General features: G+C 38.7%; 12 protein-coding genes and 1 pseudogene across 20 annotated transcripts; 5 read left to right on the top strand and 8 right to left on the bottom strand.

Annotated features, from left to right (window-relative positions):
• The first annotated feature begins 1,455 nt into the window (after positions 1-1,455).
• On the top strand, positions 1,456-2,502 carry LOC124203465. The gene is made up of 5 exons (XM_046600136.1): positions 1,456-1,605; positions 1,667-1,883; positions 1,965-2,045; positions 2,247-2,399; positions 2,498-2,502. The coding sequence occupies exons 1-5, from the start codon at positions 1,456-1,458 to the stop codon at positions 2,500-2,502; spliced, it is 606 nt and encodes a 201-aa protein (XP_046456092.1).
• Positions 2,503-3,595: 1,093 nt separating this feature from the next.
• Positions 3,596-15,381, bottom strand: LOC124206176 (glycine receptor subunit alpha-2-like). The gene is made up of 11 exons (XM_046603866.1): positions 15,073-15,381; positions 14,651-14,816; positions 12,400-12,565; positions 11,643-11,725; positions 8,593-8,736; positions 8,389-8,471; positions 6,908-7,042; positions 5,711-5,811; positions 5,293-5,453; positions 5,025-5,145; positions 3,596-4,132 (listed from the first exon to the last, which is right to left on the bottom strand). The coding sequence occupies exons 2-11, from the start codon at positions 14,680-14,682 to the stop codon at positions 3,962-3,964; spliced, it is 1,197 nt and encodes a 398-aa protein (XP_046459822.1). The 5' UTR covers positions 14,683-14,816; positions 15,073-15,381; the 3' UTR covers positions 3,596-3,961.
• A 6,473-nt stretch (positions 15,382-21,854) lies between these two features.
• Positions 21,855-23,995, bottom strand: LOC124206175. Of its 3 annotated transcripts, XM_046603865.1 has the most exons (5): positions 23,717-23,995; positions 23,165-23,429; positions 22,555-23,107; positions 22,399-22,470; positions 21,855-22,247 (listed from the first exon to the last, which is right to left on the bottom strand). In XM_046603865.1, exons 2-5 carry the CDS (start codon positions 23,420-23,422, stop codon positions 22,132-22,134), a joined length of 999 nt encoding a protein of 332 aa, XP_046459821.1. In that variant the 5' UTR covers positions 23,423-23,429; positions 23,717-23,995; the 3' UTR covers positions 21,855-22,131. The 3 variants fall into 3 exon arrangements, with proteins under 3 accessions (XP_046459821.1, XP_046459820.1, XP_046459819.1); XM_046603864.1 differs by having other exon boundaries at positions 22,555-23,429; XM_046603863.1 differs by having other exon boundaries at positions 22,555-23,429; positions 23,771-23,994.
• A 272-nt stretch (positions 23,996-24,267) lies between these two features.
• LOC124206169 (serine/threonine-protein kinase Warts-like) lies at positions 24,268-31,691 on the bottom strand. Of its 2 annotated transcripts, XM_046603852.1 has the most exons (15): positions 31,343-31,691; positions 30,723-31,085; positions 29,188-29,257; positions 28,276-29,072; positions 27,893-28,198; positions 27,708-27,827; positions 27,383-27,646; positions 27,126-27,311; positions 26,843-27,059; positions 26,669-26,781; positions 26,516-26,596; positions 26,353-26,450; positions 26,091-26,286; positions 25,693-26,016; positions 24,268-25,626 (listed from the first exon to the last, which is right to left on the bottom strand). In XM_046603852.1, exons 2-15 carry the CDS (start codon positions 30,933-30,935, stop codon positions 25,204-25,206), a joined length of 3,408 nt encoding a protein of 1,135 aa, XP_046459808.1. In that variant the 5' UTR covers positions 30,936-31,085; positions 31,343-31,691; the 3' UTR covers positions 24,268-25,203. The 2 variants fall into 2 exon arrangements, with proteins under 2 accessions (XP_046459808.1, XP_046459809.1); XM_046603853.1 differs by lacking the exon at positions 27,708-27,827 and having other exon boundaries at positions 31,343-31,592.
• A 7-nt stretch (positions 31,692-31,698) lies between these two features.
• On the top strand, positions 31,699-34,339 carry LOC124206172. The gene is made up of 8 exons (XM_046603857.1): positions 31,699-31,898; positions 32,117-32,209; positions 32,270-32,410; positions 32,485-32,639; positions 32,718-32,746; positions 32,811-33,610; positions 33,687-33,964; positions 34,039-34,339. The coding sequence occupies exons 1-8, from the start codon at positions 31,723-31,725 to the stop codon at positions 34,281-34,283; spliced, it is 1,917 nt and encodes a 638-aa protein (XP_046459813.1). The 5' UTR covers positions 31,699-31,722; the 3' UTR covers positions 34,284-34,339.
• LOC124206171 (probable ribonuclease ZC3H12C) lies at positions 34,298-41,702 on the bottom strand. Of its 3 annotated transcripts, none has more exons than XM_046603855.1 (6): positions 41,550-41,702; positions 37,586-37,862; positions 37,127-37,505; positions 36,725-37,060; positions 36,519-36,658; positions 34,298-36,450 (listed from the first exon to the last, which is right to left on the bottom strand). In XM_046603855.1, the coding sequence occupies exons 2-6, from the start codon at positions 37,842-37,844 to the stop codon at positions 34,847-34,849; spliced, it is 2,718 nt and encodes a 905-aa protein (XP_046459811.1). In that variant the 5' UTR covers positions 37,845-37,862; positions 41,550-41,702; the 3' UTR covers positions 34,298-34,846. The 3 variants fall into 3 exon arrangements, with proteins under 3 accessions (XP_046459811.1, XP_046459812.1, XP_046459810.1); XM_046603856.1 differs by lacking the exon at positions 41,550-41,702 and adding an exon at positions 41,382-41,463; XM_046603854.1 differs by lacking the exon at positions 41,550-41,702 and adding an exon at positions 38,952-39,247.
• A 71-nt stretch (positions 41,703-41,773) lies between these two features.
• On the top strand, positions 41,774-42,828 carry LOC124206174 (vesicle transport protein SFT2B-like). Its single transcript, XM_046603862.1, has 4 exons — positions 41,774-41,952; positions 42,033-42,205; positions 42,276-42,393; positions 42,458-42,828. Exons 1-4 carry the CDS (start codon positions 41,881-41,883, stop codon positions 42,584-42,586), a joined length of 492 nt encoding a protein of 163 aa, XP_046459818.1. The 5' UTR covers positions 41,774-41,880; the 3' UTR covers positions 42,587-42,828.
• A 288-nt stretch (positions 42,829-43,116) lies between these two features.
• On the bottom strand, positions 43,117-44,615 carry LOC124206173 (N-alpha-acetyltransferase 80-like). Of its 3 annotated transcripts, none has more exons than XM_046603858.1 (5): positions 44,464-44,615; positions 44,274-44,395; positions 44,043-44,188; positions 43,775-43,974; positions 43,117-43,707 (listed from the first exon to the last, which is right to left on the bottom strand). In XM_046603858.1, the coding sequence occupies exons 2-5, from the start codon at positions 44,378-44,380 to the stop codon at positions 43,534-43,536; spliced, it is 627 nt and encodes a 208-aa protein (XP_046459814.1). In that variant the 5' UTR covers positions 44,381-44,395; positions 44,464-44,615; the 3' UTR covers positions 43,117-43,533. The 3 variants fall into 3 exon arrangements, with proteins under 3 accessions (XP_046459814.1, XP_046459815.1, XP_046459816.1); XM_046603859.1 differs by having other exon boundaries at positions 43,117-43,703; XM_046603860.1 differs by lacking the exon at positions 44,464-44,615 and having other exon boundaries at positions 44,043-44,208.
• A 3,389-nt stretch (positions 44,616-48,004) lies between these two features.
• Positions 48,005-50,356, bottom strand: LOC124206168. The gene is made up of 3 exons (XM_046603851.1): positions 50,003-50,356; positions 49,056-49,926; positions 48,005-48,977 (listed from the first exon to the last, which is right to left on the bottom strand). Exons 2-3 carry the CDS (start codon positions 49,115-49,117, stop codon positions 48,116-48,118), a joined length of 924 nt encoding a protein of 307 aa, XP_046459807.1. The 5' UTR covers positions 49,118-49,926; positions 50,003-50,356; the 3' UTR covers positions 48,005-48,115.
• A 3,916-nt stretch (positions 50,357-54,272) lies between these two features.
• Positions 54,273-58,581, bottom strand: LOC124206167 (nuclear export mediator factor NEMF-like). Of its 2 annotated transcripts, none has more exons than XM_046603849.1 (16): positions 58,313-58,581; positions 58,070-58,241; positions 57,804-58,006; positions 57,595-57,731; positions 57,358-57,518; positions 57,090-57,293; positions 56,729-57,015; positions 56,558-56,648; positions 56,414-56,492; positions 56,031-56,346; positions 55,744-55,938; positions 55,548-55,681; positions 55,094-55,488; positions 54,812-55,028; positions 54,595-54,757; positions 54,273-54,526 (listed from the first exon to the last, which is right to left on the bottom strand). In XM_046603849.1, the coding sequence occupies exons 1-16, from the start codon at positions 58,369-58,371 to the stop codon at positions 54,328-54,330; spliced, it is 3,012 nt and encodes a 1,003-aa protein (XP_046459805.1). In that variant the 5' UTR covers positions 58,372-58,581; the 3' UTR covers positions 54,273-54,327. The 2 variants fall into 2 exon arrangements, with proteins under 2 accessions (XP_046459805.1, XP_046459806.1); XM_046603850.1 differs by having other exon boundaries at positions 54,595-54,755; positions 54,816-55,028; positions 58,313-58,560.
• An 89-nt stretch (positions 58,582-58,670) lies between these two features.
• LOC124206165 (spermatogenesis-defective protein 39 homolog) lies at positions 58,671-60,685 on the top strand. Its single transcript, XM_046603847.1, has 6 exons — positions 58,671-58,911; positions 58,975-59,205; positions 59,283-60,032; positions 60,117-60,293; positions 60,360-60,461; positions 60,529-60,685. Exons 1-6 carry the CDS (start codon positions 58,837-58,839, stop codon positions 60,547-60,549), a joined length of 1,356 nt encoding a protein of 451 aa, XP_046459803.1. The 5' UTR covers positions 58,671-58,836; the 3' UTR covers positions 60,550-60,685.
• Positions 60,686-60,797: 112 nt separating this feature from the next.
• Positions 60,798-62,881, top strand: LOC124206166 (homeobox protein Hox-A11a-like). The gene is made up of 4 exons (XM_046603848.1): positions 60,798-61,696; positions 62,008-62,310; positions 62,441-62,504; positions 62,575-62,881. The coding sequence occupies exons 1-4, from the start codon at positions 61,343-61,345 to the stop codon at positions 62,727-62,729; spliced, it is 876 nt and encodes a 291-aa protein (XP_046459804.1). The 5' UTR covers positions 60,798-61,342; the 3' UTR covers positions 62,730-62,881.
• Positions 62,882-99,351: 36,470 nt separating this feature from the next.
• On the bottom strand, positions 99,352-104,406 carry LOC124203464 (annotated as a pseudogene).
• Between the last annotated feature and the right edge of the window lie 6,010 nt (positions 104,407-110,416).

The raw sequence follows: 110,416 nt of genomic DNA, 5'->3' as shown, positions 1-110,416 counted from the left end.
CCAAACATTGCATTGCAATTGTCGGCTGAAAAGCCAACGACCCTGTAAAATATAATACGGACAGAAAAATATAATCAGACTTCCTTCCAAATGGTACAGCGGATTTTGTCAAAAAATACACTATCGCTTGAGTGAAGTCTTTTGCTGTGGCGTCTCGGCATTGAATAAGATTTAGAATGCCGACAATGAGCTTCTAATTTAATGCATCTCAATATTAATTCAATAACAGCTATTTGAGTTGATGTAGTAACATGTAGTCGGAAGCCATTGCTTAGTACATGCAACTTTAAAAAGAGATTGGCCTTTGACAAAGAACACGTGAAATGGTTGAAGAAAAATGGGGGAAAGGTCTTTTTTTCGACAAATCAAAGTTCGATCTTTTTGGCAGAAAAAGAAGGTTGTGTATTGTTTTCTGTATTTTTGTGTTGTGTACGTATATAGGATGGTGAACGAACGCCTTCTACAATGAAACCCTGTGGATCAAACATAATTTTTAAAATTCCATCCTCGTCCACCGTGCTGTACAAGAAGGGAAGGGGAAATTCCTTGGGAAAGGATTCGTTTACCAAGAAGGTAACGACCTAAACTCTCATCGCATTGGTGTCAAAATTACTTAGCTTGAATCACAGGTGATCTAGTAAGAATGATCTGGTCCCCTCAAAGTCCTAACCCAAATCCGATTGAATCCATGTTGGATTATGTTGATATCAGACAACGTGCTTCAAAAGACCAGATGTGGCATAACATACAGAGAAAGTGGAATGAAATTCAGTAGAAGGTTATACGCAAATATATAATTTCGATGAAAAATTCAAAAAACTTAATACGTCATATTAAATTTACAAACAAAGAAAGAATCCCGGTTTGAAAATCATTTATTGACGTTCGAATGCTATATATAGATATATAGTAAAGATGTTGAAAAGCAACCACTGAGAGAAGATTACAGCACCAGCAGTAAATTTTAGAATTCTCGCTGCTTTTGAAATTTAGAGGCGGTGTACACTCTCTGCCTTAATCGCGTTCTTGAGGTCTGTCGTGGAAGGATTGGAGTGGTTCGAGCATGGTGTATTAGTATGGTGGGGGAAATTTTGTTGGAATCGGCTATCTCGAATGAAGCCAGTTTCCGGACAAGAGGCGGAGCTTAGTGCAAAAGTCGAAATTCCTAACAGCCAATTGCAGGGCTGGTCACCTATTGTCGGTGTCCTCTATGAACCAAAATACTAACTTCTTGCATAATTTAAGAATTTCGGTTCTCGTTCGTTCGAATACGGCCATTACGTATGAATGCGATGTAACCGTTTCATTGATGTGTGATTTGAAAGTTATCGAAAAATGGTGAAACGGTGTTTTATAGAAGATTGTTGTACTGGAACAGAACAAGAAAATGGCCCAGCTATATTCTTTACAATTCCAAAACATCGTCTAGAGGAATGGAGAGTGATTCTTCCAAAAATGGGGCTTTTGGCCTCGTCACGCTTGTGCTGGCGTCATTTTGATGAAGATGACATCATTAAGGGTAAATTTATTTTAGGCCAATTTCATCCACAACAACGATGGCGACTGAAAGATGGAGCTGCACCAAAGCATCTTTTAGGTAACAATGTACATTATAATTGCTTCACTCTTCAGTCAGTATAACTCACACGCAACATATTTTTTTCAGGGCCTACAAGACAACAGACGCGCAGCATTGGAAGATTTGCCTCTAAATGGTCCTGTGAAGAAGAAGAAACTGCAGCCAAGATGCAAAACAATTACGTCAATTTTGGGGACACCTATTTCCAGCATTGTTCAAAATCAGTTAACTACTATTCACCACACAGATCGTAGGAACGGTTCCCAACTTAAAACTAAATTGCTTTGCACAAATGCTCTCTCAGGTATAACTTTATCAACAACTTATGTTGATTGAGCAATTTCCTTTAAATCAATAATTTTTTTATTTGTTATTTTCTAATCAGATTCTGGTTCCAGCCATGTGATGTTTGAAGACGACACTCTGATGGGTTATGCTCCTGTGCCTATAACTACTGTTCTAACAGGTATTTCAAAACACTGTACAGTGATTCAAACTGTTATTATATTTCATTTCTTAAAATTAGATCCTGGGCCAAGCCAAGTAATGTTTGAAGATGACACTCTGATTGATTCAGTTCCTGTGCCTGTCACTTCTGCTCTTCCTGGTATTTCAAAACAGTGTACAGTGATTCAAACTGTTGTTATATTTCATTTATTACAATTAGATCCTGGGCCAAGCCAAGTAATGTTTGAAGACGACACTCTGATTGATTCAGTTCCTGTGCCTGTCACTTCTGCTCTTCCTGATATTTCAAAACACTCTACAGTGTCTCAAACTGTTGTTATATTTCATTTCTTAAAATTAGATCCTGGGCCATGTAAATACAAAGTAATCCCAATTACATTTCTTTGCTTCAATTTATTTTCATATTTTTGGTTATTTCATACAATTTTAATATAACACAAATCTACTTAGTCTAATAACATCAAAATAGGATATTATAGGTTACTAAGTACACAAGCAATGCAATCGGACTTAGAGAATTTTCAAACCGTTGACAGCATTCAAGGGGGTTTTTAGCTTATAGTTCACCCAATTGTCCACCAGGCAGCGCTGATCATAGGTGACCACTGGCTTCAGCCGAGATAGCCGATTCCAACCATAAGTTCCCCCACCATACTAATACACCATGGTTCGAGGTTGCCATCCTGTATGGGTATTTTCCAACTTTTGGTGCAGCCACAATCCAAAGCATTGGCATGGTTTTTTCCGTAAGCAAGAGCATTATTTTATGCGGCGTTGCCTGTCAAACGAAATCGTTACTTGTGCAGTTTCAACTGATTCTTCAATTGACAATTGGCGAACTGTATGTTTTATTTACCAGTTCTCTAAATGTGTAAAAAGAAAAGAATAGCGATGCAGGAAAGCTTTAGCTGAATTTTGACGCCTCCCGGTGTACGAATAGAAAGACATAGGAGAGTGAAAAAGGGGGATCAACCCCTTTCTTCTACCCTGTATTCCTTCCTTCCTTGACTGCTCAACGAAAAGAACCCCAAAAATTGCCAATGCTTTGGTGTTGTGGCTGCAACAAAGGTGCAACAAAACTAACCGGTTACAAATTAGGCCATCTCAATGCTTTTTTTTTATTGAATAGTTACGCGATAGCGTGGCTAAGCCATCAGTGGATTTTTCTTATTGTAAATGCCAAATATGTTGTTCATCTTCATGTTCCTTTGGCCTAGAATAATTTTTGATTTGTGATTTGATAACTAGAGTGTATTATCAAGTTTCAAATGAAAATTTATACAAACGTTTAAACTACTATAAATGTAGGCCTACTTTGAGTGTATGAAAAACGTTTTGAGGTAACATTTATGGAGAAAAAAATTGTAAGAAAGGGTTTCTTCAGATTTCGTAGCTATATCAGCTTTATCTTTCGATCGACCGTCGAACATGATGGACGGAGATATTGTACACAAAAGTAAATTCAGTTACCAATAGTGGTTAGAAAATAATCGGAGATAATAGGCGAACCAACCAATGAGCTGAAATCACCGAAAAGAAAAACTGAAGCAAATTTTATATAAATTTTTTACGATGAGTTATTAAGCGAAGATGACATACATGAGGTCTAATATTAGTCTTACGATTCGGGAAAATACAATAAATGACTTATGACTAAGTTCTGAAATAAACTGCCCTAACGTTTTTTTTTTATTTTGAAGCATCATAATTTGGGGAAGAACTAAAGATTATTAAAGGCTGGATTAGATAGTGGACCAACATGTTATACAATTGAGTAGTTTAATGATATCGGAGAATCAAATTCGTGAAAAATAAAAACTGGTGAACGAATATAAACCTAAACAAATAAAGGTTACTAAACTTGATGGCATTAAAGCTACTTGGCTTCAATGACGTTTCTTTCACGAATAGAATTTAAAGATAAAAAGTGAAAACGACCCAATAAGAAACATTAAGCACAGTAAACAGAAATGGGAAAAAGAATCGAGAAAATCGGTCGACTTGAATAGCCCTCATTCGCGCGCGCTGAGCTGGTGTTGGTCCTGGTGGGTTTGGCGGTTGCCCCATCAACATGGGAACGTTTTCCTTCATGTTCAAAAAGAAAGTAGAATAATGATTTAATATTGAAATCCGACCGAAATTTACGGAAGAAATTGTCAGATAAAAATACGCAAATGTTTGTTTGCTATGAAAAGTTGCAAAAATACGTATTACAGTACTTCACCAAGTTAAATGACTGTGATATTTTTCAGAGAATATTAAAATTGTAGAATTATTGAAGAAAAGTGCTGCAAATATTCTGTACTGCAAATGAAAGAATATAAAAAAAGAATTCTAGCAAAATCTTTGACGATTCAAATAAAAAATTATTAGAATCACGATTTAAATATTTTTTACATGATTTGGATTTTAATCTCATTCCCCCCCCCCAAATTTTGAGATTTTTTATTTGATTTTAGCGCAAATAAATCATTTTTTTAAATAAAAATCATTTTTTTATTAACAAGTCGAATTTCACTTATGGAGTATTTGCTGTTATTAGAAATTTATACAAATTTGTAAAACCTTTTTTCGTTTTCAAATATAAATATAAGAGCAGACAATTTTAGTAATTATTTTAGAATAATAATTAAGTATTTTAATATTAGTTATTTTAAATTAATATTTAAGAACGAATTTGAAAATAAAGAGGAGTCTAAATCCAACAACTCATGTTACCCATTCACTATCATGGAATTTATTTTCCAAAATTAATTAATATTATATAAAGAATAATATAAAGAATGCCAAAAAAGTATGTTGGAATTTCGATATATTTCAGCCTAGCTACTATTTATCATCTACACTGTCCCATTTTTCACTGAGTATAATTGGCTTAATTTAAATGTTATCGATTAGGTCAGCCCGTCAATCTTCAAGTACAACGAAAGCCTAACTCAAAATTTGGCCTAATAAGTAAAAAAAGACTTTTGCAAACCTTTGAAGCAAGGTCGAAAATTTTTTCAGGCTTAGGAGACTTATTAGCAATCTTTGGTGTGTCTGAATCGCCCAAGATGATGTTCACCAGACAATACTCCATCAACGCCATGAACACGAATCTTTTGTGTGAGTGAGGCCAACAGTGCAAAATATTAAGAACATGATGCCGTGTAAGCCCCAAGAAAACAAAGTATGAAATATTTTATAAAAATCATTATCTATCTATAAAAAATAGTTCTCTAACGTAAGAAAAATTAAGCGCTTACATTGTGCATGTTGAAATAAAAGCGTCTATCGCCTTGAGATAAGAGACGGGTGGTAATGCTGCTTGAGATTTAGTATGTTGCGTTGACAGAATCAAAAGTGACATGACGATCAATGTGACTCGAGCAGGAGCTACTTCAGGTTTAATCCAAAACGATACCCACTGTCGACATAGACAATACAGTCATAAATATCCATGATTATTAAAGATGAATTCCTAGACCAAGATCTCCAAGACTAAGAACATCCTTAGCATGATTTAAGATTTGATAATCTTTTTCTCAGCTTTTGTGGACTTCATCCTTTCAGCTAATCATCTGGTGTCAAATATTTTCTACTAGGACAACAGTTATTGCCTCCTCAATGGGATTTTTAAGATGGTTTTTAAAAGACTATGATAAAAATTGAAAATTTACTTACAGACATTACAACAACTAAGCAAGTCGGGATGTAAATGTGGAACATGTAGTCACCCAGTCGTCGCTTTAGTACAAAGACCACCTCCAGACAAGTAAAGTTTCCTTATGCAAGAAAAAAAAACATTTAAAAAATAACCTGTTTAGTATCAATAGCAAAACTAAATGAAATAGTAGCTCAAAGTTTGACTGTTGTTATATATCGTGATACGATAGAGATGACAGGAGATCTAACGATCCAACGTATCCGACAGTTAAGGCCTGGTCATTAAGAAAGAAAGAACAATTTTCCTATGGCCTTCTCATTATGTCAATACTGTTGTGTACTTAGAGAAGCTAATGTGCACTTGCAAGACATGACACTGATTTACTACCGTTTGGTATACACTTGTTTGAAATAACCCTCTTTCAATATTTGGCAACGAAACAGAGTGAAAGACCATAAAGAATTTCTATAAATTTCGTTTTTTAACTAATGAACGCCAACGCAGAACGTATATAAGGAATGCGGATGGCGTATAAGAGTTATTGGGTGTACTAGATATACTTTAAAAGAAAGTGGTGGCATACAGTACCTACCCAAAGTTTGGGAATGCGCGAGAGAACCTTATGTAAAAAGGCGATTTTTACGGCGTTTCCAAAATTCGAATTTTTGACGAGAGACAGAATTTTTTAAAGAAATAGCTATGGGGGTTAGCTACTTCGCGAATTTTTTCAGATTTTTTTATATTAATGGCAGGTAGCTATAAATGGATGTAAAAGTTTGGGAACACGCTGTAGCAGCTTATAAAAATCTTGCTACTTTGCTGGTGCATAAATAGGGAACTAAAAAGCTTAGAACGACGAGAAAAGGTTCAAAATAAAGAACTTCGTTAGCTCTATAAAATGTGTTAATTTCAATTTTTTTATATGAATTTTGAATCAAAAATTTACTTAGCCCATTTTCCCCCTTCTATCCCATCCCGCGGTGTTGTCACGATTTCTCCTTTGTTTTTATTTTATTTTCGTATTTCCCCTACTAGAACAGAAGCAAAATGTTCCCACCTACGAAAACAATGGAAATATCACAAAAATCACCTTTTTACATAAAGTTCTCTCGCGCGTTACCAAAATTTGGGTTAGTATTGCATACCTTTGACTTAAAATATAACTCCAAATTACTACTGCATATACAGTAGCCTATAGACTTGGCCTAAAATACCTGTAGCATAAACTTGTGTGCAATCGTTTTTGTAGTTTCCTTCCAACTGCCACTGCGGTAATTCTATATTCTTCCAAACATCAAGGGGCATGTCATCTTCCCACAGGAAAACCAAGTCGCCAGTAGTGTGAGATACTTGATGAAATAACACATGAAATAAAAAACATAATTTTAAAAAATATATAGAGAAAATTTTTCGTTCTTTCTGCCTCGGTAATAATTATTTCCCTATTTAAACTATTACCAAATACCTATAGTGTTGCCAAAAGCATAATTCCATAAAATTGAAATTAAAATCAAAAGTTACTAATGCACGCATTTTGGTGTTCACGGCGGACTTTCCCTTACTTTCATTTTTCATGTCAAGGTCTTTTGGGCAGGGCCTGCTGAGCGGTTGAGTGTTGACTTCCCGAAATTTAAAGACTTCAACACAACACATCCACGAGAGGCACAAATTTTTTTGCAAATTGCTCCGGTGCGAGAATCCAATTTCTCTTGTAAAAGGGGATTTACTGATTTTAAAGGTGGCCCTTATTTACTGTGAAGAACTGTCACTGATGGCCAACCCTCTCCCAAAAACCACAGACTGCATTTTCATCCTATGTACCTAGGTGGAAAAAAATGTCCCGATTGATCGGCCAATCAAGAAGTCTTTCAAAAAAACTTAGATTCTCTAGACAAAAAAGGAAAAGGGACAGTACTTATGCAGCCCCCAAGATCTGAAAGCTTTCCTCTAATACTTCTATTTACTATCAGTTGTTCAGTAAATATATATCTCAATGTATAAAAAAAAGTTTCCATTGCGGGCTAGTTAAAAAAATAACCAGGTTCATACATGAGGTGAAGCAGGTGATAACTATATAAAATTGTAAAAAAAAAATATCTGTTTTTAATTTACAAAATTGACTACAATGAACTGTGAAGCTCTTCATTTCGAAGTTTTCCGAGTCGTTCTAGCTTAACCCCTTCTATAGTTGTCACCCTTTAAAGTACCCTAATTTACATATAACTCGAAGTGTTACCAAAATTAGGACTCGTTAAAAAATCTACCCCTCCCGTGATTGAAAAAATCTATTAAAAAATAGCTTAATCCTTACTCCAATGTCTACGACAAAAAAAAAATCGTTTTTCTCGGCGTTCCCAAAAATCAAATTTTCGTCGGAATGCGACAATCGAATTTAACCGGTTCTGTTGATGTTGTTTAGATTAAAAAAACAATCTTTCTCATTATTCAAAATTAGTTTAAAATCGCTATTACACCAGAAACGTAAAAAGGGGCAACGTTTGATGAGAGTTTTCAAACCCGTTGCTTGACGTAATTGAATGAATCGATGCGTTGAAAAAAAAACACATACACCACCTATCTGCAACACTGAAGCGGCAGTAGTAACACAAGATTTTAACTAGATTACGTCTACATTAGATTATATCTTACATTTTAAAATGTTAAGGGGAAAGTTAAAAAGAAAGCAGAAACTTACAGCTTTCAATCTGAATCTTGCACTCTTGAGAGTCATGTGGGTAGAGGGCGAAATTCATGGAGCACGACAGAGTCAAGGTCAGCCTATGTAGAGAAATTAAAGCAGATTTAAAAAAATACACAAGCATTCAGAAAACGTCAACTTAACAAACCTTATGTCTCACTAATCGCACTATAAAATGTAAGTCTTCTTACTCCAACTTACTTGGCGACATAGAGGATTTTTTTGTCTCTGTAGAGCCATAGATAGTGGTTTGGAATGGTCATTGTCTGGAATGTGACTTGTTTGGCATTCTTGAAATATGAGTCTGGGCGCCAAATGCTCTTCAACCATTCAACGTCCAATAGTCTGCAATCGTCATTAAAAAAATGAATGGAAAATGAAGAACGCCGGTTGCCTTTGCAATTCAACAGTGAGCAAGGACGAAACAGGAAATCTTTTTTCCATTGTCAGCAGCAATTTACAAAAAAAAGAAAAATGTTCTATTCAGCAAATTTTCACATCCACTTCGCTAATTGCGCATTCAGCAGTTTTCTTTCATCCTTATAATTGATTATACATAAACAGAAAATGGTAAGACTCGCGTTAGACTCATTATATTAATTTTGAAACATATTAGATCAAGCAGCCAATTGTTTAAGGAGGTAAAAAGCTCGTCGCCTTTAACCTTTTACTGGATACAACTTGAAGACTTATTTATTTGAGCTGTATTTACTGTGTTCGTAAGGCGAAAAGTTTCGTAAGGTGAAATAAAACTTAATCACACCTACTAACACGGCTCAGCCAATTGACGTAATTTTCGATTTACGTAAATATGGAATGGATAGATCCAGGTCAAAAATGGAGGGTGGTAGTATAGGGTGGGTATACATATATTCATGAAATCAAATAAAGAATATTTATGGTACATTCCGTATTATTGGTTTTCATTGGGTATTATTTGGTTTTCATTCCATGTGGTACATACACAGAATACTACTATCAGTATAACCATATTATATAAATTATGGACTTCAATTTCTTAAAATACCCATATATTACCAAATGTTTGTTTTAATAAGAATAGTTGGTAGAGTGGTGAGAGATACGAGCTACGGAACCAAAGGGCAGTAGTTAAATCCTGGGGGAAAACTTTTGTCTTTTTTCTTAAGGAAGTTATAAAGAGTTGGGATTAATTGGGATGAATACACGTTGAGGGATGTATAAGGGAGATGCACAAAGAGCAGCGTTCATGGGATATACAAAATTGTATGTACGGTGAACCGGCAATAGGAATCGCACAGAATCATTCCCTGTACCTACAATTTGTACGTACAATAATCCCGCCAGTATATAATATTAATATCCTGGGAATGTAGCAGTGTTCAGAGGGGAGGATAATTGTAATCCTAGCTAGCTTTTTTTCTGAATTCCCGTTTACTTATTAAAAATTATTGAAAAGTGTTGTTTACGTTTTTCGGGGAATAATCCACAGAGCACATTATCCGAGTTGGGAAGAATGGGAAGAAGAGGAAATGTGGGTCTTCTTTTTTTCATACGCCCTCTTCTTCCCATTCTTCCCATTCAAGTAAATGGTAATTCAAAAAAAAGGTAAATTCATTCCAAATTTTCTTGTTCGATTCCCTATTTTATCAATTCAACGGATTTATTCCATATAAACTGGAATCAAACCACAGACTGTAATCTAAAGGACCCTCAAAAACCCATAAGAACTGCACAGAGTACAAAAATGACGTGATCCCAAATATGCCGCCGCGAGGTTGCTGGCTTTGGTACGCGTCATTTGTTTGCTCTATTTGTGTGATTTCTGCTTTATTTTGCTTTTAAATTTGCGATTTTGCTTAAAATTTGCTAAACTTAACCTCGTTCGGGCAAGGTGTACGAAAAGTTTTTTAGTGGTGAACCCCTCTGGGTCTTGCCCAGGTAGCACACGATATCATTTTGACATCGTTATGAAATTCCAATATCTTTTCGACATCAACCTCTGATTTTGAATAGCATTTCTACATGATAAATAACATATATATTTTCATTTCCAAAAATTGATATCATACTGGCATACGTATGATATAATTATTTTCCATGTAAAAATTTATCGTAAAAATGCCATCCAAATTGACACTCAAAATTCAATTCATTCAAAATTTACTCAAATCATTTTTTAAATGGACAAATGATACGAAATCGACATTCAATAATTGATATCAATTCATGTCGTTTCGACATAAAATTTTGTATGTCAAATTTGTTCTTTAAAACTGACATGAAAATGATGTGACTGTAATAACATTCAATTCATTGTTATTATTTAAATGTGAAAAGGATATATGTAAAGGACATTCTAAGTTCGACATCGTTATTTAAATGTAAAACTAGTATGAAAATGACATTACTAATAACACTCCCTATTTGGTATTTTTTATTTCAATGTAAAAATGTTATGAAACTGACCTTCAATAATTTGACATCAAAATAACTATATTTAATTAATATTGGTTTTACTTGAAAATGACATTACCAGTGTGACATCAATATTTTAATGTTAAAATAATAATAAATTGTCAGAAATGTTCTTTTTTAGACAGCTATACACGTATCATATAGTTATGATATACTGATTTTTTCAAACTATTTAGTAAAAAATAATGTAATAAATTATAATCTTAATTAGACATAGCTATCATTTTCTGGGATTTCAAAAAATCAAATGCTTAATGTTATTTAATTATGTGATTACAATTTTGCTTTATTAATTCTTAAATTTATAGGTATTTATTCTCCCTGTTATTGAATAGACATGACAATTCGTAAAATAAATTTATAAGTCTCAAACCTTTGATAAGAAATATCAAATTGATGTCATTTTCATGTCGACATAATACAAAATTAGTTTTCAAATGTTAAAAAATGTTTTCTTTGTATTTTTAGGTATTAACTGATCAAGTCCATCGACTAAATCGTTTATTACGTCGTCGGTATACTATTAAATCAAAGCTAAAGTGTTAACGCACGTTGGCCCAATAAGGTATACCAGTACGTAATTATCTACTTGCTATCTACATTTTTCAAGATATTTAACCAAGCCGCCAGTAGTAATAAAAATAAGTATAGCTCCGTAATGATATTTCCTTAACACAATAACCTAACCTAAAAGTTAAAGAGAAACCGGAACATTTTTTATCACGAGTATTTTGCCATCAAATCGTGGAATTAGTGTTCAACAACGGATAAATGAGGTTTGACGAAGTTATTACCTGTATTCAGAAGTCATATTTTCCGGAAGGCTGAGACGGTGATCCCGCCATGACTGGACGTAAAAGACATCAGCCATGTAAGTCTAGAAAAAGGCAATAGGGAAACGGGGTTTGTTTTATTTTTTTCTTCCATTATTATACATAGTAGTTCGACTTTTAAACAGCAGTAGTTATAGATCCAGTCATTCGCGCTCATATGCAGCATGTAGGCTATAGTATAAAACCCCCTTCAAAGTAATTTTTGATTTGGAAATTTTGAACGCTCGAACATGAAAGCTTCTAAAAAACATGGGTTTGACAACGGATTCAAACTTATGTAAATCACCATGGCAAAATCTTTGTAATTCCGCAAACTTTCTCCTACAGTTGCCAACCCAAACCCCTCGTCTAAAAGTGACGTTATCTTATAAGCAGTTCAGCTCTTGATAAAAGTTTGTTTTTCTAAGCCGTTTATGTACAACGTACGAATTTGAGTAAATCACAAACATAACAAAAATTCATTAGGATGTAATTCAAAGTATTCAATAAGTTTCGGAACTGAATAGTGAACTATACGTGCGACTAATTGCGTGTTCTTTTTGCAGAAATAGAAGGTAATGAAAAGTTCTATGGGAAAATCTACGAAACAAGTTTTGACATCAGCAGGTACAGACTTAGTCGTAAGAGAAGAGAAATAATTCCACGTTTACTAGGAGGTCATGCAATGTGAGATCCAACCAAGAAAAACCATGACCATTATAGAAAAAAATTGACTTACCATTGATTTCTCGTCAATAGAATCAAGGCCCATGACTGTCAAGTGATTGAACACCTTCGCTGGCTGACCTTCCAGTATGGGTGGGCTCATTTTGTCATAAATGAATCGACCAGGCAGAATATCGGATAACTCCATCGCATTGACTATGATCCCACAACCAATCAAGCTGCTCCAAATAATATACAACAACAGAAAATTAAGGTGAGATTTAAGCAAATAGGTTTATGGGGCATATAAAGTTACACTCAGCACACAAACAGAGGAATTCTGAATAATCATCTTATATATTGAATAATTATATCAATATTTTTTTTTTACTTTTTGTACTGCAACTAGAAATTTCATATGTCAATGCAATCTTAAGTTTTGTCTTCTACTTCTACCCAACTTTCTATGATAGAGGCGAAAAAGTAGGAACAAGTTATTAAATTCCTTCCACATTAATAAAGTAAAAAATTAATTTTATTCATTCTACTTTTGTATACTTGGAAAAAGGATCGAATTCCTTCGACTTTAACGAAATAGGAAATGATTTTATTCATTCCATTTTTGTATACACTGTTAAAATGGTTTCGAAAATCAAAGGTTTCTAACCTTCAGTTTATGAACCAAAATGTTAATTTTCAATTCTGAAGGTTTTGAAAGTGTGATTTCCGAACGTTTTTTACCACTTTTTAAGTTAAGAAGAAATTTACAAGGTAATATTTTTAGTTCTCAAAGGTATTTCATGTATAAATTCTTCTTTTTCTTTGTACAATTAAACCTTTTATTTTTGAATGTTTCGGTTTCTGAATAAAAATAAGAGACAGGCCTATTTTGCAGATTTAGCATAGGCTTTTATATCAATCTACTTTCATGGTATAATAGCTCTAAGGTAGGAGGACTTCATCGGAAGTTCACTATAAGGGAAGAGGTGCGTTTTTCAGGAACATAGATAGAGCTGTTGTCACACCGGATCGAGTTTGTTAGGGAGGTAGACGAAAAAAGCATAATTTAGAGGTATTATCTAATCTTAGAGTTAAGCTGTGTAAATTAAAAATTTTATGTGTACATGTATTAATTAATCATAATCACTTAGCAATTTTTTTTATTTATTTTGGCAGACCACTTATTTCGCCAACGGTGTTTAAGTTTTTAAGATATAGATTTCAAGTATCAATGGCAAAAATGAATCAGCAAGTTTTTGCTGTTGTAACGTGTTAAGTTGTTTTAAGTCATTTTGATACGTCGAATGCATAAATTTTCTTGAAAAAAATTCAGCTCTATTAATTCATCATATCATTCATCATTTTTATTAAATTTATAGCCGCTTTTGTGTTTTCGAGAATATGAATTCCATTGCCTTTTTAATCTTCTTTTTACAAGCATATTGTAATTATTAGTACAAAGTTTGCTAATTAGATCAAAGTTTTTCTTTGGGCTGCAACATTTAGTTGCATAACTTAGAAATCTAGAAATGTTGTATAATTGAAATATATGGAAAATTTGTTATTTAGAAATATAACAACAAGCACTTGTGAATACTCACTACCAGTTAAATATCAAATTACCACTAGAATAAATGTTGTCATTGTTTTAATAAATGTTATTTTTTAAACTTTCGTTCAATATCAAGTGGTAACTCATTGCGCACGGAATGAGTTTGGAAGGAACACCACCGGGTCATTCCACTGAAATTGAATTAATTCTGGCGCTCGACATCACCGATTTTTCTAATTTTTTTACAGTGTATTTATTGTGTTTGTATAAAATGCCCTGTAAGGGGGAAAATATTTCCCGTTTCCCGCATTAGAAATTAAAAATCTAAAAGATTCTGTTTTTTTTTCTTTAAATTTCAATTATTTCAGCTCCCTTTTGCGCTACAGGGTTAATAAGTTGTGAAAAAAATAGAATTTTTTTTCTCTTTTTAATGATCCATTTGGATTTGAAATTTTTTGAAAATTGGGGTTTAAACATTCTTTATTTAAATGAACCTAGTGAAAATAAGTTAGCTTCAATTTAATTTTTTTTTCAGTTGTCGATAGACTTGAGTGTGCGCATTTCGTGTACAAATTTCGAGTCTCACCCGTTTCTTGCTTATTATTTATATATTCTCAAAGTTTTTATTATTCACCCTACCTCTTACACGGAGATGGACAAAGGGTTGTCTCTAGAGACTTTCAATCGCGAACAGGTTCTCCGTGTAATTCGATTTTAGCGGAATGGCCCCTCCGGTACACACAGAGTGAATTTCATTTTTTGATTGTCTCACCTTGAAATGACGAGGGCGACGATCTGAGCCATCGGAAAAAAACAGGTTGCCGACAAATGTAGGCAGGTAGGTCCAAGTGGGGCGCTGGCGGCAGCTGTTCCGACCGGAAGTCAATTCCCCTTCTAGAAGAGACGGTGCTTTGCGTGGGGGGGGGAGGTTGTCCACTCTAGGGTATACGAATTCAAATTATAAAAATAAAATCTCCGAATTTTTTTGAATTTCTAAACGTTTTCTGAATTTTCAAAAATTTTTTCGAATTTTTCCTTTCATACTTCATCTTATATCTTTTTCCATTATATATAAATAGAAAATAGAATAGGGAGTATAAGGCTGGGGTTGATGGTTTGATGCTAAGTGGTGTGGCATACGCCAAGGCATCAGAACGGTGTGGCGTTACGACAGGTGGATTGTTGATAACTCACGTTTTTGTGATCACAGGGAATGAAGACGCTTAAAGGAAGGCGTCCGCGATGTCAAGCCAAGGGCCTAACCGTCTGGTCTGAAATTAGAGCTGCCTCAAGGTTGATGATCGATTCGGGCTAAAAATGTTAAAGATGTCAGCTTCACGCAGGCAAGGTCGCCAAATATAACAGTTGTGTTACAAGGAGGAAGACACAAACTCAGAGTGTCGAGAACAGCTTGTATTTTCAGATACACAGATAGTGAAAGTTATATACAGTAACAGTGTATAACATACATTCCTGTGGAGTCTCAGGTAGACTACGCTTAAGTACTCGAGAGATGTTGACGTGGCTGTGCCTTGCGGGAAAAGGCTGAAGGTCAGTTTCCACACGATCCAGATACGTGTTGATCACGTGCACTGGTCTGGTAGCTTTCTAGCTACTACCTTTTAAGGGTATGTCTCGACGCTGTTGCTACATGAAGGTTGGTGACTGTTACATAAATTATTTCTTTTTAAATTTAGGTTTTGACTAATTTTTTTGTTGAATAATGTTAATAATAATATCAGCCAAGTTTCCGTGGACACCGTGGTGGATAAAGTGGTAGATTACCACTAGTAGAACATCTGAGATATCGTTAAGACTGAAAACATCTTCTAGTTAGTTATCTTATAAATATTTTTACAGCAGTAAGTAATATTCAAGATTTTCATGGAAATCACGGGATGACAGCAACACCATGTACCAAACCAACCTGCCAACAACAAAAATTACCTTATTCTCAGACAAAAAAAAAAACAATGGTTCTGTTTTCTTAATGCCCAATGAAAATAATTTGAATTGCCTACCTAATGGCACGAAAGAAATCCACGAGTAGTTCTCTATGCATTTGCATGCATATGTATATGTATGCAGACTTTTCTAATCACCAATACTTATCATCACTCCCAAATCGAAATGGTTCCTTTTGGATTTACATGTTTCCTTCAATTATGAAAAGAATTTGTGTTTTTTTTTCGGCTTGAATTGCCAATTTGCTATAGTTGCGATGGCTATAGTTGTAATGGTCATCCAGTGAGACGAAATAACTATATATGATTATCTAGCGATATAGCCAGTAATCCAGCGCCTTTGGTCATTTGTCAATTCTCATGGAAAAAGCGCTTTACAAATTGAATACATTATTATTATTATTACAATCGACAACTATTCCCACCAACACCAGCTAAAAAACCTTGGGATTATTTTGTCATTCACAACGGTGTTCAGAAATTTTAATTTAAATCAAAATCAAACAATCACTTATTTAGAAAAGATTCATGAAAATCAATCAATCGTCGGGGGGGGGGGGAATCAATCAAACAACCATGATTTTGATTTTTTTATTTAAATCACAAAATAAATCGTTATTTTTAAATTAAAAAATTGCAAACTTAAACTAAATTAAATAATTTGTATTGCAAAATGAAATTGCGCCAGCAGGTCCAATTGAAGAGGGCGAATTGATCGCCGAAAGAACAATATTGCTTTCCAACTCAAGATACGTTACTAAATCTTTCGTGGTGGGTGTTAGTGCGGTGTTTTTTTTTCGCGATTGGTGTACTGTTGGTTTTACGGGCATCGAACATCTGGTCATCGATACCTCCCTATTACTGTGGGGGCGTTACGAAATATCGCCTAAAAATACCTTCGAGAAATTTTTTCGTATCCATAATCCATATGGAACTTCATTGGATTTAAATACCATCCCGACTAAACTTTAAAACCTACATACATTTTCGTCCTTCCTAAGGAGTAGACGACAGCAGGACGACAATGCTACCAAAAGACAGTAGAACAACACTCTGAAAAACTAAAAAAGACACTTCAACCAACAAGTTGGCATGAAATTTACAAAAAGAATGGACACAAAAACAAAATAAAAAAACAATATTTTTAATTCATTTTGGAATAAAAGCCAGTAGAACCTATCGACAGTATTACCATCACCATAACCATGGCAATGGAGACTAGGACATAATGAATAAAAATTTTGCTTTAAATTAAACAAAAGAATTATAAGAAAAAAATTAAGTTTATTTTATGTTGGTCATTTGAACTTAATTAATAATTGCCGAAGTCAGAGGAACTCAACATGGGCTCTGGAACCCCTCGTCACCATGCAGACGATCTGTCCGCTCCAATTGCTCGTCCATCAAACGGCAAAATTACTTCTAACCAGTTCAGGCTATTGAACCCATTCAAGCCAATGCTGAACTTCCTGTCGAACCCCTTCCGGCCGAACCAAGGAATGTTGTAGGAGGTGCTGCTGCTCCTCAACCTCATAATGTTGAAGAAGGACCCACTGCTCTTGAACGCAGAATCGTTCGAGGACGTGCCAATGCTCCTGAATACAGGAATGTTGGAGGAGTTGCTGCTGTGCCTCAACCTCATAATTTTAAAGATGATATCGCTGCTCTTGAACCCAGGATCGTTAAAGGACGTGCCGCTCCTCTTGAACCCAAGAATGTTGGAGGAGTTGCTGCTGTGCCTCAACCTCATAATTTTAAAGATGATATCGCTGCTCTTGAACCCAGGATCGTTCGAGGACGTGCCGCTCCTCCTGAACCCAAGAATGTTACAGAAGTTGCTGCTGCCCCTGAACCTCAGAATGTTGAAGGAGGTTCCGCTGCTCCTGAACACAGGAACGTTTGAGGACGTGCCGCTGTTGCTGGAGCCAGAAAAGTTCAAGAGCGTGCCGCTGCTTGTGAACCCAGGAGATGCCGTTGAGCCAAGAAATTCTCGGGGACGTGCCGTTCTTGGTCGACCCCATGGCACCACCGCTGCTGTCATAGCTGCCCACAGACTTGGATTTCAGCCACTTCCTCCTCGTGTCCGTCATTTTTAAAATTTACCTTTTCCTGACCGCAATTGAAGAAAATCCGTAAACAGATATACGCAAAATTATTTGCAACGAGGTGCTGGAGCGTAAACCTTAGCCGAAATGGCATTATTTGAACCTCTTGAGGTTCGTGCTTTGTCAGATGACCAATCTGAATACGATGAGCCTCAAGTATAAATGAACTTCAAGTCCATGAACCAGAAGACAACAGACCATTTTGGCAAACGTCTCTTGCATCATATGCCAAACACGGCGTAGCAACGGGTCGACAGATTGTGGACATCTTTACTGTCACAATTGTTATGACATTTATTAGAAAAGCAAATAAATTAAAGCAAATTTCCAAGGACGGATTTCATTTTTCAAGATATTTGCAGCAATTTGCAGAGATCCAAAGCTGGTCAGCAAAAACAAATGGGAATCTCATTAAATGCTGATTAAATGCTGATCTCAAATGGATTTTTTTACATCTTAGAATGCTTCGAGATTGTACCACTCCATTTTACTTCGGTCATGTTCGAGCACATGTTATTGTTATGGCTGCCACCAACCGACCCAATTCGATTGATGCTGCCCTTCATCAATTCGGCCTCTTTGATCGCGAAGTTAATATTGATTGTTAAATTTCGAATTCGTATTGTATTTTGTATTGTCTTTCGGTATGCCAGATGCCACTGGACGGTGGGGTGTTGTGGCGTGTGGGTTGGTTTGACGGGATAAGTGGCAACTTCCTGTTTCTATTTATGGATATGGTAGTAGCCCATTTCTTGCTATCCAATAACATGGGTGACGGGATAAGTGGCAACTTCCTGTTTCTATTTATGGATATGGCAGTAGCCCATTTCTTATCACTCATGATTTTTCCGTACGCTGGACTGCCTTTCCTGACAGTCATGTCATTGAATTGTCATGTCTCTCTTCAAACTTTATTCAATCTTCTCTTGTCCTTGGGACCGTTACTTTAACACATACACTATCTTGTCCATATGGGACCGTCTTCATATATTGCATCAACACACTTACACTGTTTCAATTTCACTTACTTCAATTTCACGAGAGTACGTCTGCTGCTAACTAAACCAATCAACCGTTCCTGTGGCTTCATGTCGGCTTTGTGCCCATTGTTCCTGTGGCTTTATACCGGCTTTGTGCCCATCGTTCCTGTGGCTTGAGAAAGAACTGAGAGACTGAGAAAGAAGCCACCCCACCCGGAAAGAAGAAACTACAACTAGGAAAAATTTACGATAAATTTATGTGCTCCTTTTTGTTTAATGAAGATTTTATTACTTTTCTTCTCTGCTATGTTTAGGAACATCCTGATGGACCTTTCCAACTGCATATCTGCTGGATGTTACCGTGAAACAACAGCCTGTTCAAGCTATCGTCATGAAGCAGAAGACACCGCCACAACTTACTTCGCTGAAGTTCCGAAATACTAGAAATCTCCAATCAATGAAGGTCATATACAATTTTTTGTCCTCATATGCTCGTGTAATCCATCAATCTCCTTCCATCCCTGTACTCTCTCCATTCCTTTACTCTCTCCATCCCCATACTCTACTCTCTCTCAAAAGCCCTGCATGGGGCATTTTGCAGTAGTTTCTCTACTTGATCAAACCACTCTACTCCATTCCCCATACTCTACTCTCTCTCAAAAGCCCTACATGGGGCATTTTGCATCAGCCCTCCAAAAAAAATTCCAAATATTTTTTCAATGTAATTTTCACACATCAATTTTAACTAAATCTAACAATTTTCCTTATTTTTTATTTATTTCATGTTTGACATATGGCGACGACAACTTCGACGTTGAGCTTCTTCACAAGAATGATCCTGTGACTCGACGGGATATTCGTGTGGAAGTCTACAAACATCAACATGTCATAACAACAATGCCCACACTCCAGACAAACAAAAAGAAACGAATTCCCAGCCGGTGCTGAGGGTCTTCAACTCGAAGACCAGATGTCTGCAGAACCCGGCATCCCCGGATCATGGCAGACGCACCTATCTCTCATCATCATCATCATCATAACAAAAATGCCCGAAGATTTTTTTTATTAATAGATTGTTTTCATGATAGTTTTTTACTTCATATCTGTTTCGTTTCTATTTGTTACGTTTGATTTCTTTGCGATTTCGTGTTTTAATTTTCAAGTTTTCTTTACTTACTTTTACGTTTAGATGCTGCTGAAAGTGGCGTTGGGAATCATACGGTCTGTGAAGACGAAGGAAGGTAAGTTTGAGTAAGAGAAGGGTTTTTTTTTTGGTATTTTTGTTGCTGTTGTTGTACGGCTTGGCCTCTTGCATGTCGTGGTTGAACATTGCGGCGAACACGGGACTCCTGGCTGAAAGGATGACATTGCCGCCGATGTGCTGGCCATCTTCGAAATAGAATCGGACGTCGCAGTTGGTTTGCTGCAGAAATAAGTAGTCTGTCGTCTGTTTGAGCGCTTTCATCTCGCTGACACCTACAGTGTTGAACTTGATCAACATGGCGATGAAGTTGCAATAATTTTCATCAATGTTGGAATTTTAGACGCATTCATACTGGCGAAGGAACTCCTTATGGACGGGACCTTCTGGTGTACACCTCAATTTTTTCAACAACTATACCGACTTTGCATACCATTGCATTCGAATACGTAAATATAACTCAACATTTTTCATAATAAAGTTGAAAATAATTTTATTTCGTAAATCTTCAGACTTTTCCGACAGCTATTTTTACCACTTTGATGTCAGAGGCGTTGTACGCCGTTGTATGCCTTAATCGCGTTCTTGAGGTATGCCGGGAAAGGATTGCATTAGGTCTATTTTGTCACCCAGTGGGACTTGGTCTCTATATTTATCTTTTGGTCCTATTTTCACTTATTTTTAAGAATTAATCAGAGACAATAATGAGAAGAATTACCTAAGCCTACTCTTACCCAAAGTTACAACAGTAACGGACTGGAAGAGTACCAAACCTCCTTGTAAATAAATCATTTCAGACTACGAGTTGGCTATTCTCAGAGCGAAGTAAGCCGCATTTCTAAATGGAAGTTAGGGGTTTTTTTACCGCGTACGCGTATTTATTAATTAAATTTTTTTTTTTCATTCTGTTTTGTCGAATATTTTTGTGTTGCAGGCTATTTACCGCTACGCCTGTTCTTTCAGATTTCGGACCAGAAAAACCCTCAATTGGGTTTCATTATAAGAATGGCCTTCATTGTGGGATGGCATTAATTTATATTTTTTTCTTTAAAAAATAAATTTGTGACGTGTTTGTACAGGACACGAATGAAGGTGCTTCTTGTATCTGAATGTGATCGTTAGATCACGAATGTATTAATTAAACACGAATCGAGTAAAACCATCAGGAAAATACACTGAGGGAGACGGACATGAAGTGAGAACCTTTCTGCGATAAGTCGCGAGCCCGAATAGGTCTATTTCTCTCTCAGCCTCGCTCTATGCTCCCGCGACAAGTGCGACATCTGTCAATACATATAACGACTGTGATCAATACATTGTAGAGGCAATTCACCTCGCGGTTTCGCGTGTCAATTGTTTCGATGTCCGCCATTGCTGTTGGTTGTTTTGGTTGTCTGTATTGGCTGAAAGTGTGTTTTCCCAATACAAAGTTGATTTTGTGAATCAGTGTGTTATGCTTGAATCAGTGGCCCATACTTTCCTCTTCTCCCCTTTCTTCCCTCAGTTTAAAAATCCCGCGAGAAATATCTCAAGCCATCTAGCGACTAAATTAAGAAGCCTCAACGTGCGAGGTTCCAAAAGCCATCTATAGAGTTAAACAGAAACCTCGAGGCGTGCGGTTCAAAACAAATCTTTTGTCGTAATTTACAAACAAATCATGAAGAGATTTTTTTTTAAATTTAATTAGAAGAAAATAAATTTCATGTGTGCGCATTATAAGCAGATATTGCAGAGAGTAAAAAATTAAAGTCTTTTATTATTAATACAATCTGCATGGTGAAGTAAAGAAATGTGATAAAAATATGCTGTTTGAAAGAAACTCGAAAAGAAATGGACGGAAGAATTTTCATCCTTTAGTCATTCCCATTTACAAATTCACCATTCATCCACGCGTTCTTTTAACAGTTTCAGTAGTTAGTAAATGTTTTCGACGACGTCCTGAGAATTGCAGAGGTATTGTTGACCGAATTGTCGTTGGATGAGATAAATGACGTTATTTCTTATTATCTAGTCGACTCGTAGGAATACGAGTATTTATATTTGGATGATATTGGATCGGGTTCTTCATCGGTGGATTCAGTAGTTGAGCAACTTAATTGCACATTCTTTCTTAAAACACCTAAACAAAATGTTTTGCGAAAAATTATTTAAGAATTCGGTAGAAATTACGTACTACAACACATGTTGCAGTAAAATGTGTCCCTATGTTCCTATAACTTTTTTTGGCGGATAGGACACATTTTCCTGGCAGACTGCAAACCAGATCCTACCTCGGCTTGTAGGCAGCGAAAATCTGTACGATTCACGACTTCGTGTTGAATATCTAGTCTCTGTGACGGTACCTTTAATTGGACAAAAGACACAAGTCACACAACTATTATTTGACAAAATTGCCAATTTTCTCATTTAAAAAATATTTATCTCACCTGAATCCTGTCGAAAAGAATTGAAATCCTGAGCAGAACCTTTTCTTAAGATGGTTTCTCGTTTTTCTGTTTCTGATTTGTAAGTAAATGATTTTGTTTGGGGACTCTTATTACGCAGCATGCTCCTATTAGTTTCACTACATTGAGTTGACGTTCCAGCCAAGAAAGACTTATCAACGTGAATTTCTTCGCATTCGTTTAAGGTTTCTAATACACCTTCGGCTTCTAATAGTTGAACCTCCGTTGCAACCAACTCTTTATTGAGCGCATGACAATCTTGTTTTGCTTCATTTAATTCCCTGCTGATCAAGGAAATCACTTCCTCAAGCGTCCTCATGCGTTTTTCAGTGGCCTCCAATAAATCTTTAGCCAACTGTTCCACCCTTTGTTTCGCACATCTCTCCTTTTCCTGTGCCAATGTTTCTTGATTCATTTGCGACCGACCATTGGAAGAAAGTCGAGAGTTGTTTCTAGTATTATCAGCAGTCATTTTGGACTCCCACACTATTTTGCTGGTTTCAATCGAACGCATGTACTGATGCCCGTATTCCTGCTGACATTTCATTTTGTCACTCCAAGTGTTAAGAAGTTTTTTGTGTAATACATTTACATTTTCTAACCTCGCGTCACGCTTGGCTAGCAACGTCTTGTGCTTATTCAACAGCCACCTGTGTTGATAAGCTAATTTGTCAGCAGTCTGCTTTTCAGTCATATTGTCAAATTGTTGTTCTTTTGCCTGACTCTCTTCCCCGTCCGTTGGCTGGATCGCGTCGTCATCTTCGTCTGTTGAGTGGCTCTCCTCTTCTTCTGCATTTTGATGCTCCTCATCTGAGTCTCCGTACAAATCAGTCATCGGTATTTTATTCATTTTCAACCTTACACATAAGGTTAAAATAAAAATTATTATTTTGCATTTGTATTATTCTTACATCCCATTTTTCCCGTTTTCTAAATTATTTTTGAATACTAGTAAATTGAAATTTTTTTAAAGTATTCAATTAAAAGTTATCTAATGTCTTTTTATCAGTACAATTTTATGTACTAACACAGTTCTTTGTTAAAAAAACTCAAGAGGAATATTTCATAAATCATGGCCCATCTTTATAAATCTGTTACATAAATGACAACCACTAAAGCCTATGAAAAATCTGTAACTTCATACCAAATTTAGAATTTTATGACAGTTCTTGAGTCACAGCTTTATTGTAATTCTTACGTAGCGGTTTCCGGTGTGGTACCGTATTTATGTTGAATAGCGAACTATTGAGAAGAAACCAGAAGCTTTGGCTTAATGCAGAAAACGTGGACACCAAAACGGACTGAGTGACTGACACAAGAGAAGTGGTGGCAATAAACAGTTCTACTGTCTTGCCACGACAGCCTTTCGTCGCGTGGCAAAAGACGTTTCCATCCAACAACTACAAGAAAGAGAACCTACGAAGAATAACAATAGCCGCAAGCCGTTTGAATATCAAGGGAACAACAACATGTTGCCAAATCGCAATATTTTTCTAACGCAATTATAATGACATTTAAAAAATGTTGTCTGTAGTGTCTGTACCAGCTCTGTCTGTACTTTGGACGCTGTTGTGAATTTGAAATCACTATAGAAAAAATCCCTCGTCACTCTTTCCCAAGGTTATGAAGAAGCATACGAAAAGTGACATTTCCACTTTCTAAGATATTCCAAATTCAAAATGATTTAAGAAAAGATTCAAGTTAAAAACACACTTTATTTCTCTTACAGATTTAATTTACACGCACTTACACACAAACTGTTCCACCAAACATCCGTTAAATGGATCACTGTAATTACACAATAGCATACAATATACAACAGATTACAAGGCACGGGCCGTTCGACAGGCTCACGCAAAAAAGGCACGAATTCCGCAGTTGGTTTAGTAGCCGTAACGGATGGCTTCAGATACAACACGGAATCGAAAATACACATTCGTCACGCTTGGCCGAAGGCCCTGTGCGCAAACTTCTAAACGGCAGCTCTTTACAATGTAAAGAAGATTGATAAGTCTGTAACGGGGTCCTAAATGGGGGGAGGAGGATACATAATGAAGGATTAATCAGAAGGAAAATTTGACAACAAATATAACGTCATGACAATTTATGGACGTACCCAAAATCTGAAACCTTCCCAATAAGAAAAAGGTTGTTCTTAGAAAAAAAAATTACTGTCCTACACTGGCATACAAGAATAATTAAAACACTGATTCGTAAGGCAGCCAAAAAAAGTCAATTCCTCAACCCATCACCCACCAACTCGAAATATTTCGAAAGATACATATATATAAAAGGGAGGGGGATTTAGCAATTTGATTTGCGGTTCAAAAACGGTGGGGCAGAGTATTCTTTGGACACTGTGATCTAGGGGAGACGGCAGCAACATCGCGAGATTCAGTTCCTAGTTGTGGAACAGTCGGTTAATACAGCATCAGAAGCTGTTGCTACGTCGAAACCGAATGGAATTTTGCTGCCTTCATTTTTTTAACAATTTGAAGCGTGTGCCTTTTAAAAACGTAGAAGGGAAAAAAAAGCTTTGTTTTGGTTTGGTTGGTTGGAACCTCACGATAAGGTTTTTTCAGTGAGGATAATGGAGCGTGAATCGATCACACAAACGTATACACTCGTTAATTAGACATAGACGGGCCCGTGATTGGCTTCATTATCATCAGGATTCATTCGAGGGTGACCGCCATCGTCAAAAAATCGTCTGAAAGTAAATTCAAAGAATGCGTGGACCGGGTGTTTTCCGTTATCTAGCGTGTTGTCCATCTTATCTTCATCCGCACTGTTCCGCAATTTGTCCGGCACGATCGGATCAAAATTGGACGTGTCAGTAGCAAAACGAATTTTCGGGATATAGGGAGCTGTTTTGCTGCGAAGGCCGCCCTCAAAGTCAACACCGTTGAAGAAAGGATGCGTCTTCAGTTCACCGGCACCACCCCTACCGGATCGTTGGTCGGCAGACGTACAAAGACGAACAATCAAATCTGCAGCTTCCGGTGACAAGTTGGCGTAATTAGGGATCTGCAACGTAGTCGACCAGTTGATAACCTACAAGGAAAAGTAAAAACATTAAACACTTGAACACACATTGGTTGCGAATAAGGAAAACAGTACCTTGTACTGAGTTTCAGCGGGAGTATTAGCCATAAAAGGTGGCTGCCCAACCAACATCTCATACAATATGACACCAACGCTCCACCAGTCGCAGAGCTGGGTATAGCCTGTACGTAGGAGCACTTCCGGTGCAATATAGTTTGGCGTTCCAACCAGCGAGTGTGCCAAGCAGCGTTGGTGTTCGCGACGTCGGCGTCTTTCCAACGTTTTCAGTACAGGCGGATGACCTGTAATGTGCGTTGTGCCAAGAGAGTTGCAATTACCTCCGACAGCATTATTACAACGGCACTCATTGGTCCAATCTTCTCCCGGATCAAAAGAATCCTAACATGATTAACAAGAAATATGTCAATATCGCTATTAAATATTTAGCTATTTTAATTTGTAGTAGCACGCACTTGTCTTGAATGATCGCCGTTGCGTTGATAGTATTTTGAATTGTGCGTCCAGCGGAAACCAGTACAAAGCCCAAAGTCAGTCAATTTAATATGACCGTCACGATCAATAAGAATGTTGTCTGGCTTGATATCACGGTGAATAAAACCCATTTTATGTACGCTTTCCACAGCGCATACTAATTCAGCTATATAAAACCTACATGACAAATGAAACATTCAGTAATTACGTATATTGAACGAATAATAACTACTGATTGCTAACCTTGCAAGAGGTTCTTCAAAGATCCCGAGTTTGATTAGAAGTGACATCAAATCGCCACCAGGGATGTAATCCATCACAAAATACAAATTATCCTTGTCCTAAAGTGCAGAAAAAAACCTATTTTAGATTGAGCGCACTAAGAAAAAGTTTAATAAAGTTATACCTGAAACGAGTAGTAGAGCTTGACGACCCATTCATTATCGGCTTCAGCCAAAATGTCTCGTTCGGCTTTGACGTGAGCCACCTTAACGAAAAAGTATGTAAGTAAGTGATTAAAAAAAATCTATTTTTGTGAAATATGTAAAATCAAATTTACCTGATTGCGCTTAAGAACATCTGTTTTCCTTAACGTCTTCATAGCGTAGAGATGATTATTGGTGTCAATCTTACGTACTAAAGCCACTTCACCAAATGCTCCCACTCCAATTGCTAAAAAGAAAATACATATTTCTTTTAAAGGTTCAAGATTAGACAAATCTATAATATTCACCTTTGATTTTCAAAAACATGGCTTTGTTCATCTTGGCTCGCTTCAAACGGATGTAATTAGATTCCTTTTGTGATAGCATCCGCCTCATCTGACATTGAGCCTCCTCAGACAAACCAATCTTTTTCATCTCAGTTTCCAATTGCATGCGACGTTCCATTCGCTGTTGATGCGACTTGAGAAGATTCTCAACGTGCTGTTCCATGAAGAATTTAAAGGCCTGGATATCGCGATAAAGAGATAAGACGATTGCAAATCTACACCGATCTGAGCATTCTTGTCATACCTGGGGTGAATAGTTGCGTACGCTAGATTCTCGCCTTTCTTCTTCCCTTTCTCGTGAGATATGTTTACGTTCCGGGATGGGTGACTGATGCGTCAACTTGTAAGGGGGAGGCGGAGGAGGTGGCATGTCATCTTTACCATCCTCCCCATTGGCACTGGACGGTGCACTATGGCCATTCAAATCGTTCTAAAGAAAAGTAAAATAAATTAGTGTCATGATTCAAGAAAACATAGATATGTCTTTCAAACTGAACATACCTTAGTGCTCATTCCAAGTCCCGAATCTTGCGTTCCCTCCGAAGGTGCAGATGAAGAAATAAAACTCACTGGTGATTGGCTCGGACCGCCATGGCGTCCCGAATCACACTGCGATGCTGCTGAAGACATTGGACTCTCAGAGCGCGAAGATGGAGTCTCAAGAGTCAATGGTGAAAACCGGCGCTGCCCCGGTTTTGGAGGTAACTGAGCGTGAGGTGAACCCTGTGATTCTACCTGCTGAGCAAGTCCAGTTCCACCATTTGCCTATGATGAGAGCATTGCTAAGTTTTTGCATAAGGCAGTCGATCGATTCAAGCAATAATACCATAGAGGAAGGATAAGGTGGGGGCGGCGGAGGAGTTGCGGATAAATTATATCCATTGACGGCAAGGACATTCGTGGCGTTAGTGGGGGTTGTCCCATGCTGTCTTTGAGCAGCCAAGGCCTGGAGAGGAAATCGAATAGAGTTCAAACGGGTTCGGTAGGGAATGGAGAGTTATTATATCATACCTGCATGGTCGATGCATAACTTGGTGGATCAGTCGTTGGGACGCTGACCGGCGCCGGACTGCTAGGGATTGGAGACGGCGTGCTGGCAAAAGATAGCGGACTTGGAGAGGCCATAGGAGCGTATGATGATGGTGAAGGACAGCTACTGGATGCATAGCCGGAAGAGGAATAAGGAGGCGGAGGCGGCGGAGGCGAGGCTGAAACGGCCGGATTTGAACGGACCGGGATAGGCGGTGGTGGAGGTGAACTTGATGATTGAGGAGGACCTGACGGCGCTACAGCTGTTTGCAGTATCGGTTTCTGAACCTGATGATTGATGAAACAGTAAAATAAAATAATTTAAAAAATCGGTATTGATTAGTGTCATTTGAGCTGATTTATACCTGCATGCTTTTGACAGTGATGGGTGGTTGACGGGGTGGCCAGGCTTGGTTGGGTGGACATCTCCCCCCGGCTTGAACTGACGACGACGAGGTCGGTGGTGGGAAGGGAGCCGGACTTTTGCCAGTTGGGCTGGGAAGCGTCGGGCTTTGTCGGTTAGATAATCCGCTATCCGGTCCTCGATAAGGCGGAGGAGGAGCCACTAATTTAGAAGCTGATCCGGTGGGATACGGAGGGGGTGGAGCAGAAGACGGTGGCAATGGGCTGCTGCCATTGCTGGATTGTTGTTGCTGTTGGTACATGTTTAAAGCTTGCATCTGCTGAGTCAGCTGAGCTTGTGCTTGGGGTCCATTTTGAACGACGAGGGGCGGAAGCCGACCGGGCGGAAGAGCTGGAGCCGGACTGGTCCCACGGGGTCCCGGAATAGGTGGTGCATTAGGCACGGGTGACATTCGTTTGAGCATCTGTTGAAAGTTGCTAGGATAATGTTGGCTGTTTGTTGATTTAGATGCAGCCGATGGAGGTGGGGGCAAAGGAGGAGGTGGCGGAGTGGCACCTCGAGGCGGCGGTGGTGGAGGTGGCGGATCTGACGACGACGGGTAGGCATTTCTTGACGAATAAGGCGGTGCTTCGGGTGCTACGTGACCACGAACGAGTCCCAGACCATTAAAATAGGCTGGGCTATCAGAACGGTTAGATGAAGCGGCCGAACTGGTATCAAAAGCCGGACTGCTCCTGGGTTCTCGCTCAAAACTCGGTTTCCGGTGTACCTGCTGCCCCGATGAAGGCGGAAACGCTCCTGTGAGGAATGCAAAGATAACCGTTATTGCGTGACCAATTTATTATTATCAGCTAGCGGATTTGAAATCACCCTTGAAATCTTATCAGAAAAAAATATTGACTGCGTGACTCACCTGTCGTAGCGGAGCGTTGCAGAATTTGGCCGTCGGACCGCTGTAAGTAGCCGTCGCTTCCATTTTCATGCTGAATCAGAAAAATAAAAGGTTAAACGAAGTCAACTTTCCTTCATGCCTCTACAGCTGTTTATTTCTATTCTCGACTTGGCATTTCTAATAAAAAGGGCTCTTTTCAAGACAGCCATCAAAAGAAAAATTCAATTACAGACGATATGGAGGAGGAGGCCAGGGACGAGTGTATAGTGAAAGCGGGTCTAGCTATCGGGTTTCTAACAACCGTTCAAGAATGCCAACAACTCCCTCTTTCTCTTTCCAACCACCTCATCCGCCCCAAAAATAGCCCAGATTCGGTTGAAGGCACACACACATGTGCAAGAGTGTAGACCATCACCAAGATGGAACGAGGGAGGGCTGTCAAATAGCGTACGCCATCAGTAGCGCAGCCAGCACAAACAGACCAACTGGCGGCTCTCTGCTACACACCGACAGGAATGCAATCCCGCAAAAACGAATAGATCCGGTCGAAACCCGAACCCTTATTTTCTTCTTTTCGCTCTGTGCGGCCATTCAACAGGCGGGTATCGATAATGTAGGCCATACAATGTCTCCCGGAATGTGTGCGTGTGGTTTGATGGAACACATAGGAATTCCGTCTACTAAGGTGCAAGGTCAATGAGGCGTGCGTTCGGAATTCTGGAGCCATTCGTCACACCGTCGCTCTTTCTCTCTTTGTGTGTCCTGTTGATGGTTACGAGTCCATCTCTCAAGCCACGCTAGTCAATCAGTATGTGTGATATCAGTTTTTGGGGTGTTGCAACGGTCGTCTAGTCGTATAAAAGAGGAGCGCCTCCAGCACAGGCATATGCCACGAACCATCTGCTCGGTCCATATCCCTCCCCTTTCTTCTTGTTTCTTCCGCTACGACACGCCAACCATCATTTTCGGGTGGCCGCTCTCGGCATTCTTTTTCGACCCAACATCGAAGAAATACTTGGCGCGGTAATGGACTCCCTCAGGCGCGTGCTCGGTTTGCCATCACCTTCATAAATCTCTTATCTGACCGAACTCTCTGAGGTTCATTACAATGCGAAAATTTCAAAACAAACACAATCAGTAACCTCACAGTCGGACGCAAAAATTCCCCTGAAACGCCCCTCCTTCCATATATACCTGATGGACACTAGACAGTACGGGGATTTTCAGATTAAGAAAAGGAGGAAAAATTTAGAATAAAAAAAACGACAACAAAAAAACGACCGTTTGTCCGGACCTATCCGACGGCATAACTTGCCCTTCCTTTTGGCCGGAAGAATGCCAGACTCGTAGGAGAATTTCATTCCTATCATTGTTGCATCATCACATGCAATGGTACATAATTTTCATGGGCAAACTAATCTTGACATGAAACTACTGCAACTGAAATATCTGCACAACCTAACAATCTATTCGTGTTACATGAACTGTACTTAAAGAGTATGGTATCTCATAGAAAACATAATACATAGACAGCATAAGAGATTGATATAAGTTACCTCTATGTATCCAGAAGAAGAAGTCGAATAAGGGTAAATGTGTTGTTGGTAGGAAATGTGTCCATCTTTAGGTATGGTAGGCAGAGGACTACCATTCTCGGTGGCAAAGGGTCTGAGAGAGTTGCGAATTTCTTGCAGGGCTTTCAAGTGATAGCCTGTCCGATCGGCTTTTCCAACTGCGTTGCTCATGCTAGTTTCAGCTCCAGGGCTCATACTGGCATGCCCATAGTCTTTAATGAAACTGACATGGCCAGAAAGCTGCACTGATCCACATTGTGTCACTCACTGTAGTACTCATAAATTGACGAGTTCATTCACTTTGAGAAATTTCATCCAAGGTCAGGGTGTGCAATAATCACAGACCTGCAAGATCAAACAACAGAATTAAAATTTACTAGAAACACATTTTGCAAAATATCAACAGTCGTGAGTCACGCAGGTCTAAACTAATCACAACACGAGAAAGAAAAAGAACCATGACTGTAGCCTCCAAGACTGTTTGGCATTTTCCGCCATCTTGGAAGAACTTTTTTTTTTAGAGCGAGCACAGGACGGCCCCAAAGAAAACTCGAGTTTTTACTGACGAAAGATTTTCAATTTTTAAAAGCACTACTACTTACTTGAACGGTTATCCATTAGCAATAATACGTAGAACAAACATTAAAATTTCGATGCAACATTAAGTCCACACACGGACAAAACAACATTCGTCACGAAAAAGCTCGGAATAACACTGAAGCCAGCGCAGACTATAAGCCTAGTTGCCCCTCTGGCGGTTTCACTTTGAAGAGAGAATTTTACCTCAAAGGCTCCTTTAACTCAAACGCTGAGCGTGATCCTTTCAAATCCTGTTCTCTGAATAAGTTTTATCAACCAACTGTTTCATATTTCTCATCTAAAAGATAAACAAAGGTTTTACGATTTCACAAATAAAAATTCGTTTTTTCACGTGAATACAAAATTTCAAGGGCATTGATTGAGAGCGTCCCCTTAGCGGAGAATGTTGGTACTGAAGCAGACGATAAAAACAGAAAAGAAAAAAAAACAACGAGGAGTTGATTTGATAGACGCTGTTGTGTGTTATTCATTTTCAATTTCGAAATTTCTTGTTTCGAATTTTTCCACAGAATTCCTGATGTCCAACAATACGAAACGAATAGTCCCATGGATTTCCATGTAAAATTTTATTAAGTTCTATAATACTAGAAATTGTCAAATAGGTTAATTTACGGTTAACATTTAAAATAGAAGTCACGTGGTTCAAATGCCAAAAGCTAACGTACACGTACATGTTAAATGTTTCGTACCTAATTACCTATGCTTTTATTATTTAAATATTTATTTTATAACTATGAAAAGTAGTTTGCTTGTTATTCATGAACAATTGTCTTTAGGGAAGAGTGGACACGGGTTTATCAACAAGTGTACTCTAACAAAATTGAGGAGAGATGGGCGGGACTGAATCAAATGACAATGTGGAAATCTAGGTAATTCATTTATAAAATGATAATTTTGATAAACTAATTTTTATTTACATTTTTTATTAGGGTTGACAAGCTATCTCTAGGTGTTGAATGCTCTTTGTATTTGTTACAAGCAATTTTACGTGATGAGGAATACAAGATGGATCCTAACAGTGCCCTGTCTGAAAACGATGTGGTTTTAATGTACTCCACTGCCATCATTAGGTAACTCTTACTATGTTAAGTTACATGTTTAAGTATCTTTCAATACTTAAACCTATTTAAATCTTTGTTCACAGGTTCATCAATTTGATATCTCATTTAGGACAAGTAGATTTAAGACATCAACCCATATCCGCCATTGCCGAAATGGCAGGGATTCCCGACTGGCTTGTCAGTATTCGGCACGAGGCTACCCACGCCAAGATGCCTTCTTTGGATATCTTGAGGCCAGGTATACATACCGCCTTTCTACGATAACTCTTAAATTTTAAAAATTCTTCATCTCAAATTTTTTTCTCGAATTTCTTAGGCGCCAACTTGGCTATGGATTGGTTGAAGGTAAAGACACTTTTTTTTCTTAACTTTCCTTTATGCGCAGACATGAATGCAAATTTAATAATAGGAAAATTATTGGCGTACCGAAGAAGAAGATAGCTATGATCTTTATTGGCCCGAGTCCAAGAGGGCCACATCTCGAATGATGCTTGCCAAAACGAAAATGGCAGAGGAAGGGAAGAATACGGGTTCGGCTGCCTCCAAGCATGCAGTAATACCTGAAGAATTGCAACTAGCCGTGTCTATGCTAGTAGTGCTTCTTAAGGAAATGGGCTGTCGGAATTCTTTCAATGAAATTCAGTCGCGAGACCTTCACCAGTACGCTTACGAACTTTGGCTCCAGACCAAGATCCCTTCCACTCCTTTGAACAAAAAGGAAATTGCCAAATTGGCAATACCGTTAAAGAAAATCCTTGCATTAATATTTGATGAAATCAAACGGATATTGTCTGAATGGGTGGAAACTGATGGGGTTGAGGGAATTGAACAGACGGAAAAAGTCGACGCACTCAAAGGGAAATGTTTCATCTCAGCTCTCTGTCAAAGTCCCCATTTATTGAAGAAACCCGAAAAGGGCACAATTTTCTCCAACCTTAAACCCATCTGGACATTGATTCAACAATGGCAAACGGTTCCATACTTGATGAACAAGTTAGTCACCATCGAAGTTGAAGATGATCAGCAACAACGAGTATTCTTGAGTTTGATAGGAGACATGACCAATGCTGTGCTGCATGCCCGAAATAATCCTGAAAACGAAAAGAATGTATTCAAATTCGATGAAGGTTTGCGTTCTGTAGATTGGGATAAAATGACACATGCCATTCTTCTAGAACCTCATCCGGAAACCTGGAACACTGTATCCAAGTAAGGACTGAAATCCTCTTCACTTGTTGTCGTCGTGCAATTAATTTTTTTTTCCCTCAATTTGTCGTTTGTTTAGAGTCTTTCTGTTATATGATCCGCCTGTAAATGCAAAGAAGAAAGAGAAAGTGGCCGCTTTGTTGCGACTATATTTGGGTAAAGACACTTCTGCCGAACCTTCAGAACGTGCCGCTTTTGGCAAGTCCACGATTCACTCCAAAATCTTCACTGCCGCAATGTTGAATCCACAGAATGAGAAACCCGTATTGAAAAGGGACTCGGGCAACCAACATTCTCAAGACAACAAATATTCAGCTGACCAAGCCCCAGTGATCGATGAATGGACCTTGTGTTCAGGTATAATAACCTTATCACATTTAGCAACCGAAACTTTTCAACCAATGTTTTATTTCATTTTCTGTTTATGGCAGAACACGATTGGTCACGTGTCCCTATTGGTAGCCTTCCGAGTATCACGACTGATAAGCTGGAGTTGGAAGGAGTTGACTGGGAACTAGTTGAAGTAGAAGCTAGCGATTGTAATTCAGATCGCATCGTGAACGGTACAAAACGAACTGGAGAGCGATTCGATTGGAATTCTTTACTGCGCAAGCGAAGACGAAGAGGCGGCCTGACCAAAGAAGGTCCAGTCGGACATGTAGCGAAAACACAATAAATTAATTTTGTACGCAAATGTGTATCGATTTTAATTCAATCAAGATGGGCATAATACATTGTCGAAATTTTTTTAAAAATAAGTAAACAGGAGAAGGAGAGAGCCAAATTTGTAGAGAACGAGAGAAAGACAGGGTGAAAACCCCTCATACCAAGTATATATAGATAATTATATAGACTTCCACGATACACAGTATCGTAGTAAATAAAACTTGACCCAAAAGCGGAGATTTTTCCAGGATAAATAAACGATTATAGTCTTGATCCACGGAATATACAATGCCGCTTTCAACAAGGATTGGACAAGTACTGAACTGAGCTCTTCGACGCTCTCGTCAAGTTCAAGACTTGAAAGAGCCAAACATATGGAAAGAGGCAAACCAAACTGTCAAACAAAGTCACTAAACAAAAGTGGCATTCACATTTAATGGCATTTGACAGTCCACGGAGGAACTTCTCTTCAGGACGATCTTGAATCCCCAGCATCGAATACTGATGTCGGGGAACAGACACTTGAAATAGGACGCACATACTTTTTGACGCATTTAATTGATGCCGATCGACCTAATTGTCTTTGGGGTACAGTGCCAAAATGGCAGCGCAGATTTTCTGGGCGTTTGTTTCGTCAGGCATCAGTGACATCACTTGTCGCACCTGCTCTTCAGGAAAGATGGCAGCCAAGTGATAAAAGAGCTTGTAACGTGCTTCGCTTTTACTGTTGGGCCCGTTCTCGTTGAAGGCTTGCACCGGCGATGAAGACAGGTGTTGATGAGCTGGCAGACTGGAAGTTCGGCTGGCCCAAGAATGTTGTTGTTGATGCATGTGTTGAGACGGCTGAACGGGTGGTAATGGCGGAGGAGGAGAGTTGGTCCATTCGTCAAAAGGATCTGTCAGACCCTGTGAGCTCCAGTCTTGCGAGCCGGGCATGGCCGCCGACGCAGCAGCAGCAGCCCCGTATAAATTAAGTTGTGTGTCGGATGTGCTGTTCAGTCGTTGCATGTGATTGTTGGATCCTGCGGGTTGCACATGTGGATGGGAGCGAGCGTGAAGTTGAGACGTTGGTGCCGGAGCGGATGCGTTGCGAGTGACGATCGAATGGACGGAAATGGGCGGAGGCGGATAAGGCGGAGCCAAGCCCTTTAAGGTGTACAATCGCGGATCGCATGCTGGGTTCAATGGATTCAATGTCAGCTGACGTTGAACCTTCCGGTGCGGATTAGGTCGAGCAGAGTCGTCGGGCTCTTCTACCCCGCTGGAAGAAGTCACGGAGGGCGGATCTGATAACTGTTGGCCCAAGGGGACATGTCCGCTTCTGTTCCAGTTAATACTGTTGCTTCCGAATCCATCCATGGTCATTGGTGGCGGAGGGACGGAGAAAGCGGGTGGAGGAGCGTGAAGCATTAGACCGTGAGGGATTTGCTGTTGTGCTTGGATCACTGACCGAACTGGCGAAAGCCGGGCCATGTTTTCTACACTGCGGCTCTTGAGAATAGGCGCCCTTGTGTCGGCCTCTTCCGGCTTAGGGCCGTCTTGAACTGGTCTCTCTTCAGTCAATTCCGGAGGAAGAAGTGACAGTGTTGGCACGATTGATTTCGTCCGTGCGAGTGGCGTTTTCTTCACAGGACTGGGCGGTTTGCCGGCCGTTGGGCTGGCAAAATTTTTCGTCAACGGAAGACTAAACGTTTTGCATGTCGGAGAAGATTCGCGGATTTTTCTTGCCACCGTCTGCTCGGCCAACCGTTCGCTGATGGTTTTCTGAGGGACATTGCCTCTCTCCGGATGATAATATTTGCACTTGTTTCCATAGGTACATTTTTTGCCATACGGACACGGAGGGGCAGTAGCTTCTGCGGATCCCTTGGCTGGAAGTTTGCGCAGGAAGCGATCCAGCTTGGGTCCATTACGACCCAAAGGATCTTCAGGCGGCATAAACCGATCGTTAACGAACGAGTACATCAGGATGCGCTCTTCGACTATCTTTCGATATTCTGGGTTTTCAGACACCAGATCGCGGTAGTTGTCGTTGGATACGACAATGCCGTCCGTCTCGGCCGCCAATCGTAAAATGTACCGATCGTCGTAGCAAACCAAACGACGGCCACCGACTTGCCTTGACGGAGTGAAAACCAGCATTCGTTCCTTTTCCAATTCCAGCAAAATCTCTTGATCTGATGATTAAAAAAAAAGAATCATTTAGATTAAAACGAACATGAGCAAATAGGAGGAATGAACTTACTGGCTATGGGCGCGTCAATTTTAGACGTTTCTTTCCGCCACATGGGAACGAAGACGGTTATTTCACGGTGACCTCTGGCGCGGAACCAGTCTACACACAGCTGGATTCCTCGACATGAGAAAATTTCCTTGTTGCCATGGCTGTTTATGGTCAAAAATAGATTAATGTTTGGTGTTATTTTAGCAGTAATGAGCCAACCAATTTACCTAATGGCTACGTTGCTTCCATCGATGACGACATGCCTTAGCACCGCCTCATCTGAACTAGTGATGGACAATGGACGATGCGATCGAACACAATCCGACTGTGATTCGATTCCTTCCGTCGACCCTGGTCCGGCTAGAGATGCCAAACGAATGAGTTCGGCCAAAAGTTCATTCTGGGTTGGTTGCCCCAATTTGACCAAAGCTTTTTGAACTTGCTGCTCGGTATAACCTAATTTTAAGGCAAATTCGACCCGATTCGAATAAGACGGGTCAGTGGCACAGGCGAGGGGACTCTCGTCGGAGTCGTCGGAATCATCGCGTGCCGTTTCCTTCAACCTAAACCCAAATTTGTAATTGTAGATTTAAATTTGCCTCTCAGAGTAAGTGCAGACAATCTAGTACCTCTGGAAAGACGGATTGTAGATGCAGACGTATTCATTGAACTCGGCGGCCAGGGTGTCGGACACAGTCCGGGAAATGTCTTCGTGCTGTTGAGCCACACCCGCAACCGATTGGATAAGGTCACCTGACAGACCTGTCAATGCCAAGTTAAGGCTATCGGAACACTCGTAATCGGAATCGTAACTCGAGTCCTCTGATTCCAGTTTGCGACGGGCATAACTCTTCCGAGCACCATCGCTGAGTGTCCGGCAAGCGAGATTGGATCCGGTTCCGTCCAATCTTCGATCGCCACTCTCGGCTGGAAGGTGATGAACGTTATTTTCCGAAGTTGAATTGCGCAGCGAAATGGTAGGCGACGCTGTCGACGACGTGCTGCAACCTGTTTAGAAATTTAAACACAAAAAAAAAACGTTCGATCATGCGTGAAATGAAAATTCCCATCATGAAATGCTTATTCACCTTTAAAGTCGACGACCAATTCAGGCGGAAGAGGTGAACTGAGTAAGGCTTTAGCCGCTTCGCTGTAAGGGGCCATTAAGGGCCGTTTGGCTGCCAGACAGGGTTTGTGCGCAGTAGGCGACGGGTCTGTTTCTTCCATTTCAGCGGCCGGAGGAGGCGGGAACAAGAGAGAATATGGCGGAGGAAGATGAGCCAGCACTGGTAGAGGCGGTAAGAATCGATCGGTACTAGAAGACGAACCGGACGGGATCCATGTCATCGGACCGTGCTGAGCCAACTGCCAGGAATAAAGAAAATGTAAAAAGATGATTAAAAATTCAGAAATAAATTAAATTGTTTCTTTCCTTAAAAATTTATTTTTAAAAAGAAAGAAAGACTATGTTGTTTGAATTGTTCGGGTAAGTCTTTTGCCAAGGTCACGGAATGATAAAAAGGAAATGATAAAAGAAGTGCGCACAACTGCTGACGTCGTGCCGCCAACGAGGAAAAGCGTTAAAAATTCTTGGCGAAAATGATGGCTGTTTCTTTAACGTGAAGGCCGCTGCTTGTCTGACGGATATTTTAGTCACGATTTTTCGCCCATCAATGGAAAAATCAAAGATAAATGGCCAATTCATCTAATTTTGGAATTAAGCCATGTGTATCGCATTCCCTTAAACTACCTGCACGGTTTTATGGACGGAGACACAAAAGAGGATGAATGTTGCATTCCAATTGGGTTTTATGACCAGGTGAGAACATGACGAACAACAACTGTCACTGCTCCAACCGTTGACAAAGTTTGGCGTTCGTAAAAAGAAATCTGTTTTTTTTTTTTTTTTTTCACGATACCTATCGGAGCAGAACTAATGCGCCGTGACGTAGTTGCATTAGTTTCGGCCTACAATTATTTTTACTTTTTTTGCCCATTTGAAAAAACCAATAAAAACGAACAGTGGGATTGATTAAGTGCGATATTATTTTCACAAGTCAACCTTGCATCAAAAGAAAACTAGTGGTATGTCCATTTAAAGTTTAATGTCCATAAAAACGAGCCATCAATGGTGTGATCTACAGATGTGATCAACTATAGTCGCCAAATTTAAAAAGATGCCAAAAGAAGATGATGTTGGCCCCACAAGACACCAAATAGCTTGCGGCTCTCAACTGACTAGTAACAACATGATGCGTGATTTATTTGGTTTCGTTCAGGGTCGACGCACCGAGGACACAAAGGCCAAAGCTATATACAGATGCCTGCCAGAACAAAGTTGTTGTGTGTGTTTCTTCTCTTTTTGTGTTTCAGTAAATAGCATGAATAATAAAAACCGAATATTTTGTTCTTCATAAACGACCTGGGCTGACCAAAAAAGAAAATCCGATTTACCGTAGAATCAAATCGCAGAAGCATAATTCAACTGTTGGTAAGTAGGGAAAAAGGAAACAAAACACTAAATATGACACTATTATTAAAACTCAGGTAAACACATCACAGATAAATCCGTAGGAGCGACAGCGAAATGTATAAGCGACCGTTTCAATCAGGTTGTTTTAGTCTTACTGAGCTTTCCGTCTCTAGAGTAGAGAAGCAAGAGACAAAAGAGATAAGGCTAGAACATCCGGTTCGCCTTATTTCCATCGAGAGAGAGTGCTGTTCCTTTCTCTCACGGCGGCCACAACCAGGATCTAGCGGGCGGCCAGGTAGAGAAAGAGTTTGGCCCACCGCACGCCCACCGCCACCTTCACGTAGCCAAAGGCGCTGCTGACGTTCCAATCACTAATCTAGACGGTCAATTTCCTTTGGAAATAAGATTTGAGCAGAGTAAAAAAAAAAATAGTAGAAAAAACCCCAAGTCCCGTATGGAGTACTGAAAATGTGTTGGTGTCCTCGTTTATTGGTCGGGCTCGAGGGGTATATTAGACTGTTGGCGAGTCCACTAGACTAGAGGAGGCGACCTACATACAGTAGCAAACATCGCCACCATCTTTTCGGTTTGCTTCAAGAGAGAGAAACGACGCTCTCATTCCTGCCCTCTATCGCCCAGCTTTTTTATTTGAGAAGAAAATATGACTAAATAAACAAACGAAAAGACTCGGAGACTATTCGTCTTTTTTTTCTTCTTCTTTCTATTTGGAATTTCTTTTAAATAAAATTTGGCAAGAGGATGTACAAGCCACAACAACAACAGCTGCTTCACCTGTATACCGTGTCTGTCTGTCTGAGTGTGTGTGTGTGTATGTGAGCACGACGCTGTGGTACCGCGCATCCGGGTCGCCATGTTTTCTCTTTTTCTTTCTTTAAAGAAAAAAAAAAATCCGATTGCGTATTCTTTAGATAATAACAGCGGCATCCTGTGATTTCTATTATTTTTGTTTTCTTTCGTACAGATGAACGTGATGCAAGAGTTTGCTTATTCGGTAGTCATGGTGACTGTGGTTATGCATACTAATCATCAAAGATAATTAGAACTTTATCGAAATCCCTAATTTTTCTTTTTTTGGTAAAAGGCGAGAGGTCATTCACGAAAGTGGGTTACAACAAGGATGCAGGAGGTACTTGGTAGTCTTACCACCATGGTGTGCGTACGTATTTTTAGTGAGGGTCGAGGGATCCTGTTCAATTGGGCACGCAGCTCTATCGATCTAAACTCATAAAAAGAAGAAGAAGACGACGACAAAAAGAACTGAAAAATGTGGTGGCTTTCTAGTTCTCGGTTGGCGACTTTGAATGGTGCTGACGTCATTGGTGAAAACCGAGTCCGGGTCTAAGGGAATCATTTTTCTTTATTTTTTGTTGTCCTTGCTCTGGGCTATCTTTACAACACCTGATTGAACGAGGGAGCCGTGAAACATTCCCGCTGCTGACGACCGAATTTACGAGACGTTTCGGATGTTTTCGCAACGTTTCACAAGTTCCTTGTTTGCGGTGCACATCCGTGTGTGTAGACAGGTGTGCGTGAGCCACGACGTGTGGAATGCGGCACAAGGGGGGAAACCTGACCGATCAAAACAAGTCGTACCCATCAATCGGAACTTTCATTCTCAAAAAGAAATAAAATACATCGGAGCTGCTGCTGGCTTCCGAATGAGTCGGGAATGAGTCGAAACAAGAAACATTTTTCACGCACAAATTCCCCAAGCGGATCTGACGTCAATGGAATCATCTTTCCACAGTCACGACCGTATAAGACAATGTCGGTGAACCTAATGTTTTTTTCCCATTTAACGATCGCCTCGAGGAATTCCTTCACTCAGCGGGTCACGAACTATCAATTAATCAATAACGACGAGTAGAGGTCATCATCTGCAATTCTGCATCTATTTTTCGATTACGAAAATTCCATGTCGAACCCTTTCGGCCGTGAGATGGCTTCAGCAAGATAAATGGAGAATCATAAAAAGGGAGTGCCATTTCCATGACTAATTCTCTTCCCAACAAAACGCCAGTCCCCCCCCCTTGTGTGCAGAATTTAACAAAATAAATAAATATTTTTGGCTACTTCTTCCTTTCCGACCTTGGTTTCGGCGCTCAAGGATTTCCGCCTCGCGCAAAATAAACAAAAAACACGAAATTATGTTGCACGAAAGTCTCGAATCGGAAATGCAACGATTTCATTCACTGGCTATCAGCTTTTCCGGTCACCTGATAAAAGGTCTGTAATCACTATCACGACAGCTGTTAAACGATAAGAAATTCGCCCAAGATAATCGCATCCTGGTTGTGTGGCGAGGGGGGAGCAGCCTCCAACGCCTCCAACAATCTTGTCAATCATCTGTCACCACACCCAAGTTCCAGAAATGAAAAACAAAACTTTACCTATGATGCATGTCAATATGATCGAATTGGGAAAACACTGCTGTTCTCACCTCGCCATCTTTACGTGTAAATAATAATATGGCTAAACAGCAAGCAAAATGCCTGGTGATATTTTGGGATTCACCACCCTTAACACAGACTTTACAAAGTAACGATAGTGGCACCTACCTCAATTTTGTATTTTCTAGTCTCTTGATGTCTTGAAATCAAACACAAATCGTGATGATGGTCTTGTGAAATAACCGGAACGCACTTGACACAGTCTCAGCCGACACTACACTAATAAAAGAGCATTGCTGTTCATTTCGCATTCCCTTTCTCGAGTCGCATTGTTGACAGTAAAATGATGGTATCGCAGGCCACCTATCGGTCATTCTAAGAACTCGATACATTCAACACCTGTCATCATCCTTAGCCGGACAAAAAAATTCGTGATTGCTGTCAAAATCGCACGCCCTGTAAGCTAATATTGTTGTGTTGAATCTGATCACTTGGACCAATGATGGACAAATTGAGACGTGCTCTTAGTGGGAATGATGGTGGAGACGAAGAAAGAGGCTTTGTTGCTCAGGTAAAAACAAATTGCTTGAAATCATGCAAAAAAACGACTTGTTGGTGCAACAGTTGGTCCACGTACTTTGATTCTTATAGGTGGTCGAGTCCTCTTCGTTGGGATGGGGTACACGTGTCAAAGGATTCATTGCCTGCTTCGTTATTGGAATAGTTTTATCCATCATTGGCTCTGTTTGCTTGTTTTTTGGCAGTAGAGGACTTGTTGCATTTTCTGTGTTTTACACTACCGGAAACCTTGTTGCTCTTGTCAGGTACTAATTAAAATGCCAAATAATCATTGTACACAACATTTTCTTACTAAGCATCTTGTTCTATTTTCAGCACCTGTTTTTTGATGGGCCCATTAAACCAATGCAAAAAAATGTTCTCTCCCACTAGAGTAGTGGCAACAGTTTTGGTATTTGTTTGCCTTATTCTAACTCTCCTCTCTGCATTCCTGGTAAGAACCCCATTTATACTAGATTATTTTACTATCCAATAATTAATGTGTTGTTGTTTTTTAGTGGAAAAAGAGTGGGCTTGCCCTTGTATTCTGTATCATTCAGTTCCTGGCCATGACTTGGTACTCTTTATCGTACATTCCGTACGCCCGAGATTTAGTAAAGAAAACTGTTTCTACATGCATGGGATAAACAAAAATTATTATTTAAAAATTGGTGAAATGCCGTAAGTAAGTCCATTTTTTTTTCACCTGATTCTGATGTACAGAAAAAGCTGTAACCCCATATCACTTGTGTCTTCTACATCTATAAGTGTGCCTTTCTTTCTATTATAGTTACCCGCACTAATTCTTGTATGTTAAATTGTTTTAATTGCAACCATCCCCCTTCTCCAAGTATTTGTGCGCCAGCGTTCAAATAAACTGTTCATATTATTGTTTTATTATGCTTTACTTTAAATCGACCAATAGATCACTGAATCGATGGGTTTGAAATTACACTACACCTTTCTTATCTTTACCTTGTTTAAAAGTTCACCCGTTCGCCGTTCAATATTTCCTGTAATCCTGTTCTTGATTTGGAACAATTAAGTATATCACCTTCATCGTGATGAAATATAGTACTTCAAATATTCCTTAAAACTCCTATTTATTAAAATAACGCCGATTTTCGATTTCCTAATTTATTTAATCCTTCTAGCATGTTTGGAGAAAAATATAAAGTTGATGCCTTAAATCAATTGTATTCTATTCCATAACATATAAATAAATTATGTCAGTTCCCTCCAAAAAGCGAGTAAGGTAGCATTACGACGGAAGGGATGGTGTAGTTGCCGGAACAACAGGAAAAGAGTTTTCCAGTGTATAATATTAAATTTCATGAAAAGTCTTTTTTCTTTGTTGTTAAGGTAAAAATCCTATCAGGACAAAATAAACGAGGAAAGGCATACAAGACGGCAATGTTTTTTTTCTTATTTGATAAAGTGACGACTAACAGAGAAAGTTATATTAAAGAGCTTGAATAAACGGTGAATAAATAACAAGATGTCGAACGTCATTTCCATATGCAAGTTAAATTAAATTTCGATTAACACGGTTGATAAACTAACTCACGTGGAATGAATAGATAGAAAAACTATATTATTGCTTTAGAGATTTTTTCATGTATACTTTTTTAGCGGGAACAGAAATATTAGTAAACTCCGGTAAAGGTGGCGGCTGTGGAAATGCGGTTTTAGTTTTTAAGACCGATCCCTCACAAGGTCCTGTTTTACTGACCGTCTCCGAGGCTTTATTAGGTTGAGTTGTTTCTAACTTAAATATAAATGTATTGATAACAATTTTGTAAATTCTGAATAGATCTAATCTAATACCAACTTACTAAATGTGATGCGCTTGATGGAGGCGCGCCATATTGGCATACTGGCTGACAAAATTCATAGCCTAATTTCCGATAAAATTCCTGTTTATCATGAGTGGAAAGTATTGCCCATGAAAATCCAAACTGAGTTGCAAGTTTCTCACATTCTTCCATAAGCAGCTTACCGAAACCTTTTCCCCTATTGACTGGATTTACTAAAACTGTTGGATTAAAATTTTTTTAATTAATTCAAATTATTATTGGCTAGACAGTTACACTATGTTTATACCTGACTCAATCAAACATGTTCCTGGCACTAGTGGTAATCTTGAGATCTTTGCATGTCCAACTACCTCATCTTTATTTTGTTGTGTGTTTTTTATTAACAACAGAGAAATCGGAAGGTTAGGATTTGAGTTTTCAATTGTTCTCATCCTTAGTTTAAGAAATACATGACTTTTGTAGCAACAGATTCAACATGAATGAGACAACTAATAGAATGTAAATAAAGCTTCAAAACCTTGCTGTTTTACTTCGGGGCCACTCCTCATTCAGAATTTTAGCACAATCTTCTATTAGATCAGGTTTATCATGAAGGGCTACTATGATCACTTTGTCTTTTTCCATGTTCTAAGATGAGATCTGAAAAAAAATATCATTAAATTTGAAACTTGACAATTTTGAAGTATGCGGTATTAAATGAAACTTACATGACGAATTGTAAGTTTTAGCTTCTCTGGGCCTACGAAACGAATGAAAGCGTGTAGATTGCATAAAGGTAGGAAATACAAAAATAACTTTCCATTTGCAATATATAATAGAGCTGATAGAGCCGACAAGCCCGACATGCTTGTCAAAAACAAAACAGTTGATCAAAAGTGTAATTTAGACCGATAGATGGCGAAATCCACAAAATATGGCGCACATTTTAAAAATTTTTAAACAACTCATCAAGTGGAGAGAATTTTGCCCTTCTGTAATTGGCGTCAAAAGCCGCTTGCAAAGATTAAAAGGAGTGTGTTCATATTAATAGTATCCAATGCAACGTTAAAATCTTTCTGTTGCAGACATCTTTTTTACTCCTTTAATTAGTTGTGTCGTGACGCTCGTGAGAGAAGTTGGTAGTGCTAAATGCGTACTGGTGCAACATTTCAAAGGATTAAAAGCTTCGTAATAACAAAGCTTTTTTTGCGGTTTTGTCGGATATGTTTTTATTGACCAATTTTTAGGCATTTCACTAGTTTTCAGGTACTTTTATTTTTCTAACTGCAATTGTATTGGATTAGTGACGTACCCGTACAAATTTTTGTCTTGGTAAAGTACATCATATTTCAAAAAAAAAACTTATCTTATCTTGGCCACATAATTTTTGTTTATTAATTTGTTTATTTTTGTGTATACTTATAAGCTGGACGTTGTTGTTAATTTTCCATTCTTTTTGGATACGGGAGGGAAGTTGTTGCTTTTTTCAGGTTAATGGCTTAATTGTCATTTTTGAATTGCGCGTCTCCGTCGTCTCGTGAATTTGAACCGCGGGACTACTAGTTGCTTTTTCTTTTTAGACAGCTTTTGAATTTTTCCCCAACCGAGTATACCCCTTTTACCTTTTAGGGAAAAAGGACAGTAGGCTACTATCTGTAGAGAATCTGGTCTCCAGTTTTTTTTTTCAGAGTCCAGAAACAACAGAAGTTGGCGGTTACCTTGCTGTTCAGGAAGCACCTTACAGAACGCATATCTATCTAATTATTTATCTATCATCCAACTGGAACCGCCGAAATGGGACCAATCGGAAACCCAACGGCCGTAGTCGATCCTGAACTCCGAGTCTACGGTGTGAGCAATCTGCAAGTCGTCGATTGTTGATGCCCAACGTATACCTTCCAGCAATACTAACGACGCTCCAGCAGTAAAAATAAGATCATTCACTCGACTTTTAACTTTTTATTCCAGGTTTAATTTTAATGAATTTGAATTCGATCGCAGATTATGGTGAGAGAGAAAGGTGCTGATTTGATAAAATCTTTCCGGCGGAGTTTCTGAATATTTTGTATCAGAACCGACAAGTAGTATTTCTGTTTATATGATTTATTTCCTCCGGCCACTTTCTCTTTCGGTTTCCGGTAACTTCTAAACGGGATTCTCAACAGCGTTCGGTTTCTCCAGTTTCAACTTCTTTTTTTCTTGAGCTTTCCTTATTCGTTCCGCTTTGGACCCAAATCCAGGGGTTTTATTTACAGCAGGGAGTGTCCCTGCTTCCTTCTCCCTCTGCTTTTTGGTTTCTCCAATCACGTTTGGTTTACGTCGGGGTTTCACCATTTCCATCATTCCAAGATACGCTTTCAGGTAGTCTGACGAAGAAACGCCATCCACTATGTCACTTTCTTCCTGTAAATTCATCCCCGACTGCTGCTCGCCTTTTTCAACTTCATCTGGAATGTCGACTGTGTTAGATCTGCTATTTGGAAAAGCATAAGGCTCGTTTAAAGTCTGCATAGGCGTGATCACATCCGGTTCCTGGTAGGATTGTAATATTGAGACTATGGTAGAGGTGACATCGGGCTCATCAGAATCCTCGACGCCATCGGACTCTCCTTTTGGCTGTTCATCAACACCTTTCACTTCTGGTTCCGTTATAGTAGCTGGTGGTTCAGCCGTTTCTGAAACTGTCAGGTCACTCTCAGTGCTGTTCACTTCTTCCTTAGCAGGTTCTACAGTCATTCCCTCATCTTCCGGTTTGTTCGGCTTGAGAATCGGGTCAACTATCGAGTGCAAAATACGACTGACTAATCCGGGATTGGTTTCTTCCTTTGCAGCACTCTGGCGGCCTTTTTGGCTAGGCAACTCCGGCCGGAAGGGCTCTTTGTAATGATTTAAGGGAACTGGTTTGGCCCGGAAAGGGTTTGGTTTCAAATCTTCCAGGTTCTTTTTCGTTCCCGGGAGAGGTTGGATAACATTACTCTTACCCGTCGACACTTTGGTAGAGATATTAAACTCTTTCGGGTGATTGATTTGATTCACAGCCGCTATTGGTTGGGCGATCTCATGTTTGGAAATCACGGCCGTGATTGAAGTGCCACCAAAGCCGCGGAATCCAAATCCCATTTTTGGGGACAAAGGCTTTTCAATCGTAGAATTCATGGTTTCGTGAATGTATACGAGAGAATATGGTTTGGGTCACTGTATTTAGCGACTCCCTTATATAGCCTGCGAGTCCCAACGGAAGTTACGCATCATCCTAAGACAACACTTTTTTCTCAGTTTTAAAAATATTCCTTGAATAAAACTGGATTAATTGGCAATAATATTAAACTTTGCTATTTTAACCACATTATTCAATCATATTTAAACTAATAAATTAAATAAAACTCCAATAATTTCGGAAAAAAGGGTATCAATTCAAAGCGGAATCAGCTCTCGCTGAAAGCGCTTATTGCGCCACATGTTGGGAGTGAGTGATTTGGTAATAAGCAGAACAGTTCAGACACAGAACTAAAGTTTTGTTGCTGTATTGACTTTTGTGGTATTTACAATTGTTATATTCATCCGTCAGTTTCTTCCCGTTTTTTTCGTTTCCCTTCCCCTCCCCCTACGTGGGCAAAAATAGTTTAGCTTCAGAGCTTAGTTTCAGAACAGCGGCCCTCTCAGAGAAATAGAACTCTCAAACGACATTTTCGAATCGATTTAAAAATTAAACTTTAATCAGTGAAACGCAACACTTCGAGAACAAAAGGGTGATAGTTACTTTATACCTGTAATACTTTAGTACTAGGCCTAATTGAATTTAAGGGGAAATGCGTACAAATAACAGGCTTTAAAAAACGTGTATTCAGACGAAAAACTCAAATGAAGGTTAGAGCACGCTTATTACAGTTGCGATAATAGAACCGAATAGAACAGAACCGATAATAGATGTGGATTTATAAACAACTGCCGGTGGATGATGAGCCGACAATAATTGATGTACCCGTTTTGTCCGGCTATACGCATCTGTGATTTGAATTTCCCTATATGATGTGCAAATTAATCATAGAAGAGTGGATGCATTACGTCAGGTCATCTTCTGCTGTCCGTAAAGTGCTGGATGTAGCTGCGTTACATAAAATATTAGAACAGCATAAAATCTCTTTTTCAGTATTCTGTATAAGACGGTAGTTCAATTTGGATCATAAATGTTTATTTAAACTGACTTTCTACGGTTATTTCGTGACCTTGATATCCAAAACCCTGCAAAAACATGTACGAAAACTAAAGTCAAAAGAAGACATTACATTTCTATATTTCAGCTAAATCAAGATACACTAAATTGTAGAATATTCAATAAAAGAAATATAGCAGCTCGGGCAACTCAATTAACCTCGGCGATTATAACTGAAGAAGAAAGTTGGTCAGTTCTTCTGCATCCGGTGGGTTGGCGTTAATTAGCTGCTGGCACACATTTTTCAAAGTCTCCACTTCGTACATTGTGGCCATTTTACTAAGTTGTTGGCCGCTGGCACTCGTCTTCAAAGAGCCGGTGTAAAGGAAATTCAAAAAATGTTTCACAATTTTAACATCAAATTCCGCCCCAAATGTGACGATGGATTTCTTTGTGTTAGTGATCTGGCTCAATAAAGTTGCTTTTAAGACAGGACTGCGAGCGCATAGGATAACTCGGTGAGCTTCCATCACTTTAACAGTTCCAACAAAGATTTCGACATCAGTCAACTTCTGGTTTGTAGCGGCAGCCCAAAAATCTGTCGACCAAGCGTTATCCATAATTTCATAATAATAATTGCCGATCGTGCTAACGACTTTGATGTCGAAATTGACTGGACGTTCATGTTGTTCTCTACAATCAAAATTCGACCCTGATTGTACGTTGAAGTGTATCAGTTGTATGTTTTTCTGAAAACTTTTCGATTCCATTTTTAACCATTGGTCGTTGCCCTGTACGTTGCAATGAGCATCTTCTATTTTCAAGCCGAAGTTGCTTAGCCGATGCTTAGCGTATGATAAATGAATCACAGGTTTACTAATAATATCGTTGCGATGTTGTAGTGAGGGGGTGTGGTAAGGCCTAGTGATTAAAGCTCTTTTCCCAGTTAAGTAAGCGATAAAAATATTTTCATTTTGATATTGCATCACACATTTTGATTGTCCGGTATTATAAGTTGATAATAATTGCGAAGTGCATCGAAAGGTAGGCGTCGTTCGATCAAAAAATATTTCCGTATCTTTTTCCGGACTAAATAGAGGGAAAATTTAACAAATAAAATTAGCAAATTGTAGCTTTCTGGTATATAAAACGGTAATATAATATTACATGATTTTAGAAGAAGAAAGTCCTTCGTCATTGCTGTTGAGATGTTTCATGAAGTTACCCATTTGCACGACATCAATTTTTTTCAGGGCAATCTTGGCATAAAATCGTCAGTGTTGCCAGTCCGTATCTAATAGCTAACTTAAGTAACTCTTCATCCGCTAATGTTCCTTTCGACTCGCCCGTGTAAATGAAGTGCAGGAATTTCTCCACAGTTTTAGGTTCCACGTTATCTATTTGGATCCGATAAGAACCGCCTCTTACCAATTGTATTTTCTCAAATTCGTCTGTAAACACTTGACTGCGGGCAGCAAGGACGGCTTTATGAACGAAAAATGTCTTGTCTTTCACGATTAGGTCATCGTCCTCCAGATTCTGTTGACTTGTCAGAGCAGCAGCCCATAATTCATCCTTGGCAAGTCGATCACACAGTTTATAGGAATAGCCGGGATCAGTTCCTTTGATGCAAATTCGAAACACAAACGTACAGTTTCCAAGGACCTTCTCTTCCAGTTTAATGGTGAATAGCTGTAGACTTCCTTCTTCGCCGATATCTTCTTTCTTCATTTCCTTCATCGTTGTTGGACCAATGCTACTACTACTACCACTACCTTGAATTCCGTACTTTACGTCTTCTACTTTCATTCCGATATGGCTGAGATTAATTGCCATGAAAAACAAAACGGGTGATTTGGCGAGGTTCTTGAAACCTACGCGGAACACTTTTTCTCCCCGAAACAAAATCATTTTCGACGCAATTGTGGTCGGTTTTTCATCGACGTTCTCCAGAATCCACTCGAACGGCACAATCATCTTCGGGGTACCCATCATCTCTGATGTCATTATGACGTAATTTACGTAGCTATTATCAAAACTGGTGACAATAATATGAAAAACTTTATTAATTCAAATTTAAATTATTAGTAAAATTAAATATTACGTCTACTCACCAAACATTTTGAATAACAAGAATTCTCAAAACGAAATCACAGTTAAAAAGTAACAACTTTGTTTGCAGCTTTTCAATACGGCGACGCCGCTAATAACATGAGACCCAAAAAAACTCTACTTTTTGGTTCGTCGTTTCGTCTTCCCGTAATCTTGAAATGATTTCTTGATAATTGATTAATAATTGATTTTTTAATGAACCCTTAAGGTTGCTTCGATGGGAAAACTAATGGCCTCAGAATCCTGGAGAAGGAGTGATGTGGTAAATGAATGTCAAATTTCACTTTGTATTACAGAGAAAGATGACACCTGCGATACTGATGCGTTATAAACGGCGGCAACGGAATTCCGGAGTACAGCAGTGCTGTAAAATGCAATGATGGGATAGGAACGATAAGCTGAGAGATAGTACGCTGAGAGAACGTAAGCATCTATAAGTACAGATAGACAAAAGGAGACTTGTTTCAGATAAGATGTGTTTGATATTCATATGTTTGTTTAATATTCAGATAAGATATATTTGACTAAATAACAGGATCCAAAAATTCATTTTCGAAGTCCAGACTTATGTAACTTGTATTCCAGGTTTAATATTAATGAATTTGAATTTCGTTGCAGATTATTGTGGGAAAATAAGGTGCTGATTTGATAAAATCCTACTGGCTGAATGTTGCATACATCAGAACCGATAGTAGACTTGGATTTCTAAACACGAAATAGTGAAAATCATTCGAAACATCGGTGGCAAATTTTCTGTGTTTTGTATTAGTTTGCTCAAAACCTTATTAGCCTCTAATCCAGCGTACAGCGTGTTAAATATTTAGACGCACAAAAAGAAAGGGAAGACGCATTTTTTATAAAACCCAAAAAGAACAGTTTATTGGATATGAATTTTTTTTTTTTCAATTTTCATAAAAGAAGATGAATGAAGATGAATTTCTATTTGGAAATGCTCTACTTTTTTATTTCTCTGCTTTTCAATTTTTTTTTAACTCTGCAAACGGCTTCCGCTGCTCCGCCAAAGATTACGCGTCCCTTATACTAAAAGAATCACAATGAAATATGGAGAATAAGTTCAGCTGTAGTTATAGTCTGGGAGCTGGGTGACCAAAAAATGTTTTTTCTTTAGCAAAAGGTTTGAAGCTAAAATATGGTTAGGGGGGGTATGACACACACGAAAAGCCAAGTCTGTCGACTGGCGGCCGGGGCGTGACGCGATCCCGAAGTCGGCGGGAACCGTAAAAAAATACACTTTGTTTAGCAAGCCCAAATTTTCCCTAGAAAGCAAGTTAACATTATGTTGATCAATAATCCCGCAAGACAGACGTCAAATTACAGGACTATAATACCAACAGACCATCTTAAAAATTAATAAAACCGTAAATTTTTTCATTTTAGTTTAGAAAATCCAATTTTTACATTAAAAAATAGAGCAACATTTGATTTATAATAATCCCGGTAGACAGACGTCGATATCTGAGCCCTTGAGGGCACCAGACGTCGGTGTGTAACGGTTTTTCACGAACTTTCAGTCGTTATTTGATACCGGCAACGCTGTTTCGGATACCGGCAATGCTGTATCAAAGGCGCTTATTTTTAAATAGCTTGCGTTTCTGGAGGATAATAATGACCAGAAATTCATTAAAACTGGTTGTTTAACGCTTACAAATTAGTTGAGTTATTGGATTACATGTTTAATTAATAATTAGCTGCTAAGGCAGCATAAAAACGATATGGTGGCAGCATTTTTCACGGCGTCAGTGCTGATGTTGCGTTTCCAGTTTCTTTTTCTTTCACGCCGGAATTTTTGGTTTGCGTTCTGAACGGCGGAAGCGAAGAAAGAAAAAAGCCCATCTGATGCCGTGGAACAGATGCGCATTGGTCAGAGAGGACAGTTAGTATGCTGCTGCTTGCCCCATCTCGCCTAGCTCTAAAGTTCTGGCAGTTGCTAGAATTGTCTAGCCCCACATCCGGCAGTATCCGAGAGACGACGACTGTGACCCGTTCCGTGCCAATCGACACGTATCTAACACACGAGAAAAAGGAGAAGATCTGCGCTCGTATTTGTGTCTGCCGTGCGTGCGTTTGTGTTTCTGTGTGCTTTTCTTTTTCTTTGTTGGTTTTTTATTTTCATTCAACCCGCCGTTTTTTTTAAAGAAAATGTTGTCATTTCTTGTCACGGCCATTGTGACGATGACGATGGGACTGTTAGCCATCTGGGATAGTGTGAGGCGTCATCAGCGGCGGCGGCGGGAACGGGATCGTATTAAACCAAGTCCCGGCCGCCGCCAGAAACGACCCACCAGCAGCCGTTGTGCTCGTCGTCGACTGGACTAAGCGCAATAGCAACAACAAGTTGCAGGACATTTATATCGCGGGCTTTTTGGCGCTGAGCGAACATGAGATCGAAGCCCATCAGACGACTAGAAATAAAAAGAAAAAGATTCAACACAATAACGAGAATGAAAGGCTGAACAGGAAATTCCGCCGAGAAGAATTCCTTTCAGATACGATTACCTTCAGAGTCATCGGCCAATTCGACCTGTTTCAATTTTCTCGGGGGCCAGCCAAGAAAATACAATTTCATTTTTTTTTAATCGGTCGATCTATCTCATCTCTTTTTCCCTATCCATTGTCGATGTGTCTGGTAGTAATACCTTGCGCAATAATAAGAAGAAGAGCCAGTCAGCCAGCAGTGTTGCTGGTTGGATTATTGTTATTAGATGGATGCTGCAACCTGCAACAAAAGAAGCCGTTTGCGACCTTTGGCGCCCGTTTCGACTATTGTTATGAAAGGGTGTGTCTGATTTGATCACACGCCACTCGCAAAATTGACGGTTAGGAGCGACGACACGTCAACTCGTTTAGTACCACACTGCCGGTCCGCTTGTCCCTCCTTCCTTGTTGCCTTCCAATGGGAAGGTAACAAATTGGCCATTGCCAACTAACCCATGGACCAGCATGTAGTCCTCCTCTTTCCTATTTTTTGAGCTTTAAGAATAGAAAAAAAAAACAGACAGACAAAAGGAGCACGGCCCTAATATAACAGTCAAATAGCAGAGATCCGGTCGGGATATATATCTACTGAAAACAAAAAAGACGTTTCCCTTCTATTAATTCTTTAGATATTTATTCCCAGCGACTATCTGGATGTCGTGTATTTTTTTCGCTTATTGTTTTCAATGAAGCTGGTCGGTTGCTGTTGTTTGCCATTGTGTAGACGTACTGGAGAATTTATTGAAAATCTGATTGATGCCACACACGATGAAACTCCTCGGATGCGCGAGTTATATATGCCGGCAGCAACTTTCACCAGCATCGTTCACGACAACTATGGCGATCAATCTTTTATTTCCAGACTATTGAAACACCGCCTAAGAGGAACGTTATTCTGAGGGTCGACTGGTGATGTCGCTAATTATGTATCGATAAGATTCCCTCCCGATAAGAATAATTTATAATAAAGATCATTTCGGTCGGCGAAGTGAGGATATCGGTCCGTCGTTGGACGTGAAAAATGCTGCCACCATATCGTTTTTATGCTGCCTTAGCAGCTAATTATTAATTAAACATGTAATCCAATAACTCAACTAATTTGTAAGCGTTAAACAACCAGTTTTAATGAATTTCTAGTCATTATTATCCTCCAGAAACGCAAGCTATTTAAAAATAAGCGCCTTTGATACAGCATTGCCGGTATCCGAAACAGCGTTGCCGGTATCAAATAACGACTGAAAGTTCGTGAAAAACCGTTACACACCGACGTCTGGTGCCCCCAAGGGCTCAGATATCGACGTCTGTCTACCGGGATTATTATAAATCAAATGTTGCTCTATTTTTTAATGTAAAAATTGGATTTTCTAAACTAAAATGAAAAAATTTACGGTTTTATTAATTTTTAAGATGGTCTGTTGGTATTATAGTCCCGTAATTTGACGTCTGTCTTGCGGGATTATTGATCAACATAATGTTAACTTGCTTTCTAGGGAAAATTTGGGCTTGCTAAACAAAGTTGATTTTTTTACGGTTCCCGCCGACTTCGGGATCGCGTCACGCTTGAACGCCCCGGCCGCCAGTCGACAGACTTGGCTTTTCGTGTGTGTCATACCCCCCCTAACCATATTTTAGCTTCAAACCTTTTGCTAAAGAAAAAACATTTTTTGGTCGCCCAGCTCCCAGACTATTACGCTTGAAAAATCTGTAAAACAATTTAAAAAAAAAATTTCTTTTCCATTCCGACAGGCGATTTATTTCTTTGAAATACAAATTCGATCAAAATGACAAAAATGTGTATTCTTTTTGAAAAGTAAATTTCGCGTCGTAACAATTATTTTTTTGGCTTCAGAGACTGGGGTATAGCTAACTTGACTCGCCCAGGGAAATTACGTCCAACATCTTGATCTTTCAAGCTCTTAATAAGATCCCTTTCCCTGTTGGTCGCAGTTTTATCCGATAAGAAAACCGACATTGCCGTCTTGGATGCCTTTCCTCTTTTAGTTTGTCCTGGTAGGATTTTTACCTTATATCTTTGAAGGGCAAACAGATATTGTTAGAAAATAAAAAATTATAATGGTAATTCTTCTGCTATCAATACTTGTAGGGCATCAAAGTAGAATACGGTGCTACAACCGGGATGACATAAAGTAATTCATCTTCAAGTTGAGGAATTCCTGTCATTGCGTTCAAAATATCAGTGTCTGTGATAACGGGCTGATCAACATCCTCATCTATGCCGTCTCCTTCAGCATTTTCCTCCTTAAGTAATAATTAATTGAATTCCATTGTTATGCTTTATAAAAGTAATATTAGTAGTACGATCTGTTCTGTTGCCAACTGCCGATCCGTTGCTGGCTGTTGAGTGGCTGGCGTCTCATCACTTTTTACTGGAACTGCCTCTGTCTCTACGAGGATTTCTTCTTTTTTCAATCCTGGGACGGTTGTCTTTGAGAAGACAACTTTCTTCGTTTCAGTATTCTTTCCTTTTTTCTTGTTCTTGTTCTTTCCTTTGTCTCTAGCGGGACCAGCGGACTAACATTTTTTAAATACATAAGAAAGATTTCTTTTTGAAAAAAAAAAGTTAATTATAGAAATACCTGTAAAAGCTCCATCTTGAGTTGTCTTTCATCTTCATCCTGATCCTTGTACTTTTCTTTTATTTTCTTCATTTTTCCTTTTTGTCCCCGCTTCGAAGTCGGTTGTTGATTTTTCTCACCTTCCGTTTCTTGAGTAATCGACTCTGTCATTTTCTTAGACGACTGGTTTGACTTGATTGGTTCCTCTTTTACTTCTACTTTTTTGCCATCTCTTTGAGTTTTGTTTATGGTCAGTACATCTCCAATTATGGTGTACGATTCATCTTCGTTCAGAGCTTTAATTTTGTTACGGTTTCCTGATGATGTGCTCATATCTACAACAGTATCGGGGAAGGCCACTTCTGCGTTGTCGGTAACACGAGATAAGCTAAGCAAAGCACGGGCATTTTCTATCGCTGTAACATAAAATTAAGTCACATTCACAAATATATATGAATTTTTCTAATTTTTTTACATTTAGCATAATCATTTTTTTCATCTCCATCACTTTCAGAGTCACTTGAACACGAAACAGGCTCATCCACGGTTTCGGTGTCCAAAATAGGTGATTCATCATCCAGTGCTTTAGGCTTCCGATCATTCAAGTGCCTTTTAACGAATTTAAAATAAGAAAAGTTCATAACGCAAGAACAATTTTAGTTGCTTGTTACCTTGCAATACTGCTTTCTTCCAACCGAAAAAGAAGTCCGAATCCAAGAACGATAGGTAAAGGAGGGAGAAAATTTTTCTTTCCTCTAATCATGAAAGATCCTGTTGTTAAATATTCTCCTGATGGAGCAGTCTTGCTGACTTGCGAACTCTCAACCCACCAAGCTGTAGTCATTACTTTGGCTTCCCATGCAGCACTTGAATAATGCATTGAGAAATGTAGAATTAGAACAATTGGGTGTAAAAATCATTTAAGCTATTCGACGACAGACTTCGAATAATTGACTACCTGTAGCCAACTGCCATCAATCCGGCTTCTTGCAATGTGCGCGGTGGAATGCGATTAGATGCTGAAACGTTTTTAACGATGACACTGGACGCTCCGTGCAAGTCAGCATGGACGTAAATATCTCCGGCTTTCAAATAACGTTTGACCAAAAGTTCGTTTTGTTGGCGATCGCGACCACCGACAACAATGTAGTTATCCGAGCTGATGAACCAATAGAATTTTTCAAACCAAAGAACTTTGCGGGCTTTTCGGATTGTCGCTATGGCTGCAGATTCTTTTAAAGTCTGTTTAGCTTTTTTCTCTGCTGATTTGAAAGCTATTCAAAATAAATGATACGTTATTTACCCCCACTACTGCCTGGAAAAGAGCACCGAATCACTTACCTTTATGAGACGATTCAATTGTTTTTTGCTCTTTTTTTGACGCATTTTTCTTCTCGCCAAAGTATTTGCGGGCATTTGCCTGTTAAAAAATAATAACAATTTTAATATCTTGGCAAGGGGTTAACAACTGAAAACAAATATTACAAAAGCAGTTAAATCTAGGTCGATGTCTACTAGTTGCGGCTTGTAGGATTCGTCCGATTCCGAGTCAGAATCTTGCTCTTCATATGGGTGGCTTTATAAAATGCATTATGATAATTTCACACACAAAATAAAGATGTTAGTCGAAAACACGTTGAAAAAAAGAATTCCAACCTCAACATGAGACTGATGTGATTTGTAGATAACTTTAATTTCTTTATAATTTTTGCAACAGGGTCGCCTTTACGAGTAGCTTCTTCTACCAATTCGTCGATTTCCTTCCACGAAACCTGATTAGCCAAAGCTGAACGAACAACCTGGATAGCGTGATCAATTAAAGGTTGGTTCATCTCTATCAAGCGAGCTTTTTGTTCGTCTATTTCCTGAACGTGATGGAGATTAGCTAATCGCTTCTCATGGTCTTGTCGAATATTAGCAAGCTTTTTCATAGCATCTCGTTCCTGGAATCAATTCACATTTTATTTAATATCATAAGCTCCTATTTTGATATCTTTGATAAAACAAGAGCACACACCTGTTGAACTACTTTAAGGTCCAGCTTTTGGCTTTCCATTTTTGAAAAGAATTCATCAACTGCTTGATTAAAGCTAGGCAACTCAATGAACGGATGTGATTCATGTTGCTTGTATAGCATAGGGTGAAACTCTTGATTAGTGAAAAAATCTTGGTTTTCTCCTGAAGGTGTTGGCCTGCTTTCTCGCTTTTGAACAACAATTCCCTGTTGAAATAACAAAATAATGTTTACTATTTGTTACGGACATTGATTGATTGCCAAAAAATACCTTGGAAATGCTTCCTATATTTTGCATTATGCTATCGGCAGACTTTAACGCTAAATGCAATTTAGGAAGATCTCGAGTGATATCAAACTGTGTTCCAATGCGACTATTGGGCGGAAAACCAAATTCTAGTAGCACATGTTCAATCAGGGCGGGCCCGTAATCTAATTTAAAAAATATTATGGTTTGGCTTAATTGAATTTTTAGAGATATTTTCAGGCATATTAGGTTAAAAATTACTTGTTTTTGGAACCAGTATTTTCTTTAAATTGTCACCAGTTTTTGCTGAACTCAACCAATTTTCTAAGACCTCCGTGTTGGTGATACAATCTTCTACAGAAGTGCCTTCTAGAGGGTACTTTTCTTTCACAAGAAATCTTTAAAAGAAATAGAAAATTGTATGTTAGTAACTGAATAATTTAAAAAGTTGAACTATGTGGTCAACAAACCTTACATCCTCCCCTTCAGTCCGTGGTCTTAGGATGTTCAAAATCACATACTCAAAATCACACAACACAATGTTGCCTCTATCATACAGCTCAATTATAACATGATATGCAGCTTCTCCTGTTCCAAACTGAAGATTTATGATTCTGTCTTGACCAACTTGGGATGCCATTTCAAGTCTCTTATTGTTCAGATGTTTTCTTAGCTAGCATACAACATGAAAACTGCTGAAAAATAAGTTAAATTTGCTTATAATATTTTTGAATACCTTCATTGAGAAACCTGAAGGAGCTGGATTTTTTGGCCACTGGAAATCAGTAGTATGAATCCTGATTCCTGATTCAAAGAGTAGCATTGCCTTTTCTTCAGAACGATGAAGTCTAATCAAATATGTTTTGTGGTCAACATCATAAATTTGATTGACTCGCATTCCAATCAATCTGTATTTTTATTATGTTTTTCATTATTCCTTGAATAAAGTGTAAGTTGTAACAGTAAATTGTAAACCCACTTTAGGCTGATTTCAGCTATAGCTGCGACGATATCGATGCTTGTAAATCTTGCTTTCATTGTAAGTTATCGGTAAACGCAAAAGGCGTTAAACTGGAGTTGAATAATGAAAATGTTCTCCAAACTCTTCACGGAGAAAACCTAAAACCATCAATGAAATAAAGCAATTCGATGTACCTTCAAACTTCAAAGTTCAAGCACTTCGAGTCCAGAGGTTGCAACTTGCAAGGTAACTTGGTCTTGAGCTGACGTCTGCGTTTATTATGGGATAGCAGCGCCATCTGATAATTAGAAAAGTTACTTAATATTTAACTTTCAATATCTAACACTAGAGGGATGACCGCAGGCTATGCAGACTATGAGAAATAAAGAAAACAAGCAGATAAAAATAACAAATTTGTTGTGGTTTGAGTTGAATGAGTTAGCTAGATCTGATTGTGTCTCAATTGACTTGTTTTCGTTTTAGGTTTGATTTGATTAATGCACATGCTTAGCTTTTTCACATTTTTCTAAAACAAATGTAAAATGGATAAACCCGAAGATGAAAAATACTGGTCGTCATCAGCCACAAAAGGATTTGATTTTGATTCCGAAGAAACCGTAAACAAAATAAATATTGATTGACTTAAAATTAAAATCACCAGTAATTACTCAAATTACTAGGAACATTCTGATGACATATTTGGAGCAACTCCTCTGCAGACTGCTCAGCTGTCTAAGCAGGTCAAGCAAAACATTCCACAACATTCATCCCCAACAAGTGTACCTCATACGAAACTGTCTCAATCTTTGTCATCACTTAGTACTAGCAGCAATTCAAGCTTCAAATTCACAACAAGACAACCTAGTAAACAGTGTGAAGTAACTTGTAAACTACTTTCATCAACTGTAAATGTAAGTTTTCTTCTCTCCAATTTTTGTTTTCCTTCAATTTTTGATTGATTCTTGATTTGCCCTCTTTTATTATGCAGGATGAAACTCTTTCTAGTCCAAAAGATGTGGTCAGATCCATATTTTTGGGAATGTCTTTTGATTTAAGCTGCTTTAAAAAACTGAGTGACAAGACAGTCCTGCTAGATGAAGCTCTGAGACTTGGAGATAGTGATGTCATATGTGCAGTGCTTCTTTTTCTTCAGAAGAGTCTGCATCAGTTGGTTTTGTTTCCTCTTCTTAAAGAAAGACATGTTGCAGCTCGAGAGTACATTGCAATCTTGGAAAAGCAAAAGTCTTTTAAAGAAGCAGCAATGCTGTGTGCTGACTTGCAAAATAGTAAAGAAGCTGCTGTTCATTTGTACAACAGTTGCTTTAGAGGAGGGGACCAAAATCTTCAGCAGTCACTAGAACATATAAATAAAAATGAATTGAAGAATCTGAAACAAATTGAAGTTGAGTCCGAGATTGTGAAGGAGCATATCCAGTTACTGGAGAGACAATATCCTATTGCAGTCAGCAGATCTCAACCCCATCAATCCGAAAAACAGAAAGACAAAACGTCGCCATTTGTGGGTAAACCTGTCTCCGCCGACAATTTAGTTGGATCTTCATTACTTTCTACTTTACAATACTGTTGTCGCTACAACTGGGATGCTCCTGAAAACCTGTTGGCTTCTCCCGTGGGACTAAAAAAAACTTTCAGGTTAACGGAAAGACAATACATTTGGAACGCATTTATCGGAAGGCTCTTAATGAATGAGGATCCAATTAAAATTCTTCTCGTTAAGGTAAAAAAAATTGCTTATAGTAATTTAAAATGTTTAATTATATTGTTTTCCAAATCTTCCTCTAAAAATATTTTTATTTCATAGGGAATGTTTGGAGCTCCCAAAATATCTGCAAATCTATCAATTACAAGAATCCTGGAAATCGCTTCGAATTTGAATGGGAATCCAAACCTTTTTGACCAATTAATACCGTTGACTGAAACATCTGACAAACGATACCATTTAGCAAAGCGCTACCAACGACATCGCATCGTGATTGATGTAAGTATTATCATTATTTTTAGATCAGAAATTAAATTAACAAACACTATGATTCTTTTACTGTAGGTTCTGATCAGCAACAAGGACCGAATAAGTTTACTTCAATACAGAGATTCAATTGACGATCAAACAGAAATAGACTACATCAATAACACTTTAAGAGTATCGGTGAGTTATCGTGAGCTAAAATTTCATTATAAATTGTATGTATCACTGTTGTTCCATTCGCATTTAGAGCACCCGATGGAAAAACTAGAATTCCTAACCATCGTCTTCCGAAAATGGAAAATATCTCACTTTTATTTCTGTCCAGATGTTTATTTTACTTATTGAATTATTTCCAACTACCGTCTATTCAACTTTGCCTTGTAAATAAACTATTTGATATCAGATGTCACTAAATCAAATTCATTTTCTTTTTTTTTATGCTTACATATAACCCATGCTATTATGTCTAATTGACTTTATAGGAAAAGCTATGATGGCTTGTGAGTTCACTAATAATGGGACGGAAATCCGAATCTATATTCTCGGTTGGTACGACAATACGATATGTTCATACTTTGCGGGTTTTGGTTGAAGCCCTCTACCACAATCGACACAAGATGCGGTAAGCTATAACACTGTAGCCCTTCTTATATTGTTCTTGCGCAATGAACTGTAGTTTACCGCTCTGAATTCTCCAATGCCATTCTCTTTTTCTGATTCTTTGTAACATTGAGATTTGACATATAGAGTCCCTCCTCAGAGATCGTTATGTACAAAAAGGCAGGGCCGCCCTTGCTGACATAGCACCACATACGTCTGGAATGGCAGCAGCAGCAGCGGACTGTTTACGAAATGTAAACGTACACACTTACTCGGCCAGGCCAATGAGACATAAGAAACTTCTGTGTTGCAGAACGCCAACATGCCTCCCATGGTGTATCCACGTGGGTCGGGCAGTTGGGGTCAGGCAGAAAGTAACCAGTTGCCTCCCAGCAGCGACCGGAGTCAAATAACCGGTGGCAAATCGAATCGCCCGAGAAAACGACAACTTCAACCTCGCAATGGATTTCATATCTTGGTCGTCCACTCTTCTCAAGTTGAATGGCTACGAAGGACCTCCAAATCAGCAGCAACTGCAGCAGCAAGCGCGGCTTTTATCATCTTGCTGGCCATGGATATCCGAACAATCTAGCACTACACGTCCAGTGCCATTAATTTTGGATCTCGCCGTCTTGGAAGCTGCCGCTGTGAATCATTTCTGGCATCCGACATCAACGAGTTCCCTGGCCGTGGCTAATTTCATCTCGTCAATGGATAAAAATGGAATTATCGATAAACAACATCAACTTTCGTTTGGCATTGATCGTATTCTCGGGGATCAAGTTGGTGCTAATCGTTCAACCGTTTTCCCCCAGGTTAGTGTTTCCCTTTGAATGTGTTGTCTTTATTACATTATAAGGAAAACATTTTATTAAAAGCCCAAGATGAAATCGCCAAGAAAGACGTATATAGTCATATTATTTCATCGAAAACTAAATCAATGAATGGCAATTCAATTGAGAAAATGAGCTCAAGTTCATATCGTGTTTGTATCTAGCTTCGAATTACGTTTATAATGCGTTAAAAAATCACAGAGCTACTATAATTCTAATCAAACGGACAGCAAAAATGTGTTTTATTCGATCGAAAAAATTCAAAGCGCGTCATTGGAATCTTCTTCTGTCAGGTGCCGACTCACGTTTGGTCTCGTGATTCTGAAAGACAGAGATTATCTGTCGGACAAAGACAGGAAGTCACTGTTGAAAAGCAAGTGAGAGAAAGTCGACAAGAACAACTCCAGCAACAAGCGGCGATTGACCAGCAGCAGCAAACGAGCGGCAATAACAGTCGGCGAAAAGGCTCTTGGTCGCGTGCCGTCTTCTCCAATTTACAGCGGAAGGGACTCGAAAAGCGTTTTCAACTTCAGAAATACATCACTAAACCAGATCGCCGACAGCTGGCAGCTGCCCTCCAGCTCACCGATGCTCAAGTATAAAACTATTTTATAAACATCGATTATTTAGTTGCATTGGTCGGTTTAGCGCACAAACGATCATTTTGACGAACATCTCTTGACATTTATTTCCAATTAAAAAAATTAACTCTCCGCATTGTTTTAGGTCAAAGTTTGGTTCCAGAATCGACGAATGAAATGGCGTCACAATAAAGAGCCACACAACACAAGTAAATTTTAACTATATAAAAATTTTCGTTAGTTATTTTATTCTAAATAGTTTTTTAATGATTTTAAAAGATGAAATGTCGTGCAACAGCCCGGTAGAACAGTATTCAGATGTTGCGGAAAATCTCAATTGTGTGGATGAGAGCAGCACCGCTTCTACACATACCCTTCTTCTTCCCAAAGCAATTTCGCATCCGGCGCGATTTTCAACCTTTAAAAAGGCTTGATATAGTTCATTGTAAAAATTAACAAAAATCTTTTACCCGTTTGTGTTTTTGAGATTTGATTCTTTTCTGCCTTACCACCGTGTCCTTGTCCAGTTTACGAGTGCTCTATTGCAACCAATCTATGAAGCAATACATATTTTGTAATCGTCACATATATACATCTACCATTGCCAATTTGTTTATCGCGTCCGGAATTCGGACAATGCGATGCGGATCTACACATTGTTGGGGCGGTGGTTCGAAACAAAACCGCTCAAGCGAAGAAGGCGTGATTCTTTGAGCCGTTGTTTACACTTAGGTGATGTTAGAGTTGCGGAGAATTTAGTAGCTGCGTCGATGGGTGTCAGGCTCAGCAAATAAACCGAGGACGCGCGTCGAGAAACCCTCGCCTTCTGGCTATTTCTGTGGTTTGTTTTGCCTCATCAACGGCACCAGTTGTTCGGATAGATGGTCGAGAGAAATACCGCAGTCAACATCAGCAGCCAGCGCGCGTATAGTTTCCTTCTTCCGTTTTTTAATTGTTATTATTTGACGCTGGACGATGAGAAGAAGCAGTTGCAATATCCCGAAAAATGATGCGCGTCTACAAAAACAGATTGCAGATACTCAATCTGCGCTCGATCCATCATCAGTTACGTCAACAAGCAATCGCACCCACTTTCGCGCAACTTTGACTAGATCGAAAAACAATTGTGTCTCACTAAAATTCGCCTTTATCTTAGAAAAGATCGTCAGAACCTTCTGAAAAACGTTTAAAGTCGCGCGTGTTCCAGCGGGGGACTTGATCGTTATATGGCTCAAAGTTTATTTAACGAAACACAGGGGGTGGTGGCTTTTATCGTCAAGTTTAGACTTTGTATATGTGTATAAAGGGACGGCCATACGTCGTTGAGGGAAAGCGATTTTTCAGTAGAAGAATAAAAACAGTTTTAGGTACAGCATGCGGTGAAAGGGGGAGAGAGAGCAGAGTCTCAGGCAATCGAACTTGTTCACAGTTTACGTTAGACGAGGGCTATATACGAGCTGGAAGTGCTGAGCGGATTAATGGGCTCTCTCTCCGCTATATATGTTGGCCGGAATAAGAGAGAGCTGAGAGCTTGTGCCGGGTCGTCTCGAACACAGCCGCGCTTTTTGTATCTGCGATGCATCGCCAGCTATAGAATAATCAAAAGTTTAAGGAGTATGATGGGTGTGCATTCTCTTCAAACACAGAGACTTGGTTAGACTCGGCTCATTGATGAGCTGTGCTCGGTGTAAGACGCAAGAAGTTGTATATGGTTGTTTATTTACGCAAGAAGAAGAATCTGTTGCTGCCGAGCATCGCTAGCGCCAGTCGTCTGCGTTTCACATAATTTGTGTACGCATTCTCTTCATACACCAAGTGTGTCAGCAATAACCAGAATGAAGGTAACAGTAAACATCCTTATAAGAGTCATGACGTAATTAGTTATCATCAACATTTTAATAATTGCTACAATTTTACGGGTTTCAAATATCTTTTCTCAAAATCCATACAAGATGATGAACGGTTAAAAATATCTATATTTTTAAAAATATAGATATTTTTAACCGTTTATCAACATGTCTAGCAATGGTATGCGTCTCTAGTTAAAGAACTTTCGCAATCCGCTTTGAGACGTTGCGACGTTTATTAACTTCATACTCGGCTCTTTTTCAGCTCTTCTTTTCAAAGTATTTCCAGGCAGACGTTTTTTTTTCTTTCTTTGATTCCCTCACTACTTGCTCATCGTTTGTATCGAAAGCCTCTTGCTATTTATTTTGTTATGACTTACTGTATATGAAAATGACATCCGAGTACGCGATGTAGGCCTAATATTATGTTTACAGTTCACGAGAACCTAGATATAAACAAGTGCTGCTTCATCCGGCAACGAAAACAGATATCGATCAGCGAAAATCCACAATCTATATTACCTCGCCATTAATTTCCTCCATTGAGGGCCCCCTTGGTTTACAGCAATTGTACCAAAAAAAAAAAAAACGTGCCTACGTGCGCTATTAGAGCGCAAGATTAACAAATAAATTACAAGGTACATCAATTAATTTCCGGAACTGCCAAGTTTTATTCTGTTTTCGCTTCTTTGAATAGACTATAAAACTGAACACAATGTATCAAGTAAATGCATCGCTTCAACCGCCCATATACGTCAAAGCTAAAAGTAGATTAATATTTTATTGTTAATTGATTTTTGTTGACTTACCGTCTTTAACAACCCTTTCATGAAAGCCGAAGTTTCTACACACTTTTCGACACTTTTTGGAACAATCAGTCACGTAATAATTTTTTCATCTGCAAAAAAAAAAATCAATAATTTAGTGTTTTATTTTATTTTTAGCGAAAAATGACGAACGCTCCTTCAATCCGACAATCGAAAAACTTCCAGGTGCTTCGATAGTCTTCAATCCGATGATCTATAAACTCTCAGGTGCTTTTTCGATAGTCTTCACTCTTCACTATTATCTCGCTATTATCTTGAATCATATGCTCAGCTCAGTAGATTTGTAAAATGCAGCTCTTTTAGTGTACACTATAAATCTTGTATAACGTAAATTTTAATATAATTGAATCTTACATCCGGAGAAGTGTCTCCGACATGCTGCCACAAGATGAGGCATTATATATGTTATGAGAGATAGGCTACTTACCAGGGAGAAGAGGTAAGTTTGAGCCCCCTTTTTTTCATACGCCCTTTTCTTCCCATTCTTCCCTCGAGCAAATTGCTCTTTGGATTGTTCCCAAAAAATGTAAACAACACTTTTCAACAATTTTTAAATAAAACCGAATAAAACGGGAATTCAAAGAATATTATAAATTAAAAAAAAATTCACTGTTCAATTACCTATTTTATTGCTATACAACAGAATTTTTCCAGTATCAACTGGAATAAAACTACAGACTGTAATTCAAGAGACCCTCAAAAACCCATATAGGGCTGTTCGACATCTTTTTTTTACATTTCTTTCCATCGCGACATCGCAGCAGTTGAGTTAAAATGATGTCTGCTACAATAGCTCTCCCCGCTTTGTCTGACCAATTGACGTAGGTCGCGTGACGTCAGATTTTGTCTGATGTCATCTGACCTTCGTCAGTTAGTCAGACAAAGCCAGACAAGGCGGGGCGGACAATTGTAGCAGACATAATCTTGACTCAAATGCTGCGTTGCTGCGATGGCAACAAGTGTAAAAAAATATATGAATTTTGATATGAAAAGAAGAGAAAGTTCAATGAAAGGTTTTTCGTGCGTCGTACCGTATGTCAAATGAGAAATGGTTCCAAGAAAATGGCTTATGTATTCGGTGTCATTAAACTCTTGATTTTGTTATTTTTGCAGCATTTTAATTAACGACGGGGAGGTACTGAATGTTAACTTGCTTGATTGCTTCAAATCATTTTATAAAAGAAGTAAATTGGATTTAAAAAATTGGCAGCATGCAAGAAGCCCTAGACTGCTTGTTCAAGGTCAATAATCAGCAGCTGGGAACAGCACAATGCCAGGGGAGTCTTGTGTTTAAGTACCGTTTTCAGGGGTAGCAAATTTGGAGGTAGCCAGTGTCGCCATTTTTGGGTTGTCAGTGTCGGGTAGGCAATCCGTTTAAATACAAGCCTTTCCACAATGTTTTAACACATTTCGGATTCCCCCTCCTTGGTCACACATTTCTTTTTAGGAGATCATTTATCATCACAGCTTTTAATTTTTTATTTAAACGCTGAATTAGCAATTAAATAAGAAACCAGAGTTGAAACTAGCCCACCGAACTCATTGAAACTAGCTTAGCTCAAGCTCTTTGCTCATGGCCTCAAATTTAGCGGAGCCAGTGTGGGGTAGCCAGTGTCGGGGTAGCCAGTGTAGGGGTAGCCAGTTTTGACCCACCAGTATCAAAGGTAGCAGGTGTCGTTTTCGTCTTCTTTCTGACCTGGTCGGCTGGCATCCGTCTATTCTCTCTCTCTTAAATTGTCCCTTTATTCGATACAGGCCGTCTGAAACCCGACTCCCTTTCAGTCAAGTCCCTTCTCGATCTTGGCGAGAAACCATAAAAACGTAGAAGGGAGTAGAAATTGGATAGCTTGTTGTGATTTGGAGTGCCAGTATCCGCCCAACGTTTTCTAGCAGGAATTTAAGAAACTGCCAACGAAATTGCAGCATAGGAATTTTGCACGATATAGGCTTCGTCCAAAATGATTCTTTTGAATTCAATCTGTAGCAAACTTGACATGCTCATGCTGAAACGAGCCCCAGCGAACTCGTTGCCATCTATTTATTTCCCTTTCAATTGCCCAAATTAAAAAAAGGACTTTTTTTTTGTTTTTATAAACGCTAATGATAGTTAACTTGAATTCTTGATGACTGTATCGTACTGATGTCAGTTTAACAAGAAGCGGTTGATATGGCACTTGATAGTTGAAACATGGTAAAACAGTCTTTCTAACAGTGACGCTGAATTTCTTGTTCCCACTGATCTGTAAACATTTTATGGAAACCAAAAGAAAAAGTAAAGAAAGTTAAACAAAAAGTTTAATGTGTATTCGTAAAAAATGGGAACCGGTATCTGCCGACGAGTTTTTTTAGCTTAACCAGTTGGTTCATTATATGTTCCTCAAATCTTTTTTAACGCCTGCTTTCCCTCCATATAAAATTTGACATTTGGATGGTGAAAAGATCAACTCTGGATCCCTCGTCTTCACTATAAATTTATTTGGACAATAAAACGTACAATCATAAACATTAACATATCTAGCAAGGATACCTAGTTTTCTTTCTTAAGAAATTAATAATTTATTTTCTTAACTTTTATATGAACCAAAGTGGAACACATAACATAAAATGATATATTTCAATAGCATTGATACCCCATAGAATGTCTTGAGAAATCGATCAAAATTCAACAAAAAGGAGCACAAACACTAAACATAATGGGGATACTTACCAATGTAAATCCGACTTCGAATATTAGAGGATGCCAATACTTGGGATCACAATATAAAAATTTCCAAGTATATAAATATTTCCAATTACGTTTAGATTATAGATATGTAACAAATTTCTGGGTAACATTTTATGACCCTTCTTATTGACGTAAGATCTCGAAATATTCCGAATTTAACAGAATAGTTTCGAAGTTCAAGTAGATTAACGACAGGAATTTACCAATCTTGATTGTAAGAAATTAACACATTCATTAGCCATAATCTCTCATCAATCTTATCAATAATTTCTTAAGAGGTTAACAACCAGTAATTAACAGCTATGTAAAATGTATTTATAGAACAAACCAAAATTAATCACGGCTCTGCTATCGAAGAGTTCACTTAGTAATGAGAGAACTAGTTCCTTGTGACAAAGGGTCAACGAAATAAGGGTGTCTTATAGTGGATTTTCTCATAACAATATCGATCATCAGACAGAATGCCACGTAACAAGATATTTCAAAAAATGTTTACCTTGGATAATGTCAAAAATAAAAGGTTTGAATATTTAAGGCCTATAATTGGGATCTTCCCTTTCGCGAAAAAGCCATTCAAGCGCAGTCTCTTGATGCGGTAAAAAGGAAGGGCGAGAGGAAGGATGACAAAATTTCCTTATCCGTTGGTTTGGTACAATTTGCCAAAGATTAATAAAGGTTTTTGAAAACTTTTTGCTCAGCAGATACTTTTCAGCAGATAATTTTTCAATATGCTGCATTTCAATGAATCAAAAAGGGGAAAAAAACATTTGCTGCAGCTTTAACTGTTCAATTTACATTTATCTCGGCAATTTAAGTCGAATCATGGCGGGGGAGGATATAGTCTTGGTGGAGAAAGACGTCCAACATAAATTGCAATTCAGCCAGGAAAGCATTGATAATCCAAATCATTAAGTAACGCAATTGACTTCGAAAAACGTTTGAATCTCTATTAATTTGCTAGTGGTTTCAGCTAGTGAAACCAATTGATATTTTACTGTCGATGGAAGACCCGAAGAAAACCCCGATATAAACAAATTATCGAGATTTTAATCCATCGTTGTAATCATAACCTTGATGGTCTGTTTGCGACTACAAATGCCCCTGAATCCGATTCCACACTGAACAAATTCCACTGAATCCAACGAAAAATTGACCAATAGAGCAAGGAACTGAGTGGTCTCATTTTACCACATAGCCATTTCAGAACCCACTTTGGATAGCAACGACAGAGCCGATGATCAAGAAGAGAGAGAGATGAAGAGACCGATGAAGAATTTTGAACACACCGACAAAGGGCTCGCCAAAAATTTGGTCTAATTTAGTATAGATGATACATTTCCCTGTTGCTGAGTTCGTGGACTCACCCAACTCGGAAATTGTGCATTCAGATTTAGTAAAGCAAGATATGAGCAAGACAAGTCGTTTGAGGTTCATGTTGGAACCAACAAGTACTTTACCCAAATAGCAAAGTGTCAAAACAAAAGCTGCTGTTCAAAACCTAGGAGCTCATAATTTTCGGTAGTAACTGGAATATTCTCCCATTGCCACTGCTTATTTCTCGAATTAGTGAAGTTTTAAAACTTCCGGTTAGAAAAAAAAAAACTGAATCGTACTTTTCCAGTCGCAATTTTTCTCTCACAGTCTCATATTGGACGATCATATTCCATTTCTGCAAAGGCTCATAAATAGATTCCCTTTGCCTTATATTGATCTTCAATTCAGTCTTCTTTGAATGATCAAATCTGTAGGACATGTCATCATTATTTTGCCGGAATCATAATTTTCTGCAACCCGAAGTCAAACCCTCCTCCCGCATCGAGGCAGATCATACCCGTGAGGAAGTTTATTGAGTAAAGAGGTTTGCTTGGAAGCGAAAGGATATGCTGATTTTCAATATTTGTTTAAACCCGGACATTTGTTTTTAATTTTTTGTTTTTGTTTATTATCTTAGATGTTTTAAAGAAAGTAGGTGATGGAAAAAGCTTGATCATCCTAAAGCCAGATGAAGTAACCATACTTTTGACAAGTTTTACTGCTGTTATACTCCCAAACTATTTATTGTTGGCAACCATAAAAAATTAGTTTTAGAATGTATACTAGTGAAGGAAATGAGAAGGGTAAGCAATTTCATAATTGGCTTAAAAAAAGGTGAAGTATTTATTGCATAAATTTTGTTACAAAATGATTAATACTTTCTTGATTAATCTGGTTATGAAACAGCAGTAAGAAAAGACAATCGCAATGCCACCATTTTCAAAGACCCTTAATAAAGGTTTTACTCGGGGAATGATGTCAATCCTTGATCATCTATAGGTACTATAACAAGGTTAGCTTTTTTTATGTTATTCTCTTACGATTATTTTTAATCGTACAATATAATTCAAATTTTAGGAAATTTCCCCATTATTCTACAAGACTTAAAGCTTTTTGATCAACCAAACAATGGTCTTGAGGAAGCCCAACCGTTTACTTATACAATGCTATACAGAAAAATTATACAGAAAAAGATTGTAATGAATGGGTCTGAATTTCGGATATCCTACTTTAATGTGTATTTCAATTTACAAACAATTTGGAAATTTTGCCGAATTGCAACGGCGATTCGGCAGCCTATATTTCTGCCGAATTGACGATTAGCAACCCAAAAAATTGTCTCCAATTAGATTGAATGTTTGTTTTTTTCATTTATATGTATATATATATATTTATAATTACGTATTCATCTCTATATGGCATTTATGTCGCAATTTTTTAAATATCTTTGACGCCCTCTACTGGAAATATTTAAAGTGCAAAATAAAAATAGGGCTTTCGAGTTTTTGCGGCAACCCTCTACGTTTTTATTCAATATTCTAGCAGACTTTCACTGAACACTGACCACTCTCCCGTGGGTATGCTTACTGCGCAGTCCCCCCGTCTAGCCGGCTTAGGCTGCGAGTCAGCAACATAAAACTAAAAAGTTTGGACGCGTTTTCCGGACAATCTCGCTCATTTGATCTTTTGAGCTCCTTTTTTAGATCTAGCTTTGAGATTCTTCCTTTTTTCACTTTCAGATTAATATTCAGTCTGACTAGGTCCAGCAATGTCTTCCTCTGGCTTCATTTCTGCGTTTTAAATTTATCCTTTTCCTTTCGAGTTTTTGCGCAACCCAGCGCGTCTTCATTCACTACTCTAGCAGAGTACTTACCTTTACTGACTACGAGTCCGCCACGGAAAACTCGAAACTATGAACGTGATTTACAGGCACTCCAGCTAATATTATGTTCTGAGCCCCTTTTACGATCTAGGTTTTTTTTTCTTGCATCATTACTGACTTCTTCAACAAATTTGACTCTTAAAATTCATTCGATGAATTTTTAAGCTGCCGCAAGAAGCAAGAAAGCAATAAGCATGTCCTGTCCATTCGCTAAGCAACCACGTAGAAAAATGTCATGTCAAATGACCTCTTCCAATGGCGGTTAACCCGGTGGGACAACAGCAGCGGATAAATGGGGATCATAATCTGGTTTCTGGTGTCGGGTTACGGGCCTGGGTGGGCAGGGACAGACACCAATTGGAGCTGTACAATCTGATCAGTTGTAGTTTCCAAGGCTGCGGACAAGTCAAAATATTTCAACTTACCAGTCGTTGGTGCTGCCATGTGGAAAACGTGTCATGTCGTCGTGGTCAACTACGTTTATAGGATAGTCCCTTGTTTCCTCCATTCTACGCCGCCCAAGGTAAGATAGAAATAAGGACTATCTTTTGCAAAAACCATCTCGGCAACCGCGGCCGCAAATTTGTCAGCTTCTGGAATTATTATTGATTTCACAACTCCTAAAGAGAAAAAAGTTAAGTTAAGTGTTGAAACCCACCTCCCCCCCAAAAAAAATCTCCTTTCAGCGGAAATGACGTCCAATAACAAGAAAAAACATGAAAACGTTGCTAAACGCCTTACCTGATGACCTGTTGGTGCTGCCAACGAAAAAAAAATTCATAATTATATTTTTAGAATTTATAAACTTAATACTCACTTTGTTGGCATGGGCACTTGCAAGTCTTAAAAAAAGGAATCACCAATGGTATGAGAAATTTTACAATAAGGGAGACGCCGCCCAAGGTAAGATAGAAATAAGGACTATCTTTTGCAAACACCATCTTGGCGAACGCGGCCGCAAATTTGTCAGCTTCTGGAATGATAATTGATGTCCTAAAGAGAAAAAAGTTAAGTTAATTGTTGAAAACCCACCCCCACCCTAAAAAAAATCTACCTTAAGTGGAAATGACGTAAAATAACAAAAAAAAACATGAAAACGTTGCTAAACGCCTTACCAGTCGTTGATGCTGCCATGTGAAAAACGTGTCTTGTCGTCGTGGTCAACTACGTATATAGGATAGTCCTTTGTTTCCTCCATTTTCTCAAAGACATCCTATGGAAAAGTGGGGATATATATTTATTAACCAATCAGTGCAGTGTGCATGAATTCCGGATCGTTACTCAAGTCACGGTGACCAGCTTTTTCTAGTTTTTGCTTAAGTTCAAAACATGTTCTATTGATGTAGTTCGTAATTCTTGGTGTAGAAGAGCAATTGACATGATGTTCAATGTCTCTGCCTTTATCTCCCAAAAGTGTGGCAAGCCAACCACCTTTGTTTGTAAAACCCATTGCAAGCATGGTCTCTAGGGCAGCCTTCTCAGCCCCGGGGCCTCCGTTAAGACCACATTTGTCTGATTTGCCGGGTTGTCCGGTAGCGCCTTAAATACAAAATGATTTTTTAAGCTCAAACATTACAGTGATAATGGAAAACTAAAAGGGGGAGTTTCAGGGAAAATTCATTCACCTGGGAAACCAGTCCATCTTTGTTTGGGGCTCCTGGTCCATCAGAGAATCCATCCTTGCCAGGGCCACCGTGTTTTCCAACAGGACCGGCAACCCCCAGATTGTCTACTGGGGTCACCATCAGGTTGGTCATCTATGCCAGGACCTTTGTACATCAATAGTGTCCTTGCAAAATGTGACGATTTATCCACCAACTTCCTTATTTTTATAGCGAACATCACCATACGAGAATTCAATTTCTTTTTCCACAGGAACAGGCGGAAATACTGAAAAAAAACAATTACACAATCTGTGATTTCTAATGAGCAATTTTAGACACACCACCAGCCCCAAAAATGTTCTCGTTTATAGAAGAATGATTTATGATGGTCACCAAAACATTAACATGGTTGCATCTCTTCTTGAGACGAACATCACATTCTTTTTTTTCCATGGTTGTTTTAGTAGGAACGTCTTGCATGTTTTATTGATCAAAAGGGGTAATCTTTCACTACATTGAGGTCGTGATTGGAATGGACAAAAATACGTCACTTTTCTTTAGCAAAAAATTTTTGGGCAAAAACAATCGTCAATCTTTGCTAAATGTTTGAAGTGACTAACGCCCAAACTATGAAAGCCTTTTGATGGAAAATAAAATTAGTAAGAATGGATATTATGCTAACATATGTTTCTTACATTGTCCGTCCACTGTGTGTGTAAGTTCACAGTAAAAAGACAAGTTTATTTTTTTCAATTTTTCTTGCATATCTTCAAATGTTGCAATTGGACGTCCACGTGCGGGTACACGCCCCCCCAGGCTGTTTCATTTTACACTTTTTTTTAATTTCGCGGGGGACGTTTAATATATCTTGCGCCAAGGAAAAAAAATAATTCCGTAAAAAAAATTTAAAAAACAAAAAAATTTAGCACACGCGCCAACGAAAAAACTAAAAAAACTGACCAAAATTTGCCTTTTTTGCAAAATCTCGGGTTCAGTCAAATATTTTCAACCCGACGCTTAATACGTGATTGAATATCATGTTATGAATATTGTTTCGTTAATATATCAAGTTTCGCCAAAAAATAATCACATTGAAGACTTGCGCCATGAAAATAATTATTTGTGATTGTATTTTATTGCAATGCAAGAGGTATATTTTTATGTTTTACCTAGACTACATTTACTATTGACATCAAATCTTTTTCTTTATTCTTCTAATACTTGTAAAAGAAACTCCTGCTCCTCCACATTAGTAGTAGCATCCTTGAAATCGGTTATCATTTTTATCGCTCTTTCCGCGCAGTCTGCCGCGCATCTTTTGCGAAAACCCCATCCCGGCAACCACGGCCGCAAATTTGTCAGCTTCTGGAATTATTATTGATTTCACTCTAAAGAGATCTAAGAGATTTAACTCCTAAAGAGAAAAAATTTAAGTTAAGTGTTCAAACCCATTCCCCCCTAAAAAAATCTACCTTCAGCGGAAATGACTTCCAATAAAAAAACATGAAAACGATATGGTTACATAAAAGATGGCGTTTTTACGAAACGTGAAACGAAACGAAATGCCACCTGTATGCGTCGACTTTTTTATGAACCATAACGGCAAATAATTTTTTTCTGCCAACTTTCTCAATAAATAACTAAAGAGCTATTAAATATTTTTCAAAACGACTTTAAATTTAGGAAAATTGATATCCTTAATAATTTTGTACAACAGATCAAAATTTTAGGACAAGTACATGACTAGATATAATGAGTTTACGGAGGGACTATCCGCCATAAGGTCCCTTGTAAACATCTTTTGGTGATTTCACAAAATTTGAGGCATAGTCCCTCACAGTATATTTAATTACTAAAACATCGTTAAAGCTATAACATAAAAAATTGGAACTCTGATCAATAAAAAGACGAAGAACATTTATTAGCTGTAAATTAGTTATTTTTATTTCTATTCACAATTCTAATACATTTTCTAATTTTTACATTTTGTTTTCTATTTTTTTAATAGTAAAAATTATTATTTCCGTTAAGGGTTTTTACAACAAATATAAAATTATAGTAATAACAAAGCTCATGAAAAAAATTCGTGTTGCAGTTTGTTCCCCGCCAAAAATTATCTTGTCTCCACTAAATAGAAAAAGTTATAATTCAAAGTGAGGATGGCAAATCGCCTCTTTTAACCCAAACTCCTTCAAATGTATTAAATCCATATGAATAATCTAATAGATGAAAATCACGAATGATAACTTCACTGATAAAATTATGCCTTTTTAAACTAATTTATCATCTTGGATTACCCATCCAGGCTATGCATACACCACCTATTAGTTGTCCGGATTCTCTAGTATTTTGGTTTGGCATGACTTCTTCTTCAATATTTTTTTCTGTACCAACTGACAATACTTCTGCTTTCACTACAAAAGTTTCTTTTTCCTGTGTTATTACAATTTGTGCTTACTTCTCTTTTCATTGGAATGATTCTCACTACATACAATTTTTTAAAATTCAGTTTCGTCTAGTTCCTCTAATGGGGTTTAAGCTAGACGTTTTCTGTTAAAAGATATAACATCAGAGTAGTTTGCAATAATCTGCTAGAGAGGCTGAGGCATTGTGCCTCGCTTTTTCTGGGTCGGTTTTGGATAGAGTGGGGGTTGGATAGGATGGGTCACAAAGTGGGGCGCATTTTATGTTTCTCTCTAGTTCCATGTCAATTTCCTCCTTTGTAATTTCAAGAAGGTCATACGTCATTACAGATTTATATTCGTCTCGGTTGAGCATGAAGTGAACATTTCCAGTAAAATCAGGAGGGGTACTATCCAAGCAAACCTACTTGTAGACGGCAACGAACAATTTTTCTTCCAGTGGTTCGGAATCATATCAGAGTCAGGCAAAGCAACACGAAGGGAAACTCCTCTCTGTTTAATTATATCAGATGAGGAAAACTGACAACCTGTAACTATGGCTACACCAGAGGACAACATTGAGAAAAAAGAACACGTTTTCTTTTTGTCTACTTCCATATACAAACCAACGTTACTCTTAGCTAAATAAGTTACTGCTGGAATAGTTGATAACATACAAAATGCTGTGACGGCATTATCCTCTTACCCGTGGAATCACATTGAAAACAAAACGGTTGAAATGCATTTCGTGGTGTTCCTCCCACTCCTAAAACAACTTCTTGAGACGAAAATTTATAAATGCTTCTATTCTAAATGGAGAATAAAACTACCTGGCAGTTATCTTCTGTGGTCTTTTTTGTTTTTCTCCCGATAGGAATTTTGTTATGGGATGCAAAGGCCATACGACATATTTTGCTTGGCCTCAATGTGAACCGAAATACACTTATGTTTTCACTAATGTAAGCAAGATCGGTGGTCAAGTAACATTTCCTGAAGTGACCGCAGAATTACGGGACGGCATTTATTCCACAGCCAAATCCATCCGGAGCATCGCAATCTAAAAAAGGGTCGATCAAGTATTGAAAATGTGTAATTAGGATTAGTGAAAAATGTCCCTTTAGACTACAAGCCCTTTGCCTAGAAGTAGAAAAATAAGGAAGTGGATTTGCGGAGCAAAACCTGTGGCTGTAACACGTTTGTAAACTTGTTTAGATTGCTTGCTGTATATACCGTTAGAATTTCAAAGAAAAACAAAGAAACTTGCTGAATATCCCGCTTTTCAAATTCTCTCAAAAATTCCAATTCATGGATTTTGATACGTTTCTCCTTTATTGATGTTCATATAGTGATATCTTTAATAAAATCTATTGCAAACTTCTTTGCTGTTTTGTCTATACTTTTATTGATGGCGGATGAATATATTCTATAAAACCACATTCCTGCCAGGTACAAGGTTACACCTTTTCGAAACATTTTCGATACATTCATAATGTTATATCCCTACCTGGCCTGTTTATTCATCCATCGGATTTCCAATTATTGCCCTCTAATCTAAGTGAGAAAGGTTGGTCTCGAAAGTGTCACAATATGACATCTATAGGATTTTCCAATAACATATTTTTGGGAAATACGCGTTTTAAGTACCAAATTTTGTCCGATTCATTATCCAAAGGACGTCCTAATTGATAATTCATTGGACAAGATAGTTGGTCCAAAATTTGCGAATATGGAATGCCAATAGGAAATAAGTTTTTTATCCTTCTTTCGTTTTTTCATCACCTTGACGTGACCAAATTGGGATGTTTGGACATCCAAAGAATACCACAAAAGAGTTTTTGCCAAAGTAATGACTATTTTGTATATACAGAACCCATCGCAAGAATTGGCTTACTTTTTCACTTACATATATTTTTTTATTTTTCAATGTTGCACCACTCTCCCTGCACCCCTCTCTCAACCCAATATTTCTCAGCTTCTCAGCTATCTCTGTTCTACACAACAGCAGAACTCGCCTCGCTCTCGTTCCAGCAGCTTGCTGGTTTCAAACGTTTTTTTTTATCTCTCAGGCATTCTTTACAGGTGCATTAAATAATAACATTATGATACAACTTTTCTTGAATTAATCAGACAATAAACAGCCGTTTTTCAAATTCAATTTTTCTATGTTTCATCAGTTTCACCTGTGGTTTCTTCTTCAGCCCTAATAAATTCGATGGCACAGAAGTTTTCTTTTTGTGGGAACATCGAGCTGTTAAAAATTCATTAAGACCAATTATAAATATGAGATTTGTTTTATAACTTACAGTTATTTTCCTAAAATGGAAGCACTGAGCTGTAAAAAAATTACAAAGATCAATAATAATCAAGATTTGTTTTACTTAGTTAAAGAGTAGACGTGCCATTTCTTCTAAAATTCGGGTTTTCATTTTTTAAATGTTCAATGGAATCGATAGTGATTTGTTAATGAGTTCAACAGACTAAGAGTTGCAAAAGTGTTCATATTGCAATATATTTTGTGAAAAAAATATGTGGCAAATATGCTACAAATCTGTAAATTCGGTCCGGGATTTGGTGGGATGAAAGAAGCAGTAAAAATTTTTGTTTTCTTTGGCCAAGTGAATCGTTCGTGGGATAATTAAGATTCATCGTATGAATGGGAAACGATGTTCGTCGACTTTCATTACCATGCACTAAACTAAAACACAAAACAAACAGGAATTGCTTAACAAGTGCGATTTGCATTTAGCAAACTAAAAGTGCATTTTCTCTTGATTTTATTGTTACAGAGATCCCACAAACGAAAACATGTTGTCCTTTTTCGTCAAAAGCCATTACTGTATTCCCAGATAAAAGGTTCCCTTTAGATAGGCCAATAATCTTTTAACTTCTCTCCGTTGCGCTGGTTGCGGATTTGAACAGTACTTCGCTACTTGGCCAACGGAATGTGTGATTTCCTGGCGTGTAGCATTTGTTAGATACAAAAGAGCTTCAACTACTGATTTTTTATGGGACTTTCGTTATATAGTTCTATAGCCTCTCCCTCTCGCTAGTTGGAAACATTATGGCATTTAGGCGGGAGTTTGGGTCAGTGGTCGTTAGGACTTCTCATTTTATGTTTCTTGAGTAGAGTTAGAATGATGTATCTTTACAAAATGAAGATTTGATTATTAGGTCTTTCACGTTCTATGTAACGGGGAGAAACTGTAAGTGGAAGGTTGCGAATCTCGAATTCACTTGCCATGTTGTCCACAATAGGTAGTGAAACCTCGTCTCCTTAAAAAACGAATATAACTGTATCCATCAACGGCTGGAAGTCTGCTGCTTCCAGTTTTCCATTATGGGTTTTGTTCCATAAAATTGGTGGTTGTTTAGTACCGTGGAGCCCTTTTGAGAAGTACGGCATCACCCTATATTCGCTAGCCACGATTGACATAATTATACGAAAAAAACTCGGTTCTGGAACTTGGGAAAATGTGTCTTCAAATCAACTCCAGGTCGTTGAGCGCAGCAAACAGGCATCAGACGCCATTTAAAGCGAGGTGGTACTTCTCCTTGCCAAGGTTTATAATTCCCAATTCATTTTTGCCAAATTAGGACGTAGCTAGCCGGCAGTTCCGAAGGAAAGACAAGTTTCCAAGACTTTTTATCTATTTGGCATCTATATTCTTCAGTCGCAGCGACAGTGTTGACTGTTTTCTCAGGGGTTGATGTTGATGCTGCTAAGGCTAGGGACTTGCCGTAAGGTTAACCGGATCTAGTTCGATTGAAATAATCGAGTATTCCGTAGCAATCAGGCCAGAGGTTCCTTTTGCAACTCATTTTCAGTAACACTGTCATGATTTTCATTGCCAAGAAAGGCATGCAGCGCCTCAGACAGCGGATGAGACAAGCCTATAAGAGATGGCGTAAAAACAAAAAAAAACGCTGCGTCTTTTACTTTCCAGATCAACGAATCAAAAATGCTCTTCAAGGGTGAAGCTGCCAAATTTCAACGTCTCATAAGGACCCGAAAAAAGAAAACGTGGGAAAGTTTCTGCACAAACGATATGAACAACGATCATCAAACATCACTCCACTACCTAGTGAGAAAAGATAATCGCAGTAGCAATTCCTCCTCTCTGTAAGTTGACGGTAACATCATGAATTCTCCGGTAGACATTGCTAAAGCTTTCGCCTGCCACTTTTTTAAACCCGCTCTACCCTCCTCTGACTGCCATACATCCCTAATTTAAAAAACGACGTTATTCTTTCTCATCCCATATGTCATACTCGTCCAATCACAATGTATGAGCTAGGGTCCCACCATCTCCACCCTAAAACCTACAAATTTCACCGGAATCGACCAATTATCATCTTCGCTAATTCTTGCTACCCACCCATGTTATGATCATATTCTTCTGAAGATGCTTAACGTTTCCCTCTTAAACGGTTGGTTCCCTTCATCCTGGAAAATCGCTAAAATCACCATAATTCAGATTTCGAACAAATCCAACCATAAGCTACTTGAAAACTATCACACAATTAGCGTGCTCCCTTCTTTCTCAAAAATCTTTGAACGTATCATCCTCTCTAGACTGAAATGGATCGCTACTGAAGGAAATTGTTTCAACCAAGGGCAACACGGTTTCAGAGAAGTTTGCTCCACCGAAACAGCCGCTAACAATTTGGTTCATCACATCGAGACCCACTTTTCGAAAAAAGAATTTACTGCAAGCGCTTTTGTCGACATAAAGACCACGTTTGACTCACCATGGCACCCTGCAATAATAGCCGCACTCATAAAAAAGAACTGCACGCTATACCTTGTTCGCATCATCGGAGACTATCTTGCTAATGGGAAAGCTCAGATCGTCATGGAGGGCCGTGAAACAGACATTTCCACTGGTTGCCCCCAAGGTGATGGAATCCTCTCAGCGTTTCTTTGGATTACTCTAATTGATGATGTCTTCTACATCCTTCTTCCTTTCCCTGTTTTTATATCTGCCTACGCCGATGATATAAATATCGCCTGTAGCCACTCTGATCCAACCACGGCAACATCCAGACTAAATATCGCATGCAGTGCAGTCATAGACTGGCTTTTCTCCATAACATTTCTGATCAATTCCCCTAAAACCATCTTTATGATTTTCGATTTTTGTCGGAGCAATCGTCTTATCCCAGATAATTTCTCTTTAACTCTACAAGGAACAACCATCTTCCCTTCCACCAGCACTACCTTTCTCGGCTTTCTTTTTGACAATCTTCTCAGTTGGAAAAGGCACATTGAGCTAAAATGTACCTCTGCAACTCGCTTATTCTACTCGATGCGCCACTGCTTATCCCTCACCTGGGGCCTAAATCGTGTCCGATTACAGATCCTTTACAAACTTATAGTTGAACCCACCATTCGGTATGGCTGCTCAATATGGGCTAAAAGAGCAACTTTGAAATCTACCAAAAAAATCCTACGTAGTGCGCAAAGGAGATATGCAATTCAAATGCTACGCGCTTTTCGCACATCTCAAACTTAATCTTTGCTCATCATGTCAGGAATCATGCCACTTGATTACAGAGTCTTAGAGCTCACCACCATCAGATATCTTGAATTTAAGGACAAGAAAGTTCCCCAAATCAGCCTCTATAATAGCTGCCAATGCTATTTCTGCAACTAAGCTGGACTTTTTACGACCGAGCTAAATATATCCACCTTCCAGAGATACTTCCTTGGAATAGAAACTATCCGCAGGAAATTAAATCGGCTTCTTTGACAACACCCACCTCTGCCGATCCTTCGACAACCCGAATCTTCACAGTCACAGATGGCTGCATACGCAAAAATGGGGCTGGCAATTCTTCTCTTATCTGCTTTACATTTGAACTAAAGCATTCTCTCTCTGGGTCCCTACCTCGCCACACTACAATCTTTCAAGCAGAAGGCCTTGCAATCCTTGCCGCCCTAGACTGGATTGTCTCAACACGCCCACTTCCCTCTCAAAACTACGAAATCTCTTCCGACTCCAAATCCGTACTTGCTGCTTCTACTCCATCCACGTCCACTAAATCCTCCCAACCATTCTCTTCTATAGTAAAAATACACACTGCACAAATATAATTTTTTTTTATCCCGAGCCACTCTGGCCACCCTGGGAATGATATGGCAGACTCTATTGCTAAAAGTGCCGCCCAAAGCTGGTCCTCTCATCACCCATCCCTGCCGATGACAAAATCATATACAAAAGATGTGATTCTCAACTACATCAACACTCTATGGGGAGATGAGTGGAAGTTCATGAAAGCTGGAAAGTCGGTGCGGGCCTTTGTTCCCCACAGCAGCCAGTGCAATCATTCTCAACACCAATTCCCTTTCCTACCAGACTAATCAACTCCTTACTGGCCACTGTCGTTTAAACGGCTATCGCTTTAAACATGTTTCTTCGCCGCTTTGCTCTTGTCTTTCCGAAGAGGAAACGGTTGAACACTTTGTACTCGGATGCCCCAATTTTTCCATACATCGTGAGCCTCTTATCCGTGCAGTCCTCCAACTAAAGCTTACTTGGCCCCCTAAACTCTACGTCTTCACCCAATCCAAATCTCTTCTTCAAGCCCGCCAACACTTTTTCACGATAAAAACTCAGCGCCTAAAATAACTTATGACGAATGCACGATTTGATACTCCGTTTCACTCCTCTCACATGTATCCTATCTAATTTTTTTTTTCTTTTGTTTTACTCCAAATATGACCATCACTGTACCCTAGTCTACTCTCTATGCCGTAATATTCTTTTCTTTGTTTTTGTTTTCTTTTTCTTTTTCCCATCGAAATACAATAAAGAGGAAACTATCATTATTGATAAGTGATAACGCCTCTGCAACTAAAAAATTAAAAAAATATATATATAGAGTATTTTATACTTAACCTACACTATCACAATAAAATTGTTGCAATTAATAAATCTGTACATAGTTACTAACTGCTAAAACAAGAATTTTTATAGTTAAATTTACATTTTTGTTTGAATTTGTAATCAAAAATTTCACAACAGACCAGGTTGTGACAAAGCAGAATTAGTGAAGCATCAGTAGTAAATGTAGTATTAGGATAAGTGATCCGATTTTCCCCTTTTCACTTTCCCCAAAAATCACTATAATGTCCGTTTTCGGACGGCCAAACTCTGTCGACATTTGGATATACTACGGCGCGACATTTCTTCTAAATCCATTAAGTCAAAGTTGATTGACCATTTTGGTTGTGATATCCATATTTTTAGTAACGACGGATTGATGACCTTATTTGTTTACAGCAACTTCAAATCAGAAAAAAATTAATTGTAGTCAGACGAAGAAAAAAAAATTTGAATAATTTGTGCTGCAGCAAAACTAATCAATTAGAATTATAAATTATTGTCTTTAAACTTGAAATTGAACTTTCAAGTTTAGAAAACTCTGGCCTTGTGCTTGTATATAACTAAATATTTTCTTGAAAATAATTACTGCGAAAAGTAATCAATCTAAAATTCCATCATTTGCTCAATCAATAATGCATTTTGCGTATCCAAAGAAAATTATAGCACCATTACAAGTAATCATATCTATTTTAAAAAAATTTAAATTATTTAAATTTCATCCTACAACAAATGGTTCTTGCAGTATTACTACATGCTTCAAGAGCTTTAATTTAGATACTCTTTAAAGCCATGGATTTTTTTCATCATGCAACGAAGTAATTACATTTGAAAGTCGGCTGCCGTAACTTCGTTCACTAAACTGAACATCACGCAAGATGCCTTTGATTAATATATTCCCGATAACACTGATCATAATTTGTGCACTTTAGATGGAAAGGGCACTTTCCAAGGATGGCTACTATCGCTACAATAACCTAATGTTCTAAGAAAGCTTAAGAAAGCAAGCAAAAAAATACAGTTTCACGAAGAAAAGTAACTTTTAAAAGTTACGTTTATCTTAACCATATGAAAATTACACTCTTCTGTAATAGGGAAATTAGTCTAGTGTTACTATTTTATCCATTCAGTAGTAATATTGCTTACACCACATCACTAAATAACAAAAATATTGTTTTAAGGGGGGTGGGTTGTTGTCTTTGGTGACAAGGTGTTACAAGGAGGCGGTAAAAAAAACTCGACAATTTTCGTTACCTAATTTAAAAACGGCTCCATATCAACCAACAAAAAAAAATTCTTTAGTATTTGATTCATTAGAAAATTAAACAACACTTACCTTGTTCATGTTCAAGCTAATTTTAGAATATTTTTTTATTAAACGCAATCGGATAAGAAAATTGTTAAAGTTTTTAGAATTCCCACAAATATCAGAGAAAAATTTAAAAAATGGTTTCGCTCTCTAAACATATGATACACGTTCTGATTTGCATCTTTGATCAATCTTACGAACGATTTTGCAACTTTTTTCCTTATTTCGTAAATTAAAATGCAATTTAACAGATTCAAAATAATTGTTTTTCTTATTTCAATTTTACCTTAATCGGTTAGTCCTTAGTCTGCATCCATTGATAGCGAGCTAATTTATCCAAGACAATGTTTTGAAATTTGAATGTCAACCTTGAGAAATTTTTGAAATATCAAACGGAGCATTACACGGTAGCATTGGTAAGATTCTTTTTTGTTGCAGTTTCATTATTGAGGATCAAATTTTAGTTTACTTGTTGTATTTTAGAATAGAAAATTGCTTGGGAGTTATTTTGGTAGAGGAAATAACATATCCTGATTTATGATTTGTGATATCTTAAATTCCAAAAAATAGAAAGGGTTCTTTTGTCGCCCGTTTATAAGGATCCCATCATACCGAGGATATTCTAGGTAAATTGGTTTTATTTTTTAAATATATACCAATTTGTTGCTAATTTTAAATTTGTGCTGATAATTCCTACAAAAAGTGCCAAAAGGTATTACGGCTGAGCTTTAGAAGAGCATCACAATAAAAAATTTATTGGTCTTTGAGTGGTTTTCTCAATAGTTAAAAAAAAAATGATATTCTTCTCTTAAGAATTTTTGGCAAATAGTGGGAATTGGGCGCAGGTGGGACTATAAAACATTTGTTCAACAATATTTTCTACGTCTTTACTTGATTGAAACCAATTTGCATCATCCACCCACAAAGATCGAATAACATTCATAGAGTACATGTTAAACAAAGAATTTTTTGCTGGCTTATATACCGTTTATTAAGCTAATTGCTTATCTCTGAGAGTTGTCTCTGCAAGATCTTATTTTCGTGGAAACCATTTTAAATCAAAGCGTACCGAACTCATCAGCGCAGACTCACAACTACTTGCAGACTATTTACCGGAAAGGAGTAAATATGGAATCTAATAGGTTGGAAAGCACCAATTAAATGAAATTGAGTTAATAGAATTACTTGGAGAAAAGTGCTTTCATCAAAGCTAAACGCTTTTTTCTTCAGCCGCATGAAAAAATTTTAGTCACTCTTTCTGACTCTCTAGAGAGAAAACCAAGAACCACGAATAAAAATTGACATATTCTTCCTCCAATAACGCAGACTCCACCGCGTCCACGGAAATCTTTTCAAAATGCAACTAATATTTACATAGAATTGTAGGTAGTTTATTCCTTAGTTTAAACGTTGTTAATTTCAGTATTCATGATGGATGTTTCCACTTTCTCTTTACCAATAATTGCGCTGGGCAAAATGCAGTACTTTCAAGTAAGATGCCGACGAGAATGTGTTGTTAATCGATGTAAAAAAAAAATCCTAGGAGGTGGTGATAACTTGTTTTATTTGTAACTTATTGTCCATGTCTTTATGCTTATTGTCAAACTTCATTTATTTTGTTGTTATTATTTTTATTATTATTTATGCTTTTTTTCTAACGAAGAAAAAGTGGGTCGAAATGCTTCATCTGTACGATAAGTTCGATAATGCAGTTTCAGGAATAATTCAATGGTTTTTCATAAAAGAATGTTAAAGTTCAAATATTCTTGACCTCAGGAAAAGCCTCGCAAATATTTTAATCTAAATGAGGAAAGATATATCAAATCTAGTCCTAAATCACAAAGGTTTGGTTAGTCTGAATCCTAATGCATAGTAACTTTTAGCAAAGGATATATCCGAAATTTTGTGGATACATAAGTGCTTTCTATATATTTCGTTCCACCGCTTCAGAAAACAGTGAATTGCAAACATGGTTCGTAAACTGTTTCCCCCATTTTCAATTCAGCAAATTACTCCGCCATTTCGTAAGTAAAATTTATCAAGTTTATTCATTTGTAAATATTAATATACATTTTTAACATTTTTGAACATTCCATCAAATCGAAAAATTCGTCAAATTGATAGTCTCACATCATCCACCACACCTGACCTGATTGAGGTGCAATTGAAAAGGTAATAACCAATGTAATGTCCGACGATCCTCATTGGACAGCGTAAGAAATTGGATGGAAATGGATGTGTTTTTGGATTTTGGATTAGGGAGACAGGGGAATGTATCGCAAGAAGAAAGAGAAACCCCCAAAGAATCTCCTTTCTAAGCTTGAAATTCAGGAGGAAATGAGTGATGTGTTAGGGGAGCTTGTTTCAAAGTAAGTTTTTTAAATAGTGGTAAACGGTAATACCATCCCCTCTTCTACCATGTTGTAAGCATGAGGGTATATTCAATTTTGCATGGCAATTATGCATGCCGTGTTTTTGGCGCGAAAAACGTGATTCCAAAAATTGCTTCTTAATCAACTGTTTCCACAATCAGCAACTAACTCACCATTTCGTAAGTTAAATTTTCAATTTTTTCAAATTTGTAAATTTGAATCTACATTTTAAACATTTTAGAATATGCCACCAATTCACCTAATTCACGAAATTCTTTATCCCTTAACCACAACACCCGACCCGATTGAAGCTGCAATTCAAGATGTCATCAAACCCATTACCAGTGTGCTGATAAAAAATCCTCACTGGACATCATATGGGATGTTTTTTTGGCCTGTTTTGGATGGGGAAAGAGTTTGGGCCAAGGATTTTTTACTATTGTATGGAAGAGTTAACGGAATGGCATAACAAAATAAAAAAGAAACCCCAACCTGCTGAAACTCTAGAGGAAATGGGAGATGTGTTGGCGGAGCAGGTTGCTAGGTAAGTTTTTTAAAACAGTCAGTCAACGATATGTTTTTTAACATTTTCCTGTTTTATATAGGAAAATTGTGAAATCTTTGAAAAAGCACTTGGATGCTCAACTCAACTCAATGAACGGATGGATTCATGCTGCTTGTATAGCATAGGGTGAAACTCTTGATTAGTGAAAAATTCTTGGTTTTCTCCTGAAGGTGTTGGCCTGCTTTCTCGCTTTTGAACAACAATTCCCTGTTGAAATAACAAAATAATTGTTACTATTTTGTTCCGGACATTATGAAATTGATTTATTGCCAAAAAATACCTTGGAAATGCTTCCTATATTTTGCATTATGCTATCGGCAGACTATAACGCTAAATGCAATTTAGGAGATCTCGAGTGATATCAATCTGTGTTCCAATGGAACTATTATGACTATTGGGCGGAAAACCCAATTCTAGTAGCACTGTTGAATCAGGGCGGGTCCGTAACTGGAGCTAACGTCTACGTTTATTATGGGAAAGCAATACCATCTAGTAAAGTTACTTACATCTTGTCATGACGGTATATTCAATTTTACATGGCAACTACGCATATGAACGTTGTAACGTTGTTAACCGTTTTTTTGGCGCAAAAAATTTGGCGGAAAAACCTTTGAAAAAATTGCTTCTAATCAACTGTTTCCACAATCAGCTCTTCGATCACTCACCATTTCGTAATTAAAATTTTCAATTTTTCAAATTTGTTAATGTTTATCTAAATTTTAAACCTTTTTAGTTTTAGAAAATGCCACCAATTCATTTAACCACAATGTCCGACGAAATAGAAGAAGCAATTTCTCAAGATGTAATAAAGCCAATGACCAGTGCGCTGTTTAAGGATGATCCTCACGTGCACTGGACATCTTACGGGACTGTTTTCTTCTGCCTTGTGTGGATGGGTTACAAGTTTGGGCCCAGGATGTTCTATTACTGCATGAAAAAGGCCACTGAGTGGCACGACAAGAAAAAAAAGAAACCGCAGTCTGAACAAAGTGTATTGGAATTGGCAAATCAGGTTGACAGGCAGACCCTGTTGGCGGATCAGGTTGCATCGTAAGTTCTTCAAAACAGTCATTCAACATTATGTTTTACTAACATTTTCCTGTATTATATAGGAAAATTCTGCTATCTTTGAACAAAAAGTTGGATGCGCTAGCTGTATCCCAGGGAACAAAGAGAAATCAAGATTGGACATTCAGTTTTTTTTACATTCAGTGAGTGGTTTACTATTTGCCAATACAAAAATTTCCACTCTCTTGTTTCTTTTCTTCTTTTTTATTGGTTCAAGCAGCTTCATTGCTTTCAAGTGTTTTTTTCATCCTGGGATAAGACGTACAGAATTTTATTTTTAAAAATTTTAAAATCTTTCTTTTCTCGTGTAGGTAACAAGAAGTCTTCGAAACATCCGCATTATGAGGAAGGGGCACGTGATCACAGTTCTTCGGACGAAGCTGGTGGGCCAGCAACTGGTGTACGCTGTAACCCCTGTTTCTGCGAGCACCAGAGCGCCCCAGCTGGCTTTAAAAAACCAGGGAACCCTTGGCCATCAGCCACCAGCTAATGGCTAGCTCCCAGCTATCGGAAGGTGATGATTTTTATCACCAAATTGCAAAATGGGGCCTGTACATGGCTGAAAGTGTTTTTGGATTGACAACTGTTGCGGCAGCCAAATTAGCCTTATTTATTTTTATTTTTTATACTATTTCCTCGTCCCAATAATCCCTAGCATAAATTTTAATATTTTAAATTATAAGTTAAAAACTTCGTAAAGGAGAAAGGACAAAGTAATCTACTTCATCGCTAGATTCAGAAAAATGAGCGACTTAAAAACCAGTATGATATCTGGTTACATACGATCAAAAATGCACGAACATGAAAGAGAACCTCTCTGAATGCCGGTGCTCGCCGGAAAAAAAGTTTCTTCCTTCGCCTTTGGCGGCCCTCTACCGGACATTTCTACGCGTCAATTAACACAAACAATGTAAGCAAACATGTCAGAGTTGCCAGATTAATTCAAAGAGACTCTTCACATCGTATTTTCTCGACATGTCAATGATAATTCCATGGTGTATTAGTAGTTTTAACAATTCTTCTTGACCCTGGGTGAGTTAACTGCGTCTAGCACGTCCTTGATTGTATCTTCGGGAGCTAAACGCTTACGATCTTAATTAATAAGAATATCGATTCTAAACGTGTCGGGAACAATTTTTGAATGAGAATCTTTTATCATTCAACACTAGGTGACACTACGGGGATGACATTTATTCATTCGAATTTTTCTTCCTAGATGGCGAAAATGTCGAGCTATTACTGGCTCGATTGAAAACGGGGTATTACAAAAATAAGATTAAATGAGCCATCTAATTGCGGGATTGAACTTAGTTAATGCAATGATTGTTGTCTGTGTTAATAAAAATTATAAAAAAATTTCAATTGATAGCGTAATTGTATTTATAAATATTATTTATTCATTATATTTGGAATGTCGTCATTAATTTAATATTGAAAACCCTCTGCAATCTGCGCAATAATAAGCTGTTAACCATTAGGATTAGCATTGCATTTACCATTACATAGCTGTTTACCATTACATTTAGCCGCATTAAGCATTAAGATTACCGTCGCATTTACGAAAAACAGTGGCACGAACGGCTTGCCATACAGTTTCACTGTCCGGAATTCGCATCGTGGGCTCCAAAGGGGGAACAACGCCATTAATATAGTTAATAATATGAACGCTTTATTATATTTATGTAGCTCAAATTGTAGAGGGCATTATTCTGAATCTTTCGATACCAAGTTTTATTTTAAAAACATTTATTTTGAATAAGTATTAATTCTTCGATATTTCGTTAGATCCGGACATTCGCAAGACGTATGTCAGGCTTAACAATAAGGTTTCTCGAAAATTCTACCACCGATTTTAGTTTAGTTTTTTATTATAGTATTCTGTGCTTATTTGCTTCAGTAAAAGTAAGCTAACCTTATGATATATAAAATTTTTATAAAAAATCATTTTTCTGTTGCTTGGCAGTTTTGAACTCAAGTCAAAACTTTCAGGCAGACGAAAAATGGTTTTGACAGATCAATGTTTTGATTTTTTAAATAAAAAAATCTTAATATATTTCCATTGCACCATACCTGATGCCTTAAGCAATTCTATTCAGAATTCAAAACTGTATCGAATGAAAAAATTAGTTTTTTAAAATATTTCTGTCCTTAATTCGAATTTTTGTCCGGGGCATTCGTATTTTGTCCGAACATTCGCATTTCGGATTAACACACAAACGCCATTGGAAAGCTTAAAAAGAAAAACAATTTCCGGATTCGCTGTTTTACCCTATATTGGCCACCATTTTTACATTAATTTTTGGTCTCAAGCTAACTAATTTAAGAATTTTTATTCTACTTAGCTTTTAAAAGCTAATTCGTCAAGAATTATTATGGTGTATTAATCTTGTGGGGGAACTTATGATTGGAATCTGCTATCTCGAATGAAGCCAGTTCTGGACAAGAGGCGGAGCTTAGTGCAAAAGTCAAAATTCTTAACAGCCAATTGCAGTGCTGGTCGCACCTTCTCTGGTGCCCTCTATGAACCAAGATACTAATTTATTTTGTAAATTCGTCTGAAAAATAGTATATATTTTTAAAATTTACGATATTTAATAACATTTGGTTGACACAGTGGTTAGATTCCCGGCCTGCGACTCCAGAGGGTTTAGGTTCGGTTTTGGTTGAAAACACTTATTTTTTTTTCATATTTTTTTCTATTAATTTTAAAATAATTAAAGCTGGAAAAAAATACTTAATTACATAATTACTGACTCTTTTTTTACGATTTTATAGCTTTATAAGTACACAAGCAATGTGCAATCGGACTTCGAAAATTTTCAGACCGTTTATACTTTATAGCTCATAGTTCACCCAATTTTCCACCAGGCAGCGCTGATCAAGTTCGACCACTGGCTTCAGCCGAGATAGCCGATTCCAACCATAAGTTCCCTCACCATACTAAAACACCATGGAATTATTATTGAAATGTCGAAAAAATACGATGTGAAGAGTCTCTTTGAATTTATCTGGCAACTCTGACATGTGTGGGGCCTGTACAACTCTGACAACTCTGACATGTTAGCTGGTGGCTGATGGCCAAGGGTTCCCTGGTTTTTTAAAGCCAGCTGGGGCGCTCTGGTGCTCGCAGAAACAGGGGTTACAGCGTACACCAGTTGCTGGCCCACAGCAACCACCAGCAACCAAAAATTGTTCCCGACACGTTTAGAATCGATATTCTTATTAATTAAGATCGCAAGCGTTTAGCTCCCGAAGATACAATCAAGGACGTGCTAGACGCAGTTAACTCACCCAGGGTCAAGAAGAATTGTTAAAACTACTAATACACCATGGAATTATCATTGACATGTCGAGAAAATACGATGTGAAGAGTCTCTTTGAATTAATCTGGCAACTCTGACATGTTTGCTTACATTGTTTGTGTTAATTGACGCGTAGAAATGTCCGGTAGAGGGCCGCCAAAGGCGAAGGAAGAAACTTTTTTTCCGGCGAGCACCGGCATTCAGAGAGGTTCTCTTTCATGTTCGTGCATTTTTGATCGTATGTAACCAGATATCATACTGGTTTTTGAGTCGCTCATTTTTCTGAATCTAGCGATGAAGAAAATTACTTTGTCCTTTCTCCTTTACGAAGTTTTTAACTTATGGTTTGCAATATTAAAGTTTAGACTAGGGATTAGTGGGACGAGGAAATGGTATAAAAAATAAAAATACATAAGGGTAATTTGGCTACCGCAACAGTTGCCAATCCAAAAACACCTTCAGCCATGTACAGGCCCCATTTTGCAATTTGGTGATAAAAATCATCACCTTCCGATAGCTGGGAGCTAGCCATTAGCTGGTGGCTGATGGCCAAGGGTTCCTTGGTTTTTTAAAGCCAATTGGGGCGCTCTGGTGCTCGCAGAAACAGGGGTTACAGCGTACTCCAGTTGCTGGCCCACCAGCTTCGTCCGAAGAACTGTGATCACGTGCCCCTTCCTCATAATGCGGATGTTTCGAAGACTTCTTGTTACCTACACGAGAAAAGAAAGATTTTAAAATTTTTAAAAATAAAATCCTGTACGTCTTATCCCAGGATGAAAAAAACACTTGAAAGCAATGAAGCTGCTTGAACCAATAAAAAAGAAGAAAAGAAACAAGAGAGTGGAAATTTTTGTATTGGCAAATAGTAAACCACTCACTGGCTGGCTGGACTCTGGGCTCTAGGCTCTGTTGGATGTTGTCCTTGTAGAGGCTTTTATACTAGTTTCGTGGGTGGTGTAATTTGGAGAAAGCTTCAAATTTCATAGTGATTTCTTTATATTGGACAAGGGGGAAAGGCACCCTGAAGGGTTTGGCAGGAAGGCAATAAGAATACATATGGGTGATAATACGATGAGAGATGGATATGACTCGGCAGAGTCAGGGTTGTTTCAGATAACACATTATAGATTGGTTATCTGGTCAGGGAAGCTGAAGTTGCGGAAAAAGGGAAAAGCGATGTGAGGGGAAAAGATAGTTGGAAATGCATTAAAAAACGAATAACAACAAAATTAATTATTAGAAAATAATTGATGGTATTAAGGATCCAATCTACTTTCAGCTATACCAACATTGGGCGACAATCTGTCGCCCAAAAACAAAAACTTTAGAAATGAAAAGTTCCCTGTCGCGTTTTAGTTATATCAACTGTTATTATGCATCGTTCTCCCTGTGAAATTATTTATTTAGGAGTCAAAATAGCAAATTTCTTACTTCAATTCTTCAAATTATTACCTTTAAGCAAAACAATTACTTTGTGAAAATTTCAAGACCATGTTCCTTGGTTTTCTGGGCCAACTGCTTAGTGTTTTGATTCCTGCTAATGAATTGATTATAATCTAGAGAGAAATAGGTTAAAAGTATCGTCGCATTCTTACATTTTAATCATAAGACCAGAGAAACTCTATCGCTTAGTAGCTTTCCTATATTAGCGAACGCGGAATTTCTCATTCTAAAAAATTCAAAATTCTTCGTGACTGACTCTGTTCGTAACTTTAAACTCTAAAGAAAAAAAGAAAAAATTTAGTTAAATAATTGTTTCGACAATTTATTTATGATTGATTTTGAAATGAATACAATTTATTCATCCATGGATCAACTGACCAAGTCCAGAGCCTTATTTGACCATTTATTTTCTTCAAATTATGAAAACACGCAAATGAGGCAAATGCAAAAATTACGGTTATCTAAGTGAATTTCCCTCCAGACTGCCACTTTCTTATGTCTTTATGCCGTTATGCCGCTTACGTCAAACTAATTCCGCGCATTGTTTAGTCAATACGCCAAAACTATGTCAGGAAGACGTAATGACATAAATATGCGTTTTCACAAGGGAGAGAATTTTGACACAAGAAGTGGGGAGGTATTTTAGATACTTTTGATGGAGCATCATCCGCTAGAAACAAGGTATTTATTGCTAAACTGGCATAAGGCTAGAAGTAGACTAGATTCCAAGTGTGGGAAAAAAGCGCAATTTAATTTTTGTTATTCTAGTAATGACAAGCAAACGTAAGGACTTAACGTCAAACTTAAAAAAAAACAATGTCTGAACGCACCTTAAGATGTGTCTCAAGAAAACAACAGAATAAAAATATTTTACCTGTTGAATTTTATTTACAAAATTACCGGAGGCTTAGGAGCTCTTATGGAAGACGAAGTGAGAGTCCTTCGAAAAGATTTATTGGGATGTTTTACACCAATCAAAATTGAGGGATTCCCCACCAATCAGAATCGTTGAAATGGAAAAAAATATGTAAGGGTGTTTTTTAGACAACGCGACGTTACCCATGACGTCACGCTGACTCAGCAGTCTAGGATCCCTATAGACCTACAGATGGCACTGTCTTAGGTACTGTACCTACAAAAAACTCCAAACAGCGATTTTTCTTTAAAAAGCCCCCTATGTATATTGCGGGGAATTGTGTTTGTCTTTTAGCCCAAATTTGGGGGCAAGGAAGAAAGCGAAAGGTAAGAAGGGGGCATTTTTTGCAAAGGGCAATTGCATTTATAAATATAGCAAAATGTACGCCTTTCAAAATATCGTGCTTTGCACTGCAAACATTGCCTTCGATTCCTTCATTCACGACCTTCATATCATTCGCATGAATTGCTTTCACCTTCGATCAAACGTCACGTCCCACGACGTGGGGTCCGGCGAGCCAACCGGTTCAACGCTTCTTGGGTAAACCTGTGCCCCACGTCACTACTTACACCCTGGACCCAACAATACTGACCCACTATCGGGTCTGCCTGTTGTCAGCCGTCAATTACCCAGCGCCCATCTCAAGAACCGTTGCAGGTTAGTAGTTATATGAGGTCAGAAACGATAGCCCCAGCTCCCCCCCCCCCCTTACGCTCATCAGGGTGTTGAGTATGGGGAGGAGCTTAAAACACCCTTTTACGCTACAGTAGGTCTACGCATTCTTCCGTGACACCCTGTGCTGCTTAAGCTACCCTATGCAACGAAACATTGCGTTCCTGCTAGTGTGAAAGCACCTTTAGACATGATAAAAACAATTGTTTTACTTGGCCATTCACATATTCTAGCAGTGGTAAGAAGTTTGGTCAAATGACTTGAAAAAATCAGATCAAAATAAGTTGTCAAGGTGACGTGACGAAGCTCCAACAAATACTGATTCCGGCTGCTGCTGAAGGCTTTTTTGGTGAGAAGGGGGTAATTTGGTTGGGTGGGATGGCTCTTATTTCATTGCTTGCTAGTCGTGGTCATAAGCAGGACAAAAGCGATTAGTTTTTCATGTACGGTAAACCGAACGCGGGCGATTTACAAAATTCCATTTCTGGCAGTGAAAAAACCACCAATTACCCTTGTTTATCTGATCTACTTTAAAACCAGAAATTTTATTTTTAAAATGTATTGTAAACTAATTCATTAAATTAAACCTCCTTGATTTACACTTCCTCTTTCATGATCATTTCCATCTCCTCCAGGTGGCCAACCGTCACCTCCGTTGCACTACCTGGTTCCCCACCTCCATCTCCGCCCCCGTGAGAAAGATGAGAATCCTTGTTCTTTCCATCATCTCCACCGCCTAAACCACGCAGCAAGTCACCTCCACCACTTTGGGCTGCTTTCCCAATGTATTTAAGAATCCTCCACTTACTTTTAACATGATAGAACACAAATAGATAAAATTAATGAAGATTCAATCAACATTTTAGAGAAAATTTCACCTAAACTTCTCAACACTTTCATTCCATAAACCTTTTTAAATGATTGATTGCTTTCATACGCAGAGTCAGCCCGACTTCACATACGCGGTCACGTGGTTAGTGGTTATTTTGACCATGTAATAACTTTTTTTAAGAAAATTGAGACAGAAATGATGAGAACACACCATTGATATTTGAAATCGATAATGAAAACTGTTCTAACTCAAGCATGCAGAAATTGTTGTTTGCAATTTTTTTACGCAATTGCTGTTCTTATACTTAAAATAAAGCGTACACAGTGACATATATCGATACTGAAGATTACAATTTTTGCTATTTCAGGTAAAACACTGTTTCCGATTATAAAAGAATACAACTTTGAAGGATGCCAAATGACATTATTTTAATAACTCTAATTACCAATTCAATCACGAATCAATCCCTTCGTTTTACATCCTTCTTATAAGTTCTAACTGTATAAACAAAGTTGCGTACCAAGATTTTTATAAAGCTAAGATATTATCCCTCTCTCGATGATAGATGGAGCTATAGACATTGGGTCATGTTCGGATGGGCTCATCCACTGCGGTAGATGCTGCTGCTAAAATATTTTTGTTTCGAAAGAAAATACAAAATTGGAAAATTGTTTCCTTATTGCCAGATCGCTCTTCCTGCCTCTGGAGATGAGAGAGTTCAAGAGATACAAGAAGAAGAATGATCGACCCCAACAACCCCAACAAACTTCCCTCCAAGGCATCACCGATCTTGCAGACAGGCAAATTAAAAGCTCACTCCCCAAATGCTCGGTGTACACAAAAAACCTAGTTATCTTTGATGTCCACAGCTGTGACCACGAGGAAAAAATCTTAGAGGCCCTACTAGGACGATGTAAACCACGTTAGACGCCTTCTAATGCTGATCAGACCTTAAATCGCATCGGAAACAGTTATACTTACCTTCACCAATACAATCTCGGAGCAAGTCTACATTTTCTCAATGAATTACAAGATCCAAGTATCTATCCCTACCCCTTACAAGTGCAAAAAATTCGTGCAAATAGGACACACCATATTCAAGCTCAGCCACTATTCATACAGCTGCAAAACGTGAGGCATGCTCCATTCACCAGTTCAGGAATGGTCCACCCACAACATATACTGCTGCAGCAAAGCTCACTTATTAGATACCTACTCTTGCCCTGCACTTACAGACATAAAAAAAATAAGGAAATTGGGCTTCCTTAAAGACATTACAATCAACGAGGCACGTGGACGTCAGACATACCTTACATGTATGGTGCAGCAGCTAGCAGAGGCACACAAATGGCCCCCATTAATCTCACTGGAATAGACCGCTCTTACGAAATAAAACCGCCAAATGAACAAATAAAGGCCCTACAACGAGAAATAAAAGAAATAAAAGAACCATCAATGCCTCAATTCCAGAAATAATGAAGAATGCTGGCGAGAGACCTAACCGAAACTAGAAACATGGCCAGCAATTTCAGCAAAAATCTCGACGGCATCGAAGATAAGCAAAAAGACGCAGCAGACTGTCAGATTCGACAGGATAGAAAACCTGCTTGAAAAATTAGCCTCAATAATCGTCCCAGTCCTCCCCCCCCCTCCTACAACTCACCATCTCAACCTAACCTCTGAAGCAAACCATCTATTCCCAACAAACTATAAACTGGTCAACTCACAATGCATTTAAACTCTGATGAAAAATGGTCGGAAAACCCGTCAGCAACAATCCCAAACAACTTCAGCTGCATCCAATGGAACACCAGAGTGCTCATAAAAGCTAAACTCGAAGAATTCGGTCCCAATCCAACACGACCACAGATTTAATCTCAGCCTACGTTCACAGAGGGGACTGTGAAGTAGCAGACATCGAACACCTCTTAAACAGACCCAATTTAGTTCTATAAGGAGGCGACCTAAATGGCCATAAAAGAATATGAACCTGAACAGCCTGACAAAATGTCTTAAAATATTGGCAGTGGACATCATCACAAGAACCAATCAGACCACGGGAAAAACCTCAACGATCAACCTCTCGTTTACCGGATGAATTGGCAATGAACGTAGAACATACGCCAGTATCCAAGTAAGCACTTGCCTGCTGCAGCGACCACCTACCCCTTGAAATGTCGCTACACACCACCCCGGTATGGAGCAGTGGACAACCAGCAACCTGGACAATCAACGAAAAAAACTGGAACGACTGGAACCATTTCTGGCACACACAATGACTGGCTCAAGAGGGAGGATGAACAGGCTAGGTGGATGGAACAAGTCCAAAAAATGCCCAAGAAAACAGACTACGGCCTGGCACGCAGCTTAAGAGAACGCCAGTATATCCAACCCGGAAAAAATTAAAATCTTCTGCTGAGCAATCCTCCGGATTATACTAGGATCTATACTATCTAACCCAAAATAAATCATCTACGCGGAATCCGGAATGGAGTCGCTGGCTGCAAGAAGGGACTGGTTCACTAGCAGATACAACATCAACCTCGTCCACAAACCCAGCAACCCAACTAACGCAAAAGCAAAATCCCTGTTCCACCCGACCGAAAGATTCCCCCAAGAGAAGCACATCCTGCCTTATAGAATCAATGAACGGAATAAAAAACAACAGGATAGACCTATTTCCAGCCATCCCAACAAGGTCATGAAGATAAAATGTCCGCCTCCCAGTAAACCTTCAGCATGTAAAACCATCTTTGACACTCTCAAAAAGTCTTCCACCAACAACCGTGCCAGAAAAGCGGAACTGTTCTACACACTACTGCAACGTCAAGGACCAACCCTGAGCGCCTTCACGGACGGATCCTTAAACAACGAAACAAGTATCACTACATGCGCGGTAGTCATCCCAGCACCAAATGTGTCCGAAGCATGGAACCTGAGCAAGTACACTATCGTTTTTAGGCAGAACTAAAAGCCATCAAACAAGCCCTACAAATTGTCTACAAGTGGTGGCCAACTTGAACCATGCACCAGCCGCCAATGCAATCTTTCGATTCTAGCTCAGCAATCAAAGCCGTAACATCTTCCATTGCATCCAAAAACGAAGCCATCACGGAGATAACGAAAACGAGCAAGCTGATCAACTATCATCGGACTAAGGTACGAAAAGCTCGAGCAACCAACTACGAATATGCCTTTCCCCAAGCGGAAGATCCTCTCTACTCAGAAAAGAATGGGATCCCAACTAAAAATCACTTTAAACTTCCAAAGCAAAATACCATTTTTATGAAAAAGAATTGGTTGCTTGTGATGAGGTCACCGATCGTTTAAAATCAGTGAATGCAACTTTCTTGTTTTTTGGCGCATAGTGCCTGATCTTGACGCCAAAATGACAAGGAAGTCCACCCCACCCCACTCCCTTTTTTTCTTGGCGGCGGCCATTTCGCCACTTTCTTTATTTAAAAAAAAACACTTCGACATTTTTTTCCCTTTAGTTAATTACATGAACTTTGCATAGAAATTTTTTATACACATAAAAACGTTACAAGTTGAAAAAAAATTTAACACAGAAATGTAAGGCTTCAAAGAGGGTAGTCCAATAAGACCCCATGTTCAAGTAGACTACTCTGCTACACACCCGGCTAGAGTTGCCAATTTTGACGATTCCAATTTTCTTGCCATTTGCGCCCTCTCACCTACTCATACCATGTAACTCTTATACCATGCCACAGGGTCAAAGATGGATGTCTTCATTATATGGCCGACTGGTCGTTTCCGTGAACGTGTTCTGTCATGTTTGAAAGCATGAACGGCCGCTTGCTTATTACAGTACCCACCCTAAGTTTGGAAACACGACGAGTTTTTCCGCGCTTTTAACACGCTAAAATTGTTGTTTTGTGCTAAAGTGCGTGTAAGTTGAAAAAATGCCAAAAATTCAAATATAAAAATTTTTACTTGAAACTTGCACAAACGGTTTATAATGCCATCTACAATTAGGCAAAGTTTCAATTTTTTAAAATGATATGCTAATTTTTGGCGATTTTTTAAAATGAAAAAATGTTGAATCATTTTCGTGGCGCAGGGGCGAAGTCCAAGCCCCGGGGAAGAATGGAGGGAAGAGAATAGGGAAGAACAAAAGGGTCTGGTGGTTTTCCATCTTCTATTCTTCCCTCGGGGCAGGATAAGCTCCATGCGACGCAGAAGGAAAAACAAATGTGAGTTTTTAAAAATTGTCAAATATTAGCATCTTGCTTAAATGATTTGAAACTTCAAGCTTGAATTCTCAATCTTCTCAAATTTGAAACTCGGCCACTGTGGTGCGCATCGGCGTAAACTGCGCGCGATTTTTTGCTCGACTACTACTTTTTCATTGGTATAACATCTATACAATCCAACGGAATTTGTAGAGAAATTTTCCATTCAAGTTTACCTTATTACGTACTGCACGTTTAAAATATGAATGAGATGGGAAATGGGCGGAATTGGGTAAATATTGGTGCAAACCCCCGGTCTACTGGTCAAATTTGTGATCATTAAAAAAGAGGAGACACCACTTACCACATTCACTCAAACACAACCCAAAAATTGGATGAATAAATAAATAGTGAACTAGACCAAGAAAACGAAAGTAGCTATATATGGAACGCAAAAGATGTTGTAATCATCAAAGAAAAAATCGAAAAAATGGCAAAGCTGAGCGCAAAATTCGCCGGACAATGATGGGAATTGGAGGGGGGGTTGATGATGGGACAGGAGTAAGCATGTCAAAGTGCACTCATACGACGCATTTCGGCATTTGTATCTAGAGAACTTTTGATTCAGTTATTTTTTTCTTTTTGTCTAGCACTCGACGCTTAGTGGTGGATCACGTTCTCCTCGATAGTTTTGATTCTAAGAATAGATGGTGAAGACTTCTCGTCTTCAACCTTTGACCATGAGGACTCGGTCCAGACCCTCCGTCAAACCTCCAAAACTCTATGTCTGCATGAAAGAAAAACGAAAAAAAAAGAAAAAAGAAACGTCAATGAGATAATTTTATGCATCGTCGAGTGCATAAAAAGTGATGACAAGGACTCACAGTTAGACCCTCCTTTCAGGCGGTTTTTTTTTTCGGTGGCGATCCCGGCAGGTCGGGATCGCCACCGACCGTTTCGGCCTCAGCGGCAGGTTCCGTCGGCTGCTCCACTTTGACTTCCTTCAAACCATCCGCCTCGGTCGGATGGCCGGCTTCATCGTAGAAGCGCACCTTGACGTTGTGTCGGTGCTGGTCGACGATGGCTTTGACCTTGGCTTTGACCTGAGCAAATAAGTTTCAATGAGTTTCCAATGCTTTAACCAGTTGTGGGGGAAATTCTTTGACATAAAATTAGGGAGGGTATACAATTTGGAATGAATTAATCCAGATTGAACTTACCACCTCCTTTGAGAAGGAGAGGGCAAACATTTCAGAGAAATAGTCAAGAGAAGATTGTTTGTTAGGCAAGTAGACAGAGTACACTAAATAATGTTACGGTGGAAGGAATGTTTTTTCCCCCGCTAACTCTACGACCTTTTTCAAACACAATCCAAGAAATCGAACTCCACTGGCTAGAAAAAAAAAACTAAATTTTTTATCCAACTCACCGCACTCACGCCAGATGGATCTGGCTTGTTGAGTTGCATCTCTTTCAATATTCGATTGCGCTGCTCCATCACCATAGTCTTTTCGTATGTATAATAAGCCGAAATGTCGCTATCCATCTGAGAGGGGGACAAACGAGACAAATAATCAATGTGCGTCACCCACGGATGCGGAAGGTTACCCAGGTTACCTCCAACCGCCCGGGAGTGCTTTGAATAGAGCCGTATAGCACAACTTACCATTTCTACGACTTCGACCTCGGCATCAATAAATTGTAGAGGGAAGTCTTGAGATCTTTTTTCATCTGAATGGAATTGTCCTCAAGCTGAGCAACGGTGAACAGACGCATGTTACAGTGACGCCAAGTGCGGTGCTGGCTTAGCAGGAAGGGCAGTAAGATCAACAGGCCGCCGTGGTGAACGACCCACTAGACGTCGATATGGCCGTAGATCTGCACGACCGGAGAAATTCCCAATCGGGCGATTATTTTCAATGTGATGATGACGCAATTGAATTGACGATATGGAAAGTAAATAGGATTAGAGGCGCCGGAGGGTTATTGGAAATTATGCGCACTTTCTCGGTGAAATCGGGGAAAGACGAGATTCCTTTGGACACAATCAGCGCCATCTTTTTGGCCGCTGCGGTGTGAATGGTATCGACAAAGACACGCCACGAATCCACGATTGATCCTCCTCTATCGACTGGCGCCAACCGTTTGGCCATTCAAAGATAACCGTGTTGTGTTTCAATCCGCCCAAACTGGTCGACTGGATCCTGTAATTTTCCCCCAAAATAAATTGACAATTCGTTGTTATCGATCGCCTCTATAGACTCGTGAATATTGTATGCGACGCGCGCCGATGAGAGACTTACTGATGATGGACAATGCCTTGGCCGACATCCTTGGCAACCAGCACGTTAGCAAAGCCCTTGACCTTTTCTTCATCCATACAGCCTTGCGCAAGTTCTGTCTGGCCGTGGTCGCTTCGTCGGAGCACATGGCGATATCACCTATAAACGTGTGTCAAAGGTGGATTTGCGGAAATTAACAGATGGACTACATGGAACTCTTTTAAAAAATAGATCAAGTCAATCAAGTCTACAGGTGATTTATACCTTGGAGGATAGACGAGGCGACGGCCAATCCCTTGCCTGCTTTCAACTGGAAAGCGAGAGACAGCAATTTGCGCTGTTTGGGTGCGAGGTAGGCATTCATTTTGCATAAGGTCATGATCTGTGGACGCCAATTTTTGATGAGGGGCGGTCCCGGGTTCCTCCTCCAGCCGGATTAAACTGAATCGGGCTGCACTCAAAGCCAGGCCACTTAATTCCGTCTCCCCAATCCTTCTCGGCTCTGTTCATCAATGATGCGAAACGACATTACGGTAAGCATATCAAATTCGAGCCAGAGCGTCAGCAGCAATGGCCACCGGCGCTTTAATTCAAGTCGAGTATTTGCATTCCATATTTACCCGCGATATTCAATGTAATACTTGTAGATGATGGTGGCCAGAGCGATGGCCGATGGCAATCAAAGCATAGAGCCAACTAGACATGAACATGACTGGGACGCAGAGCGCAGCTCCTATGAAACAGGACAGCGACCTGGAAATGAAAATAAAAGTGTGGATCGAATCAAAGGAATTCTTCATTCTGCCTGTCTTTTGTTATTTACCAGTGGTAGTATTTAGATCGCGGCCTCCAGATGGGCGTCCTCAACAGTGTCTGAATAAGGGCACAGGCGAGATTGAGGAATCCGAAGACCATCAAAAAGAATTTGGAGAGCAGCGGAGCCAGAATATCGACGTTGCCCAATAGAACTCCGAATTGACAAATGGCTAGTATTCCAAAACCAAGTGAAAAAGATTCTCGTTAGTAGTCCAATTGCCTTTGATCATTTCAAAAATCAATGGAAACGCCTCACGTACTGTATAAAGAAAAGGGGGCTGGTTTTAATCATGATATTTTGTCGAGAGTCAGCAAGAGGGAGCGAGTGGGTTCGCCGGAAACCGACAGCGTCGAAAAAGGGTTCAGCTTGGACACCAAATTGACTTTGGAGATGGCGTAGAGGAGCCGAGGAGCCGAGATGAGACTCTGCAGGCCGGCACCAGTTGTGGCCAGCATGAAACTTCCAATCAGAATGACCCATTCGTTGGGCCACGGCAAATTGGCTTCTTGACTCTTCTCCTAGTCCAATTTTATGGTGGACTCGATGCACCAGCGACGGTCGAGAAAGGCCCATCTCAGCGTAGTCTCGTTCAGGCACTTAGTGAAAATGCCGACAACGTTTGCCGTCAAATACAATTCGACATCAGCCATGATCAGAGAAATGTCAACTTCGTTGTTGACCGATTTTCTCGTCTGAAAGAGTAACGCGTTCGCAGTCAAGTGAACGATAGCGACGAAAAAGCCGATTAACGTTGTCGGTAGCAAATTGTAGACGGCCAGGATCATGTAGAGAGAAGCAGGAACCTGGAAAATGAAGACTGTAGTATCTAAACGATTATTAACATTGATAAAAATAAACAGTTCTCTTTGATTCATTTTCACACCCAAATTTAATCTTATTATTTGTTGATTTCAGATTCCTACACGTAAATCGGTGAGCTTCCGAATGTGAGCTATGCTGCAGTTGGGCGAAGTAGTGGATAAGTTCGTTGATAAATGCCGGCCAGAAGTGACAACATAAGAAGATGTTGACATAGTTCAGAATTAAGTATCCTCAAAATCATCAGTACAGGTATGGTGGTAATAATGATACATGCAAGAAATAAAAATACAGGATGAGAATCAAACTTACAGCTGAACAAGTTTTCGTCGAACGGAAGAAAACCACAATGGCGGCTGGTTGCTATGAATAGCGACAAATGCTGCAGATGCGGACAATGGCGGTTTAGTATTTCCGATGGTAGCCAGGGCCTGTCACAGCAGGACTAACATGGAACCGGAAAATTGAAGCAACAAGCGAATGAGGCAATCAATGACGGTGGCGCTGATTTCTGGCGACACGACTCAGCTGGGCGGCTGATTACAACGCATTCTTGACTTCCCTCTCTTCGGTCTTTCCCAACAAGCAGAGGCTAAATATGAGCGATTCGAAAGCATGGGCAGCGTCTTGGCATTATTCGGGCGCTGAGGACGAATAAGAATATTGTTTGCTAGATACAATTACAAGTTGGACAAGTAGCTGATCTGCTTTTGCTGCATCAGATCGGTCTCAAGTGTAGCAACACTGATTCCAAATCAAGTGTAAATTTTTATCTAAAATCATGACATAAAATAATGGGTGAAAATGTAAAAAGGTATTTTTATTTTTAAAACTGAATTACCGGCCTTGAGGAAAAAACAGTTCGAGGCTTCAGCCATGGCTAGGGTAACTAGAATGTCCAGTGACCTTCTATACAATTCGAGATAAGGTTGATCAAGCAGTAGGCTAATGAGGCCATCCACGTTAGACGTAGTCCACACTCCACAGATGGGTAACTTTGACAGACAAAATTTAAGTTGGACAAAACTTGAATCGAATAGATATTCAAGAAGCAAGAGTAGCTATTGCGGGAATTCGACTAGAGTTTCACTAGTCAGCAGAGTTAGTGTGTGAAGTGTTACACAGACGAAATTTTGGGCTGGGTAGCGGGGGCAAAAACGTCAAACTATGGCGGCCGTGTAAGCATCATGGTGCATGTACTGCAGGATGGGGATGAGCTTGAGCTTGGTATTTACAGGTGTGGCCAGATCCTGAATCATTTCAGCAATTTTACTGCGCATGTTGACGGAAAAGGTTCGAGACTGTGTGGCAAACTTGGATGCGGCGTAGATGGCTGCCTCTAACTCGACAGGGGAGCATTGTGTGTTGTCCAAACTGTTGTGAATGCTGTAATGCACTGATTTCCGATCAGATTTCCTTTGTTGAAATTGAGGTGCGCCCTAAATTAACGACGTTTTCAAAAAACGGGTTTAAAGGGTACAAGAGAATTCCCTTGTCCATTGCATAGTTAAAAAACTCGATGAGGTTGTCTGATCGTAAGGTTACTTTAAGGTCGCACTTAAGTTTCGAAGTCGCCCGGGTACCGGAGAATTTGGACTAAGACTAAGCAATAGAAAATAAAAAATTTTGTGTGAACTGGATCCAGAAAGAGAAACAAAGTTTTACCGAAACAGTGAATTCGGTAATGACAGGATCCTTCTCCGGATAGAAATGCTCAGAATAGTATTTATCTTTTCTTTTCTTTCATGATTTATCTTCATCTTCTATAGAGTCTACTTTTAAATCTGCAATCAAACAAATATAATTATGTCTCAAAAAATTTGCTTCCAGAATAACGACCAATTACCCGAATGAGATTCTTTCATCTCGACGTCTACAGCGATTGGATGTGTAGTTTTGACAGGTCTTCTACAGATCCTTCCTTTGTTAATCTTGTTTAAATGTAGTTGTCTTAGGGAACGGAAATCATTGCCTTCAAGAGGTAGTTGTCTCAATCGAGTTGCACCATACACTGTTATCAGGGTGTCGGAGATCATTTCAGGGATGGATTTTTTAATGCAATAGAAAAGATTTTCATTTGGAAAAACCACAAAATAGAATGGAGGCTTAAATCAGGGGTTTGAAAGTCTTTCTTAGACATTTAGGGCACATGTGTATGTTATTCTACAAAATATAGCACCTTGTTGACCTTGACACGCTATGCACTGCAAATTCAATAATTGCTTGTGAATTTACAACATTAATAGGAAAGGCTATCACTGTTTAGCTTACTGGTAATCGTGCTTTGGTTTCCATGACTGAAAGCAGTAATGCTTGTGCAACTGGGCAACAGACTCAATATTTTGCATATTATTCTCATCTGCATTAATGATTTCAAATCCCTTCAATTTCTCTCGATTTCTATTCGCTGGTTTCGCTACAAAAACTAAATTAAAATCATTAGAGCAACATTGATATAACTTTATTTCTGGACACAAAGATACCTTTAAGCTCTTCTTTTGCACTATCTAGTGCTAGTGCAGGAACTCTAATTGGAGCCATATTCAATAAAGTTCCCTTTAAACACTGTAGGCCTATCGTTTAACGGGGAATTCTAATTTTGAATATAATTCACTGAAAACAAGGGTTAAATTCTATTTTAACCGACCAACATCTTACTTTTATTTACTTATCTAATTCACTTTACTTTACTTAATCTAGTTAAGTAACTAAGCGGGAATGAGCCCGAGCGTAGAGAGGAAATACAGGGGTTTTGGGTGGGTATAGTAAAGTCTAATAAAGCATAAAACCATACTTTATTATGGTCATGATTATATGATTTTCATGGTTATATAAGCCATGGCATGGTTATATTTTTCAGCCAATAAATTATACAATAACGTAGCATAATACGCCACCAAGTTAAGTAACTTTTTACAGTAGCCTACGGTTAAGTTAATAGGTTACTCTAATTAAGTAAATTAAAGTTTGCTTTTCAAATATACTTTACTTTATTGCTTACTTTATTTTACAAAATAAAGTAAAGTAATAAAGTACATGTTGAATACTTCCTTGGACGGAGGAAAATTCTACCGAGATTTCTCTCGGGTGGTTCAGCGAACTAAGACCGTATGACGGTGTCCAGTCGCAACTAATACTTACTGGCGTCGGCGGAACGATAGGCTCGTCGACGTTTCGTAGCAATGGTTTGGGTGCCAACGCTTTGCTCAGTATTCATCTGAAAATACAAATAAGAATGAAAAGAGACCGGTTAGATGACTGGAATCTGTCCAGGATAAGACGAAAGGTTAAGACCGTTCTCGCGGCGGTAGAATCGACTACCCCGACGAGCTACTGCCAAAGCGGATTGACAATAGGTTGGGCTCTCTGGACCGACCCGATCCGTTGAACCCGAGGAGATCGCTACCTAACGGAGACCGTCATAAATCTACCGCTATCGCTATCTCCCAATCGGTAGACGACTCCTGAGCCGAATCCCGATACTCAAAAAAGACCCGTAAGCAAGAGCGCTTCCTGAGTTCCGCAAGGTGTGAGACCAAGTGTCGGACTATCAAATTTAGTTCGGCAACACCACCTAAAAGTAAACGGTTAAGAAGACGAGTTGGTACCCGTCTGGAAGACCCGATGCGGAAGAGTAACGAAATCTGTGAAAATCTAGGCTTTATTTTGGTTGCCAACGTTATGGACTTTTTATCAGCTAGACTGCGCCAACCCGTATCGATAGCAACCAGTGAAAGCCCAGATTTTCACAGATTTCGCTACTCTCCGTCATCTTGTGGCAGAAAAAGGAACGAATCCTTCCCCTGAGCCAGATATCATCATCGCCTCAAAAATTTGCCCGACCAGCTCCTCCTCCATTCCTCCTTCGTGGTGTCTCTATAGAATTTAGCTTTAAAATAGAATAGTAAGTTGATACGCACTCCATGCTGTTTACAGCAGGCAAATAAAATCAAGAACGCATATAGAATGATTCTGGAATCTTTGAAACCCTTTTCTAAATTCTGAGAAATGGTAGTTCGTGACTAATATAGGCCTAGCATTAATCATGTAAGCCCTGTTATTGCATCCCTGTTTGCATGGTTGGTGGATTGCATTATGTAATAACCTTTTTCTTTGTGCAAATTTGAGGCAAGAGCCAGCCATCATAACAATGAGATGCAAGAATTTGTTGTGCTGGTATCAACCTGTTGGCAGGAATCTCAGTATATCATTGTTCGGGTAAATAATTTTCATTACTCTTATTCTTGTGACCTGGTACATTTTAGAATGATGCGTGACTTGCATTAACACATTGAATATAACATGGACATATTCAAGCTTTAATTCTCGTTTTGTTAACCAGTTACCACTGTACTGCACCACTATCATAAATTTTCTTACTTGATTGTAAATGTATATTTGTCTTTGTAACCATTTCCTGATTTTAATTTTAGGTTAACAGCATTCTCTTGGGTGTAAGACATTCAGGCCCAGTCATTCAGGCCCGTGACGTTCAGGCCCACCTTTTTTTACGTGTCTTTCAGGCTCAATTTTGACGTCATTCAGGCCCAAGTTTTTTTTAAATAAAATCATGGAAATTTTTTCAATTTCGTTCGCAATAAAACGTCAACGTTCGGGGGACAAGTGGGTGAGTCGAATAAGGCGTCACTTAGTGATCTGGAGTCGGCTCACTTTGGGTATTCGAGTTTGACTCCCCCTGATGAGCATAGTTGCTCCCACACCTGGGCACTACCACTACACGTTCAGTTCAGTTCACACGCTACTACATACAACACTTACACATCCACAAACATAGCTTCGGATGTTTCTTTAGAAAGTCATAGAAGTCGGCCTGGACAAATATGAAGAGAATAAGAAAATTCAAATAAGAATACGGTGAATTGCAATGTCATTTCAAAAAGTGGTTTGGTTGAGTGGAAATGAGACCAAACTAATAAGTTGACGACGTTATCGAGTCCATACCATTCTGGCCGATGTTTCTCCCTTGGCTAAAATAATAACGGTGGTCTAATGGTCATAACCTCCGGCTGTAATGTCAAAGGGCCGAGGTTCGAGTCTTGGACAAAGCGAGAAAGAAATTACCATTGAATTGGAATTTAATAAAGACAATTGCAACAGTCACTGCTATATCATGCGGTCACATGCTGCATTACATTGGTCAGTGTCTTAGCAAAACTATACGGACCCATGTTTCCCCGACTTCTAACATTTCACCGGTGGTATAATGGTCAGCTTTATTAAAATATTAAAATTTCCATGATTTTATTTAAAAAAAACTTGGGCCTGAATGACGTCAAAATTGGGCCTGAAAGACACGTAAAAAAAGGTGGGCCTGCATGACTGGGCCTGAATGTCGTACACCCAAGAGAATGCTGTTAACCTAAAATAAAAATCAGGAAATGGTTACAAAGACAAATATACATTTACAATCAAGTAAGAAAAAGTATGATAGTGGTAGGCCTACAGTACAGTGGTAACTGGTTAACAAAACGAGAATTAAAGCTTGAATATGTCCATGTTATATTCACTGTGTTAATGCAAGTCACGCATCATTCTAAAATGTTCCAGGTCACAAGAATAAGAGTAATGAAAATTATTTACCCGAACAATGATATACTGAGATTCCTGCCTACAGGTTGATACCAGCACAACAAATTCTTGCATCTCATTGTTATGATGGCTGGCTCTGGCCTCAAATTTGCACAAAGAAAAAGGTTATTACATAATGCAAACAACCAACCATGCATAAACAGGGATGCAATAACAGGGCTTACATGATTAATGCTAGGCCTATATTAGTCACGAACTACCATTTCTCAGAATTTAGAAAAGGGTTTCAAAGATTCCAGAATCATTCTATATGCGTTCTTGATTTTATTTGCCTGCTGTAAACAGCATGGAGTGCGTATCAACTTACTATTCTATTTTAAAGCTAAATTCTATAGAGACACCATGAAGGAGGAATGGAGGAGGAGCTGGTCGGGCAAATTTTTGAGGCGATGATGATATCTGGCTCAGGGGAAGGATTCGTTCCTTTTTCTGCCACAAGATGACGGGGAGTAGCGAAATCTGTGAAAATCTGGGCTTTCGCTGGTTGCTATCGTTACGGGTTGGCGCAGTCTAGCTGATAAAAAGTCCGTAACGTTGGCAACCAAAATAAAGCCTAGATTTTCACAGATTTCGTTACTCTTCCGCATCTGGTGACAGAAAAAGGAACGAAAATTCTGCCCGAGGCAGATATCATCATCGCCTCAAAAATGTCGGTTAAAAGTCTATTTTAGCCGACCAAAACTTTACTTAATAGTACTTTTTTTTTCTTAATTCTACTTAATTTTTTACTTAATTCTTAATTATTACTACACTCTCACTTTACTTCACTTTACTTAAATAAGAGATTTATCACGTACAACCTTTCTGTTCTCTACCGTGTAGCAGACTGGCATACTGTCAATATTTTTAAAACACTGTTGCCAAAAATTCATAATCCATATATAATAAAAGAACAAGCTTTTTGGGGGAGGGGCTTATTCATGTCACGCATAATGTGTCAACACAGGCTCCTCCCCCAAAAGCTTTTATGGAACATGCCCAAACATGCCCAAACAAATCACCACCAGATGTCGTCGCCGTGATGACGCAATCTTTGATGACGCAACAACCAGCATCACCATCAGATGGCTATAGCATCGCCGTGATGACGAAATCTTCAAGTAAGGTAGTCACTGGGCAGATTTCCCACGATAAAATCTATTACGGGCAGATGATTAAGCTACAGAAAAGCGAATAGCAAAAGAGTCCGACTTTACGCTAGACAAAAGTTCCCCGGATTTGAACGGGGCTCAGGTTACTCGTAAATTTAAGAAAAGAAACCTCATGTTTATTATGAATTAACCTGCTATATTCTACGTTGTATAATACTGATATGAAAATTATTTGTAAATCCCATTTTTTTCGGGATTTGAACTCTCACCCCACATATCATCTCGCTAGACTTCATCCACAGAGCCATAAAAGCCATCAGATTATTAAAATTCTCAGAAAATAATGAGTAGGATAGCTTGTGATGAGTGTCCGGATTTTGCACCACGGTCCCTTATCCCTTTTTCGACGCCAAATTTATTTTGGCCGTGCTTGACTGAAATTAAAAGTACTGATTGCTGAGGACGTCTCAAACCACTCAATTAAAAAGAAATAAAAAATTCCTTTTTTTACTGTACTTTTATTGCTTTTTTGTTTTTTGTCCCGTCAGGAAAGTCCCGACCGGCACTTCAGTCACCGAAAAACGGCCAAATTTCCAAGCGACTGCCGTCTGCCGGGACAAAAAAAAATGTCCCCACAGTTACACACAGCAGCCACTTTAAAAAGATTTGTCCCGTCAGACGGCTCGCACTTAAAGTCTTAGGGGTTTCAGCGAGTAGAACGCGAAAGATGAAAACAAAAATGATCCGACACTTCGGAAATTCTTCGCCTTTTCTCTTTCTCATTTTTCTCGGCCAAAAACGGAATCAAAATGAATCCATTTGAAACGGCGGAAGGAAAGGAGCTTGTCCACGATGGAATAAACTATTGAACCGGACACTTCTGGTTCATTTTCGCTTATTCCAAACAGCTACATCCAACATCCGCTTCGAATCCATTTCTTTCGACCGTTCCTATTTCAGTTGATATCAATCCAGGCTTTCGCCCGTGCCGGTGACCGCTCATTCAGATCCCCAAACTCAGTAAAAAAACAAATTGATACAACATAAAACAGTTTATTTAACCCATTCGTCTTCATCTAAAAGGACACCATCATTTACATCATTATTTAGCGCATCAAAATAAGAATCATCAGAGGAATCAGATGAAGGGTAAATCCCCAAAGGATCCGTTTCGACAGTTTGGACTGCGATCTCTTCTTCAGGATCGACAGCAAGTACTGTTTCAGCAGCAGCCTTTGTTGGATCGAGTATCCGATCATCGTGAAATTCCAAAAAGCAGTTTCTTTTCTTGGACAGACAAAGAAAGATTTTGCACATACTGCACTGAGAGAATGGTCGAGATTCC

Source organism: Daphnia pulex, chromosome 10 (genome assembly GCF_021134715.1).
Source record: "Daphnia pulex isolate KAP4 chromosome 10, ASM2113471v1".
NCBI classification, from domain to species: domain Eukaryota; kingdom Metazoa; phylum Arthropoda; class Branchiopoda; order Diplostraca; family Daphniidae; genus Daphnia; species Daphnia pulex.
Note: the sequence above shows the minus strand (reverse complement) of the source record. Positions and strands in the feature narration are given on the sequence as shown.

Coding starts and splice junctions, on each gene's coding strand:
- LOC124206169 (XM_046603852.1), bottom strand. CDS start 30,935: ATGAGCCCTGGAGCTGAAACTAGCATGAGCAACGCAGTTGGAAAAGCC. Junction 29,073..29,187: donor GCAACGCTCCGCTACGACAG/GTGAGTCACGCA, acceptor CATTCCTCACAG/GAGCGTTTCCGCCTTCATCG. Junction 26,597..26,668: donor ATGTTCTTAAGCGCAATCAG/GTAAATTTGATT, acceptor TTTTTCGTTAAG/GTGGCTCACGTCAAAGCCGA.
- LOC124206171 (XM_046603854.1), bottom strand. CDS start 38,975: ATGCTTCTGCGATTTGATTCTACG. Junction 36,659..36,724: donor GGAAGCAACGTAGCCATTAG/GTAAATTGGTTG, acceptor GACCATAAACAG/CCATGGCAACAAGGAAATTT. Junction 36,451..36,518: donor AATTGACGCGCCCATAGCCA/GTAAGTTCATTC, acceptor TTTAATCATCAG/ATCAAGAGATTTTGCTGGAA.
- LOC124206173 (XM_046603858.1), bottom strand. CDS start 44,380: ATGGAAAAAGACAAAGTGATCATAGTAGCCCTTCATGATAAACCTGAT. Junction 44,189..44,273: donor CCCCGAAGTAAAACAGCAAG/GTTTTGAAGCTT, acceptor TCTTAAACTAAG/GATGAGAACAATTGAAAACT. Junction 43,708..43,774: donor CATCAAGCGCATCACATTTA/GTAAGTTGGTAT, acceptor TTTATATTTAAG/TTAGAAACAACTCAACCTAA.
- LOC124206167 (XM_046603849.1), bottom strand. CDS start 58,371: ATGAAAGCAAGATTTACAAGCATCGATATCGTCGCAGCTATAGCTGAA. Junction 57,519..57,594: donor AATACTGGTTCCAAAAACAA/GTAATTTTTAAC, acceptor TTTTTAAATTAG/ATTACGGGCCCGCCCTGATT. Junction 54,527..54,594: donor TCTACTTTGATGCCCTACAA/GTATTGATAGCA, acceptor TGCCCTTCAAAG/ATATAAGGTAAAAATCCTAC.
- LOC124206174 (XM_046603862.1), top strand. CDS start 41,881: ATGATGGACAAATTGAGACGTGCTCTTAGTGGGAATGATGGTGGAGAC. Junction 42,206..42,275: donor AACCTTGTTGCTCTTGTCAG/GTACTAATTAAA, acceptor TTCTATTTTCAG/CACCTGTTTTTTGATGGGCC. Junction 42,394..42,457: donor CTCTCCTCTCTGCATTCCTG/GTAAGAACCCCA, acceptor GTTGTTTTTTAG/TGGAAAAAGAGTGGGCTTGC.
- LOC124206172 (XM_046603857.1), top strand. CDS start 31,723: ATGTTGGTACTGAAGCAGACGATAAAAACAGAAAAGAAAAAAAAACAA. Junction 32,210..32,269: donor ATGACAATGTGGAAATCTAG/GTAATTCATTTA, acceptor ATTTTTTATTAG/GGTTGACAAGCTATCTCTAG. Junction 33,611..33,686: donor ACCTGGAACACTGTATCCAA/GTAAGGACTGAA, acceptor TCGTTTGTTTAG/AGTCTTTCTGTTATATGATC.
- LOC124206168 (XM_046603851.1), bottom strand. CDS start 49,117: ATGGGTAACTTCATGAAACATCTCAACAGCAATGACGAAGGACTTTCT. Junction 48,978..49,055: donor CTTTCTTCTTCTAAAATCAT/GTAATATTATAT, acceptor CCCTCTATTTAG/TCCGGAAAAAGATACGGAAA.
- LOC124206166 (XM_046603848.1), top strand. CDS start 61,343: ATGGATTTCATATCTTGGTCGTCCACTCTTCTCAAGTTGAATGGCTAC. Junction 61,697..62,007: donor GTTCAACCGTTTTCCCCCAG/GTTAGTGTTTCC, acceptor TTCTTCTGTCAG/GTGCCGACTCACGTTTGGTC. Junction 62,505..62,574: donor TAAAGAGCCACACAACACAA/GTAAATTTTAAC, acceptor TGATTTTAAAAG/ATGAAATGTCGTGCAACAGC.
- LOC124206175 (XM_046603864.1), bottom strand. CDS start 23,422: ATGAATAAAATACCGATGACTGATTTGTACGGAGACTCAGATGAGGAG. Junction 22,471..22,554: donor TTCTTTTCGACAGGATTCAG/GTGAGATAAATA, acceptor GTCCAATTAAAG/GTACCGTCACAGAGACTAGA. Junction 22,248..22,398: donor TTCGCTGCCTACAAGCCGAG/GTAGGATCTGGT, acceptor CATTTTGTTTAG/GTGTTTTAAGAAAGAATGTG.
- LOC124206165 (XM_046603847.1), top strand. CDS start 58,837: ATGGATAAACCCGAAGATGAAAAATACTGGTCGTCATCAGCCACAAAA. Junction 58,912..58,974: donor ATTTTGATTCCGAAGAAACC/GTAAACAAAATA, acceptor TCAAATTACTAG/GAACATTCTGATGACATATT. Junction 60,294..60,359: donor GACATCGCATCGTGATTGAT/GTAAGTATTATC, acceptor CTTTTACTGTAG/GTTCTGATCAGCAACAAGGA.
- LOC124206176 (XM_046603866.1), bottom strand. CDS start 14,682: ATGGCTCAGATCGTCGCCCTCGTCATTTCAAG. Junction 11,726..12,399: donor CTATTGACGAGAAATCAATG/GTAAGTCAATTT, acceptor GCCTTTTTCTAG/ACTTACATGGCTGATGTCTT. Junction 5,812..6,907: donor CACACAAGTTTATGCTACAG/GTATTTTAGGCC, acceptor TTCTTGCATAAG/GAAACTTTACTTGTCTGGAG.
- LOC124203465 (XM_046600136.1), top strand. CDS start 1,456: ATGGGGCTTTTGGCCTCGTCACGCTTGTGCTGGCGTCATTTTGATGAA. Junction 1,606..1,666: donor AGCATCTTTTAGGTAACAAT/GTACATTATAAT, acceptor TATTTTTTTCAG/GGCCTACAAGACAACAGACG. Junction 1,884..1,964: donor TTGCACAAATGCTCTCTCAG/GTATAACTTTAT, acceptor TTTTCTAATCAG/ATTCTGGTTCCAGCCATGTG.